Source organism: Aulonocara sp. 'chitande type north' Nkhata Bay, linkage group LG15, assembly GCF_057382095.1.
Source record: "Aulonocara sp. 'chitande type north' Nkhata Bay isolate Kocher_YH1m ecotype deep benthic linkage group LG15, A_spYH_male_GT1.1, whole genome shotgun sequence".
NCBI lineage: Eukaryota > Metazoa > Chordata > Actinopteri > Cichliformes > Cichlidae > Aulonocara > Aulonocara sp. 'chitande type north' Nkhata Bay.
Window position 1 is genome coordinate 16080347 of NC_141358.1, and position 112071 is coordinate 16192417.

The window sequence follows — 112071 nt, forward strand, 5'->3', positions numbered from 1 at the left end:
GGAGCATTTCCCCAAGACATCAAGCCAAGGAGAAGAGAGTGCTCATCTACTGGAGCAATTTCTATTAGATGAAAGATGAGAACAGCTCATCTGTGAGAGCACTAATTTCTTAGTATTTTAAACATTTCTCTACACTTTTACTGATGATTAATTCATCAGTACGCCACCCATAAAACATAAAACCTAGATTACAAAAAGCTCATAATGCAGCAGTCTGTAGAAGACCTTGTTTCACTGATAACTGGTATAGAGGAACCGCAGGCAGGCGCAGCAACTTCTTGTAAGTCAGGAAATTCTTAAGGTGTGTTCAGAAGCAGAAGCTAATTTTAACCTTGTAGCATTCATGCAAATTGGAGCACTCGTAGCTTTAAGCTACCTAGCAATGAACACAGCCACTTCACATGTAGGAGCGTGCCTGATTATGTGTGACAACTCAACCCCAGTTGAGTTTTTTCCCTCATGTTTCTCTAGTTGTACTCCTTTCCTATCAGTTCTGTGATTCACTTTATTAAATATATGAATAATGCCACAGGATTAGCGAAAGGTTTCAAAAGAAAATCCACATTGAGTCACACCACCTGCAAAATCTGCCTTGTTTCTGTCCAACTCTAAACTGGGGATGTGATAAGTAGTAACTACCAAACCCGAAGATGACACCCACTCAATACAGTGAAATTGCTCTCCTGGGAAGTGAGCCAAAAAAAAGTTTTCCTTCACACCACTACATATGCACATTTCCTTCCCCTCCTGGCCCAGCTGTGGGTTCATGCTCAGCTCAAAGAGTTTTATATTTTACAGAAATACAGCTGATTATTGTAAGCTCTGTGGAGGTTATACAAATGTGATTAAAGCTTCATAATAGAGGGGAAAAAACAACCTTGTTTAGAAATCTCTTGCTGTTTTTTATCATCCTGGTGTGTGGAAAAATAGTTTTTTGGCCATCAGGGAAATTTTGTGGTTGTTGTTGACCACTGTGAAAAACTGGCAGCAAAGACGAGTGGCAGCTGCTTATATTGCCAAATAGATGATAATTTTAACCTCTCCACAATGTTCAAACAGCGGTGCTAAAATTCCCATAATCTTTAAAAACTGATTTATTTATTTATTTATTTCTTTTTTGTAACACTCTGTAGCTGTTGATAGGACATGCTCTGTTTCATTAGAGGATAGCAAATCCTTCACCTGTATTTTTTACAGCCCATTATAACAACAAAAAAAAAACATTATGAGCCAGCAGCAGTATTGAAACTGACTGCATAATTTCAGATTTCCTTAAAAAATAATTAATTTCTCTCAATAAATGTGTTTTCTGCAATTGCATAATTCCTCTGGAATCCCCCAGAACAATATTTTAACGTTTCACTTTCTTAAATATTGCATTTGAATCACATACATCAATAGTCTCTTGACAGATATATATAGAAAATTACATTTTTATAGTAGTTTAATTTTAATGAAGAGAGACAGAATATGAACCAACAATCCAGAAAAAAAATGAGTGAAATAAGTATTTGATTTCGAAGCAAAACAAGCCTTAGTATTTGGTGGAGAAACTCTTGTTGGCAACTAGACATTTCTACAAACTCAGAAGGGATTTTGGCCCATTCATCATTACAGAAACTTTCTAAATCCTTTAGGTTTCTTGGCTGCTGCTTAGCAGCTCGAAGTTTCAGCTCCCTACACAGACTTTCTAGGCCTGAGCTGGATACTGGCTAGGCCACTCCATGACCTCAATGTGCTTCTTCTTTAGCCTCTCCTTGGTTGCCTTGGTGGTATGTTTTGGGATATTGTCGTGTTGTAATAACCATCCATGACCCATCTTCAGTGTTCTGGCTGAGGGAAAAAGCTCTCAAGATTTTATAGCCTCATCCATTCTGTCATTCTGTACCCTTAACAGAAAAACTGCCCCAAACCATAGTGTTTCCACCTCTGTGCTTGACTGTGGGGATGGTGTTCTTTGGGTCAAATTCAGTGTTTCTGTTCTTCCAAATACAGTGGGTTGAGCTGATGCCGTAGAGCTCAATTTTGGCTTCATCTGACCATAGCACTTTCTGACAAACCTTCTCTGAATCATATACTGGCAAACTTACATGTGCTTCCTTCGGGGGAGGGGGGGGGGGGGGGGCTGCAGGTGCCACAAAATTTCAATTCATTACTGTGTGGTGTCTTACCTATGGTGTTCTTGGTGACTGTGGCTCCAACAGCCTTCAGATCATTAACAAGCTCCTCACATGTAGTTCTGGGCTGATCCAACACCTTTCATATTTTTTCCATTACTGAATAATCACACCAACAGTTTTCACCTTCTCACAAAGCTTCTTGCTGATGGTCTTGTAGACCATTCCAACCCCGTGCAGGTCTACAGGCTTGTCCCTGATGTATGCCAAGACTTGACAGCTCTTTGGTCTTTCCCATTGTGGTGGAGAGTTGAATGGAAGAAATCAGATCAGAAAGTAGATCAGCAGTTTCTGAAATACCCAGACCAGTTGGCTTGGCACCACCAACCATGCCACACCCAAAATCACTTAAATCACCTTTCTTCCCAATTCTGATGCTCACTTTAAGCTGTCTGGACCGTGTCTATGTGCCTAAATGCCCTGAGTTGCCACCATGTGATTGGCTGATTAGAGTTTTTAACAGCTGAACAGATGTACATGATAATGTTTCCTATGGGTGTATTTATGTCACAAGTTCTTACCAAAAAAAATTACAAAATTTTAAATGTCCTGAATCTGGTAATGTCTTTATCTTAGAGTCTTAGAGTATAGGTACAAAGGTGCATAAAATTTTTCCAAATCTTTCAGATGTCTAGTTTTAGCCATGATTGCTGGTTATTTAGAACCCATGCTTAATCTCAAAACCAGTAGAATGTCATCACAATGTCCATTTGGGCTGAGTGACAGTTCCATTTTTAGAGCAGGATATCATGGGATTTTTGTGCCTTATGTTATGTTTGAATATTGTGTGGTTTCATAGAAATTTGTCCCCGTTTCACATTATTACATTGATGTCATTGGCATTAAGTGGTCTGCTTAGTGAAGAGACCAGGAATTCAAAAGGGATTAAATTCATTCATCCTCCGATCCACACAGATGAATGGGTATGCACGACCAAGATGCTTGTTTTTTGAGTGCAGTTTGGTGCCAGTGACTACAGCGTGAAAGGCACAGGGGTGGTCAACCTGGGTATGGGTTCATGATATGACCGGCAGATTGGAGGTGCATGTTGAGTGGAAAGCAGCTCTCTTAGTGGCCTCCAGAGGGCAGAGCGGCCTCTCTGCCCCTGGGCGATTCTGCCCTGTGCTCTGGGCTTAGCTGCTCGTTACATTAAAACAGGGGCTTCTGTGACAGAGTCAGCATTATGAAAGCTAAGAGGATTAGCTGATGGACATTTCTGGCGTTGCCGGTCAATTATCAAAATGAAAAGCAGTGACTGGGCAAGGCCTGGCATGCTCTATGGCACAGAAGAGCTCCTCTCTCTCTCCTTCTCATCTCCACTCTAGCTCTCCATCTCCCACTCAGCTTCTGTCTGTCACAGGTTACTGAGGTTTAGGCAGGGAGGCGGAGAAATAAATAAAGGCGTCATTGATGCCTTTCTGAACATGACATGGTTATCTGTGTGAGCCACGGATTAAAAAAGAGCATTTAAAATTTAATGTTTCTAAAGTGCAAAACTGTATGTTATGCAACTGTGTAAAAACAGGCCTGCATGTCAGCCAGCCATCCATGCTCCTCCAACCATGTGCATGATCATCCATCCCCACATACACTCCCTCACACTGCGTGCTTCGCTACTGTGTATGTGTGGGCATGTGTGTGACTGTGTAGCCCCCTGTGATTGTTTAGCACGCTATGATAATAGGAGGAGTCTCCACCACTGTGATGTCACGCTGCCAACACGTGTGATGCTGGAGTGTTGGGGGTGATTTGTGGGGAGGCAGGATGGGGAGAAGGTTTGTTTTGGTATATCCAGAAAAGTGACATTCCACAGCTGCCCGTGTTAAGGATCTACCCCGGGGATTCACACAACACTGCGAATGTAATCAGCCGAGTCAGTGTGCCACCACGGCTGCAGCGGACACATCACGCCGGCAGTGACACCGTGCCTCCCCTTCCATCCTCAGCACTCGCTTTTATCGCCCAGCTTTAATACAAGCAGTCACACCTCACTGGGGCACGGCAGAGGTGAGGCTGTATATCCACGTGTGCCAGAAAAAGATAAGAACGCAAACTGATCAAGTGTTTCTCTTATTATTATTTTAAAGCCAGGAAGGCAACATTTATATTTACTTCTATAACTGTGAGACAGTTACTTAACATATAAAAAGAGCAGTAATCCTGGCTTACTACAAGCAGGCTGAATTATATTCAATCCCAATTATCACTTGCGGGGACAATGTCATCTCGGCGCTGTATTACAAATGGTCCTGCTGCATGGGCAGATTTGATATGGGTATTCAGAGGCTGCTTACATACAGCTGAAAAATGTCTCCATCTGGTGTCACTACACAACTAGCTAAACTAATAGGTAGCAAAGTATTTGTAGTGATAGACCGATCAGCATATGTGACACATCATATGCTTATTTTTTTGTGTTATCAGTCTGCAGTTAGTTTTGCTTATTGGCTTAATTTTCATTTTTGCACTGGTTAGGTTTATCATTGTCTGGATTTCTGTTTGGTTGTGTGTTTATTCCTCAATATCAGTTGATCTGAATTCATCTCAAAGTGTAGATTCTGAGAGAACTAATATGAAGCTCTGGAGCTTTGTCAAGCCCAAACTGCTGGAACCCTGTTCTCTTTCCTTGCCAGTGTGCCTCTGCCGTGCGCAGTGAAAACATACAGAGGTGGAAGAGAAGATTATCGAATTAAATCGGCCACATTTTGGATTCGAATCTCCAGGTAGGCCGGGGCCTTTCTGTGTGGAGTTTGCGTGCTCTCCCTGTGCCTGTGTGGGCTTCCTCTGGCTTCCTCCCACAGCCCAAAGAAGTGCAGTGGTGAATCTAAAGTGGCCGTAGGTGTGAATGGAAGGTAGATAAAGAGCTTAAGTGCACAGCATAAAGTCCTGTATGAGTATATGTGAAATACGAATGTGGGCTTGTAGTATAAAGTGCTCTGAGTGGTCAATAACACTGAAAAAGCACAATATACATGCCAGCCCAGTAAGGATTCTGAGAAGTTTTCGATTTTACCTTATATAAGCAGTAATGAATGCGTGAATAGGCAAGTAACGCAACATAACTGTAGGACTGAATAGCCAGCATTTGAAGTTATGGACATTTAAGACAAACAGAAATACATCTTGGAAAAAAAAGATTTTTAATGACAGATCTGGAGGCCCAAAACATTTACTTGGATGTGATTGTAAAGAGGGAGGACTTCAGAATCTGTTCACACAAAGATGTCAGTCCATGGAAGCATCTGCCTTTGCCATTATTGAGGTAAACTACCAATAAAAAAAAATTACCTGGAAAAGAAATTATAAAAGGTACAGGAAAAGGAAAATGTTCAACTCGGTTTGCAGTGAAACAGTCGGAACTGCTCATCGGGAAGAGGTACACGCATCTTCTCTGGGTAAAGTCCTTGTAAAGGCTTGTCTCTGTATTTCCATGGTGTGCTCTGCTGCAGCTATACAACAGCGTACTGCTGATACAGGAGCTCCCGGATCTTATAGTAGTCGTCACACAGGCAGCCTTCCAGGCCAATGCGTCCGGCCTCCGTCTGGACAAAGAGAGCGCAAACATGCACAGGTCATCCACCAGGTCCTCACACAGCAAGCCTTCACCAGCCTTGTACATCACACCAGACCTTAAAAACAAGTGTGTTCCCCATTCCTTCCTACAAACTTGGATGAAAGCGTCTAATGAATCTGCATCAAGATTTTACAGTTAAACACCGCACTCCTTTACGAGTCTCGGCTCTCTTTGATTTCCTTTTCTGGGTTGCATCTATTTTAAGTTCTTGTCAATTATGCAGGTTGTTGTTAGTATCCTGGCTCACTCCTACTTTCTCTGTAGCTCTGAAGCTTTGCCTGTGTTTCTTATTTGCATCTTTTGGCTGAGGTGAGATGTTTTAATTTGCTGCTGGGGCTTTGGTAGCCTACTTACGCACGCTGTATTTGTTTCTCTTTGTGTGTAAACTACCATTTGGGGTATTTGTGCTTAAGTAAAGAAACGTTAAAGTACTCAATTTTTCAAGTCTGTCTTAGAAAAACAGTCAGGTACCTACAGAGTATCAACATTAAAACCAGTTTTCTTCCTCCTGTTCATGCAAATACACTTTAAGAGAAATCAGGAAGCAGATTTACAGCCTATTGCTTCCACCTGTTTTTCTCTACACCCCAGACTTTCCCATGACATATGAAATGACGTGCTCAGTGCACCGTAAGGAACTGCTCGGGATCCACAATCTATAATCAAACAAATGGACAAGCACAGTTTGTTGTAATTTTTTGTTAGTGTGTCTCATGCGATTAATTTTCAACTGTGCATCGCTGCATCCGATGGCTCAGAGTCTCATGTCACTATAGCCAAGAGTGTAAAGAGAAACGGTCTTTCAAACAGCATTTAAAACACAATTATTTGAAACACTGGCAGGTTTAATATGACTAATTGACTGGTTTTCTATCTATCTAGTATTCTTTCATGGGAAGGAAGGACACTTACTCTGCGGACGGCCACCATGTTGTTGCATACCAGCACTCCTCCCACAAACTCGGCCTGGATGCCCTCTCTCAGCAAGACTTGCTTGAAGTCAGACAGACGAGGCTCGTTGATAAACACAGACTGATGCCCTGAAATCTGAAGAGAGAGTGAAACAGGGTCAAACTTTTCCTACAAAGACTCCTTATTCACTCTTTTGGACGCAGACTATCACAATCACATCACGAGCCTTGGGAAAAGTTTTCTTTCAGGGATCATTTCTGCATCGTACGTTGGTCAAATGACATTAAAATGCCAAAATAAGTTTTATGCACTAATTGTAGCAGCTATTTGGGCCTAAAAGTCACATGCTGCTCATGTTGTTTCATTTGCCAAAACAATTTGCATTACTGCAAGGAAATGAGGCTACCTGTCAAAATGAGCAGCAGCAAAAACAAGCCTTACGATCACATATTCTCTCTGAGCTGAATCGAAACAAAGCGCCCTATTTAGCATTCGTTCCACCCTCTTTAGCTTTCTTCGCACTCAGAGGTGGGACCACTCACTCGTACAACATCACTGACCCATCTAAATGTTTGGGGCACACTGGGAAAAACAGACTGTGTTTGATCTCTCATTCAAAAATATCTAACAACTCTACAGCAGCAAAATAAACTTGAAAGTGAATATTTGAAAGTCCTCCACTCAAACACGTGTTTAGAACATGTGCAGAGCCTGACACTGGGAGACGAAGAGAAAAAGTTTAGAGCTGGAAGATATAAGCAGAATTTTGTGAGCTCACAATTAGGAGACTATCTCAGAGCAGCTAAAGATGGTTCATGAGAGTTGGCTGTAGCCCCTAGGCTTGAAAAGTAAAGTCAATGAAAACATGCCTTAAATGGCTATTGATCGACAGGGGGTTGAGAACTCTGTGTGAAAATTTGTCCACTCTTTTCTTTGATTTATGAGATCATAAATGTTTTTCTACTTGTTTATATGTTGTAAATTTCAAGTGTTCTTCAATAGAATGCGACAGTATTGCGACAGTTATTTTGCAGGCCAAAAAGTTCAGCATATTGGTGCGGCCGTGCATAGTCCTGATTTTTATGTGGCCCCTTGGGGGAAACCCCCTTCCAAAAAAACGATGAATAGATTAGAGTAGGGCTACTCTATGAGTCACATGTAACAATCAGTCTTAATCTAAGTATAATTTCTGTACAGCAAAACAGCTGTACAGAAATTTGCTGTTTTGCACAAGCCAAAATTAACATCTCATTTCACATCACTAGAAAACACAATAGCACATTGCTAACCAAGCTAGCTTGTGATATCTTGTCCAAATATGGGCATGGTTGGAGATGGAAAGAAAGTCAAACTTAAAGTTTTAAAAAGAAAAGTTAGAAATACATGGAAGATTGTCCAGCTTTTAAATACAGTGTGTGGATGCATTATGCAACATAAACCATCAAAAAGAACTGCAAAATCATTCAAGACAGCAAGATTTCTGCTCCCCACCTCGTTTGGTGGCAGTGGTTCCAGCGTGGGAATGACATCACTCTCTTCGGAAAACTCCTTCTCGTCCTCGCCGAACAAGTTCTTCATGGCTCGCTGTGCCGTGACTGCTATGTTGATGGGGTCAATGTCAAGATCGGGGGCGATGTCCATAGCCAGCTCGCTTTCTTCCGCCTCGTCTTTCACACCCTCCTCCAGTATCACGCCGGTATCCACCTTCACTACACGCATGTCCAGCACACCGTCAATCCACGCTAGCTCCGTGTCTTTGGCCTTGCAGAACTGCAGAGAGCTCACCAAGGAGTCTTTTAACCGCACCTTTACCAGGACAGAAAACAAGATAGTATGAAGACCCTGACGAGTCTTGGAAGGATTGCAACACAATACTTCATATTTAAGGTCATAAAACACATTTAAGCTATAAGATCAAATGCACCCATTACTAAATTTTGGGGGAAAAAGACAAATAAACACACTTTATTAAAAATATAATTACACAGGCCTTAAATGAAGCTAACCTGGTAGATGTGGGTTTCACTAGTGGCATCCACAGTTTCCTGCAGTTTAGGCGTGTAGACTTTGATGTCCTTGCTAAAAGCCTTGCAGGACTCTGCCAGGTCCAGACTGGCTTCTGGTGGCCCACGAACAATCACCAGCTGTCTGGGCTTCATCTGATTGATAATCTTCTTTATGGAGTCCCCGTCAGAGCGACCCTCGTAGTCTATGTACATGACCCTTGCTCTGTGAAGAAACAGAGATGAGGTCAAGCCTTTCAACACTACCCTTGCTAGGACAAGAACTGCGCCAGAGACACCAGAGACTTGTTGACTACACATAACAATTTTCAGCATCATACAGGTTGATATTCAATCACGTGGAGGTGGATTCTACTGTACTGTTTGCCAATGGCCAGTTAAAATGGCTGAGAAAACAGAGCCAAATTATCACAATGATCACTGACCTTATTTCAAGACTTTCTATGCTTGAGATGCATTTTGTGGGGACTACAGACAGATCCTGGTCCATAGGTTCATCTCCATTGGTCAAACCAGATTCTAATTTGCTCTTCTCCTCCTCTGTGGCTTGCAATTCAGGAACCAGAAACTCCTCTAGCCTTTAAAAGGTAACATTGGTTTTTATTATTATATTATCATTGATAAAAGTCAGAGTTTCACATTAGTGGCCTCCTGCATTCATCAGTCATCTGATGTTTTTGTGCATTAGTATCGAGTACCTGATGATTTCTCCATACTCGTCCCATTTGATTCTCTCCTCGTGTGTGGGGAACATTGGATATGACTTTTTGGCCTGTTTGAAGAAACTGCCTTTACGGCTGCCCTCGCCCTTCATCATCAAATCGTGGTGTTTGGTTTTTACTACAGCCGACTGATCCAGATCATCATCCATATCGCTCTCATCGCTGGAGTCCACATCCACCCTGCAAACCCATAAAATAAATATTAATTCTATACTTAAAAGTTTAATTTATCTAAGAGCAGACAACGTATTTTTGCTCGGTAGTAGAATATAAATGTTTGTCATAAACGTGTTATGACTCATCTCGCAGTTACAGATTTCCTTTTAAACAGCATGTTTGAGATTTGCAGTCTAGACCACAGTTTGCATTTGTGATGGCATTTTTTCCAAACCTAATTTGCTGTCGTACTCGTGAACTGACTGATGAAACGTTTTGTAACACCAAAAGCGTCACAGAGAAAATACATGCAACCCTTAAGCTACGAGTCATCTCATGTCTTTTTCTGTAGAAACTTACTCTTTTGCTTGTTCAAGTTTTTTAGCAGTTTCTTTCTTAAGTTTCTCCTTTTCCAGGTATTCTTCCAGCTCCTTGCCTTCGAGTTTTACTCTCTTCTTGACCTGTTGTAACAAGAAAAAGTGGCAAATGGATACGGTGTAAATGACAAACTGACACGTTTTGTTTCTTCCTAAGCCGGGTCTGCATATTAGCATCAGGAGCTTCCCATGGGGCAGATATCAACCCTCTGGTACAGCAAATCAACATTATGACTGCAGGCCTCACCTCCAGATCCAGCATCATTTCTCCAGGGTTGTCGATGAGGTAGCGAGCTAAGGTTCCAGGTGTGGTGCGGTACGTCAGGATGATGGAATTTTTTGCATTTTGACACCACTGGATAAAAAGTTCTCGAGAAAACCCTGACTCAAGGTCCGGTTGGCTGCAGAGCACCACCTTGGGGCTGGGTACTCGGGCCAGGTCTGCCAGACTGTGGCACAGGGTCAAATGTCGGAATTGGAACGGGTTGTTCCTCTTGTCCTCAAAACACCTCATGAGCTTGTCACTCATCCACTCCACCTAGAAAGGATCAGTGATTAATGAATTCAAGAATTATAACAAATATGTATTATTTGCTGTGCTCTCTCTGTAACAAAATGAAAGTTTTGACTGGAAAAATCGGAATATTTCAATAGTTTCTCCGATGTGAAAAAAAACAAACAGTTAACAGTACCTGGGACTTTGAGAACTCCACTACATTGTAGCTAACATTGTTAAGCAGAGCGAGTGGGTAAGCTCCGAGCCCAGCATCCTTTGTCCTCCAAATCTGGTCCAGGAGCTGAGCCAGTTCCAGCACACGCCCAGCTGTATCTACGGCAATAAGGACATTGCCATCACCACGCAAGGTCTCCATCACATTGGCTGTGGAAGAACGGAAAAAGAGAATTACAAATGTACATAATAAAATCTGTAACCGTTAGAATATGGCAGTATGAACTCGCATATTATTGATGTAATAGTGTTAGTGTTAAAGCGCCCAGTGGCTATTAATACGTACTAAGTAGCTGCTCATCTCTTTGCTTACGACGTGGTTGTACATACGCCGCATTGAAGGAGTCTGTAATAAGTAAGGATGGACGGCTGAGGCTCTCCAGTGAGCAGCCATTGAGGTGGCTGGAGTACACAGAGAAAAAGAATGCATTAACAATGAGCCAAACTAAAAGCAATAAAATTTCATTTCACATTAACGTTTTCTTTGCTTACATTTCTCTCTTGTGGTTAAAGTCCACGGCGTAAACAATCTCCTCCTCCCCATCCTTCACAATTTTCCAAATAGTGCCTCCAATCATGTGACCGGCTGGAAGAGGAGTAATGGAAAGACCGTGCCCTTTTCCTGTCAGGTAAAAAAAAAAATACATAAACAATTACATTGTTATATGTGGTGCATAAACAGGGAATAACACCTATTCTGCAAATAAAACACACCTTTCAAATTGACAATCTGAGAGTATTTCAGCTGCTGGATCTTATCAAAAGCAGCATCCACATCATCAAGTGTGAACAGTGTAAAATCTTCACTGTTGTTTCGGGACTACATGGAAAGAAAGAGAGAATTTAATAAAGTAATGGTAATCAAGCCAAAAAGAACCTCTGTTAATTAAATCATGCATTACCCATATCCCCTTCTTACCTGATACAGATCGTACATAAACATTTGCCCCATCTTGTAGACAGGAATTGTGGCATAGATAGTACAGTTCAGCCCCAGTTTGCCCACAGCGTATGGCAGGGCTCCCAAGTGTATGGGGTCGGGATGGGAGAGCAGCACAGCGTCGACCTGATGAACATGTCTGGAGAGGGGGAAAAAAGAGCATTGCAGCAGGTTCAAGTCCCAGAAAAGTGGAGTGGTTTAATTCAAATCTTTATTCAATCGCACAGTCTCGTCTCACAAGATCAAAATTTCTTCTTTAAAGGAGAACAATACGCATTCACAAGGAGTTCAAACAGATAATAAAGCTTTACATTTTACAAGGGAAATATAGGCTTCTAGTGGCCTCTACTTTGAGGACAGTTTGCGATTCATTCAAGATTAGAAGGTGCACAGTTCCAGAAACAAAGCCAACTAACATGTGCACATGGGAAATATTTAAAGTTGTGTTTAATGCTTTCCCCCTCAACAAAGATGACATTTCATGAACTGCCCTGTACCCTTAATGATGAGTTTTGATACCTCAATACATATCAATAAAGACGTGACAACCACTGAAATAGTTTTGGGGTTTTTTCCAAGGGTAACTGAATAGGCAGAGACCACCCTCACCAATTTCTGATACAAACCCAGTCATTTTGCTCTATAAGCAAGAGCTTCAAGGGTTACTTCTGATACTCCTGGTGTTAAGATAGCTATTGTGTAAAAATCAATTTAGAGGTTTCCTGAGTTTGCACTAAAATAAGACTTTAAAAAACATTTTTTCTCTGCAAGTTACAATTCAACCACTGTCTCTGTAGCTGTTGTTATTAGATGTGAGAAGAGAGGAGAGTTTAGGTAGTTTGGAAGCCTCAAGAGTAGAGCTGTGCCTTTTATTTTTGACTCTATAGATGTTCATCCAACCGATACAGTTAGAAATGAGTATGAAATTCCTCATTGGTGATAAAGCACTATAATACACAGGGTTTTACAACTGGAGTGCTGATAGGGCAGTATGACTGTGTGTGTGTGTGTGTGTGTGTGTGTGTGTGTGTGTGTGTGTGTGTGTGTGTGTGTATATATATACACACACACACAAACACACACACACACACACACACACACATACACACACATACATACATACACACGCATTTTGTCTCCAAACTGTTCAACTGGAACTGTCCTTCTAATCTAATTCTTTCGCCCAGTGAAAATCTTAACATCTACAAAATTGCCATTAGAGTATTAATTAGATAATTCATGTTGTATATATGTATAGGAAACAGCAATAGAGCAAGAATTAGAAGACATACATTTATCCATGCTAATGAAAGCATAAACAAGCAAAGGACTAAATTTGGAAATCTCTCCATATATGTTAAACCATCTCCTTGTGCCTGATATTCTTCTACTACAAGATGAGACAGAAGAAGTACAAATTCAACATACATGTAAGTGAGGTACATTGGGTTTTTGATGTTAAGATTTCTTCGCAGATGACTTTCAGACTCAAACAAAACCTACATCCATCGTCTAATATGTGGTATGACAGAAACCAACAAACAGAACCATATAATCTGTGGACTAGAAGCTTTTTACTATAGTATTATAAATGATGGGCTACACCTGGACCCATCTAGAAAGAATGGCCAGGACAGAAATCTCTGGAGATCTACCTTTGGCAGCCCATACCCTGGGAGGGGTGACGGGCAGTAGTAGTATTATAAACTTTTTTTTATGTCAGTAAAAAAGTCGGCACAAGCTTTCTTTCCCCTACTTCACGGTGGGGAGGTCAGTCATCAATAAACCAGACTGCTGTGGGTGTACTGTTTAGTGAGTTCATAAAGGCACATTTACTTTTTGCTAAGAGTTTTAAAAAAATAGAAACATCAACTGTTTTTGAAAGACTGGCGGTATACCGACCTCTTCATAGCATCTATGATTTCCGTGGAGAAGTTCTCATCCCACCCGCAGTCCAAGAGGAAGCGGAATTCATCCACCTGCAGCAGGTAACAAAGGGCAGACTCCTCCAGAACCCCTGACACGGCTGTCAGCTTGATAATGGACGTCATGGTTCTTCAGTTGTCGAGCTGAAATATAAGATTTGTGCTTGCATGTTATCCTCACCACGAAACCTTTCCTACTAACTCTAAGGCCCGTGGCTCTTTATGTGTGAGTGCGACTCTGCGAAAAGTCATTCAATTTAATCAACAAAGAAAACAAACACAACCATGGTTGGAGTTTGCCATTAAAATCTGTGTGAGGCTAATAGCGTAATGTTGCACAATTTTAACCAGTGATGTATGCAGCTTACAGGCTGTAAGTAAATATAATGTAAACATAGTTTTGTCGCTAGCCACAGCTAGCTTAGAGTTGTTAGCAGATTGCCCAGCAAAGTGTATTTACAGTGCTAGCTAATGAGTGTAAATGAACTAACAAAGGAGCGTGCACCATACCATTAATTGTAAAATAATGGATTAGTCTTCTGGAATAAAAAACAACCTTTTTTTCTGTTATTCCCAAATTAAACCATTTTGGCTCGCGTTTTTGATAGCGGCAGACATACTTGCCGCTGCATCATGTGTGAGAGGGCAAAGGAGCATACCACAAATGGTGGTGTCGTTACTAAATAATTCTAAATCTCTTCTAAAACACTACATTTAGATTTTTTTCGAAAGGTATCTGAACACATCACCTTTAACATCATAGTTTCAGTGTTGGATCGTATCTAATATTCCACTACTTGTGCTTTGACATTAAAATGTATTATTTAAAAATATGAAACCACCTCGTCGTAAGTTTACAGTTGGTAGAATCCGATGTCCTTCGCTTGCTGAATGAGGAACTGAAGGCCGCGGCTGGTGTAAACAGAAGGTATTATTTTAGATATTAATATTACATTCATTATTCTTTTTTGGTCGAGCCAGTGCGTTTTAATGTGTTTGTTGTACTGACAATACAGTAACCAGTGCATCTTAGAAATAATCCTTAACTACATCTTAAAACATATTGCTAAGGCTAACTAGCTGACAGGCTAGCTAGCCAAGTGCCTCTCTCTAGGATACCAAAAGTTTGTGATGAACGATCTGCAGACTTACCGGATATTTAGTATTCAGCTTCATATATATATATATATATATATATATATATATATATATATATATATATATATATATATATATATATATATATATATATATATATAAGCTGTAATGTAATGCATGGCTACCATATGATAACTGAAGTGACCGTGGTCTGATGTGCATTTAATGAGGTTTGCCTGTCAAACCTCATTGAAGTGCATAAAGAAGTGTTGTAAATCATTGTCAAGGTGTACACATTCTTAGAATCTAAAGTAGGCGTTTAAAGACACTCGGTTGTTGTGCTTATTGTGCAAGAAAATGTCTGTCATTTTTAGTTGACAACATTAGCTAATTTTGTTTTCTAGAAGTTTTTTGCAGGTCCTCTAAATCTATGAACATGGGCTACCCCCAGAATACTACATGTTGCTAAACATTACAACGTCTCTTTTAATGGTTGGGACTCGCAGCATGATCAAAATAATGATGGTGGCACAATATAAAAAGCATTCTCCCTTTCCTGATCTTAGTTTAAAAAAAAAAAATTTGTTTCACTGAAATGTTTGAGATCAAACAAATTTTAACATTAGACAAAGATAACCCGAGTACATGCAAAATCTAAATCTGTGTAACTAAATGGAAAGAAATGGAATTAAAAGCAGAAAGCTGTCTTTGCGTTCATTATTACTTTTAATAAGTCACTTCAGTTGTAAGTGATCTGATTTCCTACACTTTTAACAGTATTTCCCTTAATTTTATTTTAGTTAACTTTTACCCTTATTCATTTGAGAGCCTCATTTAAAATCATGATTTAATAACTGATTTGTTTATTTAACAGGGGTATCTATGTGGTGCCAGTGTATCAATGGTGTATCTTAAAAGAAAGCAATAAGATATTGCTATATTAGTATTTAGCCTTTCAAATAGCTTAAACAGAGATTAGGCTGTTCAGCAATAGTGGTAAATGTTCTTGTATCATTTATGCTTGTGCTTTCCTGTATCCATTCTTCTTATTATACAAATATGAATGCACAACTGCAATCATAAGTTTAATTTGGGAGTATAAAACCCATGCTCTTTTTCTTTTTAGGTAGGAACCATGGTGAACTTGGCAGCCTTTGCCCGCCAGTACTGGGCGCACATATTTGTCCCCACAGGCTTTGTCATTGGATGGTACCTTGACAAGCAACAGGACCAGAAGTTGACAGCTTTCAGAAACAAGAGTGCTTTGTACGGAAGGTAAGAACGAGTGACTGTTCACCAAATAAAAACAAAACAAACCCCTCAGGTTATTCTTGAATTTAAAGACAAGCTACTATGTTGACTTCATGGTGATGTTTGTCACTGTGTACACAATAGCCCATGGCCTGGAGTTATTAGTTTAGTGCATGGATATTTTCAATTGGGCAAAGTTATAAATACATGAAATCTGCAATTTCATAAAAAATCCACCTGTAAATTTTCCTAAAAAGCTAGTGCTATAAATCCTTAAGTTTACTTTGACTCCTATCTCCTTTTTTTTTTTTTTTCCTAAAAAAGGCTCAATTAATAACCAACTGCCTTCTATATCTATGCAAATCCACTTTAATAGATTACCATATAACACTTTTTGTTTCTACACTTTTCCACTTTCAGCCGATAACTCCAGTAGTGATCTTCTGGTGTAAAACTGTACTCATCCATCATTCTGTTCTGCGAAAGCCAAACATCTTACAAAACTTCAAATTTTTCTTCTTTTTATAGGGAACTGAAGCCTGGAGAGGAGGTGACCTGGAGGTAGACTGCTCTCTACTTGAAAGCCTGTGTGGTGTGAACGAATGGGTGTCCTCAAATCACAATATTTAAGAAGACTCCTGTACCTCTGTTTTTGAGTTGTATCAACCAATAATAAAGACGCCATTAATTGAAATCATTTGGTACTTGTTAATGATTCTGGTTGTACAAGACAAAAACGATATAAAAATTTTTATTTTTAGTTGAACAGCAAAATCACAAATGCATTATCCATTTCCAGTCGAGCTAATGAAGGCTACTTGGAGCAGACATGGTCTCCACTGAAGATCTTATTTTGTATAAAGTGATTTGATCTCTTCATGCAGTCACCATGATGGAAGAATCTAGTGCTACAGTGGTTCTGCAGTGTGGATAATCCCCTTCTCAAAAAGTAGTTCAGCCAAAGCAATCTGGGAAAAAGTAAAGGGAAAAAACATGAGGATCAACCACTAATGAGAAACACAGGACTAAATAAGTGATTTCACTGTGCAGAAACCCCGTTTATACAGGTACCCATCTAAAACACTGAAGATAAGCTGCCACATATGAGACACCTTCTGCCAAAAACAAAACTAAACATAACAGTGTGTGAAGGTAATAATTACCCTGTCCTGCGCAGATTCACATGGGAGGCTTCCTACTGTCACAAAGCCGGGATATGAATGGATCAAAAACTCGACAGTATCTGTGTACTAAGAGGAAAAACAAGTCAACCCCATCATTAGCACAGTTTACGAGACCTGACATTTGATGACAAACACATCTACCAATCTTTACCTCTGGTTTTATTTCAAAACTCTTGAGCTGCTCTTTGTGGTAAACTCTGGAGTTGTCAGTGGTGTAGTAAAGATGAACCGCATCTCCGTCATTGCATAACCTGGCGATAAAGATTTACAAGACAAATGACAATGACACTTTTCTGCTTTAATTGGTAGCCTTAACATATAGTCAAAAAAATCTGTGTTACCGGGCACACTGAGCACGTAGAATTCTGATTTGAGTCTGGGTAGTGATGTGTACACCCACATCCTTTACTTGTCCACCTTCCCACCTTGTAGGTGCTCCTTTCACACTGGTGACCAGTTCATCTGTGGGTGATGGTATGAATTAGAATTAAAAGCAATATCGTGACATGCATCTCATTAAAAAAAAAACTATTGCAACAATTACAGCTCTCTCCATCACATACCTGGAGTGAGAGTGGGAGGAAGGCAGTCATGAATGAAATCTTTAGCCTTCTGATCAACAGCAGCATCCAGTGGTGCGTAATTTGTTAGCCTCTTCATCAGATTATCGATACGAGAGAAGAACTTTGCCCTGCGCGGGTCTTCCTACACAAGGATAAGTTTTGTCTTTAGCTAGTAATTGGGAGTAAATGAGGACAACACCTGAAAAGTTGGTAAAAATCACTTCATTTAAATACCTTGTCGGAGTTCTGTACTCCCATGTACGTCAGGTAGTCCAGAGGTAAACCCCGTCTAAACTCCACGTCCTCCTCCATTGCTACTTCCAATGCTGCTGGGACCAGCTGAAAAAAAAAAGAGCAGTAAATTATGAATACCCCTTTGTAAGTATAACTGTCTTAGGCAATCCTTAGGTTAAGAAAGACAGGTGATGTATGAACCGTCAGCGAAATACTCTCCACCAGAAATCATTAGTATCATCTGTCAGCAGGAAAGACTGCTTTGATTATTACTCTTCACCTGCAATGCAAAACCACTTCATGCTGGATGCAAGATTTATACCCTTTTGCTCACTACTGGCACTGGTACTGGTTTCAGAGTCCGGCCGTTGTCTTCATCTGCATGCATCACAGGGGGAAACAGGGAGGTTTTTTTTTACCTTTTGCAGCAGATCTCCCCAGCTGTTCTTCTGGTAAGAGGAGATGGTGATGTGCAGAGAGTGTGCATCTGGTAGGCAGTTGCCTTGATGGATAAAACCTCGAGGGAAGTAGATGAGATCTCCGGCTTCTACCACCACATCTAGGATCGGCTTACCAATGTCTGCCTGGTCGAAGTTTGCTGAAGAGAAATCACAAAGCAGACACCCCTGAGCATTAATTATATTTATTTATAATTCTGTTTTCCAAGCAAGAGAGACCATTTTATTTCCACAAATCAGTAATTTATCAATCAATCAATCAAGCTTTATTTGTCACAAGCAGGTTGCCCTGCAGTGAAAATGGGACCCCCCCCCCCGACCTTACACACATAACACAGACATCACATGGGGTTACAAGTTGAGTGATGAGTTGAGGGATGAGTGAGTGCTTATCAGTGTAAGTGTATGTGTGTGCGTGTCCATAGTTCAGCTGAGACAGTGTCCTTTGCCCTATCAGGCTAAGTAAACAGTCCTCCAGCCAATCCAGGTGGCCTTGCATGGGATGGGAAGAATAGTCATCACACAGTCGTTATCAGGGAGTGATTATTCGGGTCCAGCCTTGGGCCTGCAGCTGGCACCATGGTGGTGTCTGCATTACTATGTTGATTTTGTTGATTTTCCATGCGAGCAGCCCAGGATAATTTCAAGCTGTTCTTTAACACTCCGACACTGGTCTCTCAATCTCCTGTTGGAGAGCCGCGAGCCTCCCCATGATGGTATCAAACTTCTGTTAGGTGGTGTTGTCATTCTTTTGATTCTGAGACCCCACAACTGCAGTGATCCGTTCCGCGATGTGTTCCAACTGTCGCTCAAGGGTCTCATTTTGAGCAGGCCTCTCTCTGATGTATCCCCCCCATACGCTCAATGGTGTTGTTTTGAGCCTTCACAGCAGCTGTAAGCGTCTCCAAGGTGTTAACCATGCTGCGTTCGTTGTGAGAGGTCGCGCCTCGTCCCATCGCTTCAATTCCAGCGGGCAGCCTTGGGGGGGTTTGAACAGCCGGTTCCGCTCTCTTATTTCTCCGATAAACCAGGGCCAAGCCAGCTCCGATCAGCAAGAACCCTGTTATCATGGTTCCGAATAGGTAGATATCTTCAGCGTCCTCGATCGACAGTCCCGCCAGGCACATGACCCTCCAGTTCTGCCACCCGTCCATCGTGTATCCGGCAGGGAAAGTCCCGCCAGGGCACTCGGGCTCTCCCGAGCCCAGACTTTTCGTTGAGAAAAGGGTGTCAATAGCATTCAGAGACCATTTGATCAAATCCATAATTCTCTTTTAGGTTTTAGAGAACGACAGTGAGAGACTGTTCCAGGGAAAGTAATGCACACAAGACAAGACAAGGACATAGAGGCTAAGCAGGGAAGATAAGGGGAAGGAGGAGAGGAGGAAAAGTGCGACCGCCTTCGCTGAGAGCCAAAGTCTGTTTCAGGGCTAGCAAATCTTTACATATTCATGCATTTTCTCCATGTATAATAATGTTTACATATTATGATTAGAAACTGTTTGTAATTTTTTTAAATTTATTTGTAAGTGACACCACAAGACATGAAATATTTCTTTTTCTGCCCTCCTTTATCAAACCCACTCCACCATCATTCTCTTACTTTTAATTACAAGTGCTTTTTACAAAGTACCCATTCCCCTGCTGCCCCAGGATCCCATGAGGTTCAGACCCAAAGGCATCAAATAATTATGCTAATAAAACGCAACCGTTAAAAACTACTAAGACGATTAGTTTTGTTTTTACTCACGACTCGAAAGCACGGGCAAGACCTCATCGTCTGATCTAAAAAAAAAAAAAAAAAGACAAAAATGAAAGAGTTAAAATTTTATTTATATATATATATATATATATATATATATATAAAATAAACAAATTAAAAACCACATATGCAAACTGACTTAATTTATTATTGTTTTAATTGGTCTGAAGGTTCAATAAACACCCCAGTTTCACAAAAATGAGAATTTTCTGCCAATTATTTTATGGTTCAGGCTTTGCTGGGTTCAATCAACACTGATTTGGATGCTTAAGTAGTTTTGTATAAAACTTTAGTCCATCATGACCCACATACTATAAATAAGTCTGTTATGCAAGTTTGCTGATTTAAAACATTTGCAGAGGTTTACTAATGTAATGACATCACATAATGTGCACTTTAAAATTGTGGTGCTCTTTTTTGAAAGTTTCCCTGCCGTTTTTCACCTTGGGCTGTACACTCGCCAGTGTTTCTTCCCCTCCAGCTGAACCACAAAGGCTTCAATGTCATCATAATGTGGAGCAAATCCTTGTGTGCCAGGTGGTGTCAGGTATCTGGTTGAAGAAAAGGCATACACAGATCAAGACCAAAACAAATGGAGTATTCCCCAATGTGACCGATTTTTGCCCCAAATACTTACATATTGGCTCCCGCCATGCTGCCAAACTGCTCTTGGAGGATGGACAGCACGTTCCACACCGTGGAGGAGAAAGCCTGAGGATTCAGCATGCGGAGGGAGCAGCCACTCTGGGAATTGAGACACCAAGATGACTACTAATCTGCAGCACAGAGCAGATGGCGCACTGATGCAGCTAATGGAATGACTTCTATCATGCGGCAATGAAAAATATTCAAATTAAAATATTACTTAGTACATAAATATACATCTGATTTTTCTCTTAATGAAGGTGGTCCCAGAAAATATGAAAATGAGGATAAGCTTTAATGATCCCCACAGAGAAAGTGAATGCAGCTAATTTGCATCAAAGGGCCCAATTATTAGGAAAGTAATCAGGACATTAAAAATGCAGAAATCACTGAAATCTTGCTTTAGACATAATCATAAATCAGCAGCCTGCAGCACTGTGTCCCCACCTCATAGAAGTCCCACGCAGTGTATGGGAGCACTCTCCCTGGAGGATTGTGAGTCTCTCTCTTGCCATTAGTGTAACTTGTGACATCCAGGTTCACTCCATACTGAACATCTTCCTTAAATATTAAAAAAGTCAACAAATATTCAGGACCTTTATTCCTTATTTATACTAACAAATATGACCAAACTGCTCTGGACGATTATTAGTCTGCACAATTAGAGCAGGGTTGTCTCTAATTTTACATGGCGGCTACATACAGTCGACCAGTGAAACGCCCCTTTCTATCAGTGTAAAGAAGTTTAACTAGACACTTAATCCCTGAGATATCTTAATTACTTTGGTAATGTGAATGGCTGTGGCGGAGGTCTTCATCAATAGGAAAAGCTGTAAAACTTCAGAAAAATACAGTTAAAAGCCCAAAATTTATGTCCGACTTCACGTGTTCCAAAACTGTCCAGTGGGCCAGATTTGCCTTTGACGGGCCAAATTGACATCCCCGAATTAGAGGTTTAAAAAAGGTGCCAGTTTGGTTAAAACATTTGTGAGACTTCCAGTAACAGATTACAATCCTTAAAAGTGCCAATAAAGCCTGCCATCCATCATGTCCCCTGATAAACACAGATGGGGAGATTATGTCTTCTGTTTATCCACCCATTCTCCAAACATTTCAAGTACTTGGTTCCACTTGCACCTTCCCTTGACTCACCTGGTGCTAATTCAATGTTTTGAAAAAGAAAAAGCGCAGTATCCATTTTTAACTAAGTTTAAGACTTAGTTTCAGGTTTCTTACCTCTCTGAAAATGCGATCGAGCTCTGCTGTGGAGAACAGTCCCTTGTAGTAATCAGGATTCTTACGTTGGACAAAGATGGGCTTTTTTTCCCATATTTCCCTGAGGAAAGAGGGAAATGTATCAATACCCAAGACCTGTACTAAGGAGCATGATTTAAGTTAGTTGGTGTCAGAGTATTTTTGCTTTCTAAGATTTTATTATTCATATAATGATCAGCTAAGAGTGTTTATATTTCTGTTCTGTACTCAACCAGCTGCATATTTTAATTGCTGGCTCCCTACTTTATAACGGAAACTGCTTGCCTTCACATTATCAGTCTTTGCCTTCACATTGTCACTGTTTGCCTTCACACTAGCAGGAAACCGCCACCCACGAGTAAGAAACAACCTTGTAGAGAACACGAAGTTTTTTGATAAACCACACCTGTTTTCTTGACAAGATAAGGATGATATTTCCTTTTTTGTATGCTTCATGATGTGTATAAATAAAGCCAGACTGCACCAAGGAGGTGTGTGAGTCTCTCCCTGAGTCTCTCACCCGTGCACGTTTAAAACTGCTCTAAGTGTCTGAGTGATATTTCATTGCATCTGAGTACTTTGATAATAGAATATCTTTAACATTTAATTGGTCCTTCTGAGCCGGAGTGGACATTGATATTTTTTCAATGCTCCAATAGGAGACCTTCGTCAAGTCCTGACGTCGTGAGAAGCCCACGCTGTCGACTCCTCTCCAGGCAGAGGATAAAGTCCAGAGACGTGACGTTCGGGTTCTGGCCAGCGTTCTTATAAGAGGTCCACGACTTCAGGGGTTGATGAAGGAAACCAAAGCAACCACACAATAACTCAGGTGAATATTTAGCACTCACTCACATCTTGCGCAAAACGACTGAGGCAACCTGTGGTCTGTACATTAAATAGTTTCCCGTCAATGTATGACAGATTAATTAAGTAACATTCTCGTCTGAAAAAGGACTGGTAGAGGTTACAGCTCGCCTGAAAAAGGGCTCGGAGCAAGTTTAATGTCAAAATACGACAGGATAGTAACATTCTCGTCTGAAAAAGGACTCGTAGAGGTTACGAAGCAGCTCGCCTGAAAGAGGGCTTGGAGCAATGTAGAAAGACACAGTGTTGCCCAGAATAAAAAACTCATTACGCGTATAATCTGTTGTTTTACTGTTTTGTTGGTGGAGTAAGTTGATTTTACAGCACATTAAGGAGGCTGAACTACTCCACCGAATTGTTTACCGTTGGTTGCTCGAGTTCTGGTGGAACGGGAAAAGGTTGTGTTTCATCACATAAAATTGACACCGCTTTCAAGGCTAGCTTGAAAGTAGAAGGCCGTGTCAATAGCCTCTCCCATTCCTCGTGCCAGAGAAAGCACCACGGGTGTGTATGTGTGTGTGTAAACGCAAATATATTTATAAATAAATAAATAATAATAACAAGAGGAAAAAATAATAATGGGTAATAAATCAACAAAACTCACTGCTGACGAGCAGTGGCTAGAGAAAAAATGTCCAGGCGCCGGACTAATTAGCGCAAATAGATGGAGAAATCCAAAGAAACTAAACTGCCCTGCGTGGGAGGGACAATGTACTCCCTTTGCAGTGACTGCTTTAAAAGAGACCCTCCAAGCGGAACTAAACAATGAAAAAAGCTTTAAAAAGAAAGCCAAACGTCTCACAGAGTGGCAACATTTTAAAGCCTGGATGGCAGAAAATGATAAATGCACAAAGGTGCGAGAAGAGAAAAAGAAAAAGATCCACAACACCCAAAACCACCTCCTCCATATGTGCCTGCCCCCGGCCCGTCTAATCAGCCAGTATCAAAAAACCCCTTCACTGACGCGCCAGGCCCATATGATTCAGCAAGACAGGCATTAAATTTAATGACAACAAATCACCATAAGGAAGACATAGGGAAAGACCCGTCAGGTAGGGATATGGGAGGACAGATTGACCCCCCAGGACCGTCAGGTCTGTTTCCAATGATAGCCACGCCCAACCCAAGATATGGCCAACTAACGGGTGGCGATAATAATGAAAGAGACAACAACCCTTTCCTATATGTTTTCAGAGCATGGTCCCAAACTGACAGATTTAATGTTTTAAAGGACGTTCCACTGTTAAATGAAGGTTTTGAGCCATGGAGGGAGGCAGTTGAGTTAATTAGAACACACTGGCACTTGAATGGCCATGAAATGCTCCAGGTAATTCAGGACTTATTAGGTCTAAAAATGGGAACAGTAAAGGGAGACTTCACGGGGTCAGATGACCAGGGTATAGCCCTGCTCCCCACCTCTGAGCCTCTAAGGGCTCAGTTGGCAGGATTATATGAAAGGATTAGAGTCCGTCTAGCCCCAAGAGCAGATTACGGCAAAATAGGCGAGATAAAGCAGAAGGAAGCTGAGACTGCCTCTGACTTCCTCGATCGCCTACGCCCAGTTTTCAGACAACATTCAGGTTTAAATTACCAGGAGGAGCCACAAACACCATTTCAGCAACAGCTAAAAAATGCATTTCTGAACGGCCTCCTCCCAAAAGTGAGGGCCCACGTAGAAAAACACTGGGTCACACAAAATACAGGAAGTCTGTCAGATGCACTGCAATATGCTGAACACGCAGTTAAAATACAGAAGCAAAAAGAAAAAGGAGGCGTCTTTACTGTAGATCCAGCAACAGGATTGGTGGCATTCTCTGGAGAATACAGAAGACATAAACCAGGCCCCTACAAAGGAAAAGGAAAGGCAGGAGGAGGGCGAAAAGGAGAGAGAAGACTGAAAGACACAAGCTGCTACAATTGCGGAAAGGAGGGGCATTTTGCTCGCGAGTGTAGACATAGAAAAAAGGATGACACTGAGGAAGAGGATGAAAGAAATAACAAATGACTAGGAAAAAGCACAGAAGCAGAGAGCAATGAAAACACGGACGTGTATAACATAGAGCAATTGCTTTTGGGCTCTGAACATAAACCAACTGTAATTATATACGTAAATGGGCAGCCAATGACGATGCTCTGCGACACTGGAGCATGTAAAACTGTACTGATTAAAAAACCACCAAAAGTGAAATTCTCTAATGATACTCTGATAGTTAAGTCAGCATCAGGACATGTCAGTACTAAATCACTGACTGAGCCTCTACTCTTATCTCATGAAGACAGCGGCCGCAGCTGTAAAAACCAGTGCATATATGACCCATCTTGCCCAGTTAATCTTCTAGGGAGAGATGCGCTAGAGAAACTGGAAATAGGAGTATTGCCAGGACCAGAGGGCATGTATGCAAAGCTAATGTTAAACGAGAAACAAAGTCCAGCAGATTATCAGATTAATGTGTGTCAAGGACTCGGACAGCCTCACTACTACTGGACATTAGACCTGCCCTCACTAGAGCCTTTACAACACATAGCAAATCGATATCTGCCAACTCATTCAACACGACAGGACTACACTCAGTATCACAACACATTGAGGTTCAAACAGAGTCCAGGTCCTAATCCTGTGTATGACCAAGAAGTACACAAGCTAGGACCACAAATGCTGACATTACAGCACCTATATGTCACCCAAAGTGGTAATGCAGTGTGCTCTGTGCTGCAGCCTGAGGCAGTACAACGAGTAAATAGGATGCCAAATCCACATGTGTCAGTAGCACACAATGACAGTACTGAGTGGAAAGATTTAGGCCGCATTCTCACCCAAGTTGAAAGAGACAGATATGAAAAAACTGAGGACACGCATGAAGGATGGCTACAAGGTTGCAGAACGGGATGCATGAGATACACATTAGGGTGGGTGATCACTACCCACCCAGCCACATACATGACTGACAGCACTGATTTGCATGTGCAGGAAGATAGTGAAAACTGACATATACTCTCATTAGAATTACACCCAGAACTACAAGAATTGCCCACAACACTATGGTCCACAGGATCGACAGATGTAGGATTAATTAAAGGAGCAGATCCTGTTGTAGTAAAAACTACTACAACCTACAGGCCAGTTAAACCACAATATCCCTTGACGGCAGAAGCAAAAGCAGGGATCAGGCCAGTAATTGCAGATATGGAAAAAGCAGGCATTTTAGTGAAAACAACTAAAGCAACCTGTAACACTCCAATCTTCCCAGTGAAAAAAGCAAACACAGGAAAATATCGCCTAGTGCATGACCTCAGAGCAATAAACGAAGTAACAGAACAAATCCCACCTGTGGTAGCAAATCCACACACAATCTTAAATCAAGTGACGCAAAAAGAACAATGGTTCTCAGTCATAGATCTGTCAAACGCGTTCTTCTCGGTGCCATTACACCCAGATTCACAAAATCTGTTTGGCTTCACCTTTGATAACGAAAAGTATACCTATACAAGACTGCCACAGGGTTTTCAGAACAGTCCCACCCTGTATGCAGAGGCATTAAAGAAATCTATGTCACTATGCACACTCCCTGCCACAGGGCAATTTCTTCTGTACGTTGATGACATTCTCGTCACGGGAGATACACGAGACAACTGCAGAAAAAACACCATGACTGTGTTGAAACATTTAGCACAGCAGGGCCATAAAGTATCACAGCACAAGTTACAGCTGTGGAGCCAAGAGGTCACATACCTTGGCCACAAACTCACAGGAGAGGGAAGAACACTGTTAGACAGCAGAAAACTAGCAGTACAGAATGCTCCAAAGCCTCTCACAAAACAACAAATGATGAGTTATTTAGGTCTCTGCAATTTTTGCAGATGCTGGATACCTGAATATGCTCTGCTAGCTCAACCTTTGCAAAACTTAATTTATGGAAAAAATCTAGCACTGAAAGATAAAATAGAATGGACACCAGAAGCAGAAAAAGCATTTAATGATCTAAAACTTGCACTGCAGACGCGCACAGTTTTGGCATTGCCAGACTATGAAAAACCTTTTTACTTGCATGTAGACGGAGGTGCAGGCTACATGAAGGCCGTTCTAACACAAGCCTTTGGGGAAAAGCAACGCCCTCTTGCATTTTATTCGTGTAAGCTAGATTCAGTGGCCTCAGGACTGCCCTCGTGCGTGCAGGCATGCGCAGCTGCAGCAGAGGCAGTTAAGAAATCCGCTGACATCGTCTTAGGACACACATTGATCGTCAAAGTTCCCCACGCTGTAACCTCCATCTTACTGCAGGCGAACTTGTCTTATCTCACACATGCAAGACAGCTCTCATACGTAGGCATCTTGTTATCACAGTCACACATTACAATCGAGAAGTGTGGTCAGCTAAATCCCAGCACACTTCTCCCCACATCAGAAGATGGTGAAAAACACTGCTGTATGGAAAAGCTAGATGAAGAAACAAAACCACGAGCCGATATATATAGCACACCACAGTCAACTTTCACTGACATTTTTGTAGATGGATCAGCTTCTAAAAATAGCTTAGGTCGCAACTGCGTTGGTTATGCAGTAACCACAGTAGACACAGTTCTGGAAGCAAGACCTTTGACTTCCTCTAACTCTGCACAAAGTGCAGAACTTACAGCTGTTGTGAGAGCATGTAAGCTGAATGAAGGAAAAAGCATAAACATACACACAGACAGTCAGTATGTCTTTGCAGCAGTACATCATTTCGCAAAGATTTGGCAGAACAGAGGCATGGTCACTTCTACTGGTAATCCAGTACAGCATGCACACCTTTTAAAAGAACTGCTAGAAGTGATAACACTGCCGAAAAAATTAGCATTGTGCAAATGTGCCGCACACCAAAAAGATAACTCAGAAATTACTAAAGGCAATAACTTTGCAGACCAAGCCGCAAAAAAGGCAGCACAACAACATATACAAACTTTAATATCTGAAACATCAACGTTAATACCACTTGATGTACTTAAAGATGAACAGAAAGCTGCATCCATCACAGAGCAGAAAAAATGGTTAAGGTGTGGAGCACAGCTAGAAAATGACCTAATGACCTGTAATGGCAAACCAATACTGCCAAAATCTCTACACAAGACAGCAGCATTAGTGACACATGGCTTAACGCATTTGTCAACGGGTGGAATGATGAATGTCCTCTCTAAACACTTCTACACTCAAAATTTTGAAAATTCAGCAAAGGAATTCATCAGAACATGCATGATTTGCCAAAGACATAATGTACAGGGGAACCTCCGACCACAAAGAGGTCATTTCCCCACACCACCTCACCCTTTCCATACAATCCACATGGATTTTATTGAACTTAACGAATGCCAAGCATCAAGATATGCTCTAGTAATTATAGATGTATTTTCAAAATGGCCAGAAATCTATCCAGTAAAAAGAGCAGATGCAATATCAGTGGCAAAGTGTTTATGCAATCACTTCATCCCCACATATGGCATTCCCAGTCTGATAAGGTCAGACAATGGAACACATTTTGTTAATGACATCATCAGCAAAGTCTCTGAAGCTCTAGGATTTAGCATCAAACATCACTGTGCATATCACCCACAAAGCGCAGGATTAGTGGAAAGAACTAACGGCACAATAAAACAGAGATTAAGAAAATGCATGGAAGAAACAGGAAGACCATGGCCTGAATGTCTAGGCCTAGTAAAGATGTGGATGAGAATAACACAAGGTTCTCAGAAACTTACACCTTTTGAAATCATCCACGGGAGAGCGTTTCCATTGCCAATTACCAGTGAACCTATTAATAAATCAATAAGGGAAACTACCCTAGCAGAATGGATGACTAAACTGTTTGAAAATAAAGAGATTGTGTTAAACAACCAACTGCCGAGTGATTTCTCTCCAGTGTCTTGCAGGTTACAACCAGGTGATTGGATCCTGATCAAAGTACTCCAGAGAAAGAATTGGAGTTCACCAAGGTGGGAGGGCCCATACCAAGTCCTACTTACCACACCCACCGCCTGCAAAATAGCAGAAAGACCATCTTGGATCCACCACAGCCACTGTAAAAAAGTGAGTGACAATCCAGACGCTTAGACGCCGGCTCCCCTGGCTTCTAGGTGATCTATTGGTGAAGGGAAGGGCTGATTGGGTATATCCCGCCCTTTTTTACTTCTCGCCAATAGTCTACTCACCAGAAGTCTAGGTGTGCCTGGTCATCATGAAGACACTTGTCCTCCTAGTGGCCAGCATTGCGCTCCTAGTGAGCCTACTAACACTCACCCAGATGAGAGGAAATAAACAACACCACCTGCAAAAAAGATGGACACATGATAATTCGCATCTACGTGACCTGAACCAAGACCATAACCACCCATGGATGAACAACGCGTGGTATAGATATGTGTATGATAGAACACGCACCGACAACAGCACGGAATGCTATGTATGTTCACATATGCCAACAACAGCCGTACACGCAACAATATATGGAAAGGCACCTGAACTTGACGAAGCGATGTGTGTGTTCAACAAAGCAACAACTGGCAATTGCACACGCAGAGATTTGATGGCAACAGGACTGACCCTAAAAGGTCAAAGCACAAAGAAAGAAGACCTAATTCCATGGTGTAGTGACACAGACGTCAAACGTGTCACGAAACCACTTTCACAACGACGTATCCTAATTGAACAGACAACCCCTTGTGCCTACAATCTGACGAACTGGAACTACACCTGCAACGAAAAACATTGGGTAAACGTCAAAGCCAACAACACAAAAAACAAATCATTCGCCATAGTTTTGCCGCCGGACATACAGCACCCAATGTGTTTCAACTTCTCCGATGGAAACAGGAAACTTGGACGAAACCGCAACTGCACACAGACACTTGACCTGACCCAATCCAAAGGAATACACACCTTCAAAGATTGAACTTTCTGGGTCCAGGGAACCGCTTGGGCCTGCGGGCCTAAAACCTACTTCATGCTCCCACCGAACTCCACCGGTCTATGTGCACCAGTACTAATTTCAGACCACACCTTCAAGATCACAGCAGAGACACACACGTCAAGAGCAAAACGTGAAGTTGCTGAAGTCACTGAAGTAATGCCACATGACTCAATCTATGGATCAGATGTGCCCAAAAACTTCAAACTATGGACTGATGGTCAGAAAGTCCTCCACTCCTTGTTCCCTTGGGTAGGAGTTGGGAAAAACATGCTGAGGATCGAGACACTTGACTATCGATTTGGACTGTTCCTAAATGCTTCAATGAAAATCAACAAAGCGCAAAATGAAGAACTCGACGCAATACGCATTGTAGTGATGCAACACAGAGTCGCACTAGACATGATTCTAGCTGAAAAAGGAGGTTTGTGTGTATTGTTTGACACTACATGTTGTACATACATCCCAGACAACATACACTCACAAAACATGACCGACGCTTTGAACACCTTGAGAAAGATTGAAGATGCTGAACAACAAGACTATGTCACAAGCACTGATGATTGGTTGACATGGTTACTAGGTGGTTCATGGAAGTCCCTTCTGATTAAAGGACTTGTTGGAATAGCATTTTTGCTTTTACTGTTATGTGTTTTCACAACATGTGTAGTACCCTGTCTGAAGAAAATGGTATCAAACATGGTGACAACTTCTATCAATACTTATGTGATGATGTCTCAAATGGAAGAAATTTTGAAAGATGATCCATACAGTAATGTTTAGTTTAATTGAACACAGGACTGTTTTATGACGTTCAAACCGAAAATGTTTAGACAAGAGGTTATGAACTGACAAAAATAACAGTACTGTCATGTAAGAAATCTAAACAACAGGAGGGAATGTCAGAGTATTTTTGCTTTCTAAGATTTTATTATTCATATAATGATCAGCTAAGAGTGTTTATATTTCTGTTCTGTACTCAACCAGCTGCATATTTTAATTGCTGGCTCCCTACTTTATAACGGAAACTGCTTGCCTTCACATTATCAGTCTTTGCCTTCACATTGTCACTGTTTGCCTTCACACTAGCAGGAAACCGCCACCCACGAGTAAGAAACAACCTTGTAGAGAACACGAAGTTTTTTGATAAACCACACCTGTTTTCTTGACAAGATAAGGATGATATTTCCTTTTTTGTATGCTTCATGATGTGTATAAATAAAGCCAGACTGCACCAAGGAGGTGTGTGAGTCTCTCCCTGAGTCTCTCACCCGTGCACGTTTAAAACTGCTCTAAGTGTCTGAGTGATATTTCATTGCATCTGAGTACTTTGATAATAGAATATCTTTAACAGTTGGTTAACCCTGGGGTTTGAGTATTGCTGCAGCAGTTCATTTCTCAGACAGGTCACTTATGCTGCAGACCTAACCTGCTCCAGAGCAGTTTATGTTCAAGATTAAAGATCAACATGTATAAAAATCACTGGCTAATGGCCAATCAGGTCTCTGGAAAATGATATCACCACTCCCAGAAGATCCCCCAGACTACTGAGCATGAATAATAACGTTTTAACAGTGTCTAAAGTCTTTGGACTTTCCCTGATGAGCATCAGAAAGAAATAGATTCTCAGGCACAGCTTTCCTCCTTTCCTCCCCTATTAGCTTCAAACTGTTTTATTGTTTTGTGAGCATTAATACATGGTCCTAAAACAAGGCCCCTGTTTGTGCTTGTGGACCTTATCACATGTAAATGACGTAAATGAAAAGTGAGGTAAAGTAACTGAAGGAGCAGAATATTAAAGTGTGTACTAAAAGTTACTGGGGAGAGAGAGAGAGAGAGAGAGAGAGAGAGAGAGAGAGAGAGAGAGAGAGAGATAGAGATAGAGAGATAGATAGAGAGATAGATAGATAGAGAGATAGATAGAGAGATAGAGAGATAGAGAGAGAGATAGAGAGAGAGATAGAGAGAGAGATAGAGAGATAGATAGAGAGATAGATAGAGAGATAGATAGATAGATAGATAGATAGATAGATAGATAGATAGATAGATAGATAGATAGATAGATAGAGCTTCGAAATAAGGAGTGCCAGCTGTTTGTACCTGAAAAACATCTTGTCAGGAATGGGGGTGATGAGCCACTGGAACAGCTTGCTCGCTCTCTCCCTGCTGTTGTTGACTTTTGCCAGGTCTGCCAGCAGAGTCTCGAGAGGCTCAGCGCTCACACACTCCACCGTCACCTGATTCTGACAAACACACACTCTATTAGGCCTTACACGTTTTTGAAATTCAGAAGACATTAAACCTCTATATTTACACTAGCAGGTAAACACACTCACGTGCGGAACTTCCTTCTGATTCTCCTCTTTTTGTGACGGCTTGTGAAGCTTCTTTCGCATCTTCTTCCTCTCAGCTTTTGCTTGAACTTTGACTTTGAGCTTAAAGGCTGCATTGTCCTTTTTCTTTTTCTTCTTAACTTCCGCCTATAAAAACAGAGAGGTTAAAACAATGCCCAGAAGACAGACGTGTGCAGATAAAGAGGAGAGGGCTGGAGTCAGTGTTGCTCCTCGTGCAGCAGTCAGACACTCAGTCTTTGGTTTTACGTGTGTGTACCTGCATTGGAGGCTTCTTAGCCGGAGGAGGCTGGTCCGGTTTTACATTTTGATACAAGGCAAAAGCTGACATGTGTTTGCTCTCCATTTCACACCCGATGTACCACCAACCCACGACTTCTACACATGCTCCTGTGCGCCACTCCTTCTTCTACGAATGTTGTGTCGATTTGTTCTCTAACGGACTCTTTACCGCCACCTACAGACGTGTGCTTGATTTGACCTGATTCAATTTATTTCAATTTCTCCTCTTCTCCTTGTTCTTCGTCTTCTCAAGTAAACCAGTGTGAATTTAAAAATAATTAAAACTGTTTATTGTAAAAAAAATTTTGTTGTACAGCAATATGATGGCAGGAAAATAATCAAAAAAATTACCAAAAACAAAAAGGTTTTTCCCAAAGCAACAGAGAAAGGCTAATGTTTTTTCTTTATTTTTTATTTTTTATAACGTTCTACATTGTTGATAGATACTGAAGACATCAAATATATGAAGCAAAATATATGGAATTATGCAGCAAATACAAAATAGATTAGTAACTCAAATATGTCTTATATTTTTGACTCCTCAAAGTAGCCATCCTTTGCTTTGTTGCCTTGGTCTTCTCTCATTGAGCTTCATGATGTAGTCACCTAAAATGGTTTTCACTTCATAGGTGGGCCTTTTCACCCACTTTGGATGTTATCATTCTATTCAGTGGGCGTTATTAGGAAAAATCAGTCCCATAGATATGGGCCAGTAGGGGCCTTCTACACCTGCTAGTTTGTTCAGAAGTGTTCTCAGGGTTCATTTGTGGAATTTCTTGCCTTTTTAATGGGGTTGGGACCATCAGTTCTGTTGTGCAGAAGTCAGATTGGTACACAGCTGACAGTCCTTATTTGACTTTATGATACCTAAATAGACCCACATTGAAGGCTCAATAGGTAATGGACAAAGTCACATACAACAGTGATAAAATAGCTTAATAAAAAAATTAAACAAGAAAAAGAATGAAGGCAAATAATTGCTAATTAATGAACTCGTCAGTTGAACAATTAATTAACTATAGGCCAACTATAGCCAACTATAAGCCACTTCACCGTTCACCTGTTAGAAGACATCTGTTTTTTATGGTCCATAATGCCGGCACCAGGTGGCGCAGTTTCACTGCATTTCCAGCGTTTGACGGCACCGTAGCATCGACACAGTTTCCCATAATGCTTTGCTGCGTGCGGTCGGCGCTGTTTGTCCAGCCGTCGTTCCAACAGTGCAGCTTTTAATGGTGCTGGAAGCGGTGCGAGATGAAAATGCTGCAACACCGCAGGCTTGTCTTGAGACTGTAGACCTGCAGATTCAGCACACGGAGATTTCTGCGGTGTGTCAGATATTCCTGGCGCCTTTCACTCAGTTTTTTAGGACATCTTGGACTCCTCTATCCCGGTGAGTTGTAGCCGCTGAAGCTAACATCAGTCTGCCAGTGTAGTACAGAGCAAATGCGTTTTGTTGTGACCACTGCTGGCTAGCACGCTAGCTAGTTGGAGAGATGAGATTTGTAGCCCCTTGTGTGGTTCCCTGCAATCCCCTGGCCATCTTTAATATGTCCTCCCGTCCTCGTTGGTTCCTAGATGTGAATTTTCAAAGTCCCGAAAGGTAGTTGAGTGGATTTCTGTAGCCCCTGCTAGTCGTGAGTATGTTTTGCTTTGATCTCGGCACACAGCCGGTGTATTCGAGGCTTTGCTGTAATGTTGTCTGAATATGACTCACCTGGGCTGCCCCGAAAAAATTTCGATCTTTAATATTTGAATCCCCGTTTTTTTTTTTTTATTGTCACCTGCAAAACCTGCGCCACTTTTATGGCGTGTAGATTGTCACAAATGTCGCTGTCAGTTCAACGTCGAGCTGCTTGTCAGTCGTGATAATTCATATTCATGTTTCATGTTAATATACTGACGACAGTTTCAGCATCTCACCGGTCATCGTTTACACACCAATAATAAATAATAATTTGCTTTTATAATAGGCAGTCAATTATAATGACATTTTTTAGTTTTAACACAACGATTGGAAAAGTTTAAAAATGGCTTTAAGTCATGGACTGCATCTTAACCACTTAATCAGTTGGCTTTTTTCTCCTTTTTAGATATTATTTTCAGTGACTTTATCTCCTGGCTGTTCCACCCCATTAACTAGTATTGATTCCCATAATATGAGTAAATTCAAATTCAAATTTTATTTGTCACGTACACAGTCATACACAGTACGATATGTAGTGAAATGCTTGGACAACTGCTCGTGACCTAAAGAAAACAAAAAAGGAAAAGGCTATGAATAAGATAGGAAATAAATATGAAAAATTAATGTGCTGCCTTGTGTTTTTTGACTAAACTCAGCATTCGTTACTCAGTTGCCATCTATCATCTCGTTTATATAAACGAGGGTAGACCGAAAATTACGTAAACTCGCCAGATAACCACAAAATTAAACTGAGCTCAAACAAAAAACTGGACGTGATTGTTTAAGACTGAGTGCATGAAACTTTTTAAAAGCAGTGAGGGAGTTTTCCAGAGTATTGTCTTACACTCAGTGGCATCTTCTTTTGTTACACCTTTCTAGTACCAGGTTGGACCCGCCTTTGCTTTCTGAACGATTAATTCTTTGTGGCATGGATTTAACAAGATGAGGAAAACATTCGGGAGTAATTTCGGTCCTTATTGAAGTAATAGCATCACACAGTTACTGCAGATTTGTCGACTGCACATGTGGGGGTTATTTGAGTACAGTAAATTCATTGTTGTGTTTAAGCACTTTGATGATTTGATCTATGTAGGAAGACTGTTATCCTGCCGGAGGGCAGGGATGGACACTGTGAGCAACAATACTCTGGTACACTGTGGCATGTAAACGATGATCTGTTGGTACTAAGGCAACCAGAGTGTGACAGTGTTCCATTATACAACCAGCAGCATCAACCATTGATAAAAGGCAGAAAAGATCCAAGCTTTCATGTTGTTTACTCCAAATTTTGTCTCTATCACCTGAAAATCACAGCAGAAATGGAGACCAGGACCAGGTAATGTTTTCCCAGTCAGAGAATTGCAAAAAAAGTGAAGTTATTTACATGCTTGGTTTGACCTTCAGCGTGCCTAAATGTCTGAATGCAACGAGGTGCTGTCATGTAATTAGCTAATTAGATATTTGCATTTATGAGTGGTTGTACCTAACGAAGTGGCCAGTGAGTGTAAGCCCACTCTGAGTGAGCTCTTTGCCGATGTGGAATATAAAGCCCTGTAGCTGATATTAAGGCAAGGCTTGGCATGTTTTTGGGAAGCCTTAGGTTTCTGCCTGGGGCAGTGCTTTTAAAGCATGTTTCTATAACCAGCGAACCAGTTTTCACTCACATGTCTTTGCCCAAGGTCTCCACTTAATAGCTGCTGTATCAGAGTTGTAGAGCTGTAGCTGTGAGGTTAATTCATTTGTGCCTTTAATGAATTGCATTATCAGATTATACCTTTTGTTTACTTTTACGTTTAAGTCAGTAGATCATATTTAAAAGACAAATGAGTTTGAGTACATGTCATATTTGTACTTGACGCTTGGTGAAAGCTGCTGAATACACTCTGATTCTGAAAGAAGAGTGCAGGGAAATTGGCTTCTGTGAACACTGCACCTGGAGCTTATGTACTTTCCCCTATCTTAAAACCAATATTGATAATCGTGTCTGTATTTGTCATGTGTTATTAGAGTTCTGTCTGAGACTGGGCAGCAGTTTCTTCCTATCCGGTTAGTGCCGGTGTCTGATGTTATCACAGGAAGTGTTTTTATTTGAAGGAATTCTTCCATCTCTTGATGTTTTTCTTGCTGTGCTGAGATATGAACAAGAGCAGGTTGTTAAAGTGTTTGCATCATGATAATAAACAAAAGAGACATGTGTTTTTGTGATGATGCAGCACAAAATCTATCATAGAGAATGCCAATAAAGATCTCTCCAAAAGCTGAAATCTCACCAAACAGCTGTTTGTGTGGTTAGAAATTTCCACACTTACACGGTTAGATTGGACTACAGTGTGGATGAATATGGGCATTACAGGGCAGCGTGTGTTCTTCTGTGGATAAGGATATTTATCTAGTTTTTGGAGGTGTCACTGCCACGTGTTGTTTTTATTTATTTTTTGAGGGGTTGGGTGATTTCTTATTCTTGTGGTCACACACAGTAGCAATCAACATCTTTCACAAGACACACCAGTGTTAAAACTAGCATTTCCCAAAAGGTACAATATGCTTGCTAATATCCTTTGCTTGTTAAACACATACCTGAGGTGCACATTATTAAATTTGATCATGTCTAGTGGCCATTCAAGTGAAAAATTAGCTGTGTTACATCAGTATATTATATGCTATAGGATTAATAGTTATATAGGAGCTTCAGGGAAGTACTTGCTGCTTATGAACGGTGGGAGTCACCTTGTAGATGAAAATATGAGGCTCTGGATTTGAAGTCAGTTTTTTTTTTTGGCATGGGATCCTGTTTGGGTTAGAAGTGAATATGCTTGATTTAAACCAAATGCATCTGGCAGAATCCTACTGTATGAGAACCAGTATAACCAGGTTCCAGACTGGTCAGTAGTGAAATATTGATAAGCACCTGAACAACCACAGTCGTTATCGGTGTTTATGCTAATGCTGGTCAGCTAGTCATAATGAAGCTGTTTGCTGGCAGGGCAAAATATTCATTAATGTTATATTACTTCACATTTTAATGAAAGTACACCTGAGTGCAATACACTGTGTGCAAATAGGTAGTCGTATGTAGGCAGGGTAACTCCAGCAACCTCAGGAAACGCACATGTGGCCTTCCTTAAAGCAGTGCAGTGTGTTTGGTTGCTCTAAAAGCAGCAAAGTGGTTGCACTACCAGAGTGAGGTTTCCTGGCCCTGATGCTGATGGGATTTTCCAAACTAACAATGTGACACTTGTTATTTTTTTAAAATAAGTCTGTAGTTACTCACTTGGGACATAGTGTTTGTAATTATTAGTACTTAGATGCGCAGCAGCCTCGGCTTTGTCACTGGAAGAGGTCAGACACCCAAATTGGGCAGCAAGGTGCTGCATTGGTTTGCAGTCATTTCACAGCAAGGAGGCCCATGGCTCAAATCATCTGATCTCGATAGAGTTTGCAGGTTCTCCCTGTGGCTGCATGGGTTTTGTCCAGATACTCATGCTTCCATCCATATCCAAAGATATTGATGTTAAATTAATTTTGTACTGGCCAAGGATGTGAGGTAGATGAAGGGCTTAAGTACAAAGAGTAAAGTGCTGTATGACTGTAGACTGATATGTGGTCAGTAAGACTAGAAAGCACTGTATGAATGAGCATCCAACCCATTCTCCACTGGCCTGTCTCCAAGTTTGTTGTAAAAGCCTGAAGTTCATTTTGGTACAGTATCCTCTTCCTGGTGGGAGCTGCACTGACAGTGAGGAGTAACTCGTTTTGGTTTGCTCATGAATGTTCAGATGTTTATTATTATGATGCCGCCTGTGTAGGCAGCTGGACTTATTTTATAAGTTCAATACTCCCCATCAGCTGTTAGAACTGAAGAAGCTTATTGGATGAGAGGTGAAACATCTTCAGTAAAAAAAAAAAAAAAAGGAATCCATTTGCCTTCAGCTCAGCCACTTGAGACCACCCCCATGTTAGACAGCTAATTAAATCACATGAATAATTCTTGAATTCTGTTTAGGTGTCTCTGTTTCTCAGCTTCAGACTGCTAGGTATGTCCTTGCCAGCTCACTGAGATTCTGACACCTGTGCTTTTCTGATTGCTATCGCAGGCCAAAATATCTAAATATCTGCTGTGAAATGGCCCAGTTGTTATTTTCTCACTGACTGTGATGAAGAGAAAAGTGGTCAGAATTTGGCTTGATTGCTCGTGATGATAATTATACCGTGGAAGGAGATGGAGGTGCTTCTTTATGGCAGTCCTGATTTGTTTTTTACCACACTAGAGTGAGAGGGTTCGGCTGTGGTTTTCAAACACTGAAGACATTAATTGCCTTGTATTTTGTGATGAGGGCCTGGATGAATCATCAAATAGAGCTTGTGCCTCTTGACTTGGATTCTATCAAACTATTCTGCTCTTGTCAGAGAAAATGCAGAGGTTTAGAGCTACTTGAATAGCTGACTGGTCACACTATGGAGGAGTGAGCTCTGCTACTCTGCATCATCCTCTAAATCTTCTTTAAACGGCAGGAAAAGTTAGGCAACATAAACCATGGACAGCTTGTTCCATTTGTTTATTGAAACACAGAAGAATGGTTTCTTTGCACTAGAAGACAGAAGTAAATGTTTTGAGTGAAGCTTCTGACAAAAACAGATGCAGCGGCTCAGAAAATGAGAAAAGAGCAGAATGACAGTCCTGCTTTTACTTAGCAAACAGCAGCTCTTCATGCACTGCCTGCAAGCAGTAGGATTTCTCGGCTCACTCATCTCCAATAATACTACAGTCACACTAGGGAAAACAGTAGTTTGGGACTTTGACATGATTAAAATTACTGCAACAAATAAAGCACAATAAACTTGTGATCCTTTTGCCTTTTAAATGGTTGTTTTGAAGACGGGTAGGGTAAGGCTGTGACTACTTGCAGTCAGTTCCCGTCCTTAGAGCGACTATGAGGCTTCAGGATGGAGATTAAACTGAGTCGGTGTGTTGGAGAGGATTCGTAGCAGCTTTTGGAAATTGGAAATAGTTTTATAGAAACGAGTTATAATTGAATTTGAACAAATATAAATGTTTAAAATATTATTTAAATTTGTTTAGATCTGTGTTATACTGATTGTCATTTTCTTTTCATGTTGTCTGTCCAAACATGGATGGAATGAGTTCTGTTGACGTTATATTGACCATGTTTCAAGACACGAATTAGGAGAGTTTTGTATGATAATTGATTTAAGTATTTTATCGCCCTGCTCCATAAAAATCGTTATTTCAAACATTTATATAAACTTATAAAATCCCCAATTAGGATCATTAATGATGTAGGATTTAGAGACCACACGATATTTTGTTTTCAGGTAAAAAATTGTGAAGGTCATGGATTTCAAAAAATGTAAAACTGCACAAGTTTTGTATAAAGTCAGATATAATCTGCAACTAGGAAATGTACAGAGGATTTTTATTTATTTATTTTATTTATTTATTTATTTATTTTGACAGAGAGGGAGACTATAACCCGAAGGCTAAGCTAAACTTCAAGACACCTAATGCACAAACAATAGTGAAAACCTCTTTTTCATTTGTGGAGAGAATAGTTTCCCATCTGTTTCTGTCTATGTCTCTGTCTATCTATCTACTGAATATAAATTTTGAGGCGAAGTCGAGGTGACGATTGTAAGTTGCTAGACTGTGGCGCACTGGGTAAGGATTATGAAGTGATTTATAAGCGTGCATAATTGAATGGGTCAGGTTTGCAATTACATGCAATCTCTTTGTGGTAATACGATGATAATTTGAAAATGGTTCCTATCTGCATACACAGAAATTCACACGAACTACTTGCCTTTAGAGTTCAGGCAGATCCTCATAGATTTGAAACAGAAATGATGAAATTCTGCCACACATGTTTACAAAGTTGCTGCAAGATTGCGAATTACCTGCAAATTCACCTTGCCAGTTGGCAACTAGCGATCTGAGTCCTCTATTGTAAAGTGTTGTGGTGTTGATGAGTTGATTGCCAACACGTTGCAATCAGTCTGTCTGTTTAGAAATTAAATGGTAGTTATTTGCAAACCTTCACCGAGAGTGTTTGAGAGTGATTGTTGTTGCTCCAAGTTATTCTCTACAAGATATGCAGAGATGTCACCAAACTGGAGCTCTGGGAGAGATGTCACCACTTTCAGGGATTAAATGAAGCTGCCAGGGCAAACTGTGGATCACAAGTCCCCAAAATTCCTAGTTTCAGTGAGCGTTTGGTTGCTGCAACTATTGTCAGTTGGTTGGCAAATGTGAAAAATTTCATTGTGCGAATCCGTTGTCCAAGTTGCTTGGAGGTTGCCTTGCTATATTGTACTTTAGCTTGACGGAGCAATAAGCAACGTGTTTTAAATGGGAAAAACAGTTTTGTGCACACCTAGTGGACCTTAGTCATTTCATTGTTACCCTTAAGGTACTGTAAGAGCCACTCGTGACTGAAGCAGTTGAAAATAACTGCTTTATTGCAAAAGTTGATTGTCAGTCTGGAAGACATTTCCTTCACTTTTTAATACACGTGGTAAGATTTTTCCTTTTTTTGATCAGTGTAGCTTTAGAGTTCAGCCCATTGTGAGGCTGAGTAGTCATTAACAGCATGACTTAAAGTAGTGTGAAAGCTCTACATTGACGCTCAGGTGCAGTCTCTTTTGGGGTGGTACACTGCAATAATTTAGCCTTGTCAAGGGGCTAATCACCCTGGCTCCCCTCCCACAATCCATCAGTGTCTGGAGGATGAGGCTTGCGGGCTTCTGGCAGCTGTTGTCAGGCTGAGTCAATCTGTTATGGTCTACGCCAGCCTGCACGGGAAGGGGGAGAGAAAGAGCTCTCGGGAGGACACGGCAAGCCACTGCTATGGCAAGATAACAGGAGGAGTTATATGTTGAGAGGGCAGGATTTTACTATTTGTGTGCTAAATTTTGCTGTGTTATCTGCTGACTGTTCTGTCTGGAAAGTATTCATAGGGGGGGAGTCAGGTTTGAGCATGTATGACTTCGTGAGGACCTGCCTTGACATTAGGTTTAGCTGTTTGTATGTATAGCCCTTTATTGCTGGGGTTGTGTTTTAACTGTTGACCTTCAGTTCAGACATGTCTTTGATTAAACACTTAATTGATAATTAATGATATAATAGTAAAAACGGTTGGTAGCTGGTGCCTGTGTTATGTAAGTGCATCTGTCCCTGGTTCGTTGCAATGTTAAGCTATTCTGCTGGTGTGAAATTTATCAGTTGAAAAATAATATACTTCTTGTAACTTTAGCATAGTGCATCACAAAAAGACAGCACCAGTCTCTGTTTAAGAACAAAGAACATCCCTAATTTACAGTCTGACAGTGCCAATAATTTCCAGGGTTTAACTCAAAGCTGCAGCTGTTTTGACATAAACAGCTTCTATGTCTTAAAATGAATTGTCAGTGGCGTAATATATTTATGCCAACACTGTCAAAGAGAAATGTGCTGAAATTGGTTATATTCATGGAGCAAAGACAGTGCTCAGTGGATTTAAATCACTTTTGAGTTCCAGCCAGACATAGGCTATTTTTCTATGTGATTATTGAGGCTTACAAACTAGTCCTATTTATGGCTTTAGCCCAATTGTTGATATTGCAGCCCTGGCAAAGAGTGGTGTTGATGCTGGGAGAGAGAACTGGCAGAGACCTCACAATAAGACTCAGTCGTCAAGCAAATATTTGGAGGCATACTTCCATTTGTAGTCTGTTCAGAGTGGATGGCTGTCCGCAACTTTGCGAGGGCAGACTGAGAGGGAGAAATCTTTCAAATCGTGTTGGTGGATGTAACACTACATTTATAAAATAGCCAAAGGTCACAATCAAATGATGCAGCAGGGGCTTGCAGGCATCAATGAAAACTAAATGAGGGTTAAAGAATGGCCTTCTTTAAGGTAGATGTTAAAGAAGCAGAGGTGTGATTACTACTGCAGTAATGATTTTGTTTTATCTATGTTTGCCACAAACCAGGACGCCTGCATAGATTTTTGTTAGTGCATGATAAATTCTAATTTTGCAGTGAAAAAGATTTAAAAAAAATATCTGATTATGGCAGAACTTTAAACGCATGTAGCACGTGATAATGTAAGAGCAACTTTTGGTCAAAGGAATAACAGATGATCTGCAGATCCTCTGCTGACAGCTGTCCATCGCCACATGGAGATCCCTCAGCTTAAGTCGATGATATTGATCTCTCTCTGTGACTTAGTCACTATGCAGCTTAAAAAATATTGTCACAACATTTTTGCTCATTTTGATCAGTATTGATAATTTTTACTGGGAATGCACCCATTGGATATTTGTACAGGATATTGGCCTGATGCTGACAACGTGCTGATCTGTTCAATTCAGTTCTATTTTTTTTTTTTCCATTTAATTTATTTGTGCCTGATTGTTTTCTCAGTTCTCCAGCCTGTAGCTCAGAAATCAATCTCAGAATGCTATGTTCCCTAAAGGGCATAACGAGGCGCGGCACACATGGCAAACCACGGCAGGAGAAGGACTCATCAAATAACTATTCCAATTATTTAGGATGATACATTTTTTTGCCCTTAACTGTTTCTGTGATCATTATAATTTTTTTTTAAATGATAATGTTTTATCTGATTATGCCATATTGTGTTGTATAATGAAAAGTCTTCCTAAGTATAAAACATGATATTAGTACAGTTAAATCTGAGATCATAAAATACAGCTGTAGTTGCAGCTATAACAAAGTTATTTATGATGCACTTGGGTTGTTCTAAAGTGACTGCTCCAAGGAGAGGATATGTTATTTAGTTAAGTGCATGTTGCCTCGACCCCTCTCTCCTTGTGTCTCTACCACGCCTCCTCCACTTGCATCTCTGGTGGGAGGCGCTAAAGCGAGAAGAGGAATTGAGGATGGGCGGTTTGGGAAATTGAAGCGGGTGGTTTATTGTTCTGTGTTTACTTTGCCGCATGACAGCAGCAGCTAGCAGGACAGCTAATGTAGCATGAAGGAAGCTAATGGCAAAGACGCAGCAACTGGGGAGTTATTCAGTGATTGAAGGACTTCAACGAGATGATGCTTTAGCTTCTCTCTCTCTCTCTCTTGCGCTAAGAGTAACATAAAGGTTTATTAGTCAGTGCAATCTCTTACCGTGTTTGTGTGAGAGAGAAGGTGCAGAAAAAGGAGAAACCTGCATCTGCAAAAAACAATAGTAAGCATAAACCTATGGACTCTCCTTGATTTAAGAATTTGAGAGAATTAGTCCAAAAAATTAGGCATATTAAGTAAATTTGTCAAAAATGTGTAATATTTTGTATTACTTAAACTTAAAGGATGGATTTCAAGTGTATTAGTTGAATACTGTTATCAGATTTGTGCTCGATATCAGTAGTAATCAAAGCGTCTGTGTTGGTTTGGAAATGGAAAAACTTGGATTGGTGCAGCAATTATAATTACTGCTTGCATTTGTTACTATGAATGATGCAGGAGCTGCGCTGATAATAATGTAAACATAATGTGTTTGTGTGGTGTCAGCTCACAACGGTGTTGTTGACTTCTGTAAGCTTAACAGAGAATTGGATGGTATTCTGCTTGGGTTTATAAAGATATCTATCTGTTGTTTGACGTTAGCATTGCAAAAGCCTAATATTAACTCATTCACTGCCAGCCATTGGCAGTGAATGAGTTAAACCCATTGACTCATTCACTGCAATTGACGGCTATAGACGTCAATGGCAGTGAATGAGTTAAAGAACTGTTCAGTTATTTTTTTATTGTAAATAATACAGGTCTTTGCTTCTCTGGAACAAAAAAGGTTAATAAAAATAAACAAATGATGTATAAGCTCACTTAATTACATAAGATAGTTTATTTTTATAGTTTCAAGTTTTATTGTCATGTTTTCCAGTACAATGAAATTATTGCCTGTCAGGTGTTTATTGGCAGTGGGGTCGATTACTACCAGACCATACTCCATGATTTTAAATATCAATGTAACAACTACAAACCTGCTACAATTGGCATCAGTTTGGGTTTACGTTTATTGGACAAATTAACTGAAAGGAAGTTCAAGCAATATCATCTCCCCTTCTTCACCTACTTTCTCTACTTGTTAACAGGATAAAAGTAGGTCTGCTGTATCTGTGTTGAGACAAACTAATTAAAAAGTAACAAAGTTGAAGCCAACTGTGAATAATTGCATTCGGTTATATATACATAACCACAAAGTCTTAAAAGATGCAAGGCTATGGAAAAGGAATACCAAATGGAATGCTATAATTTAATAAGGAAAGTAATTTTTAAGGTTGTCAGACATCTCTCCTTAAGGTTAGCATAAAGACCCCACCTCCTAGACACAATCAGTCATTCACGTCAGCAGCCGAACTTTTCACCAGTCGGTGCCAGACTTGTCTAAATGTAAAAATAAAATAAAATAAGCTAGCTCCCAGCATTAATTAACTCATTCAGCCGCATTTGTTGCTTCATGTTTAATCCGCTGACATTAATGGTGTCGGTCTTATAAGTCAGTTTAACTTCAGTAAGAAAGAAAGCATAATCCACAAAATGCTTCTTTTTTTTTTGTCCTATAATATATTCAGCATACATAGAGAAAATCGGGATTTGGAACTCCCTGTGCTTTGGTGTATGTTACACAGCTTTACTTTAGATGTTGCTTCTTTGAGGAAAAAGAGGGTTTTTTGACACACCAGAGCCTCTGCGGCAGTGAACTTGACATGTGTTCAATCAGAGAAGCAGTTTCCACTCTGGAATACAGAAAAACTCTTTCATTTTCTCTGCCCTCATTCTTCTTCCTGCCTCGGACGAACTGTTGTAACACAGAGAGACTGAACTTTGTGTAGTTGTGACGGCTGGATTCACTTTGCTCCAGATAAAGTGTGATAAGAGCCAAAGCGACTAATTGGGGTCGACCATGCCTTTTTCAAAATTGTGACATCTGGGCTTGTGAAATGTTCTAAGATGGTGATTAATGAGATGAATACTTATTTTATTATAAATCTGCGTGGCTTTAACAGGAAATGGATAATGAAGCACCTGGACCCCCCAAAAAACCCACAAACTGAGAGATTCTGTACTATTTTGGCTGAAGATAAGAGTATAAATGTGAAGTGAACAGTATAAATACAAAGGTGAGAAATATACAGAGGCCACATATAATGAGTTAAAGTTATTTTTAGTAGTTTCCATTTAGGGTGAGATTTTACTAGATTCTGCCAGGAGGAAGAGTGCATGAGAGGCTTGTTTGTGGCCTCAGACTCTTCTGTCCTATTTCATCTCTGACTAAAGTAATTATGCAGACTCAAATGTTTAAATGAGTACCATGTGGCAGCCTGTAATTAGATTTTTGGTAATGAATGGGTGAAATACCAGTTGCAGGCATTCAAGCACAGAACTTCCCTGTAAAGACGAGGTTTGACAGTGTAGCTTGACAAGGGACAGGGATGTGTCATTTAGACGCGTCGTTACTTAGAGGATGAAAAGACGGTTTGAACTTTGGTTTCCCGAAAGTTTCTTTTCTTAGAACCGACTTTGCTCATCACTCGAGAGACTGACAGAAGTTCTCATTATTCTGGGTCTAACAAAAAAATTATTGATGAATCAGCGCTACTCATTTGTAATATTACAGAAGTGAATTTTAAAAGAAAATACCAGTGAGAGTCCTCCACATTTTTTGTGCGCAAAGAAGAAAATTCAACACACCTAGGTAGGGCTGCCACAAACGATTATTTTGATAGTCGACTAGTCACCGATTATGTTTGCGATTAGTCGACTAATCAGATCATGCATCCATTGGACGTAAAACGTACAGCTTATTGCACCAGCAGCATCTGCTCTTATATAACTATCATTAGCTTACAGCTTTAAGTGTTTAAGGTCTGTGCTAACTAAAAATAAAGACAAGATCATAGTTTATTAAATTTTAATGAAATTTGCAGATTGTTTCGGTGAAGTTTAATAAACTCCTTGCTATCTAAAATATGACGGGACACCGGAGTGTATTCTCGAGCATCTCACACTTCTGATAATCAGCTGTCTTCTTGATGTTTATTCAGCTGTGTAAAAACTATAACTTTAATCTCAGCCAAACCAATTTACTCAGGAACAAATAAAACACTAAAAAAAGACAAACAATAACATTTTGAAGTTATCTAAGTGACTTATATATATTTAACCTGGTGGTTTTGAAAACGATTTGCAGGGAGTCCGGTGTTCTCAGCGGCTCTAGTGAGCCTTGCCCCCGGCTAGCTATCGAGCTAGTGGGTAACAGAAAACGAAAACGTCGGAGCGCTTTTGAAAATATGTGGTGTCTTGATAAACTGAGCAGATATTTGAGGTTTACACAGCTACATTCTCGCCTGAAAATATGTTAAACGTTTATTTTGTGACCCAGAAAGAATAATAAGAGTAATATTAAAACGAACTAGCTGCCGCCATTGTTGTAAACTGAGCTGGGCTGCGCTATGAATTCTGGGACACAGCTTCTTCTTCTTCGGGGTTTAATGGCAGCTGGCATCCTTATACATGCAGTGCTGCCATCTTCTGTTTCAGTCCGTTATTACACTCTTAAATCCTACTACTTATTCCTGCGTCTTTTGTGAGCTTACAAAGCTTCAAACGACACGTCGACTATTAAATCAGTCGTCGACGATTTTGATAGTCGACGTAATCGTGACTAGTCGACTAATCGTGGCAGCCCTACACCTAGGGTATCTTCTCGTTATCTAGATTTACGTCCCTTACTAATGTCATCAGCATACGCAGTCACGCGAAGCTGGTTATCAACTCATTAAGTTAACCTAGAGTTTCTTCTGTGCATTCACATGCAAGGGATGGCATTGTCATCCTCTGACCAATCACAAACATGGATATATGTAAGGCAGTAATGCGGCTGGTTTTCCAAAGGAAGTTAAAATTATACAGCAGCTGCTGCTGCTGCAGTCAAAGCACAAGCAGGAGTGCGTGTATGAGTGGAAGAGCAGTGTGGATAATATAGTATTTAAAGTGTGCGTTTTAAGTGCTTTGGTCAGTAAGACTGAAAAAGAGCTACTATTGAGGTATTGGTTATGATTAAGGTTTTATTAAATTCATGTTTAAAGGATAGTTTTAGTTTTTATTCTTTCTGCTGCAGCCTCTGTGAGTGTAAAGATAAAAGAAAAACTAAATTCAGTTCAAATGTAGGCTTAGTCTATGTGCAATATAGGTGCAGGGACATGCAAAGACATTGGAAAATATTCAAAAACATTAAATCCTCATACCATCTGCGTACAGATTGTTTAAGGTATTCCCAGAATGCTAAGGCTGTTTTCCAGAGCATTGATTGGTCAGTAGGTGGTGATTTCATTCTTGTTGATCTTAAATCTGGAGTCTAGCCTGCTCCAGAGCAAATTGTATTTGCATGATATGTTATCATGGTGATGTACCCTGGTAAGAAAGGAATCACCTTCACAGTAAAGAAAACCAAGCGTTAAGCCTGAAGTTACTTAGATAAGCTCAAATCCTGCTTTGTTGTTCAGACCTCTGGCAGCACTAGAAGCTCAAAAAACATTGATTAATCCATGCAACCAGTAAGCCCCAGTAAGGCTGTACAGTGGCAAAAGTCATAATCACAATTCCTGCTTATTTAAGTCACACACAGCTAGAGCTGGGCGATAGAACGATAACGATATGTATCGCGATATAACTTTTACTGATAGAGAAATTAAGCTATCGCGATAGACCTCGCCGCTCTTGTCCTCAAAAAAAAAAAAGAAAAAAAAAAAGGTCAGCCAATCCAAATTAAGTAGCGCAGAGCCGAACCAATCACAGCCGCAGCGTCACGTCGCGTGACTTGTTACGTACAGCACAAGTGCCAAGCCACACGTGTGTTTGTTTGGGAAGCAGCCAGCGGGTAATGGAGCCAGCTCGTAATGGAGGAAATGTGTGCCGACTAGAAAAATCAACCGAGCGTGACCGAAGAGAAAACAGATGATGGTTCCAATGCCGGAGAGATTGTCAAACGGAAGAGCCATAGAAGTTCCGTAGTGTGAAGGTATTTCGGCTATTTCAAGTCTGACAAAAACAGAGTAGCGTGCACTGTAAATTGTGCCGAAAGCAAGTCTGGAAATACAATAAACTGGTGCATGCGTCACACTGCGCCACGTTATTGTTTCGGTGAAATGAATTTCTACAATACTGTTACTGTTAATTGTACTCTCTGCAGTGTTTAAATGCTTACATATACACACAGTTACTGTCCCTCCACACTTACGACTCGGTTCTGCTTCTATGCCCCAGCTTTGTTTACTTTTTTCCCACCGAGGCTTCTAGACTTCTGATTGGCCAACATTTAGGCACGGTTAGGAATCTAGCGCCACCTGCTGCTTTGGCATGTTCATAGCAGCGTTTTCCTTCATTTCTGCCTTTATGTGTGGACGGGATTATTTTTTAAAACGAAAACGGAAAATCTCCGTTTTCAAAAACACCCGTGTACGTGTGGACGTAGCCTCAGTCTCTGACTGGAAGCGCTAATTCGTCATTCGGCTTTTGTCAGACTAAAGTAACTGTTAAAACTGTTTGAAAAGCTCAGCTATACAACAAGGAGAGATTGAGAATTTCCTTTTAGTTCTCAGTTTATTTGATATTGACAAAAGTTAGTCAGTTTTGTCTGTTCTTCTGTAAAACAAACTAAGATTTATTTTTAGAATTAATATTTTGTTTCTAAGTGGAATTGACAATTTAGTAGTCTGTTTCGTTTGTCCTATTTTGAAACTTAAACGCTTTAGCGGCTGCCTTTTGTGTAGTTTGCAATATTTGCCTTTATTTATCTGAAAAAGTCTCATGTTCCTTAAGTACATCTACCCTGTTGAACTTATTATGGGAAATAAATATTTAAATAAAAACAAGCTGCTGATTATTTCACATTTTACTTGTGAGCAACGGCACATTTAAATCTTACAAATATAGTTATTTGGCTTATATCGTGATAGATATCGTTATCGCCTGAAATGAAAAAAACATATCGTGATATGAAAAAATCTCATATCGCCCAGCTCTACACACAGCTAGAGACTGGTTGTAGACCACCTGAGAACCACTGGTCTTAGGAAAAAAAAAAGTGGATTCCTCGATTGGTTGACGAACAGTTGTAGCATTTGGTCACAAAGACGTATACAATTCCTTTGGTTGTAAGCAGATTACACTGGTTACCATTAATTTGCTTGGAAGACCCCAGCTTGTCTGCAAACACTTGCAAACCATTCACCAAGTCATAGTGAACCTATGAAAAGTGCAACACAAACCAGAAACAAGAGCATAATAATAATAATGGATTGGATTTATATAGCGCTTTTCTAGGCACCCAAAGCATGTTTGCCTTCAAAGTAAAACTTGTGCCAAATGTGCAATTTCACTTGTATTTTTATTTTTATTTTTTATTCCTATTTATTCTATTTATCCCCTTTGTATATTTTATTTATATATGTCTCTTTATTTATATATGTGTGTGTATATATAATATTCTGTAACTCTGTAACTTCTGTCGGTGCTGTGCTTTTTTGGAAACCGAATTTCCCAGAGGAACCCACCCGAGGGATTAATAAAGTTTTATCTTATCTTATCTGAAGCGTGTTGGTTGTAGCAGTATGGCACAGTTTTTACTTTAAAGGCAAAAATTCTCTGTTGTCGGTGTATGTCACAATTTTCATAATTCAAATGCCGCTCAGAGAGTAAATTACAAGTGTTTGAAAACAAATATGTGACTTCCATGCAAACTACAGGTGACCGTGCAACCAATTTCATCCAGCAGCAGCCAACAACCTCCAGCAACCACTCTCCAGACCGTTTCAAAATATATATTTTTCCATAGAGATCGCAGGTTGCCAGATCTGACATGATTACTCTTCAAAGTCTTTTTAAAAGTTTTATAAATACATGGGCTTGGCATGAGCTTCAAATGCATTTCAAATGGAAAAACAAAGAAGTGCAATTAAAGACTCGCAGGTGGTTGCGGACAAAAGTTTGTCGTTTTGGGATTTGAGCCCAGACCGGCTTGTGATTTTTGGACAATGGAGCCTGTCTGGCACAGGCAACAAACTGACACCTCCATCACGCTGCTGAAAGCCGACCGGGTGAGAGACCTTTGGCAATCCGGAGGCAACTGACAGCAAATTATAGTTTATCTTTTATCTCTGTAGATGTAATTTTCTCCCTTAGCTTGTCTCCTCTCTGTCACAGTCAGATATTGTCTGCACTGTGGATAAAGCAATAACTGTGAAAAACCCAGTCAATTCTGTATGTCACAGTCAGTCTAAGCTTTTAGTTTCACAACAATTCTCGATACAAAACAATATCTGGGAAACTCTTTGTGCAAAGAGACCGCAGAAGGACGCTGGAGTATGTGAACCAATAGATGCTCTAGATAACACTCAGCTCCTAAGTAAATACAATTTTAACATAAAAAGCATGACCGTGCTGTTGGGGAAGAGGAAATGCCAAAGGAAAATTGTCAAATACTGCTTTTCATACCACTTCAAGAAGAATTAGTTGCGCATCTCGCCTGAATTTTGCTCAGCAGGCACCTCATCTCATGCATCTGTTTGAATGTGGATTCAGTGTAACTTGAGCGCATTCACTTCTCCTTCCTGTCCTCTGTAGCAAACTCTAATTCTTTGTTGTATTTTTAAAATCTTTTTCTCTACATTAAATTGGACGTTATTTTGTCTGAGTTTGTGTACAAAGAGAGTCTGTCCAGCATCATGAATACGTGTTTTCAAAAAGCAATAAAACTGGAACCTTAATTAAAGGAAAGCGACAAAAACCAGCTTCATGTTTTTCTGCCAACTCTGCCCTTTGTTTTCAGGAAGGAGCAAAGTAACAAAGCTAACTAACCAGTTTTGGGAAACCGAAGAATACATGATTATATTTTTGCCTACTGTGCGAATTTCTGGCAGGAAAAAAAAGGCCAAATAAAAATTAAAGATGTCAGAGGATCTCTTTGGAGGCTTTTTGGAAGCTGAAACTCATTAGACAAAAAATGTGTGAGCTATTGTGTGGTGAAAAATGGAGGAGTCCTCTGTGTCTCTATGTCTGCTTTGACTTTAATTGGCTCTCACATTCGCAATTCTCACCACCACAGCGAGAGACTCTCCGTGCCTCACCCCTGCGGGGCAGCTCGTGCCACAGCAGTTAAACAGCAGAGGCTTCACTGACAGATTAGCACCTCCTGCAAAGGCAGAACGATTCATTTTGTTTATCGCTCTCCGAGCGCTAGGTCACCGAAGATGTTCGCAGATGTTGGTCTACATTACCGGTGTAGGGTCTTTCGATCATGTGGGTGATATTTGCACATTTCATGTGAGATTTACTCTAGGTTGTCTCTTAAATGATAAATATGTGCACTCCAGAAAGGACACAGGACTTTTATTTATTTATTTATTTATTTTTAAGGCTCGTGTGTAATCGTTGTCATACTGCAGGAGCTTTGGAGGTTGGAAGTTACCCAGGCCCATCTGTCATGAACTCATTCCTCCTCTCCCGCCCCTTCCCCGGTCATCACTCTCTGTCTCTTTCTGTTTATCTGCATCTCTGTCTGTGTCTGTCTGCGCAAAATGGTATTCAGCAGAGTTATAAATACTCATGATTAGACCTAGTGATATTCGCTTGCAAACAAGAGGGCAGTTTAGTGTGGATTTTCTGTCTGCCTCTGTTTGTCTCCGTCTCTTTTAATGCACACACGGATATATAAAGGTCATCGCACCCATACATTATGTACGGAGTAGGAGGTGATCCACACGGAGGGCGAAATTAATTGCTCCTTCTCTGGGCGATCATCGCACCGATACCCCTCATAGTGATAACGGCCTCATTGTCATTTCCTCAGCATTATTTGATAATGAAAGAGGGAAGAAATGAGCATCCACTGAACCGTTTTCAGTTCATAGAGCAGTGTGGAAAAGTATTTCATCCTTAAGTTGGTGTACAGTCAGAAATGTTTCTGCATGGTTTTTGGTGTGGAAGAGGTGCATATTCCAAAAAATAGCTTCTCTGTTTATGATATGTATGTTAAACACACTCAGTAACTGGTGGGGTTTTTTGTTTTGTTTTGTGTTTTTGATGAGAATACCTTGGTAAAATCACTGCAGTCTCTCTGCAACACAAACTGAAGATTGTAAAACTCATAAAGTAAGGATTTATTGCAGGAATCCTGCCAGTGAGAGGCAATTTTTTTTCAACTGTAAGATCATCTTGGAGGGTGTCGCTTGTGGTGGTGTTGAACTGCGTTGCATAATTTAGCAGTGTTTAGCCTACCCCTACAGTGCTTTTCAACAGATTTAGATTGATTTGTGACAGTTGCGGTTGGTAAGAAATGTGTCCATGAGTGTGGCTCTCTTAAATGAAATATTAAGCAGAAATATTTTTGTTTCTCATCTTCAGATATTTTATTTGTCAAGTACTCTATGACAAACAAACAACAATATAATCAGTTCCAGATGAACTTCAGCTCCATTGTCTTGGATGAAGTTGATGGCTAGCATTCTTGTCCTTGATCTGCAGCATCTGGGCTTTCATTGTGCTTAGTGTGATCCTCTGCTAGCAACAGACCTGTCTAAAACTGAGATAAAGTACATCTGACTACCGTATGAAATCAAACACAATGAATTAGGGGAAGCATCAGGGCTCACTTTGGGGTGAAAAAAGAATGTGAGGATTGTTTACTAGATTGTAGATGACAGGATAATAAGAATGATGATGATGATGATGATAATAATAAAATATGTTAGACATTTGGCAAATATACCCCGGAATTTCACCCAAACCATTTGTGGAAAGACACTACTAATATAAAAGAGAAAAGTCTGATCATTTTTCATTTGCATGCACAGTATATGAGTAATGCCTTATGATATGCATTTGGAACATGAAGAAGTCATTAATAGGCTTTCATATATATATTATATAGTCTGGTATGTAAGATTGCTCAGGTTAAGCAGTTTGGAAACAAAGCCAAAGAAGAGAGGCTGAGATGGTTTGGACATGTGCAGAGGAGGGATGGTGGCATTATTAGGAAAGGATGCTGAATGTGAAACTGCCAGGCAAGAGGAGAAAAGGACAACCACAGAGACAAGTCATGGATGTAGTAAAGGAGACATGCAGAGGGTTGGTGGGACAGAGGTGATAGGGTGAGATGGAGGCAGATGATCCATTGTGCTGTCCCCTAAAGGGAAAAGCTGAAAGAAGAAGACGAAGATAATAGTCAGAGGTAGGTGGAGTATGAACTAGTTTGGGATCGGTGTGATTTTTATAATTGTTAAACCACATAAAGTTGCAACATCATTCACTGTTATGTGCTTATTCTGGAAGCATATTTACAACCACAAAATGAAACAGCAAACATCACAAATGAAATAAAATGAAATATTTCAAGCAAGGTTTAATGCTACTCATCAAGTAGCTTCAGCAATTTAAATAGGACCATCAATTGCTAGCTTTAATCAAGTACTCTTGTCTTGTCATAACTCCTATGAGTGCCTTACAGTTATTTCTGTAACATGCTAGTGATAAAAGTCCTTGAGATGCCTCTGTCAGCTGTCTGCAGATGAGCTGTGATCCATGGCTACAACAGCTGCTCCCCTCACACAGCCCTACCACTGTGCCTTTCCTGCAGCTGCCTCCACCTCCCCACCACCCCATCACCTCCACAGGGAATGCCATGCTTCGAACTCCTCGATGAAATTACAATTAATTATGGGAAAGGTAGTATGCAAGCACAATGAGCCCAAAGCCCCTTAAGGAGAGAGTAATGCATCAGGATAACCTGGAGTCCCAGCAGGCATTAAGCTTTTCTCAAGTGCAGAAGCGTGTTCTTCGAAGACCTGTTCTTACTGGCCCAGTAAGCTAGAACTGCGTACATTTAAATTAAGGTTTCGGTTTTGCCTAGTATTTAACTACAGTGGTATGTTAGCGATGCATTAAAGTGACAAGAAACACTGTTTGACCTTTTACATATTCTCCCCAGCTAGGAAAATAACAAGTAGTAAAATGAAATGCAAATATGATAAACTCGATTCCCCCCTCAGAGCTCTACTGTAAGGTAAGGTGTTTAGATCATTTTTACAATAAGTGGTCCCGGTCCTACAGTGCATATAAGCTTCACACTGCTGCAGTATGTGCTAAGTGGCTGAAACTAGAGAGATACTGTAGCCTACTGTATTGTGTGATGCATTGCAACTTTGTCCTTGAGCGGTGTTATTTTTGAACATTGTCTTTTAAGTATACTGCAAGCTGTGGAAACAACAGGCTCAGCTATTTCACGTCATTGACAGCGGTGTAACCGGGCGTTTTTCTACAGGAGTGGCCAGGTTTATTACTTATTCCTTTAATATAAGGATTCATAATGGAATAATAAGTAATTCATTGGATTTATACTTTTTTCATGAACTAGATTTGATTTTTAACATTTAACTGAATAAAAATCCCACATTGGAACATTTACTTGTGCAAAACTTGTGCAACATAACTGCTAAACAACTTGTTTTCTTTAGATTTGAAAAAATAATCCAAACTCCTTTTGCAAGAGAATACAGGCAGTTAAATATTTCCTTCTGCCCTTGAATCTATGACTTCTTCTCGCTGTCTGTCAGACTCGTCATCTGCTGGCAGAAAAAAAACCCTCGCTCTCGACTTTGTTGCAGGATATGTCATTCCTCAGAAACTTCAGCTTTTACTCATTCACCAGCTGCTCCAGCAGCAGCCTTCCTCCGTGTCACCCCCCCCCCCCCCACTCATGAGATGTGGTCCTTGAGTCGGACCGATTGTAGCCAAGTAAAAACCTGTTATAGCTGAATGTCACTGCTGTCTGTGTTCTGTGTTTCTTAAAGGAATTTCCGGACCGTCTCAAAAAGCACTGCCAGGTTGCAGAGACTGTTCAAACATTTATACAAGCTCTTGCCCTCAAATGCCAGCAGCACCCCCACTTCTTCATTCAGGCTCTGAGCCGAGCACCTGCTGCTGTCATTCTTTTCACCTCACATGAATACGTTTGTTAATTCCACACGATGAATTGCAGAATGTTTGCAAGCATCACAACATAGATTCTGTCCCACTTTTTTTTTTTTTTTTTAAGGTTTTGTTTCCTGATTTGTCTCAAGCTGTGAAATTGATCTGGATTAATATAAAAACCAGTCCTGCATCAAACCAGTTTTTATTCCTCTAAATCAAATTAACTCTCCTGGACTCCCACATTCTGTGTTATTCATAGGACTGACCAGCAATTTGCTGACTGAGTCGTTGGTTGCTCATTGCACACCATGTTGAGCAAGAGTGTTTTTTTTTTTATCTGGGTCATCAGCTGTGCTTGAGCTTCTCCTTTCCCTTGAGAAGACTACAGAACTCCTGGTTTAACTGCATCAGAGGATTTCATCCTCTGAAAAATGAATGGATTGCATATCAAATGCATATTGATTTTCTACTTGAGTAATGTTATATTTGTACTATAATATACAGTGATTAGCCATCATAACGGAAAATCAATGTGAATAATTATGACATTTGCTGCCTGCGGCCATTCAGTTAGAGTTGCAAAGTGGCTTTGTGTAACATTGTAAGTGCGCACCGTGATGTATAAGGTGAAGGCAAGGACAGGCATGCCGCTATCGCTGCGTCTCAGTGTTTTATGTGGCGCACTGTTACATCTCTTCTGCAAAAACCCACAAATGGAAATGGCTACAATAACAGCTCTTTAGGTGCTTCACACCAAACCAGCTTGCAGCTCAGCTGTAGGTAATGATGGCATTATCATTGATCCCCCACAAAGTAAGTCCACAGTGATCAATGCTCTCCCATGTGTTTTCCATGCAGACAGCAGTGAGATTAAGCCGCCTGTAGCAGGAGGCCAGACAGTCTGCAGATTAGAAAGTTACAACTGAAGGGACTGAGATTTGGTTTTATCTATGTGTGTGTTGCTCTGTCTCCCAGAAGCAGCTATAGGAAGAGTTTTAGGCCAGCATGTTTTTGGCTTTGGATTAGACCCGGCAGTAGTGTTTGCCAACATCTGCCGGCCATTACCCGGGTGACACTGGCAGTCATGCAGTGATTAATCGGACTGTTGTGATAGTTCCCGTTCGGTCACTCTGCACCTCAGGCACATCACTTAGCAGCAGGATGGGGGTCAGCGTTCACAGGGTCATATGTCCTGGGAGCTTTCTGTGTGTACCTTCCTAACTAAAGCAGAATGCAGGCCTTTAGTTACTGTGCAGGACTATCTCATATTAACCTGTCATGCTCTGCATTCCTGTGTGCAGTTCCACATTTGTAGCCTGCAATGTATCTATTGCACACTGATACCCCGAGACTAAAACGTGTAGAAAATTAAAATCAGTTACAGATGGTAAAGTTATTTTAATCGTGTAAGTATGTGTGTTGCTGTATTACAGCTCTGATTTGCACTAGTTAATGAATGCTTTTGGCAATCTACGTTTGGTTATTAAATTATTGTTTTTAAATAACTATAAATATCTTTGACAAACGAAGCGATTAATGGTTCATAAAAACAAACAAAACATCACTGCTTGCTTTTATGTATTTAGTGTTTATCTGGTCGTTTCAGTGGTTTTTCAAGCAGAACTTTTTGAGATTTCACTCCTGGTGATGTGAAGATTTTCCCATTTGGGGTGGCTGTAGCTCAGAAGGTAAAACAGGTCATCCACTAATTGGAAGGTTGGTGGTTTGATCGCTGGCTGCTGCAGTCTGCATGCCAAAGTATCCTTGGGCAAAATACTTTCTTCAAGTTTCTCTCTGATACATCCTTTGGAGTGTGAGTAAAGAAAAGAGATGAAGCGCTGCCATGTTTTTACAAATATTCTAAACAGGTGCTCATCAGTAGGGTGAAATGACTAAAAAACTTGCTGAGATTTAAAAATATCTAATAAAAAACTAGAAGCAAGGAAATGCACGACCTACGCGTATCGACTAAAAAGTCTTCATCAGGGAAAGATAGAAAGCACTTAGAAAATTGCTTGTATGAATGGGTGAATGAGGCATGTTGTATAGAGGTGGTTTGAGTGCTCAAGTAGAGTAGAAAAGCGCTCCAAAAGAACCAGTTAACTAAAACGTTGCAGACAAAATGGTTAGTTTATTCAAAATTGTTGGCAAAAAAAACCTCGTTACTTTCCTGTGTTGTAAACCTATTTTTGAGGGATCAAAAGGAAAAAAAACCCAAAACATTTACACAAAGCTGCACACAAGTTATGAAGAAAAGATGTCTTGTCATCACAAAAACAAATCTTTTACAGATTTCCCTTATTGATATTATGCAACGTTTTCAGACTTGCGGCTTTCAAATTTGCAGATCTATGGCGGTCATTCTAGGCAAGACGGGATCACATGCCTGTTGTGTGATTGGCCGGCCCTTTTTCCTCATTCCTCTCCTTGACAGGCACGCTCACAGACAGATGCACAGCAGCTGTATTGCAGGATGCAGTTTTTCAGGGCGCAGTAATCTCTAAACATCAGAAATGCCAGCCACATGGATGCAGCAAGGCGACGTGATCACTTGAAGCAGACAGAATGAAAAATGGCTTTTCCCTCAGTTTGTTTTAAGATCTTATCTGCGTGCGCTGTGATCAAACCAGGCTGCAATGAAAGCGTTACATCCACAGATGTTTGAATCTACCAGTAGCCCGGGGAATAACATCCTTATCAAGAGGAGCTGTTATGTTGGAAAAAGGTAAACATCACCTGCATTCATCTGGTCTCTGCGACTGTGTCAGTCGGACCCGCTTTATCGAGGCTCGCTCTCAGTGTTGTGGGTTTGGTAACGTATTTGATAAGGTCTGTTTGGCGCTTGGCCTCTCGCTCGACATCCTCAGGGCTTGTGGTGTGATGGATTTGTGGCATGCTGCTTCTAGAAGGAAACAGTCTGTAGTGAAATTTCGATTATGCTTATGATGTAAGAGTCTTTAAGAGACATTCAGGGCTGTGGAAGAAGAGGTGCTGTGACTTTCAGTATTGCTGGTTTTGCCCTAGAGCTATCTTTTCCCAACATCTGCACACTGAAAATGCAGCTCCTGGGGTCTTTTTTCCCCCCCTCTACTTTCTTTTTATTTTTTAACCAGTTCTGAGCTGTAAGGTACGCAAGGTTATTCTTGCACATACCTCCACTGGCCTCAGGAACTGAAATAAAACCAGCAACCCTACAGCTGGTGTCCTTTGTGTGTGCCTGAGCCTTTTTCTTTCCTGAGCTAGTGGAGATAATTCAGCATCACTCTCTGGGATAAACTGTTATCAAGGATGCTGAGTAATTTGAGGCAGTGATGAGGCTGGGATGCAGGCGGAGGCCTTTAATGAGATTTGCTCGAGGTACTCTTGGTGTTGGCTCGCTGTACGTTTGTAGTTTCGCAGTGATGGCTCTCCCTGGTTTTCTGCTCTTTCTGTGTGACTTTAAAAAGAAAGAAAAAGATACCTACCCCCTGGTATTTTGCAGCATACGGATGTTTTTTTTTCTCCAGGCAGTCATGCACAGAATGCAGCAAAAAAAACCAAAAAAAAAAAACAACTGGATAAGCTGCAGAGTCTTGCTCTATACAGAAATATTTATTGTGGATGTGGAAAGCTTAGCTGTAAATATTCCATATACACAGTTATTAACTGTATTTATATTTCTGGGCTTTTTACCTCTTGCATATCTAAGTAAACAAACTAGGCCGCCCTTATTAATGGGAAAGTGACAAGTGACCAATCCTGCTGTGGCTAATGAGTTTGCTTTACTAACTGCACCCAGCCTTCATCAAACAGAATTATACATCTAGCTCAGCTTTAAGTTTTGAGGTGCATAAAAAAAGTAAATATTTTGCCATGTTAAAGCTTAATGCCAAACAGCTTTTCTTGCAGTTAAACAGAAATTCTTTTTTTTTTTTTCTTGCTGCAGATAATTAGTGTCATTCATTAGTTCTTTTTCCTGCTATTCTCCCTCTCAGGTTTCTGAATCAAGGAGGAGGAGGAAGAGTGGATTTCTGAGGCACAGTCTCTGGAGATATTTCTCATGAGGGGTGGATGAAAGATGGATGGAAGCGGCCCCTCTCAGCTGTCACACTCTGACCTCTGAGTAGCTATGTATTCCCTGCACCCAACGAGGAGGAACCCCTCCCCAGATGTGGGGCTGTCTTTTCACCCAGAGTTGGATTAATAGCCAGAGCTCACAAAAACAGAATGGCATTAGCTTGTGCAGACTATGACTCATCAGAGTTCATATCAGAGTACAGGTGAGACTGAGTCTCTAGCCGATACCTGCAGGACTCTTAAGGAGAAGTAATCAGCCTTGGATGACCTTCACAGAAGGATAGAGTTATACCCCAGGTTTGATGAATTAGTGTCTATTCCACTGCCTTGTTGACAAGGTCGGCCATGGCTGCTGCTGATCGCCAGAGCAATGGTTCCCTGAAGGGACGAAGAACAGACTGAGAGAGTCAACAATGCAGCGTAACGGTGGCGGCGTGGGCGTCGGAGGCCAGCCGTGGATGTTTCGCCGCGTGCGTCTCACGTGGCTCAGTTTCATGCTCTTCTTCATCCTGGTCTTCTTCCCGCTTATTGCCCACTACTACCTCACCACCATTGATGAAGCTGGGGATCGCGACAAGCACATCTTTGGGCCCCGGCCTGGTGGCGAGCTGTGCGAGGCCAAACATGTGCAGGACTTGTGCCGTATCCGCGAGTCGGTCAGTGAGGAGCTGTTGCAGCTGGAGGCAAAGAGGCAGGAGCTCAATGGGGAGATCGCCCGACTTAACCTGCGCATCGAGGCTTGCAAGCGCAGCATCGACAGTGCCAAGCAAGATCTACTACAGCTGAAAAATGTTATCAGCCAAACGGAGCATTCTTATAAAGAACTGATGGCCCAGAACCAGCCCAAGCTGTCGTTGCCCGTCAGGTTACTTCCCGACAAGGAGGATCCGGGGCTGCCACCACCCAAGTCTCCACGCTCCTGCCGCCTGCGCTCCTGCTTCGACTATGCGCGCTGTCCCCTTACATCTGGGTTCCCTGTATATGTCTATGACACAGACTCCTACCTATGGGGGAGCTATATTGACCCTCTGGTAAAGCAGGCTTTTGTTGCATCAGTTAAGAGCAACATTTATGTAACTAATAACCCCAACATTGCCTGTCTGTATTTGGTTCTGGTAGGAGAGCTGCAGGAGTCCCCTTCCTTCCCACTGCCATCTCCTTCAGAGCTGGAGAAGCAACTGAAAGCTCTTCCTTACTGGAGGTCTGATGGACACAACCATGTACTGGTGCATCTCTCTAGAAAGTCTATGACACAGAACTTCCTGTATAATGTGAGCACAGGGCGAGCAGCAGTTGCTCAGTCCACTTTCCTAGAGCAGCAGTACCGTGAGGGTTTTGACCTAGTTGTGTCCCCGCTAGTTCATGCCCTCTCTGAACCCAACTTTTTAGAAGTCCCACCTCAAGTTCCCGTGAAGAGGAAATACCTTTTCACATTCCAGGGGGAGAGGGTGGAGTCCCTGAGGAGCAGCTTACAGGAGGCACCGCCCCAGTCTTTCGAGGAGGAAATGGAAGGAGATCCACCAGCCGATTATGACGATCGCATAATCGGCACCTTAAAGGCAGTGCAGGACAGCCACTTGGATCAGGTCCTGGTGGAATTCACCTGCAAGAACCCGAGGCCAAGTTTGCCAACAGAGTGGGCTCTTTGTGGAGAGAGAGAAGACAGACTGGAGGTCCTCAAGGTTTCTACCTTTGCCCTGGTGATTGCTGCAGGAGATGGACAACTTGTAGCATCAGCAGGCTTTGGGATGAGGCTGTTTGAGGCTTTAGAAGTGGGGGCTATCCCTGTTGTCCTGGGGGACCACTCCCGACTGCCTTACCACCAGTTTATTCGCTGGAGTGAAGCTGCCATTTTGGTCCCCAAGCCCCGTGTAACAGAGCTACATTTCCTCTTGAGGAGCCTGTCAGACAATGACATGTTGGCTATGAGGCGACAGGGCCGCTTTCTGTGGGAAACGTACTTCTCAACCTCAGAAAATGTTCTCAACACCATTCTGGCCAGTATCAGAACCAGCATCCAAGTTCCTGCTGCACCCATCAAAGAAGAGCCAGTTCATGAGATTCCTCACAAAGCCGGGAAGTTGGCTGGGACAGATGCCAACCTGGCTGACAATGGTGATCTGGATTTGGGTCCCGTCGAGACGGAGCCTCCTTATGCCTCTCCACGCTTTCTCCGCAACTTCACATATACAGCTGCAGACACTTACAGATCATGGAACCGGGCCCCGGGGCCCTTCCACCTGTTTCCTCACACTCCTCTTGACCCGGTACTGCCCTCTGAAGCCAAATTCCTTGGCTCAGGTACTGGTTTCAGGCCTATTGGAGGAGGTACAGGAGGCTCTGGAAAGGAGTTCCAGGCTGCTCTGGGTGGGAATGTTCCCCGAGAGCAGTTCACTGTAGTCATGCTGACTTATGAGAGGGAGGAGGTCCTGATGAACTCTCTCGAGAGGCTGAATGGACTGCCATACCTTAACAAGGTAGTGGTAGTGTGGAATTCTCCCAAGCCTCCTTCAGATGACCTGCTGTGGCCAGACATCGGCCTGCCCATTGTGGTGAGTGTAGAAAGATTGATCTTTTTTACGTGCAACAATTTATCTAAATACCGTTGTTATAGTAAGTTTTTTTTAAGTAAGGAAATCATCTCGTGCTCATCCTTTCTCTCTGAAATGCAAAAAGGTAACCTGCGATGTTTGATGTGTCAGATGAAAAGTTTCTTTGAGTACATCAGGATCAGTCTCTTTGAAAATCTGTTGGAGTCCATACAAATTACCAGCAGCTTTACTAAAAGGATTGAAGAAGCTTGACACCCATGAATAATAAAATCTGTGCCTTTGAACTAAGGATGAAAAATCAAATATTCATGTGGTTCACATCCACACCATTAGGTTGTCACACTGACTTTCTTCACATGTGGTGAGCTGATGGGGAGGTACTAAAGAATTTGGTGGTGCCAGACTGAAACTGAACACAATCTTTGTCAGTGAATTATTTATATTATTCATTTGGTTAAATTCATCAACTAAATTAACCGATTAATGTGAGTCTTGATAGCAAAAAACAAGTTACATCCTTGTAACAAGCATTTTTTCCTTACAAATCGTAGATGACGATTAAGCATCATGCCCTCATGCTCCCATCACTCTGAAGTAATGGAAAAAGGTCCTGTGGTCTAATGAGTCCTCTATTACAGAGTCCAGTCTTTATGCTCCTTGGCAAATTGAACTTTTTTTCCCTTAGCCACTTAATCCCTTGAGTTGTCTTTGCTTTGTGCACGTGAGAATCCTTTTACTTTAACTGTTTAACACAGTTGTGACGTCTACTTTCAATTTAAGATTTGATTTCACTACATTTTAAGCCATTTGCAGTTAAGGTTTCAGTTCACCACTATCCCTATTGCAAGTCGAAACACATTAATCGCAGCACTAATTATCCAATTATTCGTTCTTACCTATTTACTTGGTTAAATGCAGATGGGAATGTCTCTTTCCTCTCAGCAGGGCAGAGCTTTTATAAATGCAGAGTGTTACTGTTAGCTGCCCCCTTATTCACCGGGGATCACCACAACAGGTAGCTCCACATGTTTGATTCGACAGTGTTTTTGTACCCAGTGCCCTTCCTGATGTAACCCCGAATGGATTTCTCTCTTCCTGGGATTGCACCAGGGATCTGTTGGTTGGAAGAATGTGTTAATGACTACACTGCAGAGCTGCTGTGTTAGAGCTGCATTAAAAAGGAAGAATGACGTTTAACGTGAAGACTCCACACCTCAGCTAAGACGTTACCGTGTTGTATGTGCTGCATACAGTTCTGAGATTGTAATGGAGACACAGCCCTGTGTTGATCAATCTATTTGATCAACACATTATTTCTGCATTACATTCCTGAAAAGGTTTTCACATGATGCACCAAACACAGATACCAATATGCATCTGTCATCAGCATCATTACAGGCTGACTGATATGGACTTGGGCTCTAACTGGTCTCTAAAATGCAAATTTTTGGCACCGTTTTAGAATAAAGTGCACTTAAAGCACTTCAGCTTAACAGCTTGCATCTAACAGCGATTTGCAGTAAGATACAGGAAACAGCGTTTTTAGAAGCAGTCACTACATAAGCAGGTACTACTAGATCTCATCTAGACTACTACTACTTCTCTAAAACGTGCCTTTTATTAAAGCTCTTGCTGCCTCTCCTCTCCTGCCTGCAGGTGGTCCGCACAGAAAAGAACAGCCTCAACAATCGCTTCCTACCCTGGGATGCCGTGGAAACCGAGGCAATCCTGTCTATCGACGACGACGCTCACCTTCGCCACGATGAGATCATGTTTGGTTTCAGGTGAAGAAAAATGTTTTTGCTATCGCCTGGTGCACACTTGTCATTTCATTTGGTGTTTCGGCGTGCTTATTAAAAGCGTATTAACCCACCGTGGAAATTTTGCTGCAACATTGAAGATGAAAAGTTGATTTAATTAGAATTTTGCGACAAAGATCAACAGAAAAAAAGTCCCTCCTAATTCTAATGTGATAGCAGAGCTCTAAAAAGGGAGCTAATTACAACTGCTAAGCACAGTACTTGTTTAATTATTTTCATTTTTATTGGTGTTGTTTTGTCTTGCAAGTCATTAACTGGAACAACAATTCATAGATAAATTAAAGATGATACGTTGTGAGCGGTGCTTTTCTCAAGAAAAGTGCTTCTGAAGAAAACTGAACGTAAACATTGAGCTAAATAAAAAGGAAGGAAGGGAAAATGCTCAAAATAATGTCGAAACATCACGTTCCTAAAAAACACTGGATCCGACAGAGAGACTGAACCTCCTGCTAGAGACCAAAGTATAGAAAATAAAAGGGAAATGTGCTGTCAGCGTCTTGCCCATACAGCACTCAGATGAGCTGAATATGAAGGCCGTGCTTAAACCAATTAAATGATCAAGCGCGCCGTTAAGTTATTTTGGTTTACAACCTCTCCCCTCTGTCAGACTTGTCTACGACTCGGTGCTGCAGCAGCTTGTCGAGGCAGGCAAAAACTCACTTGCCGAGCACGAGTACGGCGGGGTCATTTGTCACGAATTATCTCAAACTCCCCCAGAATTACACAGGAATGTTTCCCAATCTCCGCTCTCGCCAAAGAGGAGAAGCCATTCGGCAGCCGAGTGCGTTAGACATTTTAAGTGGTCTCACATGAACTCATTCGAGACTTTAATTTGCGCTTTGAGATTTCTTAGCTCTGTGAGTCCGAAGTAGGAATTTCAAGCATCCAATTTGAGGTATCGAAACACTTTTTGTGCACATTCCTGCAGTGAATCATAAGAAAAAAAAGGCTATATACTAATGGAAAAGAAAATAATTAATGCTTGACAGGAAACTGGACACATTGCTTACTTGGCTAACAAGTTGAAACAGATGGATTTGAAAGGACAGCATATGCACAGACTCTTGAAATCCAAACACAGAAATTTGTTTTTAACTCTAAAATAAAAGGGTACCATCACACAGTGTCTACATGTTGCTTAAGAAGTCTTCAAATATGTCAAATGCTTATTTATGAATAAAAGCCATTAAATTATTTAATAAAATTCAGTTTCTCTTTGGTCACAAATTTCAAGCGCGCAGTGCTGCTGTTCTTGCATATTTTGTGCATCTAGGTCACTCAGTGCAACTGCATAGTTGAGGCCAAGCTTTAGAGTTTACTGACTGGGAGTGCAATGACCAAATATTATTATTGGCTGGCGTTTTCCCCGTTATCTGATTTTAAGCAAATCAAACGGCATTTATTGGTGTTTGATAGCTGAATTTTGCAAAATGTTACAAAATTGCATAAGAGATGAAAAGGTAACAGGTAAAGAGGTAAAAATTATGTCAATAAAGATACATTAGCTGTCTTACCTGTTGTAGCTTATACCTATAAACCTCCCTAATGCAAAAATCTTCTATCCGCAGGCCCGGTGTTTACTTCTGAAAAAGTGTGTCGCTTTTGATTTGTACACTGCTCAAAGAAATTAAGCGAACACTCGATCATCACAGTGGAACACAAAACCAGTTAAACTTCAGGGATAACAATCTGTCCCGTTACGAAGCATAAACCAGAACTGGCAGGTCAGCCACTGGCACCCGCTCTCTTGACAAACGTAGCTGGATCACACCGAGCACATGTGACAGGCGCGATGGAGTCTGGAGACACTGACAAATATTATGCCTGGAACATGATGTTTGAAGAGATTGGGCACAAGTGGCTGACCTGGCGCTTGTGGTTTTCTCTGGCAGTGGAACTACGTGATGCTGGTCTGTGAGCACAGGTCCCACAAAAGGATGTCAGGCTGTCATGCCGCCCTCACAGAGTCTGATCGGTCAGTCAGAAAACTGAGTAGCCTAATGGAGGTCATTTCAGCTTTTCCTCATGCAAGGGATGTTTTAAGTTATGGTCCTGCTGCCGTAGCTGTGTCCAGCTCTCCTTGTGTGGTCATCCATCTTCTGGCAAAACCTACTCATGCACAAGCACATATGGATGTTCCAGCCTGGAGGAGCTGGACTATCTGTGCAGTCTGAATGGACCAGTAGTGACGATAACAATAACAAAAATTAAAACTAGAGAAATATCACTTAGTAGGAAAAGGAGAGAGCAATGGCCTGTGGGCCACCATCTGCAAAACCACTCCGCTTTTGGTTGGGTTGTCTTGTTTTTGCCACAGTGCACATCCATCCATCCATCCATTCGCTTCCACTTATCCTTTTCAGGGTCGCGGGGGGCGCTGGAGCCTATCCCAGCTGTCATAGGGCGAGAGGCGGGGTACACCCTGGACAGGTCGGCAGTCTGTCACAGGGCCAACACACAGGGACAGACAACCACTCACACTCACATTCATTCACACATTCACACCTAGTGACAATTTGGATTATCCAATTAACCTATCCCCACAAGCCGCATGTCTTTGGACGGTGGGAGGAAGCCGGAGTACCCGGAGGGAACCCACGCAAACACGGGGAGAACATGCAAACTCCACACAGAAAGACCCCGGCCTGATGTTGGAATTGAACTCAGGACCTTCTTGCTGTGCGGCAACAGTGCTAACCACCGTGCCACCGTGCAGTTTTATTTATATAGCAGCAAATCACAACAACAGTCACCTCAAGGTGCTTTATATTGAAAGGTAAGGACACCACAATAGTGGAGAGAAAATGTCTAAAATCAAAAAAACAGGTATGAGACAGCACCTGGCTAAAATGGGAAGGAAGAACTCCCTTTTAACAGGAAGAAACCTGGCAGACATTTGCCATGACTGTTTGGGGTTGATTGTTCTCACTTTAATTTACACCATAGGGGCTGAAATGGATTCACAGTGATAGATGCTTTCTAACTGGACAGATTTTTAACCCTAAAGTTTAACAGACCTGTTTATTAGACCTGTGTTATACTCTGATGATCAACTGTTTCTCTAATTTATTTATTTTTCTTTAGGATTGTATTTCCACTGCTCAATAGTTAAGTTTTAAATTGGTTTAAAGTGGTTTATTAGGAGGCTATCAAAAGCTATTAATGTATGTAGTTTTTGATTCAGAGTAGCAGCGAGTAGGTGAAAGGATACAGAACAGTAAACAGATTTTGATGTGTTCTGACACATAGCATTATATTTGGTTCTAAACACTTAATTAGAAAGAATCCAGCTTTAAATGTTTCCATTATGTTGTTGAGAGAGCCTGTGAGACCAAGCTCCTCGACAAAACATATCAGTATCATAGTTTCTAACAGGGAAACTGTATTTCTGGTGTTAAAAGATGTGTAAACCTAAATCAGTCAGACGATTTATCATGGCTTTGATATTGTCTCTTTGTGATTACTATCCAGTATGCTGTAGTGGCACAATGTGATTAAAGAAGTGCAAGTGTTAGAAAATAGAGAGGCATGTGTCGTCCTTTGTATTTGTATTCATGATAAATATTATTGTTACAAAGACTAATTATTTTGTAAAACAAATTTACCATATCAGTGAAGACGAGATTATTCTATCAGGCGGCCTACAGGAGGACATTTTTATTAGGCATAGCACGACACAGTTCAATTAAAAGAACATGTTTATACAACTGATGGAACTGAATTCATTGGCAAAACAGATAATACAAAAAAACCCCAGTAAAAGTGGGTTTAAAACAATCTCTCTATTTGATTGAATTAGTGCGTGCGCTGTAATAATTGGTGATTCATTAAAATATTATGTTCTATTATGTCTCACAATGCTTTTCCTAATATGGGCCACAATTTATGTTGTAAGCCGCTGAGTGTTTGTATGTCGTTTGTTTGTTTAGGATGTTATAGTGCGCTATGAAAGATTTGTGACCCCAGGAGCTGAAGCTGCTGTATTGCTTCAGCTAACAGCAATCGTGCTAAACTAAACTGCACATGTAAACACCCTGCATCTTAATTAACTGATTTAAATTGGAATATTTTGTGGACTTCTCTGGGTGGCTCAGAGTGTGGCGTGAGGCCAGAGATCGCATCGTAGGTTTTCCTGGGAGGTATCACGCGTGGGACGTCAACCACCAGTCCTGGCTCTACAACTCCAACTACTCCTGTGAGCTCTCCATGGTCCTGACAGGAGCTGCCTTCTTCCATAAGGTCAGAAAATGAAAACGGCTACACGGTAGGTTCACATCTGGCTGTGTTGGAGCATATCATTTACATATTTCCCCTTGTCCTTGTCTTCTCGCAGTACTACGCGTACCTGTACTCCTATGTGATGCCCCAAGCTATTAGGGATATGGTGGACGAATACATTAACTGCGAGGACATCGCCATGAACTTCCTCGTCTCTCACATCACCCGCAAACCACCCATCAAGGTCAGTGACAGAGCATGCAGTCTGGCTCTGGGGGCTTTGCACCTCCTTCAGGACGTGGGTATTTATATTTCTGCCTGCTTAGCCTTGCCATTACTCAAACTGGCATATCCAATATTCCGCACAAATTATACTTTTTAAAAACACAAGATCGAATCCGTGCGTTACGGCAGATTTCTTTTCTTCTCTCTTTTCTCCTGGATTTTTATTGGAAGAACATTTATTGCCGCCGAGCACACTTATGGCTAGGCAAATAATTATAGCAATCAAGCTAGGGAAGCTGTTAGAAGAGAAATGTCATTGCAGCCCTCACTTTAAGTTCTTTTTGATTTAGTGGGGTGTTAATATTCAGGGGCGTTTCAGAGGGGAATTAAGGACATCTTTGATGGAGTGTGTTGCATGACAGTGTTTTCGCTGCTAGGAATAAGTCTTGTGATTAATGAATTTGGGGCAACTTTGAACGAGTCCTAAGCGGTGAGGGAATCTATTTTTCTTTAAAATAAGACAAATAAAGAAGAAAATAAATGGATTTTGTTGTGCCACTGGTGAGGAATTGATATCTTGTGCAGATTTTTCAAGCTTGTTTCTTCTCCTCTTCCTACAATAATAAAAACAGCTGCTAGAGTTTGCTTTGGTTTGTTGTCAGATTCAGTAGCTTGCTGCAATCTAGCTGATTGCGCTAAAGTTGACATCAACTGTTTGCTTGTAATGTTTCAAGCTAACATTTTTTTAAACAACTAAAATATGATAAAAAGGTTTGACATTGATGGCGTGAGAAATTATACAATGCTAGAAACAAACGATGGACATGTTTGTCAGGAAAGTCAGCATGGGCGTGGTTAAAAAGATGCACTGTTTTTGCAGCACATAGTCATGTTTCAAACAGTGTTGTTTTAATAGTTTCAAAATAAAAGCAGACCACTTCACTGCTGCAATAACCTGATAAAAATGAGAGCAAATTGTAAATCAACTGGTATTTGTAGCACCTTTCTACTACAAGACTCAATCAAGTGCTTACGAAGAGTCACACACACTCACGCTTTGATGGATGCATCCCTGGAGGAGTCAGGGTTCGATCCACCAACGTTGGTTTTATATTAATTTCCCTGTTCGCCTTCCGTGCTCCCTCCGACTCTTTTTCTTTTCCCGTGCAGAGTTTTCAAAAGTTGCTTCAGTTTTTCCAGCATCAACCATTTCAGCTGCTTTGGAAAATCTATCAACTGCTGCTGTAGGAAAACAGAAACGTTATCCTCTTTCTGCTTTGGCTACGTGATCAAGCCTTTGTTTACCCCTTTGTTTAGAGTAGATGTCCTACCACATTTGGTACAGGGCATCAGTGAGCTACTGGATCTTCCACAGTTCACTTCCATACATTAACATCTCAGCGGTTCACAGCTGGATTCAGGTGTGGGGAATGTGGGGTCCAGTCGGTGGCATCAGTGTCCTCATGATCCAGGTAGTGCTTACAAACCCTGACTACGTTAACCTGGGCGTTGTCCTGCACCAGGAGGAATGCAGGGCCCACTGCACCAGTATTAGGTCTGAGGGTTTCATCCCTGTACTGATGGCTAGAATCTCGAGGTCTGTGTGACTCACATGATCACTGATTCACTGCCAAACTGGTCACGCTGGATAATTTTGCAGGCAGCACAAAGTTTGCCACGACATCTCCAGACGTTTTCACATCTGTCACATATGCTCAACATAAAGCTGCTCATCTCTGCAAAGAGAACAGGACATAGGTGGGAGACTTTCCCGTTCTGGTGTTCTCTGGCGTTTGCCGATCAAGCTACGGGGTTTAGCATGTATTAAATCATGGTGCATTTAATGATGATTAATGGCTGTCTATTAATGATAAACTTCTTCCCTCTCACAGCAATGTTGTGAAGCACCACTTGCTGAAACTACATATAATTACATTTCAGTAATGCAAACTCGAGTTTCTTACATTTTAAGCACTAACCCCCTGCTGTCTATTTTAGGTGACGTCTCGTTGGACTTTCCGCTGTCCGGGCTGCCCTCAGGCCCTTTCGCACGACGACTCGCATTTCCACGAGCGACACAAGTGCATCAACTTCTTCGTCAAAGTCTACGGCTACATGCCGCTGCTGTACACGCAGTTTCGTGTGGACTCGGTGCTGTTTAAGACTCGATTGCCCCACGATAAGACCAAGTGCTTCAAGTTCATTTAGCGTCTGGGCGAGCGTCAGCAAAGAGCCAAAAGCAGGGTGAACTGAAGGAGTGAAAAACAGCACCTTCCACTGCAAGCAGTAATAAAGATGGATGGGTGGGCTGCAGGGCAAATGGAAAGTAAGCCCAGAAAGACAAGTTAAAAGCTGTTGGCTGGCGGTCTAATCAGCAACACTACTGAAAATGTGAGGAGTGGAAGCTGGAAGGGACCACTGCCAACAAAAAGAAGCCTTTTCAGTGGATGTCACTCTTTTTTCCCCGTGTTCTCTAATCATGCTCAGTCATCAAACCACTAGCTGCAGATGTCATTTGCACCTCTTAACCGCCTGCTGAGGAGCGAGGGCGGGGTGTACACAGTGTACAGAAATTCTCCCAGGTTAGCAACACCTGATAATGGGGTTGGCGAGTAACTGACAGATGCCAGGCTGCGTTTGACCCAGCAGACTTTTAACGGTTTCAGCTGAGAGATCAAACAGCACACGGCCGCCACTACGATTTTGTTTTACGGTTACAAACTGTACGTCTTGTACATGTATATGAGCGAAGCACTGAAGGTCAGAAGTATTTTATTGATCTTTTTTTTTAATGATGTCGTTTAAGTGTAAATCTTTATGTGGAGTGAACCTTTTCCACAGCCCCTGCCTGTGGGAGATCAGGCAGGACCTCGATTGAAAGTCAGCCCAATCATGTTTTAAGTATCGTCGAGTGCTCAAGGAGGAAAATTCACTTCAGCGGTCACCATAATGCCTCAAATTTGTCATGAAAACCAGCCACCATGTTGTCATTTCATATTGCTTACACGATCTGGACTCGGTGGAAGTGTTTGAAACAGCTTGATTTTTTTTTTTATACTATGATGTTTGTAAAATTAGACGTTAAAAAGTAGTATCGGCTAATCAATGTTCGCAGGTAAAGTGCAACAAAGTCAAGAATAACAGCTGCCAAAATCAACAAAACATTGACTTTATTATTGCTGAAAGTTTTCAGTGACGGTCAGAATTATGGGAAAATCTTAAAGAGAACAATGATGTTTTGTTTAAAAACACTTACTTTGTTTCTGGTGGAGAAGTGGAGCAGGATATCAATCCCTTTCTCCAAACAGGCTCTTAAATATTAAATCAAAGCCAACAGCTGATGACCCTAACGTAGCATAAAATAAAGACTGGAAACTACCGTGGCTCTGCTTAATGGTACCAAATACTGCCCAATTGCACCTGTAAAGCACACTAAATAATCCAATGGTTCTCAAACTGTGGGGCCAGCCCCACTCTTGGGGCATAGACCCCCTGAAGGCGGGGCTTGGAGGACAAGGAAAGAACTCCGAGCTAAAGTGAATGGAGATGGGTTTTGTATTGTAAATAAATTGACGCTATGACGCTGACATTTATTTTACTTTAACATTAAACTTGTTATTGTCACAGACAAGTGGGAGTGATTGAATTGCGTTTGATTCGTGTATTGCTTTCCACCTGCTTTAATACTGATGATTATGTCGGCGGGCTTGTGTATGTTCTCTACAGAGGAAATAAAAAGAGGAGGATGATGGGGAGAAAATGTGTAGTCAGGTCCACAGTAGTGTATATATACCACCAAGGAGAGCAGCCAATCATATTCAACCTTGCTAACACAGCAGCGAATGAGCTTATCAGCAGAAGGGGTAAACAGTATTGAGTCATAACATTTGCCTGGCTCTTTAATCCCCTTCTTACAGTTAATAGGAACCGTACACCAACAAGATGACATTAGCAAACTTGACGGTTGTAAATTCCTGGCCTGATGGGCGGCTGGGTTTGTATACAGTAGTGTAAAACCCTGGGTGTTGGGCATGTTATAAAAGCTTTGAGAACCATTGAATGAACCCTTTTTGATTCATTTTATGGGGAGATTTGCTAAGATGTTTATACCGTTTCCAGTCTTTGCATTAAGCTAACAGCTGCTGGTTGTAGTTTGTTCAGTCACAGTAAGGAAAACAGGTGTTGGAAACTATCGCAGACAAGTTGCACTCATCAGCCCTGACTGACTCAGATTGATTGCAGTCAGTTACCACAATCTGTCTTCATTTGTAACTTAGGCAGCACTTCTGTGCAAGCCTTTGCCAATCTGTCAGAGTGATTGCATTCGGTTGAAGTCACACCACGACTGTTTGGAGACGGGTTGGGTTCTAATAGGCAACTGGTGCAGTCTCCTCTGAATCAAAAGTGCCCAGAGTTTGAGGGTGCTGCTTACTCAACCTGTAGGCAACCAGTTGCAAAAATGCAACAACAAAAAAAAAACTTCAATGTTTTTTTGTTTTTTTTTCATAGTCACAAGCAGGTTGCCATCCTATTTTTACTCCAGTGTGACCGAGCCATAACAAATATGAGCTTGCTTTCCACCAGCTGGCAAGCCTGTTTTCTAAACTGTACAACTTGTCTTTAAACACTTCTGACTTTTCAGTACAGGTATTCAGTATGTTCCACCATAATCACGTCATCCCTCTGCAGAGAACTCTCCCACCTCGGACAGAAAAGTCACTTTACAGTGTCGCCATATTGGTTTCACTTCATCTTCGACTGTTGCTTGATGAATGTTTTCTTTGCCAAATAGGTACGTTGTCTGCTGCTTTCCAGCGTAGTTTGCAGGTGCAGATACTAGGTGGTACACCCTGGTACACCCACTTCCACTCTGCATGGTACTTGACCAGGAGTCAGTCCACTGGAACCCAATCCATCATGTACGAGTGCTTTATTTGACCTTGTCAAGACTTAATTCATGCAATCTAAATAAAAAGCATAAGATTCTTATAAATGTCATTCAGATTATGTTCTGTGAGGATGTTTTTATCAAACAAAATGTCATAAGGCCAGGGTTCCTGTGTATTTATTGAATATATTACTGAAAAAGATTTGTTTTTTAAACCGATACTGAAACATGCAATAAACTGTCAAGATATTGTAGTTTAATAGACCTGAAAACAAAGAAATCTCAACCTGACTGTCAAACTTGTCATTGCCAAAGAAAACTAGCTGGTGCCACTGACTGAGAGCTAACGGATGACTTGTTTTTAAAAAGATTAACTTGCAAACAGATAGTGAGGGGACAATAGTGGAGTTTCTTTAAATCCAAATCGCCTGCTCCATATTGCTACTCTTGCTCCGTAATCCCTCCAAGTGAAACATAAAAATGTTGGATCAGGCCTTTTTACCCAAGAGGGATAAACACGGAGCCAGATTTCTAATTAGTGTGGGCGAAAATGGCTGCGCAGAGTCCAAATTTCCACTTTGTGTTGCTGCACTGAACTAGAAAAACCCGCCTGGCTCCTAACCTCATCACGTCTGAACACTTTTATTGGCACTCCAGGGGCCTCATAATTACCTGGCTGACTCTAAAACAGTCCTCGGGGCTCTGTTGGGGTCAGCTGGTGTTCCTCCGGTCCCTGTAGTTCCCACCCTCGAGGATCTGTGGCACAGCTGGTTTTCTGTGGCTCGGAGCAGGATGCATTTGCCTGGAAGGCTGCAGTCACTCTGCTAGGTGTAGAGTTGTGAAAAAGGAAAAAAAAAAAGTGCTCCTGGGTCTGATCCCCAGCTGTGGGCGACCTGCAGCGTTGTACCAGACTGATGACTGATGACAGCGTCAAACATACCATTGAAGGCCAGATGAATGGAAATAAAAGCTCTCAACGTTGTTAAAAAAAATATGACTCTTGTCCTTATTCAGGTGTCTGTTGGAAATCTGCTCCTTAGACTTGGATCAGGACATTTTGGGAAGTAATTATTTGCTCTTTAGTGGAGTTCTGTCAAGGGGGGAGGTGCTGCATATATTGGCAACCTACTACTTCCCAGAAATTTCCCATTTCTGACCACAATGCACTAATAGTTGGAGTTCCTACTTGGTAAACTTTGGTGGGGCTTCTCAGCTTTGACGTTAATATTTTCCATCATTCCCCGAAATGACAGCTTTTTTTCCAGGTAATAAAACTAACCACCTACCTTCAGGTGACCTTTTTAGCTCTTTGGTGTCTTCGGTTAAGTGAACAACACTTACCTGTTTAACTTCTTACTAATGCAAATATCTCATCGGCTCAAAATAGTCTCACTGTTTTTACGGTTTTCTTAACAAGTCAGAGTGCTCGGTCCTAAAAAGGCCTCCAACGTCACAACCTAACCTCAACCTAATAGAGCACTTTTGGAATGTGGTGGAACGAGAGATCCGCATCATGGATGTGCAGCTGCGTGACGCTATCATGTCAATATGGACCAAAAATATCTGAGGAATGTTTCCTGCACTTTGCTGAATCTACGCTATGAAGAACTGTGCCTAATAAAGTGTCCAGTGAGTCATTTTTCTCAGAAATAAAACACTGTTTGTTCCACTTTGTGCGCAGATCAAAAATTTGTAAATGACTTTTCCCCCCTTTGTGGTTTTTTTGAAAATTAAGGCAGAAACCTTAAGAGATGTGAAACATATATCATGTAGTTACCAGTTGTTCATAACCTGCTACACAAAAATTTGATTTGTCGGGCAGACCTTTATATCTTTAGTCACAGCCACTTCCAGGGCTGCCTGCTGTGTGTGTGTCACAAAACTAACTCAGTGGCCAGAGTTGGGAATGAGAGGCAGGTGTTTGAAGGAGGAGAGCATTACAGCACCATGTGCTGATCTGGAGTCTGGATCTAAGTAAATATTTTAACTATATTTTTACAATGTACTTTAGTAATATTTTTTTTAATGTAATTTTTATGCGAAATGCAGAATGATCCATCTATCCAGCCAGCCCATGAATATTTCATCCCACACTTCGAAAGCAGCTCATTTAAGCAGGAAAACCACAGACCTGGCAACCCTGGATGTTTTCCTCCATTTCCAGTCTTTAGTCTACATTAAGCTGGCTCGGACTGCACATTTGCCATTAAAGCTAACTCTCCAAGAATGCGAACAGGCCTGTTCCCCGATATTGTGTCAATGGTTATCAGTGCTGGCTAAACACAACCTGCACTTTAAAACTTAAGTGCACACCAAACTAAAAATTTTCTGTTATTCCTGATTGTGAAAAAAATGATCATCTATTAGAAAATCTAGATAACATCTGTTTTTTATTAAAACCTGCAAAAACCTCTTTTGAAAACGTAGAAATTGAAATTGGCCCAACAGAAGCTCTAAAGGGACAAGGAGTGGTTGCAGTATTCATAAGTGAGAAGAAGGGTTCAAATCTGACATCACTGGGACAGAGAAAGAAGAATGCGCCCCACACCTCTCGGTTTCAACCAGCAGAAGCAGGGGAAAGGGTTTCATTCACTAATACAAGGGTGTGGCTGTGCAGTCTTCAGCATTCTTATCGCGGGATTTTCTGACTCATAGCTGCTCTTTCAGAGGAGTTTAAAATGGCCTTTGTTCCAGATGAACCCCTTGCCTGGATAATAAGATTTCTCAGTTCTGAACATTTTTTTCCCCGTTTTATTTTAGCCTTTATTTAATAATGAAAATGAGAAAATATGATCATCTCCTTCTTGTGATTTGTTTCGCCACTCAAACTCAAATTACAGCGTACACAGTCGAGGCAGAAACGGCCAGCTTTACTTGGCCTGTGCAGGCTTTTGCATATTCCTCCTCAGCGGGAAGCACCATGTTTCTACATGAATGAACATGGCTGAGTTGTTAGAAGGCTGAATAGTGAAACAGGCTCGATCTGCATTACACAGGAAAGGAAGCTGCTCTTTGATACCGGTGGCATGCAGAGCTGTGTCCAATTCTGTAAGAGACTCGGCAAGCTCAAGAAAGAATTGCATTCCTCTCGTCTAAAGTGGCGTCAGATGCATAGTGCACTGAGTTATGCAAGACCACGAGATAAAAAAGAAAATCTGTCTTTGTTTAACGCACAGCCCACAGAAACGACCATAAAACTGGTAGACTAGGAAGAATAACCCAAGAACCTAAAAGGAAAAACCAATGAATGGATCTTGCATAATGTCATGTGCGTGTAAACAAACTGTATAAAGCATAGCTTGTAAGTATAGCTGCAGCATGTTATAGGCCCTTTGTAACAGTCTTCTTCATTCATTGTCTTTTGTCGGTGGCTACGACTGATTGAGTAATGTCTGGTATGCTGGTGGCAGCTGAAATCCAGAAAAGGAAAGAAGGAAGGAGCCTGCTAGTACTGGACCGAGCTCTTTGGTCCAAGATTCAGAGGCGGAAAAATGTCTGGAAGTGTCTTAACATGGTCCTGTAAACAAGGCGGAAGCAGGAGTCAGCCCATCTGTCTCAGAGAAAGGTGGCAGATTAAAGGGTATTCATGCAGTCTGGCAGTTAAGACGAGGAACCCATGCTCACCTCTCACACCTCTATGCAACACACACAACACACATCCCACAGGGAGTTTTCTTGCGTTCCGAAAATGTAGAGGGAATGCTCTTTCTGGAAGTTCGGTCTTGGAAAATCGTCATCCTATGTGTCGGTGAGGGTGTGCCAGTGGCAGACCTGCTGTCCCTCAGCCTCCTTCATCTCTGTCCAGTGGGCCTGCTGCTCCTCGCTGGTGCTGTTGAGGCCCAGGGAGACCCAGCCCAGCCTCTCCCTGGGCCTCATGCTGCTCCGGCGGCAGAACACCGACACCACTAGTGACACCTCGGACAGCTGGAAGAGCGCCACCTGGAACACGAATGTCTCCTTGTAGATCGGATTGGGCTGGCCACGGCAAACGGCCGTCTTACACTTGGACATCTCCTTTCCCTTTGAGTCCAGCATGGTCAGCTTCACATAGGTGTCTGAAAGGAAGCATTGGAGGAGAGAAGTGAGACATTGCCATCAAGTGGTCGGACATGTGTACTACAGCAGGAGGTACGGAGTGTCTTTTAATAATAGCTCTCAACACCAAGAACGCTATAATTGCCTCACTCCTAAAACTCATGCTGCTGGTGGATTTTTTTTAAACTGTGGAACTCTTTGAAAACTGCAAATGAAGTCCCATTAATCTATTTCATATTTGCTGGCAGCAGATTTCTGAAATATTCTGCACATAAATTATAAATGATGCCAAAGGAAAGTGACCTTTAGAACATGCAAGCAAGTCAGTGCAGGGTAGAAAACTAAAAACTTTGTGGCTTGCGAAGGACTACTGACTGACATGACTGACATTTCTGGGAAGCTACTTTCTTGCCAAGATACTGATCTCTATCAGCTTAGTAAATATGGAGTTAGAGCCTGGAGAAAGTTGGATTATCTCAGAGTAACAACAGGAGAAAACAGCAAACCAGCCAAGGGCTGACCTAATTTAACTAATTCTGTAGAGTCAGTCTAATGCTCCTCTGACTGTGCCACTTCTCATGTTAGCAAGCTGTTCCCTCGATGCTTACATTTGGAAACAGCAAACTTGGTTTACTGAGGTTACTACTAAAAAAACAACTGTGTCTGTTAAACTAAAAACACATTAAACGTTAATAAAAAAAAAACCTAAATGAAATGCACTACATGGATCTGCACTATTAGCCAAAAGTTTCCTACCAATCAAATCTTTAATCCAACAAATGTTTTTGTAACTGACATTCGTTCACCACATTAATGCACAACTAGCTGAGCTCCCAGCTCTAGATTTATATATATAACATAAAGAAGTGAGAGCTGAATTCACCCTGTCTGACAAGAAAGCAAAATGCTGAAGTCTGGCCTCAGAGGACCAAACCTAAGAATGCTACAAACTGGTACCTACGGTGCGTAATGTAGTGCACAAAAGTCTTGATCTACCTCCCATTTCTTTATATTTTGCAAGAAAGAATGAATGAAATGTGCAAATAAATACATGGAAACATGCAGTAAATAAGGGAAATAAAACAAAGTTTGTAAAATTCTAACAAACTTGGTATGACCACCTTTGTTCTTCAGCGAAGTCTGAACTCTCATAGCCAAGCTTTCTTGTAATTTCTCCAAGTAGTCTTCTCCAGGCTTCTTAACAGACGTTTAAAGCTCTTCTTTGGATGTTGCCTGCCTTTTGTTCTGTTCTCTGTCAACATGATCCTACACTGCTTCAATAATGTTGAGGTCTGGACACTGGGGAGGCCATTCCCCATTAAATTAGACCTGCTTGCACTGATTTTCAGTTCAGTTCTTGCGTAATTTGGCATACCTCATCCTTTTCTCCTCGTTTCCCTTCCTTAAGAGTGGTTTCTTGACAGCAACATTTCCACTGAGACCACTTCTGCTGAGGCTTCAGTGAACAGTAGATGAATCAACTCAAGTTTCAGATGCATCTCCTGCAAACGCGGTGCTAGATTTTTTCTTAGTTTGCAAGGATGGGACTCATAGCATTCCTCTGAAAATGGTCAGGTACAAGGACTGGACTGAAAATGAGTGAAAAAGCCTCCAATGCCCAACAAAAAGCTCTGAAGGTCCTTCAGAACGCCTGGAGAACATTGCTCAAGATCACTTTTAAAAATTACAATACAGCCTGGCAATATAAAGAGAAAAATGTAAAGGAATGGGAGATGGGGCAATACTTTTACACAGTTCTACACATCTGTACAACCCTCACCAAATCTACAAACGTACAGAAAGCTTACATTTAGTTTACTTTTGTCTTACCTCTCATGATATAAAGCTGTCCCCCTACGATTTGTTTTACACAACAAAACAGACCATCTGTGGCAGACACACACCATAGCACACACACCATTGGAAAGAAGAAAGAGGGGAAGCAGTTTAAAGATTTCAATATACAGCAGAAGGTCAGCTTTCACGGGAAGCACGGCGAGCATGACAAGCAGCAGGTCCTTCAGCATTTTGGCTTTAATAGCTTAGGTTATTAAAAAGCTGGTGTTCGTGCCAGGAAACGTTCAAATGTAATGATCCTCTATTTGCTTCTGTTGCATGCTGTTGGAAGTCCTGCCCATCTGCTCGGCCCAAACAATAGCCTGACATATCAGCACCCATTGGGGGAAGAGAAGTTTAACTGAACAATTTACAGCGTCATTCCACACTTCAACCCACGCTGGCACAAAAGCCCAAAGTTAAATATATGTACTTACTGACGGGTTTATCAGATGCTGTCGTTTTGAAGTGATTTCCCTTGATTACCTCAGCTGAGAGCTGCCCTGTGGCAGAGTTGTAGATGAGACCCAGGAGGATCTCGGGTGTGGATGAGTCTTCAGTGGAGCGATAGGACAGAGCCCCCGCACTGCGAGACACGCTCACCACAGAGCCACAACCCTGGCGAGGCAAAACCCAGAGGCACTTTATTTGAGTCAATTACCACTTAATCATCAATTAAAACAATAAGAAGCCAATAATTCATTAATCAACCTAGGAGTTAGGAGGGGCAGTTTGAGAGTGTGACAAAGACAGATTTCTGAATCTGTAGAGAATGATGGTAGAAATGTAACTTTCAGTGGAAAAAAGCATCAAAACTTATTCACCAAAACTTTTAAATGTTTTTTAAACCAATTTAAATGGTGACACTATACATGCAGTTTTTATGTCCTAGATGCCCACAGTTGCTTCTTAATAACTGCTCAAATAAAAAATAAAATAACTGCTTCTACAAGGATGTGTAGATGAAGGAATGCTGAAGATACTGATAAATAAAGTAGAAATGGTGTACAGCTGATATTTGAGATGTAAAGTATATTTAAAAAGTGTTCTCACTGTAAGTTCAGAGCCAGGCTCCAGGGTGACAGGTAGAGCAATTTTGCCCTGCAGGTTGAGCTTCGTCAGGTAGAACACCTTCTCTCCCAGGACCTTCTCTTTTTTCATCCGTCTGATGCTGTACAGGCGGAAGCGAACAGCATAGTCTCCCAGGGCCTCCTGCTCCACCCTGGAAAACTTGAATGTTTCTGTGAAGATGGGACACGGGCCCTTCTGAACGCCGGTCTTAGCACGTTGCTTCTTGGTGGGCAGCAGGACCAAGTGGACCTGCCACGAGATGTTGCCGGTCTGTTTGAGAGCAGGAATGTCAGTTGCAGCTGTGACAGTGACGGCCAGCCACTGCTCACTGGAATCGTACTCAAAGGCGACATCCAGGGTGCCGTATTTGGCGAGGGGCTCTGGCTCGTAGGCAGTGGGAAGCGGAGGACCAGAACCATCCTGAATGTACAGAAAAGAAAAAACAATTTCCCCCTCCTTTATGAATTTTACTTTAATTTCTGGAATGTTATTAATTTTTCCCCATTCTGACATAGTATTAGAACACTCAAATAATTAAGTCAGTTCAGAGTGTATTTCCACATTTTTACAGAAAATACACAACAAAAAAATGAAACTGTTGTCAGCGAACGTATCACCCAGCCCTTCCTGTAAGTGTTGATGAAGTGTTGCTCCCAACTTTGATCATTCCATCAAACTACAGGGCATCCAAAACAAACTGCTTACACACAGAAAAGACAACAAACAGTAGGTCTGATCTCCCACCTCTGGCCCTAGAACAGCAGTGCTGTCACTGGGTATGTCCTCATCACAGGCTTTGTTGAGGTAACTCTCTGTGTCCTGGTCCCCGCTGGCCTCGCTGGAGCAGTGGGGGCTGTCACAGTGCTGTGTGGACAGCGCCCTCCTGACCCCTCGCCCTGAGCGGGATCGAGAACCCACGCAGGCCCCTGAGCCCTCGTCTTGGTACGGTGGAGGCTGAGGTTCACCGAGCGAGGAATCTTTCTTTATCCTCTGGATGCTGCTGGCTGCTCTCACGACAATGACAAAGAGGGATGCAGAAGGAGTGTTACTGGAGTCGTACTGTGCTCTGCATGGAAACTCACTAGGTATGCAACATACAGTCTAGCGACATACAGTGTCTCCTCAGTCTTTGCAAACCTATATTGTCATTTTAAATTCTTGTTAAATCTTGGAAAAACAATATTTCATGTACTAATATAGTGGTGTCAACCATAAGGTCTGGGGGCCATAATCGGCCTAGCAAAGACTCTAGTCTGGCCCACTAGATGGAAAATTATAAGACGTGCAAATATATTTAGACTTTTATTGTATTTTCATACATTTTACACCTTTTCCTACTGATAAAGCCACCCCCAACCACTGTGCTTTATACTACTACTCCTGTTTTTGTGCTATTTAATGTAGAAATGTGTTTTTGTTTTTAACAGTGAGTCCACTTTTTTTAAGGGAATAAATGGAAAACTAAGTTTTATAATTTTATAATTCCAGGGTAGTCTGGGAAATGAACTACCAGAACTTTTGTCATTTTATACATTTATCATGTAGTTTAACTGTTCAGGCCCACTTATGGCCAAAATATACAAAGAAAACATTCCCTGTAAGCCAAAAGAGAAAGTAAAGAAACACATTCTCACTCATTATGTGTTTATACAGCTCTCTGCACTGAATCATACTTGGCTCTCTTCCACAGCATGTCTTTTGTCCTGTTTTCCTCCTCCTACCCCAACCAGTCGCGGCAGACGGCCGCCCCTCCTTGACCCTGGTTCCGCTATAAGCTTCTTCCTGTTAAAAGGGAGTTTTTCCTTCCCACTGTCACCAAAGTGCTTGCTAACAGGGGGTCATATGATTGTTGGGTTTTTCTCTGTATGTACTATTTTACGGTATACCTTACAATATAAAACGCCTCAAGATGACCGTTGTTGTGGTTTGGTGCTGTATAAATAAAACTGAATTGGACTGAATTGTAAAGAAAGCTCTTAGAACATTAGTTAGTTATCCCAACTGGCAAAGACGCACAGTAAACAAGGTCAGACAACAATAAGGGAGAAACAAAATGACAAACAGAACAACGCTGTCATCCCTTATGTAGCAGGTTTATGGGATAAACTCAGGAAACTCTTCTCCAAGCACGACATCCCAATGCACTTCACACACAGCCATACACTCAGACAAAAACTGGTTCATCCCAAGGACAAAACTCCCAAACACGAACTGAACATCGTAGTGTATGCAGTGCAGTGAGGAGTGCTCAGACCTCTACATTGGAGAAACCAAAAAGCCACTTCATAAACATAGAAGAGCCACCTCGACAGGACAAGACTGAGCCGTACATCTGGATCTAAAGGACAAAGGTCACTCTTTCGAGGATGTCAATGTCCACATTTTGGACAGAGAAGACAGATGGTTTGAAAGAGGATGAAAGAAGCCATCTTTGAACAGAGGGTGTGGCTTACAACACCAACTGTCTGCCACCTAAAATGTAGTTTTGAGATCCCTTTCCAGGTGCCTTTAATTCCCATTAATACCTTGCAATGGTTTCACATGAAACCTCTGCTGATAATAACCCACACCCTTTTTCACACTTTGGCTCGTGTGATGAGGCACATGATCAATACTGGCTCCTTATTCATATTCATATTAAATCTATTCATTAAATATGCATCCTGTGATTTTTTTCCTCATCACAATATTTGACAAAAGCAGCTTTAATTAAAACATTTAAAAGATCATTTTACAACAATAAAGATCAACACCACATTATGTTTGTGCAGTAAAAAATGAAGATACAGCCAGTTAGGTTAGATTGGCCTGGCATCTGAAACCTGGCAGGTGAACACAACACAATCAAAACATATCACTGCATAAAGATAGAAATAGTGGCTTTTAGAGATTGTAGCATGAGAATATTTGTTACTTCTGGATCAATCTGGGTGAGTTTTTCCCCATTAGTCCTGAGGGTAGTGTCATTATTGAATTATAACCAGATTCATGTATTTGGGTGTTAGACTGCTATCAATTTTCTATTCCAAGTCTGGGAAAGAAACCAAATAAATTTTACTTCCTTCTAGTAACAGACATTTAGCACTAACCCAAGATGTTTAGAGAAAAGGACACTTGCCAGAAACTCTCCATATGATCCACCAAAGAGACATTGGGGCTCAATGAAACGAAACCCAAAATATGTAGCTATTTCTATTAATTTAAAAAAAACAAACAGAATAGACACTACAATTACAGATAAATAAACACAAAAAGATGTTATGCATTTGATGTTCCGAGTTTAGTATTTATGCAATCTTAGATGATTCTTGTATGCATTGTGTTTTATGATTCTTATCATATTGTATCTGATTTTGTGGGGTTTTATGTTCAGCGATGTACCGTGTACGTACTTTTCCACTGCATGTGCTCTCACCCTGTTCACTGGAGGCCTCGCTGCTGTATCCTCCGTGCTCAGATGACTGTTTGCGTGTGCTGCTCCATGCAGAGGTTGTGTTCTGCTGGGCCTCGCCCTCTGGAATTCTGTCCTCCTCACTGTCTGATAAAACTCCCTCTGCACGTCACACATGGGCATTAATTCTAGTAAACCACAGATTATAACGTGTGCAATATTTAACGAAGTAAGAAACTCAACCAGTTAAACATGCAGCTGCTGAAACTGGCACACAACAGGTCAAAATTGTGAATTTTAGTGCAAGAACTTGAAAACATGAGCAGAAGAGAAGATCCAAAGGGCAGTGAGGAGAGAGAAGCAGCACACTCTCTAACCTTGGTTTCCTTTCTTTTTCCCCTTTTTGCTCTTCTTGCCTTTGTCCCTCTTTTTTTCCACATCCGAAGCCTGTTCAGTTTTTTTCGAACCCTCTTTTGCGACTTTCCCCTTTTTCTTATCCGACGTTTTCACTCTGGAAGACGATCTATAAAGCTCAGATTCTTCCTCATCGTCTCCCTCTCGCTCAGTGCCATCCTCTACCTTCTCTCCCTCCTCCTCATGATCTTTTTGCTCTTCCTGCTTTGACACCCTGCTTTCACTCTCACAACCAGATGAATGAGGAGTTTTATCATTGTCACCACTTTTTTGCTGAACAGCTGATTGGTCATTTGACTTCTTTTCTGTGTTTTCTAAATCATCAGCCTTCTCCTCTTGAGAGTCTTCTTCATTTCTCGGAGACTTGGCTTCTTTCTCCAGCTGCTTCTGTCTCCTTTCTCTTCTCCTCTGTTCTCTCCTCTCCTGTAGGTCCTTCTCCTCTTTCTTCCTCCTCTCTTCCTCTGCTAACTCGGCTTCTGTCTTTTTAACTCGCCAACATCCGTCCCTCCATTCCCACTCCAGCTGGCTCTGAGTGTTCTCTGCCTCGGTTGTATCACTAGTTTGGCTGTTCTTTGAGCCTGTGTTCCCCCCCTCTGAGTCTCTGGGCATTTGCCACATGCTTTTACTCCCGGACTTGCTTTCTTGCAGGGTGGAATTCTGACCCGATTCCTGGCTGCCGTTTTCTCCATCTTCCTTTTCCTGCACCTTGTCGATGATAGTAGTGACCTGTTCGGTCAGCTGGTCACTGACAGCATAGGTGACATCGCTGACGGCATTGGCGAGATCGTCCACACGACTGGTGACTGAGTCCAAGATGGAGGAAATGTTGACAGATGGGAGGTTCTGCTGGAAACTCTTGAAGAAGGCCATCTCTCAGCCGGGGTTCCTCCTGTCACCGTGCTGATCACTAGATTAGCTCATCAGAGGCACTGACACAACATGTGTTTGTTAGCATGGTGTGCTGGCAGTGTTACAGTGAGTGCTGACATGTACATACGCACCAATATGGTGGTAATAAGAATTATACTCGTTACAGGTCTCATGCTTAGACATTATCGGTCAGTTTCACGGATGTAGAGTAAGCCTAGTCATAGACTAAAAGAAAAATACAATTAAGACCACAAAAATAGCTTTCAGTTCAAAACTTAGACAAGACTATGTGTGTCACAGCAAAAGCAATAAAATGTGTATTATTCTGCCTTCAAAATAAGAAAATACAAAAACTGCAGTGTTACACATTTAATGGTTTAAGCCAACTGTGCTAACTCTTACTTCCTCTACTCTGACACTGTGCTGGTTTTGTCTTGGTGCTTTTTGCAAACAGCACACATTATGACTCGTTTGCAAACCGAACATTCAATAATCATAACAGCCTGAATCCACGGTGGATGAACTGTGGTAATTGTTGGGTCAAGCTTTTTGGCGTCAGCGCTAATACATGCAACCAATTCTACACTGAACAACACATCACCACAATTCACCATCAGCCTTTTATGGCTGAGGGATAACAAGAGTTGGATGCACAAGTTTGAATTTAGTTTGGATTTTCCCTATTCAACCCAGGTTCAAAAAATATACATGCAGGCTAAAATGTGCTTACTTAAGCCTTCTAATAAGTGGTGCTTAAGGTTCTACAATGTCTTAACTTGACAAGGCCAAGGCCTAATTACTTCTCCTTAGTGATCATGATTGACTACAGAAAAATCATTTATTTGACAGAACTCAATGGACTGACCAATACTGAGAACAACAGGAAAGTCCAAGGAACCTTGGTGAAGACCTAAGAAGGACATAAGTATACTTAGACAAGTTGAGAAGGTTTTAATTCTTAATCAGAGAGCAAATTCTGTACAAGTGTACAAATTAAGAAACAAAACAGTAAGCCGAGGTAATAGAATGACATCGTTTTGACTTGGAGAAATGTTGTCTCAGTTCATATGCCGTTGTATTTTTTTTAGCAGAACACAGCTAAGAGGATGCAAAGCTGCCATTAATATCATAATGCAGCAGGTACAATGTTCAGTTTAAGCATGGCTCATAAAGATGTGGACGCGCTGTCATTACAGTGATGCCCACACGATAAAGCCGAGAGCAATCCAAACGTCTGCATAAATTTCTACAGATTTAATAGCGTAATAAATCTTTGAGTGTGTTCAGTACCTGGCTGGTTGTTCTTATAGTCACTGAGATGTGACAGATTGTCAGGACTCTCCATTGACAATTTGTTGTTGAGGTAAAGAAAAAACAGAGCCATCAATGCCATGAAAGCTGCAATGGAAGACAGGACACCCAGGAGCTCGGGAGAGACTGAGGAGAAGAAGAAGAAGAGGAGGAGCCATGAGGAACAAGCAAAGCAAGAACTGACAGAAAAAAAGAAATCCAAATGTTAGACTTAAACAGAAGTAATACCAAACCAAGGTATTTGATTAAGTAAGAAAAAAAGAGCCCCATGTTTTTCTAATAAAAATACACAAGGTGGTTACAAGCTAAAAAAAAAAAAAAAAAAGTCTTTTGATCAGGACTCCTGAAAAGCCGCAAACAACCCCAGTCAAATAATTTGTTTTGTGATAATATCTTAAAGTTGCAATAAAACTCCTGCCATTTTGGCTTGTCAGAGGAGAGTTAGATATTTTTCATTTTAACAGATCCACTTCAAAGGCACACGAGATAAAATCTACAGCACTGTATGTAGGCCAACCATACTTCATGTAACCATGCAGCCCTGTGCTATTTTTATAAGAGCCTCAAAGGGACTGTATCTAACTGAAACCTAGACTCAGCAAACCCAGGGAAAAAAACTGACCGGGCCTTGGTTTAATAGGCTACAACACAGACACAGCACAGTGTAATAGCCAGGAAACGGGGAAGAGAAGGTGGACAGTGAAGCATGAACTGCATTTCTAAAGATCACTTGAAAGGGCAGATTGCTAAATAAGAGACACTGAAACTGAGCGAGTTATAGGCACATATTACTGCCTTAACAAAATTTAATCCCAATAAAAAACTATGGGCATATTCATGAATTAATCCCTCTGCATTTCCATTTTTAAGGATTAGGTTGTTTTATACCCCTAATCCAAATTGTCCAATCACGGCTCATCGATTGTAACTAAGCAAAATACCAGAGCAATAGTATAAAAGAGTTTCGAGGGTTATGTTGAGTTGTTGTGTTATAATGTAACATAGCAGAATTAGATCGCACGTATCTCACAGCAGCAAACAACCAACTTTACACTGCAGTTACTCATTTAAATACTGTCTAAAAACGGCCACAGGCAGCTTTAAGATGCTGCTTCACGTCCCTTTAAGGTGAAATCTTACACTGCTTACTGAAACCTCATTCACAATATTGCCGTGTTGTTCCATTTTCATTTGTGACACATTATATTTGGTGGTATGAGTTTGGTGAAATTGAAGATGACTGTTTGTTTCAACATTAAAACAAAACAAAGACATAAACCTGAGGTATATTTGGGACAACTTGACGGAGCTTGACAGTTGTTACACGTCTGCATTGCAGCAGGTGGTCACATCCTGAGGACCAATCACCCGTCATTGATCAAATTGGTGTAAAAATCTGGTCTCAGATGAGAAAACGAGAGAGGAAAAACAGAGGTATACTTTTGCAAACCTTGTTACTGAACTTATTATGGACCGACTTGTCTCACCATGGCAACAGGCAGAGATGACTATAGCCTGACAACTAGCTGCTGCCTGCTGCAGACTGCCAAAATGGTGAATGCTAAATTCCCAAGAACGGCAAAAGAAGTAGGAGGGAGATAAGAGAGCAATGTGACAACAGAGGCTTACCTCCTCTAAATGAATATCCTCTTTAAAGCCAGCTGTTCCCAAAAAGCACTGCTTCTTAAAGCACTGATAGTAAATGATCTAAGAAGAGGGAGGGAAATAACAAAGTTGTCCAGCTCAAAAGTAATCCTACATGTAACAAATCCCTGACACTTAGTCTGGTCCAGCACTCGCCAGGCTTACGTATCAACTCTCACTCCCGACAGCAGTGTTGATTGAGGCAGAATGACCTCTGAGGCTACGAGAGCAGCAGCCATCTGTCGAAAACGAACAGCTTATGGTCCTGAGCTGCGGCAAGCGATGACACTTCATACATGGCCATATTCTGTAAATGTCAACAGCAGCTGAATAATTCAGACACCTGGGGTAGGTAACCTGAGCCCCCCCCCCCCCCCAAACGATATACACTGGAAAGTGGAGCGGAGCAGCAAAGAGGCCTTTGAAACAGTTCGCCCTCCTGTTTTTACATAATACCTAGGAAAGTGTGATATCTCTCTTAAGAGCAGAGCAGATTAAGGTGGATTTTTTAAAAACTCCGCTCTTTCATCTCATTTTATCCTCCCTGAGTGTGTGTGCATGTGCAATCTGTGTGTGCAAACTGAATAAACAAGATAAAAATAACAGAATAAATCTGTTTCTCACAGCATGTGAACTCAGGCTGAACTCCGGATTCTGAAATGAGCCTCAGGATTCAATCTACCTTTTTTCCCCAGGTAATGACTCCAGCAAGCTAACAAACAAACATGAAAGCACAGCCACCGAAGCATTCATTGAGAAAATAAATAACAGCCTGAGAGAAATGTGAGCTAGTTTGAATGAAGTGTCTGTGTCAAATAAAACAAGGGAAGCAAATTACTCTTTCATGTTCCTAATCTGCTAAGACACAGAATGACTAAAATTTCGACATTGCGAGTGCTTGATTAATTTACTTTGTTTAAAGCTTTAAAACTCAGTGGCGTTTCTGGGACATGCTCGTTATGCAATCTGGAATTGTTGCTTACACATGGACCTCTGATACGAAACAAAACCTCCACTCTGAATAAATCATGAACACACAGCTGCCTTCTTTTGCTGAAGTGAACCTAAACTTGATACGCTGTGCATAATTCACACATGAACCGTGTGCTTACTGAGAAAGCTATAGAAAAGCATTCTATACATCATATTTCAGTAAAAATTCACAAGCAAAAGAGAGTGCCTGGGGGTGGGGGGATGAGCCAGTCTTCTCCAGTCATGCAACAGAAAGGCTTAAAAATGCACGCACAAAGGCCTGCTTAAGAAATGGCATTATATCAAAATTTTATAATCTGCTTACATCAGAAAACTCACAAAATAAAGCTGAAACAAAGATCTGGAAACTTAAATCTTAGCAGAGGATTGAAAATCAGCTTGTGCTGTAATGCATAACAGATGGTGAATACACGTGTCAGATTAACTCGTAACTGGTTAATGCGCACATATGTAGCACCTGCCAAGTGGTAAATTGGTAAGATAAAAAATATATGCACTAAATTCACAGCCGCTAAAGGAATACTTATATTCCCTGTATTTGTTTTAATTGCTGTTATGTTTGCCCTTTTCGTTCATTTCTTCTTGATCTTTTTGCCAGGAGGGATAAAGAGTTCACACATCTACATGTCAAATGATTATTTTATACCTGATGAGGGTAAAGCTTTTACATCTTGAAACAGGACTGGGTAATTAATTTTTCCCCAAGGGTCCATATTAGAAATTGGGGTTGCTGTAGATGGCCTCTACCTATAGCTCAACTCACTTTTGCTCATTTTATAAGCTTATTGGTCCGTCCCTCCACAACAGTCCTAATTTCCCATGTGGCCCCTTGGTAAATATTAATTACTAATCCCTCGTCTACTGTGCAAACAACAATAAAACTAACAAAAACAAAACACTGTCATAGCTTCCATGTTGGAAAAATGAAGCCAATGCATAAGTGCCTTAAAGCTGAATCGTGGTATTGCCTACTCATTCAATGACTAACAACTTGCCAATCGCAAATCATTAGCAAGTTAGCAAGTGGTTCTCAGTCAGACCCATCTTTTCAAATCACATCCGTTTTCTGCAACCAAGATGGTGACAGTGAAAAGGTTTCAAAATGGAACTTCAAAAACCAATGAAATTTTCACAGCAACCACTAGGGCTGTTTGATATAACGATATATACCGGATGACGATATAAAAACGTCTATCGTTTAATTTTACGCTATCGTTTGTTTCGTGGTGTCGCAAAATAAACTGTTTAGGGCAATATTTTTTCATCGTTTTGATGGTCACTGTAGTGGCTATATTAATTTCTTAAAGTTCTCTCTTTCTCTTATATTTAATATAACCACACCACGGACGGAAAAGCGCATGTATTTATACGACAACGACGGTAAAACCATTGCGTCACGTGTCCGCTTGTTTATGTTCCACATAAACCTTTCACAATAAAGCTCAAGATCCTGTTGAGACTTTTCAAAATAAACTGAATCGCGTGAAAGAGCAGATTATTTACGGATGAGAAGCAAAAAAAGAGCCGCCAGGTGCTAAAAAATAAACCTTAGACTCAAACGTTAGAACAGGCTTTTCCCCGCAGCACGCTGTGTAATAAATACTCGCAAAGAAAACGGCGGCCGTTAAAACTTATGTCTAAAAATGTATCGTTTCATGCATCGGCACCCTTGACTCCAGGTACATGACGCCCAGCTGGAAACAGTCCACGCAAGTCGAGCTGCCCGAGATTCACAGAATTTACAAAAAAAATGTAAATTTTTTGTGATTTATATCGATAGATGTCTTATATCGGGATATGAGATTTTGGTCATATCGCACAGCCCTAGCAGCCACAGCCATCTTTAATACTGTCTATGGTTACAACATGAAAACGGAGCATCACAAAATCTTAGAGACAATCCTACTGCGTGCCAACCGCTTGCCTCATTATCAGAATTTAATACAGAGGTGAATTCTACAACTTCTTATTTCAGTTTCTGGATTTGCAGTTATTCATCAGGGCTGATGTCTGTGACATTCAGCATTCAGGAACTCCTTTTTTTGAAGGGAACCCTGTCAGGAGGGCTGATAGACAGGAACAGCTACACTCCTGTGTGGAAAGATCATCCCTGACCTGACCGTTATTCACTGCATCATTCAGAAGTCCATAATCAGTCCAAGATGCTGTAGAACACTTTACCTAGCTGAGTCATTTTCAAATATTTCTTGATATTTAAACTCCAAAGCCTGCTGTTGATCTTAATGTTGATCTAAAACATGATGCCGCCCTTCCTGTCTGGAGATGCAGATGTGGGAAAGAGACCAACGCACCGCAGATGACACTACACAAGAAATCAGAATCATCAGTACATCATCCAAGCAGGATGTTTAAACAGGAATTTACTGCAATAGGATATTTATTATTTCTCTGAACTAACTGCATTTTGTGCTGTTGCATTTTCACATTATTACATATTAAATATTAAATGGCACAGCTAGTCAAAGTGGAAGAAGTGGAAGTGGGATTTAATTATGTCATGTTAAACCCATTTGTATTCTTTAAGTTTTATTGTCTAAAAAAGGAAATCATAAGACTTTTAATATTATGAATATTAAATTAATTAAATATAAATGCAATATTATTGTAAATACCCTGGTTAATTTCTTTTCTTGTTGTTTAACAAAATATACTCTTGAAAATGCACACACGCACGGTTTTAAATGTGTGGTTGCAATGTGGTCTTACCTCGTCTGGCACAGATGAGCTCATGAACACCACAGTTCCTCCCCCCTCCTGTGAGAAAGACGATGTAAAGCTGGGAGTCAGAGTTTTAAATATGACTTTATGCAATGTAGAAACATATGGTCTGTCCTCAGGTTAAATGAGACAGATGAACATGTCAGCAAACATAAAACCAATAGGCTTGAATGACCTTGTTTGCTTTTCGTGGTCTCTGTTTCTCTGTCTTTAATATATTGATGGGTATATTAGCCTATAGAGCAGTGTAGGCTATCATTAATCATCTCTATACCAGTAATAACCACGGGCCACTACAAAGGAACACTTTTAAAAATGCACTCTGCCACAGCTACTCTGAGGCTCAATGATGTCAAGAAGTCATGCATATTAAAGGCAGTAATTATAGCTCCATGCATTTTTTATAAGGCAACTAATAACTCATTGCTGTGATGACTGGCATGGATTCTACAAAGTAATTTCCTGTTTTATTTTGTAATTCCACTTAGCTATGATGCCTTGTCAGTTTTACTCTGTGTCTCTGTTTGTTTTCTGGATATTTTTTTTAATAACGCCTCTTTTTAATTAGCTGTCATTGTCCCTTGTTTATGCATCTCCTGTAAAGCTCTTGCCACTGGCCTTCAGTTCCCAGTCGAGCATTTTTTATTATTGCTTCTCCGTATCCTTTCCTGTAAGTTTTGAGCACAGGGTGGGTTTTGTATTCTAGTTTGATTTTTCTGGAGACATTTACTGCACTGTTTGCTTTGAACTGCCTTCCTGTGTAATCCCTTATTACTCGCCTAGTCACCAAAAAAAACCCCAAACAATTAAAAAGGTAGGGTTCATTGATAGGCGCATTTTAGCCTTATGCTAAACAAGAAAATAGAATATTTCATCTTTCAAATAAATGCTCTTACATCTATTTTAGCCTTGTAGTTCTGTGGTTGTAAGGCTTTCCTTTTCGGTATGTTAAATAGAGGAAAAAGTCCATGTACAGTGACAGATGTGAACCCAACCCTTCAACAAGTCACTAAAAGTTCCTCTGTCAAATTGCTATATTTGGGTCGGCTCCTACAACTATAAGCAACAGCGTAGAAATTTAAAAAATAAAATTACATGAACTATTTCCTCGACAGATGCAAAAGCCCAGGCATGAGTTGCTTTGCTGGAAAATTATCAACATGATTTTGTAACGCAATGCAATGCAATGCAATACGCTGCTCTGTTTGGGTTATGGAGAAATAAGTTTTAGGATTTAGTATTTTCACTGGAATACAATTTCATAATGTGTCAACTGGTTGTTTTACATAATCGCTATGAGGCTTAAGTTAACAGTGCTTCCTCTCCTTCACATCCCCAAGTTTTTACAGTGACACATAATCTCTCTTTGGCTGAACAGTTCAGTATTGAGGCTCCAGTATCACCATTAATTAAGGTGTCTCTACTTAAGAGTTTGGCAAGGTCACGTCTTGGCTCTGAATTTAGGTTTATTATTAAATTAAAAATAGCGGCAATGTGTTTTATACATTCTGAAATTTGTTGCTGAGTTGTCTCAAACCAAGAAACAAAATTTTAGTGCATTAAGAATCCCTTCATAACGTTAAAAAAGGTGTATTAGTTTCTTCACATCCAGGACTGCACAAGATAGTAGAAGTGGCATGAGGTCTTGACTTTAGTGCCAGAGCAAAGAGAAAACTGTGACTGAGGTAGCAGACAGACCTTGAGCGACTCAATTCATTCTATTAATTCATTAGCAGAAATTCTCTGTTGTCTATTCTCACCAAACTTTAGTAATTCTTAGTGTACAACAAGTACTTGCCTTAAAAGCTCAAAAAGAGATGGATTTTTACAATAATAGAAGTAAATGTTGTCACTGTCTGTCTGTGTACAGTTGTGACTCATATTCTGCTTTCACTGAACCAGACTTTAGGTTATATTTCTCCATATTTTCTGAAGGTCCTACAGAGACTTTCTATGGAAACTGCCTGTTTTTCCACTCATTTTTAGTCCAGTTCTCATATCTGACCATTTCCAGAGAATTGCTTTTTTTGTTAAGCCACTTAACACCGACCTATTAGTTAATATAACAATGCCTCCACATCAGTGCTGATACAGAAGGAGAAGAAGTCAAAACAGTAGGCAAAGAAATTGTTTTTTTCCACAGTATTTCAAACTGTTTCAACAAGTCCTGTGTATAATCTGCGAATCTCTGAACTTCTGTTCGCCAGCCACTGCATAGTAGGTGTGGTGAAGCCCTTACATTTCAACACTGGACCTCTCCACACCCTCATCCAATGATGTTCTAACATCAAGGTTTAAGACCAGCTTCTGGACCAGTGATTCCCAAAATGTGCCCCGGGAAGGTACTGCAGGTGGGCCGTGGTAATAACAGAACTTCAGTTTGAAATTACTCACAAGTATGTACAGTTACAAATTTATATAAATGTATTTATTCATATGAAAAGTATTAAAACTGGTAATATTTATAGACAACAGCATTTTGAATAAAATTTTCAAGGAAACATATCACCCTCTCTTATATTTGAATGGAGTAACGGTTTAAGATTCGTTGAGCTCCACAGATTTGCTGGTTTTTAAGTGGGCCGCAGCACTCTTGACTTTAGGAATGGCTATTCTAGACCAGTGGCATTACTGGAAAGGTCCCCAGGATGGGAATTTGGGGCAAGTGCCACCCATTGCTACCCTTCTGTACACGCCCCTGCTCAGTGACGCCAAGCTGCTGCAAATTTCATTAAAAATTTGCAATAAAACATCTAATTCAAAAAAAATTACACTAAAATTCTTCTGGAGCTGTCTATCTTTAATTAAACCACACCACCTCTCTCAAGTGACACTGCGCAGGAACAAGCGCCCGTGAAACAATAAGACCCGTATCCGTGACAGCACGGGACAAGGCACGAGCCTACTTTTTGTCGCTGCCTGGTGATGTGTCCCGGTCACTCTCACTAAAGCCTGTAGGAGACACTTTTCCCTCAGCATGAAGGCTGTTAGATCCGCTGCACATGTTAGCTATGAAGGTATCTACAGCACGTGCAGCCATCAAATAAAGTTTGACAGCAGCGGAGTGTTCTTCAAATATTACAACCCTATTCTTCCGCCAAGTTATATAGTTCTTTAACGGAAGAAAAACAAAAAGTCATGTGACGCTAAGCAGCGGCATGCTAAGACTTTGTGTTAAAATATTCAAATTAATCGCTACGTGCTCACAGGTGTCCCATAACTGACGCTTTTTCTGCCGTCTAAAAACATCCCTAGTTTAAAATCAAAGCACCGGGACTGCCTGCTTGTCTCGGTTTACTCGCGAATCACTTCACGTGCACATCCCGAGAAGATAATGAGACCTCAGCGGTCCTGCATCAGTGCGGGTGTCCGCACTTCAGCATCAGCCCCGCGCCCCCGGAGCACTGCGGTATACTCGCCGCGTGAGTTACAGAGAAACTGGACCAGAAATTACACACTCGGTGAATACCGCGTGAGATTATGGAAAGACGTCCTCCTTCAGCCCCGTGCAAAGTTTCCCACGAGTCCCGCAGGACACCTGAGAGCGAGTACCTACCGTCAATCGCCATGATGCTCCGTCCCGGACTCTACCAACTGTAGGGGGGTGTGGGGGTGTGATGGAGGCGGCCGGTCATTCATTTGTGTGTGTGTGTGTGTGTGTGTGTGTGTCACAGAGAGAGCGAGAGAGGTTGTGTAACAGTTCTATATGTATATAATAATAATAATGGATACTTTATTGATCCCCATGGGGAAATTACTTGTTTTTCTCTGCATTTGACCCATTCACTCAGTGAAGCAGTGGGCAGCCCACTAAGCAGGCGCCCGGGGAGCAGTGTGTAGGGACGGTACCTTGCTCAGGGGTACCTCAGGGTAGCCTTTCGAACCGCCGACCTTCCGATCATGGGGCGACCACTTTACCTACTGAGCTATCCCTGCCCCAATATATATATGTGTATATATTTAATTATATAAAACAGGCTACAAATAATAATATGTGCAGTATAACTGTATTATTGATGTAGGTTGGTTATTTTTGTTCTCCGTGGTAACATTCATTTGGATTTCATTCATTTGTCCAGTTGTAGTAACCTACACTTTAGAAGTCTGCTGTTATGCTACATTATTCCAGTTATTCCACCTCATTTCTGGGGCAAATATTGTGCGTTTAACTGCAGTCCAATTGCACTCTCTTTCCAAAAAATTGTAATTGTTGAATAAAAAATACCTAAGACCCGATATTGATAAGATAATGATAAATGCTTCTGTTTCTTCTGGAGGAGGGACCCTCCTGCTTCCTCAGTTGATCATGAGAAGGCGTAGCCCATCTTCCTCCACCGCTTTTTATCTCCTCAAACCTCTACCTCCCCCTCTCCTTCCACCTCTCCATCACTCTCCATTTTTTTCTTTCTCCCCTCCCTTCTTCATCCTTTTTCTTTTCTTTTTTCACCCTCGCTTAACTTATTCTTAACTAACAATAAATATAATCAACCATATTTTTACTTGTGCCAAATCAATGTCTTCATTCAAGAAAAATTCATCTTAAGAATAAAAACAACAAATGTGTGATGTGTGTGTTGATGGACCGGCACACATATGTTTTACATTTTAGCAGTATCTGTTGTGATACGTCTGAGAGTGAAGTTAAGTAACGTGGGTTACTAGTGGTTCCGAGAATATTTAAAAGTGGAATGGGAGCCAGAGCCTTCGGCTTTCTCTGCCTTCACGATTAAGCTTAAAACTTTCCATGTTGATAAATGTAACTCTATACACCACACCCTGTCCAAGTATTGTTGCTGACTATGTCCTTCCCTTTACGACCACAGTGTACCCATCTTCTCATGGCTGCTTCCAGCAGAACAGCATGCTGTCTCACTGCGCTCAAATGGCCTTCACACGCACCACATCTCAATCCAACAGTGCACCTTCGGGGTGTTTTGGACCCGTAGATTCACATCATGAATGTGCAGCTGACAAATTTGCAGCAACCGCATAAGGCTTTCATGCCAGTATGAACATGTCTGAAGAATGTTTCTAGCACTGTGTTGAATCTGTGACATGAATGATTAAGACAGTTACGAAAGCAATAAAAGAGTCCAGCAACTGGATCTAATATTGCCTGTGAGCTCAATAAAATAAAATATAGCAGGAAAACAACGCCAGATCAGTTTCTCCTCGTCGTTAACAAACAATCAAGCGTTACCCCACACTGCTGACGTCACTACGGGAAGTCACGCCCATTAGACTTCCCCTTACTTTACTTTTCCGCAAAGTTTTGGAGTTGTGGCAGGCTTCCCTTAATCGGGTTTATTACAGTTTTGCTTATAGACATTTATAAGCTAAAAGAAAAGATGAGTGAAATTAAGCCCAATGATAAAGGGTCGAGTGAAGAGAGCGCCGAGGAACAAGACTGGGCAGCGGCTAAGGCTGCTTTCGACAACCTCAAATCTAACAAACCCAGACCTGTGAGTGTTTTAATGCTATTTTCCTTTTCGTTAGCATGTTTGCTGTGTTATATACTTTCACGAAGAGTTGTTTGGGTAACAAACCCCTGAACATGTCTTGCATTTCTTTTTTCTCATTGTTCATGCACCCCCAGCCCAAACCCAAGAATGCAGTCACCATCGCCGTCTCCTCTCGCACTCTCTTCAACATGAAGGCCGAGAGGAAGATCTTTGAGGAAGAGGGCTTAGAGAAGTATGTCGCTTTCCAGCAGGAACATGAAAACGAGCCCCTAAAACCAGGACCTGCTTTTCCCTTCGTCAAGGTAGGCCTGGGCCCCTGTAGTGTCAAACCTGCTGTGCAGGGCGTGTCCCCTCAGAAGTGTTCATTCACTATTACAACTGTCTGTGATCACATAGTTAAAGCCAGGGAATACTTATTGATAAACAGTAATAGCTAACAAGGGGCTGCATGTCTATCCCTACACCTAAGAGGAGGTGGTGTAAATGCAAGTGTTTGGCTGTTGTCACTGCTAGAGCAAACATGGCTAAAATAAGAGAAATACCTAACACCGCACCAATTGCTTAATATTTAACTTCTTCATTGCTTTAAAACCGGTTTTACTACTTGTTACAATGACATGGTACAAGCTAGGAAATCAAATCATTTTCAACAAAGAAGACTGAGAAGTTATTCCTGTAAAGCCTGATAGGTGCTGAGAGCTGCACATGTTTATCAGGTTCATTGTCTCACAGAGAGTTATTTTAAAACACTTCTGGTTTTCTCGTTTGACAGTCACTGTCCCTGTGGTTCATAATGAGTGCTTCAACTTTGCTGGCACAGCTGGTACCATAGCCACTCCTGCCATTCATAACAGCCAAACTGTCCAAACACAGAGCATTACAACATTAATGAATTTGGTACTAAATGCAAGGTTAATGTATTAGGTTGAAGTCATTTTACATAATAAATTATCAGCACAGTGTGTTTTTGTGCAATAATATACAAAGGGCCCTATCATCATTAATACATATATACTTTCTATTCCAACAGTTGACTGTCGGATAATAACACATGGATGAAAATATACTGGTAGTGCCCACAGCATGGAATAATAAATGTGACTTTTTTAATAGTAATTTCTCATATGCATGCAGCCCCGAAAGTCTACTCTACCTAGAGGGTATTTTAGATGTAGGTGTCAGATGGGTTCAAGGTGGGGGTGGGACTACATTAGAGATCTGCTGGTGATGGATAAGTTGACAGAAGAGGTCAGCCAGGAGTCTCCATGGACTATGATGTTTGCAGACATTGTGATGTAGTGGGAGTAGGGAGCAGGTCAAGGAGAGTCTGGAGAGGCGGAGTTATGCACTGGAGAGAAGAGGAATGAAAGTATGTAGAAGCAAGACAGAATACCTGTGTGTGAATAAGTGTAAGAGTGAAGCTGTAAGGAGGAGAGTTAGTGAAGGTAGATGTGTCTGAACCATCCAAATCAACAGACAGTTCACAAGAGAGGTGCAGGAGAGTGCAGGCAGGGTGGAGTGAGTGGAGACGAGTGTCAGGGGTGATTTGAGACAGAAGGATCGCAGCAAGAATGAAAGGGAGGGTTTACAAGATGGTAGTAATACCTGCTATGATTTGGAGATGATGGCACTAATAAAATGGTAGGAGGAGGACCTCAGAGAAGGTTCCTGGATGCAGTGTGAAAGAGCTGGCGTGAAAGAGGAGGTGGCTAGGGATAGGGTGAGACGAAGGTGAATGATCCACTGTGCCAACGCCTAAAGGGAGCAGCTGAAGGATGATGCATTGCTTTAAAAGTATGATTTAACCAAAAGAATAGTGGTTACTTCTGTTGAGCACTCATGCAATATCCTTGCTTTGGGTGTATAACATGGTTTGTTTTCTTGTGCCTTCTTAAGGCGCTGATGAACGTCAACACTCAACTGAGGGAGCTCTATCCAGACAACGAGGAGCTGTTTGATATCGTCTTAATGACCAACAACCATGCCCAAGTGGGAGTGCGCCTCATTAACAGCATTAATCACTATGGTATGCTGCGTCGAGGTCTGAGCGTGGAGTGTGATGTTGGATCAAGTCTAGCAATTGCGCGTCTAAAATGAGGAAGTCTTTCTTTTTCTGCACATCTTACTTGTTTTTTCTCCTTGCTTCAGATTTGACCATAGAGAGATTCTGCATGACAGGAGGGAAGAGTCCTATTGGTTACCTGAAGGCCTACCTGACAAATCTTTACCTCTCCAAAAGTGCAGACAAAGTCATACAGGCCATAGATGAAGGTAAGTGATGTTGGTCTAATATTTTAATCAGTACTTTGCAGAGTCTTGGACTTCCTTCACCACCTTCTAGATGTTTAAGTACTTCTTATATTTACAAGCCTCAATGTTGACTTTGTGACTCATTCACGCTTCAGAGGGAAATCTCGACTTCATACTAAACTGCAAGAAATAGCTGGTTGAAGGCAGCATGAGATTTACAGCCTGCCCACCATTCAAATGAACACAGAATAAGCTTGTGTGTTAACCATGATATTTATTTAAAACAAGGTGAATTAAGGGCTCTTGATAGGCTCAATTTATTGTGTACATACTATATACTGTTTAGAGGTTTTAATCCTTGCTTCGCTTACCTTTCATCAGGAATTGCTGCTGCCACAATGTTCACGCCGGACACAGAGCAGGAGCTAAGCAACACTCAGTTGAGAGTGGCGTTTGATGGTGACGCTGTTCTCTTCTCTGATGAGTCAGAGATCATCGTGAAGCAGCATGGCCTGGACACTTTCTTTGAGCACGAGAAACATTTTGAGAACAAACCTCTCGCTCAGGTAACATATGGTTGTTTCCATCTTCTCCTACATCGCTGATGATTTTTTTCTTCCTTTTTATTTTGTTCTTCAGGAAACAAGAAGTGAGCATTTTCAAAAAGTTTAAGGACACACATAGAGTGCATAGTTATAGCTTACATAAAATAGAAGATGGGCTTTGCCCATGCCCCTCCAAACCTGTCTCAGGCATGCCTTTACCCACACCTCACCATGTGGGATCATTTCAGCCCAGGCGACACCTGAAGACTTTGCACTGCCACTGCAAAGACAATAGTGGTGTAACAACATACACAGAAATTTACATTAACTGCTTACATTTAGAATCTAGATTCTAGATTTTTGTTCTGTGAGGTTCTATCTAGAGTCTAGATAGAACCTCACAGAACAAAAATCCCTCCACAAATACTGACCTAGTTGGTGCAGGATGTGGCAACATAATCAAAATACAACAAGTTGGAATATGGCTACGTCCCCTATTGCAGATATATATATTCTGTCCATCTGTGCAGACTGACTCAGATCCATTGCAACATGTTGGAGACAGGTTGCAACCTGTGCAATTACCTTGCAATCAAAAGTGGTCACCCAGAGGCTGAGAGTGTTCCATGCTACTTGTAATTGAACGCCATATCCCCCCAAAAAAGCAATGCTATCACCGGGGCAACTGCTGATGATCCTTATGTTATTAGGATGTTGTCCTGTATTTACTGTTGCATGACTGAGCCACTAGTCAAATACTATAAGTGTAGCCATTCACACTTTTTAACAAGTGTTTTGCTCTTTGTTTTTGTAGATAGTTTCACTGTGCAGTCATGGTGAACTGTTGTTTCAGAAGCTGACTCGGTATCAGTAGACAGTACTGGCTGTCACCGCATACTAATGCACCCCACTAGATTCCTCATTAATTACAGTGCAAGCTGCTGATATGAGCATATTACGCTCTGAGAATTATCTGTGGGGTTTACACACCCCCTTGTGAGTTTGTAAATATGTTTCACATCATCTGAAGCATTTATTTTCCTTGTGTGTGCTTGTGGTTGTGTATATACTATCTGTATTATCCGTCCAGATTACAAGTAGTAGCAGTTTTTCAGTAACTGTGATGTTCTCCACCCAGTGCAACCATCCATCGAATGGAAAGATGATTTAAAAGAGAGGCTCTATGTAAATAAAAGCAAACACATTGCAGTGGATTTCTTCAAATCTAACCTATCACACACAGCTTTTTATCTTCACAGTCCTCATTTTAAATTCAATTTACTTTTACTCTTTGACTCTTTCAGGGACCATTAAAGTGTTTCCTGGAGGCCCTGGGAAAGCTCCAGAGAAAATTCTATGCCAAGAACGAGCGTTTGAACTGCCCCATCCGAACCTTCCTGGTCACGGCCCGCAGCGCTGCCAGCTCTGGAGCTCGTGTCTTGAAGACCCTCCGCAGCTGGGGCCTGGAGATCGACGAGGCTCTCTTCCTGGCGGGGGCTCCGAAAGGGCCCCTGCTTCAGAAGATCAAGCCGCACATCTTCTTTGACGACCAGATGTTCCATATTGAAGGGGCCACGGAACTGGGAACCATATCCGCACACGTCCCCTATGGAATCGGACAAAAGTACCACAAGGGAAAACTCATCGAGCAGCCTAAAAAAAAGGAATAACCTAAGCAAGGTTAAAAAAATAATATTACACTCGCACTACTTTTGCTCCAGATTAAATATTTATATTCATAAAAAAATGTCCATTAAAGGAATCCTAATTTTTAAAGGATTTTGCTCATGAATTGGCAATAAGCATTTTCCTCATGAGAGGGAATAACTGCTGAACAGGAGAATGTATTTTCACACCAGAGTTACACTAGGTGCTTTACTTTCACTTACTGCTGTCGAGGAAAAGCAACCTTTTGGTTGGTTTTAACGTTTGTGCTTACCACTTGAAAGATCTGCAGAATAAGTTTTTTGCTGTTTTTTTTTATTATGTTCATAAAAAAGGTTTATCCCTTTTATCTGTGAGGTTTTTGGCAAATACATATATAAATATATACATATAAAAGTACTGGTACAGATCACCAATTCCATTATTTTCGGTGTTTGGCAAAATCCTCACCCATTTCATATTTTGAAAGGGATTTTAGGAGGTAGAATAACCTCAGCTTACAAGGAGCGCTGATGCTGTTTCTGTGTGTTACTGTACTCATTTATTTTTGAAGTGCCACAAAACTTGATCTTGTTCTGTAGGCTGTTTACGCTGAGTCTGTGTGTCAGCCAACAAGCTGTAACCAGACTTTCTAGGATGGACTGACTACATCTACGTATGCCTTTGTATATGTTTGCAGATATTTATGAAATTTATATTGCATAAATATGTACCTTAATGGTCTGCATAACTAAATGTCAGGAAGAAGTTGCACAGATACACTCGCATGTTTTTATATGCTGGTATATTTAATCTTTTTCATTTTTGTACTCACATTGTGGTAACACAATGATAGCTTGTCTACACCATTTGACTTTTCTACCAGCGAGTAGTTAGATAAATAAAGGAATGCGATGAAACCCCAGTTGTTGTGTTTTGACAGTGTTGGGTAGTACCTAACTGCACGTACTGTAATTATTTGGAGGCACTTTATCCTGCTTTTTTCTTCATTTGACATAAAAATATACTAAAGATTCTCTCAGATTGTTGTGTTTAGGCAGAGTTTGCCTAGTGAGAGCAACATCTTTTTATAAAAGAGCTACAGAGCTGCTTTTTTCTTTTCTTTCCTTATGTCAGGATGCTTCTGATTTATCTCAAGGCCTTTTGAGAAGGCCTGACTGACTCACACACAAACAGATTAATGGCACTTAGTGTAATACTGCAGTTTATACTAATATTTCATATTTTTGGCACACAGGTTATTTGCTTTAAAAAATGACACATTATGTATATAATACCTCGGTATTTATAGTTTAATAGGATTTTGGTTGCAGAGCTTTTACATTTAAAGGTATTTTTGTCCACCGCTAGGTGGTGCTATTTACCTGTAAGTGCTCCTCTTTACATTCAGGGCCTCTGGGATAGTCTTTCTTTTTTTTTTTTCTTTTTTGTTTAATTGAAAGAAATTTTCATATACAAAACAAGTCAAGGAAACATTTCAAAAGGTGTGTGTGCGTGTGCACTTTAGTTTTTAACAATATATAGTATTTAAAGGAACACACTCCACTTTTTTTGGAAATAGGCTCATTCTCCATCTCCCTCAGAGTTAACAATGCAGCGTCTTCTTTCTAAATCTGTAGGTTAATAGGACTTTGGAGCGGGATCTTAAGGGATGGGGCGTGGCCAGGATTTTTGCTCGAGGCGCCATATCAGCAGGCCAAACAAATGCTTGCTGTGTGTGGACACACAGACACGCATACACGTTTACACACACAAACCATCATATAGAAGAGAGATTTCTGAATAGGGATTTTGTTTCTGTTTTTTGTTAAAGAGACATGAAAGACCTCAACTTAGGGTTAAGTGTATAAACTTGAACTTGAATCATCTTTATGATGCAACCGAAAGAATCATGAATCTGAAAAGCTACATGATTTTTCTGGATTTTATTTTTGTCGACTTATGAAGTTATATATATTGTTTTGTATATTTTTGAAATTTCTTAAGGAGAAGATTGCTGATTGGTCCTAACCAATTACTGTATAAAAGATGAACGACACGACAGCACTTCCTCCCATTGTGCAAAAATGAAGCCAAAATATCCAGCTTGTGGGAGCTGCCATGTTCCACTTTTGGAGCCAGAGTCTGCTCAGTAGTAACTCGTGGTGGAGCGTCTCTGCCCACACACCCACTGGACGTGACCGTGAACACGCCCCCTTACACTTTTTACATAGCCCGGCTGCTCTGTCTCTCATTCTGCAGGGTATGGGTAAAATTTATCATACAAAACATGCACTCTGTGTAATATGGATTAACGTTACTGCTGAAGATGTGAGGACATCTGATCTCTGAAAAAACAACTGTTAATGAAGCTGGAAAAACACACCCACGTCTTGATCCTTAAAAAAGCATATTAATATATAGTAAAAGCCAATCAGAAGTAAGTAGAAGTAAAAGGCTTCAGCCTACTAATATTAGTCAATAAAATACATTCTCTGCGTCAAAAGTGATGAGTTAAGGTGCCCATGGAGGCATTTGGCCCCGGGGTAGACCCAAGTCAGGCTGGAGAGATTATATCTCTTGGCTGGCCTGGAAACGCCTTGGTGTTCATATTCATATTAATATTCTTATTCTTCTATGACAAAAAAGTACAAGTGTTCATTTAAAGAAATAAACAGAGCAGTAAGAGATGTTTTTTTTATTTTATTTTTTTTCTTTATTTTCCTTAGCCGAAGGCCGTGTCGTTTGTTTTCTGACTTGGGAGTTGGATAGTCCTGGCTCAGGGACTTTTTTGGACGCCCTGTGTCACTACTGTTTCTGGCCTCTTGTTGTCTTTTGGTGTGTTTTCAGAGGTTCCACTCAAGGTCATATTGTTCATTTTCTTAACTAGGAGTCGGATAGTGCTTGGCGAACAACTTTTTTGGCTGCTCTGTGTCACTGGTGCTTGTCCTGGCCTCTTGTTGTATTTCAGTGTGATTTCAGAGCTTTTGGTATCGCTCGAGGTCGTAACATCCATTTTCTCAACTTGGTCTTGGATAGACCTTGACAAAGAACTTTTTTGGATGTTCTGTGTCACTGGTGCTTGTCCTGGCCTTTTTTCCTTGGTGGAGAGCAGCTGTCGTCACTTCTGCAATTCTGTGCAACATAATTCGGGCCGCGCTTCCTCTTGAGTGGAAGCTGGAAATGTGTTTCCACAGAATTTGGCTCTGGGTTTTGGTGGTCCATTGTAGTAAAACCAGCGTAAGCTTGTTGGCTTTTGTATAGTAAGCATGTTCTTATTAGTAAATACTTTAAAGTATTTACGATAAGATTTAACAATAGTGTGGGTACTGCTTTACAAACCATTATTAAATGAAACGTCTATTTTACACTTATCATTAAATTATTCATAAGATAGCAAGTTTCCGTTTTTATCAAGCAGATCAACAACAAAACATACACCGCTATCATACCAGTCTGATTTAGATAAGGACTTCTTATTGATGACTATAACCCTATTATTCTTTTACCATTTTTTTTCTATTTTTCTATTTTACCATCTTGGTAAATCATTTTTAAGGCAAGCTATGGCATTTTCTTCCCAGACTTGATCCTTGATCCATGATTATTACGACAGCACTTGAATGCACATCTTCAGTTACCTGTTTGACTTACAGCCTTAAAATTTTTCATAAGGAGTCACTTTCTTGCAAAAATAAATATGTTAAGGGCCGCTACAGAATATTTCTGCCTTCCATGTTCAATCGTCTTAGATGTGCATGACGGAGGGAACCACTAGGGGGCGCTCCAGCTTAACTAGATTAGGTTAGCCGTTACATTTCCTGCATATAGACTCAGCTGTATAGAGAAAAAATATAGTAACACACGCATAGTTTAGAGAAGCCCATTAAAAGCCTTAAAATCATCCTACCAATGCCATCATAAGAATGCTGAACCGTACAAACCTACAATAAGTCCTCTTTTTAGAATACCAAGTTCCCTTTCAGCACATTTCCAGGTATCAAAATATCACTGCCAAGCACAGAAAGAACAGCGAAATGCAAATCACCGTGTTCGCACTGAACATTAAATCTAATTAGAAGTTAATGAACTATATCCTGCAGCTTCAGATATATTAGAATATCTGAGGTTTACCATTCTTGGACTGAGATTGCAGAGATAATATGTGGTATATGAAATAAGAACACATTTTATACACACTGACAGTGAACCCTCTCGCTGCCGAAAAGCCAGTCAGGCCATTAAAAAAAGGTCGTCTGTGGTGGGAAGGTGTAATTAATTCTGAAATTGGTTGCAGCGAAAAATGACGACACGGAAAAGGAAAGATGATTTTCAAGGTTTAAGTCCGCTAGATGATGTGAGTTGATGATGATGATGATGATGAATGAAGACAGAAGAGCGGACATAAATTTAATCTATACCGTGTATGGACTGATATAACTAGATTTGGAGGTACATGCAAACATATATGATATATACGTTGTAGCTGATTCCACACGATTTTTCTTCTTTTTCTTCTTCTCAAAACCTAGTTCTTATATCAAAATTTGGTGCTTTTATCAAAACCTGGTTCTTATATAACCCAGAATGGCAACAGGTGGCTCGAAGATTATGGTGCGTAATGCAAATATCACTTAATGCAATCTCAGGTTGTTTGTCAGAAGTAGATTTAAGAAAATGGTTACAGATGTCTGAACATGATTCTTTGTAACTCTAAACTTCAACCTCAACTCGTGCATCATTTGAGGCCTTCATCACCCAAATGAGTCTTTACACAGCTTTTTCCACCTGTGCACTCTTACTCACTGAGACCTTGAAACCAGTAAAGATGTTAAAATAAATGAATAAAGATAACATTGAAAAACAGAAAACGATTTACATTTATGGAACAAAATGTAAGTAGCATGTCATGTTGTATTAAGCCAAGGCTAAGGTGGAGTAAAGGATTTTTAGAGTTACTATAACAGGAAAAGTGAAAAATGTGGCTATGAAAGATAGTGAAGATTAAATATAAAGTGACTTATATGAGTAAAATAAATTTCACTAAGTACACTTAGCAGATTTTTACAGATTTTTTGTGTCCCTCTTTCTGTTTTTGTAGAGCTTGAATTACTGCCAGCATCGCTGCCAATGTGAGGTTTTTTTGGGGGGGGGGGGATGCTCACTCGGCAGAAGATATTTTTTTAATTTGATCATATAGTTGAGTTATTCATCTTGTCAGGGGAGTAGCTTTGCAACGAAGCAAGGTTTTGTCAGGCAGAAGAAGTGTGTGCATCCCTGAGAGCTGGGACCAACTGGCTGTTGCCATGGATACTTGGTGCTGACACCACAAGAACTGTGTAGGTTTGTTGAAGATATAATTAATAACAAAGGATTAGAGGCAAAGGTAGCATGGGGCTCAGTATGAGAAACCTCATCACACAGTTTCTATAATTGGCACTCTTTCCGTGTGTGTGTGTGTCTGTCCGTGTAATTGTGTGGACACCGCAACAAAAGTTCTTGAAAAAAACAAAAACAGTAGCACCCTCATTCTCTGCTGTCGCATTTATCTTCTTGACAAGCAATTTGCTCTAAATATGTTCCCTTGGTTTGAGTTTCAGAATGTTTTTTGGAAAGTAATTTATTTGTACCTGCATTACCGTGATTGGCCCATTGATGCATATCCTGGAGATCTTGGGAACATTTATTAGACATAATTAGATAATTGATATGTTTTTATGATACCGTGGCTTTCACGTCGCTGTGCAGAATCTTAAATATGGAACATGTTTACAAGGAGTAATGTACAGACTTAATGAAGGCAAAAGGCTTTATAACAATATGAATCAATGGATACTGGATGTGCAAAGAAAGAAAGAAAGAATTTGTTAATCTGTAATTTTTCTGTTGTGTTGGCTGCAGCGTTTTTAATTGCATTTTTCAGAAACTACAGTCATCCTAATATCCTAATCATGTCTTTTCTTTTTAGATAGGCTTATTTAATATAAAAGATTTACAGACCACAGGAGTGTGTCTAAAGTTACGGCTTGGAGTGGCCATGATTTTCCCTATCATATATACCACTGGACTAGTGCTTCTTGAGATTCAACACATTTCATACTTTAGTTTTAATAAAACAGGTGCAGGTTGCACAGCACGTTCAAAAACTATGAGAAATCACTTGGTTAACTGACTGTCATAAGTTCAACCAATGGTTTTGCTAATGCAACACTTTCATTTTTCAGTGGAATTTCAAAGCATTTCAGTAAAAGTCTCCATGAAACCACTGGCTTACCCATCCTAGCTACTTTTCCATTTTCCATTTTTGAGCACTTTACTTAATTTATTTGTTATGTTTAGCTTATACGTAAAACCGTTTGACCCTTTTTTCTTGCAGTTTCAGTAGTTAATATATTAGCCAACAGTCCACAATTTCACAAATTTATTAATTATATAATTAATTATATATAACCCTATTATATAACTATTTCAGTGATTTACCTATGCTGTTATCTTGCAGTTTTAGAAAGCAGTTTAACTCCTAGCCATATTTTATAGCTTCTGTAGCTTCTTAAAGTGTTTACCCCAATGATTGTATGCAGTGTATGATTTATCAAGTTTAGTTATCAATTCCGTTTGTTTATTTATACTATTAGCTAATAGTTTTGGTTTTTTTTTTGTTTTTTTTTACTATTAGCTAAACCTTAGCTGGTGATTTTAGCCATATATTATATATTCCCTTTTTGACCTTTCCTATTACTGTTTTTTGAGGCTTTTGGTCTTTCCTGTGACTTATTTCTACAATCTTCAACCGAATAAGCAGATGAATAAACAGAAATGACAGCAGTGAGTTGTCCCTACTATTTTAATTGAAGACAAAAGTCAAATTAATAGTCTAAACAAGAGAGACTTATATAGCAAGCACTGAAGTGACTTGTTGTAAAACACTGTGTGATATAATTTCCTTGTGCAGTAATGAGCTACAAATATATTATGTCCAAACAAATCCTGTATATTTTGGTACTAGAGTGAGGACACTTTCAAACTGCAGGAATCAATTTTTTTAACAGCCATTACAAGAAAGCTAAAAAAAAATCCCCTTGGTGTTTAAAGATGCTATGCATAGATAAGCCATTTAAAAGAAAAGCAGATATGGTCGTAGGATGTGCTACACATAAGAGTTTGGATAATTTTAGAGCTTCTTCTAACCAGAAATATGGCAAAGGCAGGAAATCCCACACCATATCAATAAAAATGTCAGAGGCCTTTAAAGAGCAAAGGGTGCACATAGGGGGTCAGTAAACTTGTACATCAGGTGCATCATAGGAGGTGTTAAGTAGGTTCTTTTCAGTGATATAAGCATTCAGAAAGTGTAAAAGAAATCTGCAACAAAAGTAGCTATTAGCAGATATATTATTTTACTGATTTTTTTCAGTGATTCTTTCAACCATTTGGCTAGCAAAAGTTGCAAAAACGGTGAGAAATGTGATCACAGTAATTCCTTAATATTCTGTGAATCTGCAAAATGGTAAAATTGTTAAAAGGAAAAAGCAGCTTATCTTCACATTTGAGAAATGCAATTATGGAATGTTTGACATTTTTACATGAAAAATGACTCAACAATTGTGCGCACTCCTTTCGGCTTTACTCACGCTCATTGTTAGGTAACTACTGGCAAAGCAGAGCCTTTTTGTTTTCATTTACTTTTCAAAGCTGTCATATCATTGTAACAGGCCGAAACATATAGTGTTATCTGCTAAAATGTACTTAGACAAAAGTATTGTGCCATGAAACTAAAGTAGTTAAAAATGGTACTCAAGTGGAGTACTGTGAATGTACTTTCACCACTTTTTCTGTAAATACAATTATAGTGTGAGTTTGTGGTGATGAAGTTTGGATTTCTGCAGGTGGCGCTCACTTCTTCGTCTGTTCACCCGTGAAGATGGTCAGCACTTGCGATAACAGCTCAGTGAATCTGCTGCACGATGCCATGCTCACCATTTGCTGTGTGACTGAGTTTGTGGAACACATTAAGTTTTGTGGCATTATTTGTTGAAAGAGGACTATTGTTAATCTACAGTATTCACATGAGGAATGTAGCTTTGCTGAACAAACTTTGATCAGGTGCAGAACTTTTGGTAGGTACCTTTTAAAGATTGCTGTTGTCTATGCTAACACACTGCCTGTTTGAAACAGATGCTCATCACCCTTGTGATATGCATTATGTGTTTCTGTAATTGCTGCCTGACTAGTGTTATTGCAGACCTAACTGTGTGTTCTGCAGGGATCCCAGGAAACCTATTTCTACACCTCCAGAATGAGCTGGCTCTTATTCAATTTAGCCTATTCTCATTTGATTGCACAGTGTGGTTCTCTAAAAGCGACCCCACAGGTCCGGAGGCATTGACAAGTGTCTCTGCATGAGATGGATAACTGAAGCCACATCGGCACACTGTTTCCTCCTTTTGGCCTTTCATGAGTGCACCTGTTAGATATTATCGACAGGCTCACCTAAGATACAAAACACAGTTAGGAAGCTCTAGGCCTGAGCATCTAATACACATATCTAATGATGGGAAGAGTTTAAACGGTTCTCTGAAAATGATTTGAATGATTTGAAATCAATCACTCATCACTTTTGCTCTGAAAATCCAAGGGGGAAAGAGAGGGAGTGAGCTTGGTGATAGCATGTTGCTGGTCCTTTTCTCAGGAGCTATTAATTCATTGGCACATTATATCATTTTGTAGGGTAAAAACATTAAATAGTGCAGAGTGGAAATAAAAGATTTGTTTTTCTTCTAGTATTTTAGATTTATCTGGCCCGAGTGAATGGCCCGCTCTTCGTCACTGACATCTTTGATGCATGTACCCTGCATTTCTTTTTCATGTAATTGAGTTACGAGTTAAACTGGCTTTTGTCATCTTGAGAAGCATCACACTCGCTTCTCGTCCAACCAGTGTTTAGCGTGAGGTTGCGTGGGCAGAAGGGAGAGCAGTATTAGATCAGCCATAGTAACAGATGAACGCCGTACAGTCATAGTACTTCATGGTCAGTGCTGATCAGCTGTGGCATTTAGACTGCTCTCCGGGCTTAGTAGAGGACACAGAGTGTGGTCCCGGCAGGGGCTCAACCCAGCCAGGCAGCAACACAACTAGCCGGCAAGGGAAAGCAGAGTGCAACTAGTGAGGAAGAAAGCATCACCAATTATCTCCACCTCTGCGCTTGTAGCAGGAATCCATTTCAGCACCATTACCTCTGGGCAGCCATGGGCTGACAGTCTCTCCCATCAGGGCGATAGTTCTAAATTGGCTCCCACCCCTCTCCTCCTCCAGAGATTGAAAAGAGATTATTAAAGACATTTATCATAGAAGAAGCCTGAGCCTGTCTGGAAAGTCTGAAAATGGTGAGAAATGGCAGCACAATGGAGAAGGCCTGAAGAAAGAGGGGAAAAGAGGGATGGAGCAGGAAGAAAATGATTAGGAGGTATGTCTTTGCTGAAGGCTTGGTGCTCCTAGGAGACAGGGTGGTCCCATGGGTAAATCCAATGGGATGCAGCAGTAGACGGGGTGTGGGGCCCAAGTCTGAGGGAAAACATGTGAACAGCAGGCCACCCAGTCATGGCTAAAACCCTACATATCGGATGCAGCACTAATGACACCCCTTGAGACCGTAACAGTCTGGCTACAGCACAACAAGATGCTCCATAACAATCTGGCTACAGCACAGTGTATTATTTCTGTCTGACCCAAGTTGAAATCTTGGAGAAAGACTTTGCAAGCTGGACAAGCTGAAGGTCTGCTGTTGTTGTAAGCGCAGACATTAATTTACACCATAATGCCTTTGACTATTCCAGCCAAGAAGACAACCGCATGTTAAAAATGCCGTGTCCTGCCCTGGGTCCTAGCTTTGAACATGTATTGTAAGACTAATTTTCAGAACAACTTTGTACACTTTAATGCAGTGTTTTATATCTGTCAAACACTCACTTGCCAGTCTTTACACTCCACCCATGCACAGACTAATAGAGGTGTTATTGATGTAGTTATATAACCACCTGAATATTGATGAACATTACAGCTACAGTATACCCATAAGAATACATGCTCCAATATTGGAAAGCTGTCCTCATGACATAGATTGCATGCATATCAGAAAATGATTAACCTGAGAGTTAGAAGACAATGAAGTGCAACAACAAAATGTGAAGAAGTTTAAAGAGGAATTCTGACAGCAGCAGTGTGACAGCACACGAATGTGCATATTTTACTGTATATACATGTGCGGACAATTTTAAAATCGCATTTGGTAATAAAAAAAAAAAGAATCTCCTTTTTTGGATTTATTCAGTACAAGTACAGGTGAGGAAGAGGGTGCAGGCAGGGTTGAGATGAGTGTTAGGGGAGATTTGTGACTCAAGATACAAGAAAGAGTGTAAGGGAGGGTTTACAAGAGGGTAGTGAGACCTGCTGTGAGGAATGATTTAGAGATGGGGGCACTAACAAAAAAAAGGGGTGGAACTTGAGGTGAAAGAGTCGAAGATGCTAAGATTTGGACAGGATGGGAAATGAGCATATCAGGGGGCCTGTTTTATGCTGAGGGTACAGAACAACTCCACTGCACTGAGGGGGTCAATGATCGGGCCCAGGTACCACAGAATATTGGATATAATTTTGATTTGGGTAACTTTTATTTGATGTACTTTGGTTGATCTTCTGTCTCTCTCCATTAAATGAAAATTACCATAAATATTAGACATTGCTTATTTCTTTCGATGCGAGCAAACATAAAAATTCAACAGGGTATCAAATAACTATTTCCCCCACTCCAAATAATCTTTGTAATAGAAAGGACTTTCAGCTGCTCCTTTGTCACATATTTGATTCTGCAGAGTTTTACACCAGAGTACAAACCCTCAAATTTCTGCAGTCTGCTTTTGATGTAGTAGAGTTCTATTTAACATGACTTGAGTTGATATTAAATACAGGCAAATCCAAGTTAATGATTTTCTTAAATAACCAAAAGTTGTTGTCAAAAAGTTCCTA

General features: G+C 40.9%; 6 protein-coding genes and 1 pseudogene across 13 annotated transcripts; 4 read left to right on the forward strand and 3 right to left on the reverse strand.

Moving 5' to 3' along the window:
• Positions 1–5294: 5294 nt before the first annotated feature.
• cpsf2 (cleavage and polyadenylation specific factor 2) lies at positions 5295–14182 on the reverse strand. Of its 2 annotated transcripts, none has more exons than XM_086264598.1 (15): positions 14048–14182; positions 13515–13681; positions 11592–11751; positions 11387–11492; positions 11165–11294; positions 10959–11074; positions 10635–10822; positions 10190–10480; positions 9926–10026; positions 9386–9589; positions 9113–9265; positions 8670–8892; positions 8155–8469; positions 6664–6798; positions 5295–5719 (listed from the first exon to the last, which is right to left on the reverse strand). In XM_086264598.1, the coding sequence occupies exons 2-15, from the start codon at positions 13661–13663 to the stop codon at positions 5627–5629; spliced, it is 2364 nt and encodes a 787-aa protein (XP_086120724.1). In that variant the 5' UTR covers positions 13664–13681; positions 14048–14182; the 3' UTR covers positions 5295–5626. The 2 variants fall into 2 exon arrangements, with proteins under 2 accessions (XP_086120724.1, XP_086120725.1); XM_086264599.1 differs by having other exon boundaries at positions 14094–14165.
• Positions 14183–14310: 128 nt separating this feature from the next.
• On the forward strand, positions 14311–16580 carry ndufb1 (NADH:ubiquinone oxidoreductase subunit B1). Its single transcript, XM_086264602.1, has 3 exons — positions 14311–14465; positions 15762–15910; positions 16415–16580. Exons 2-3 carry the CDS (start codon positions 15771–15773, stop codon positions 16449–16451), a joined length of 177 nt encoding a protein of 58 aa, XP_086120728.1. The 5' UTR covers positions 14311–14465; positions 15762–15770; the 3' UTR covers positions 16452–16580.
• A 41-nt stretch (positions 16581–16621) lies between these two features.
• On the reverse strand, positions 16622–32554 carry riox1 (ribosomal oxygenase 1). Of its 2 annotated transcripts, none has more exons than XM_086264601.1 (15): positions 32396–32554; positions 32122–32265; positions 31886–32022; positions 21969–22068; positions 21180–21293; positions 20725–20831; positions 20531–20638; positions 20076–20110; positions 18287–18465; positions 17868–17972; positions 17634–17775; positions 17412–17532; positions 17222–17321; positions 17050–17136; positions 16622–16854 (listed from the first exon to the last, which is right to left on the reverse strand). In XM_086264601.1, exons 1-15 carry the CDS (start codon positions 32480–32482, stop codon positions 16795–16797), a joined length of 1626 nt encoding a protein of 541 aa, XP_086120727.1. In that variant the 5' UTR covers positions 32483–32554; the 3' UTR covers positions 16622–16794. The 2 variants fall into 2 exon arrangements, with proteins under 2 accessions (XP_086120727.1, XP_086120726.1); XM_086264600.1 differs by having other exon boundaries at positions 31886–32028.
• On the forward strand, positions 22142–31076 carry LOC147312836 (uncharacterized; annotated as a pseudogene). Its single transcript, XR_015125090.1, has 2 exons — positions 22142–22815; positions 28742–31076. The product of XR_015125090.1 is annotated as an uncharacterized LOC147312836 (transcript).
• A 1041-nt stretch (positions 32555–33595) lies between the features above and the next one.
• extl3 (exostosin-like glycosyltransferase 3) lies at positions 33596–73843 on the forward strand. Of its 3 annotated transcripts, none has more exons than XM_086264605.1 (6): positions 33596–33811; positions 59060–61693; positions 63350–63477; positions 67608–67752; positions 67847–67975; positions 69955–73843. In XM_086264605.1, the coding sequence occupies exons 2-6, from the start codon at positions 59555–59557 to the stop codon at positions 70162–70164; spliced, it is 2751 nt and encodes a 916-aa protein (XP_086120731.1). In that variant the 5' UTR covers positions 33596–33811; positions 59060–59554; the 3' UTR covers positions 70165–73843. The 3 variants fall into 3 exon arrangements, with proteins under 3 accessions (XP_086120731.1, XP_086120733.1, XP_086120732.1); XM_086264607.1 differs by lacking the exon at positions 33596–33811 and adding an exon at positions 33958–34055; XM_086264606.1 differs by lacking the exon at positions 33596–33811 and adding an exon at positions 57671–57810.
• On the reverse strand, positions 70727–85886 carry LOC147312838 (synaptotagmin-14-like). Of its 3 annotated transcripts, none has more exons than XR_015125091.1 (8): positions 83555–85886; positions 83202–83339; positions 80531–80790; positions 79769–80206; positions 79153–79333; positions 78710–78766; positions 76469–76899; positions 70727–76361 (listed from the first exon to the last, which is right to left on the reverse strand). XR_015125091.1 is itself a non-coding variant. In XM_086264608.1 (8 exons), the coding sequence occupies exons 2-8, from the start codon at positions 84459–84461 to the stop codon at positions 76583–76585; spliced, it is 2298 nt and encodes a 765-aa protein (XP_086120734.1). In that variant the 5' UTR covers positions 84462–84520; positions 85752–85885; the 3' UTR covers positions 70727–76582. The 3 variants fall into 3 exon arrangements, 2 of the variants coding, with proteins under 2 accessions (XP_086120734.1, XP_086120735.1); XM_086264608.1 differs by having other exon boundaries at positions 70727–76899; positions 83555–84520; positions 85752–85885; XM_086264609.1 differs by lacking the exon at positions 78710–78766 and having other exon boundaries at positions 70727–76899.
• Positions 85887–96374: 10488 nt separating this feature from the next.
• LOC147312839 (cytosolic 5'-nucleotidase 1A-like) lies at positions 96375–101974 on the forward strand. Its single transcript, XM_086264610.1, has 6 exons — positions 96375–96610; positions 96745–96912; positions 98507–98636; positions 98759–98881; positions 99242–99426; positions 100710–101974. Exons 1-6 carry the CDS (start codon positions 96497–96499, stop codon positions 101073–101075), a joined length of 1086 nt encoding a protein of 361 aa, XP_086120736.1. The 5' UTR covers positions 96375–96496; the 3' UTR covers positions 101076–101974.
• The last annotated feature ends 10097 nt before the right edge of the window (positions 101975–112071 follow it).

Coding starts and splice junctions, on each gene's coding strand:
- cpsf2 (XM_086264598.1), bottom strand. CDS start 13,663: ATGACGTCCATTATCAAGCTGACAGCCGTGTCAGGGGTTCTGGAGGAG. Junction 11,752..13,514: donor ATCATAGATGCTATGAAGAG/GTCGGTATACCG, acceptor CCCCCTCTCCAG/ACATGTTCATCAGGTCGACG. Junction 10,823..10,958: donor AAGAGATGAGCAGCTACTTA/GTACGTATTAAT, acceptor GTTCTTCCACAG/CCAATGTGATGGAGACCTTG.
- ndufb1 (XM_086264602.1), top strand. CDS start 15,771: ATGGTGAACTTGGCAGCCTTTGCCCGCCAGTACTGGGCGCACATATTT. Junction 15,911..16,414: donor AAGAGTGCTTTGTACGGAAG/GTAAGAACGAGT, acceptor TTCTTTTTATAG/GGAACTGAAGCCTGGAGAGG.
- riox1 (XM_086264600.1), bottom strand. CDS start 32,482: ATGGAGAGCAAACACATGTCAGCTTTTGCCTTGTATCAAAATGTAAAA. Junction 17,776..17,867: donor GAGTACAGAACTCCGACAAG/GTATTTAAATGA, acceptor ATCCTTGTGTAG/GAAGACCCGCGCAGGGCAAA. Junction 17,322..17,411: donor CTACGTGCTCAGTGTGCCCG/GTAACACAGATT, acceptor CTTTATCGCCAG/GTTATGCAATGACGGAGATG.
- extl3 (XM_086264605.1), top strand. CDS start 59,555: ATGCAGCGTAACGGTGGCGGCGTGGGCGTCGGAGGCCAGCCGTGGATG. Junction 63,478..67,607: donor GAGATCATGTTTGGTTTCAG/GTGAAGAAAAAT, acceptor TGGGTGGCTCAG/AGTGTGGCGTGAGGCCAGAG. Junction 67,976..69,954: donor CCCGCAAACCACCCATCAAG/GTCAGTGACAGA, acceptor TGTCTATTTTAG/GTGACGTCTCGTTGGACTTT.
- LOC147312838 (XM_086264608.1), bottom strand. CDS start 84,461: ATGGCCTTCTTCAAGAGTTTCCAGCAGAACCTCCCATCTGTCAACATT. Junction 83,340..83,554: donor GAAAAAGAAAGGAAACCAAG/GTTAGAGAGTGT, acceptor TGTGACGTGCAG/AGGGAGTTTTATCAGACAGT. Junction 78,767..79,152: donor AGCATCTGATAAACCCGTCA/GTAAGTACATAT, acceptor TGTCTGCCACAG/ATGGTCTGTTTTGTTGTGTA.
- LOC147312839 (XM_086264610.1), top strand. CDS start 96,497: ATGAGTGAAATTAAGCCCAATGATAAAGGGTCGAGTGAAGAGAGCGCC. Junction 98,882..99,241: donor CATACAGGCCATAGATGAAG/GTAAGTGATGTT, acceptor ACCTTTCATCAG/GAATTGCTGCTGCCACAATG. Junction 99,427..100,709: donor AGAACAAACCTCTCGCTCAG/GTAACATATGGT, acceptor TGACTCTTTCAG/GGACCATTAAAGTGTTTCCT.